Here is a 132,298-nt window from a genome sequence, read left to right as displayed (position 1 = left end):
TCCACAGGGTTCCACTTTGGCCCTGCTCTTATTCAGCATTAGTAAACTGCCTTTATGCAGGATTATTCATTGGTATGATATTGGTTTTCATTTCTATGCCGACAAGGCACAGATCTATGTGTCAATTAAACCTGCAATTTCAAACTATGCTATTACCATATTGACAAGTTGGTGACTATAAAAGACTATATGAGCATCAATTTTCTTTAGTTAAAATCAAACAAAGCAGAGTTGTTTATGACTGGCACTTGAACTTTTAACCCATCTGTGAAATTCAACTTAGGTTCATCGGTTAAAAACCTTGTTTTGGTTTTTGATTGCAAGCTTTCCTTTTAGTGTTGCATTCAGAAGATTAAGGCCTCCTATTAGTTGAAATAAATGTATTTTGCTTTGTATATTGCTCGTTCATGCTTTTATCTTCCCTAGACTAGATTACTGTAATGCCAGCCTTGCTGATCTGCCAATGAGACTATTTATCATATTTCATCTTGTATATCCAATTTTGCTTCCAGGGCACTATATTGTGCAGAGAAACAAATACATTATACATCTTGGCATCGACACACTGGTTATCTGTTACACATGGGATCTACATTAGCTATAATTGCTGTTGACCTACAAAGTCTTTCATGAGCAGGGCACCGGGTGTATCTCGGATTTTATATTAAGATGTATCATGTACTCATTAAGGGCCAGATTCTGCCACAAGTGAAGTCAATGAGAACTTTGCCACTGACTTCAATGAAAACAGGCTAAGGCCCTATATGATCATTGTTCCAAGTTCTTAAAGCTGTGATATGAACAGTGGGAGGCACCTTTCTGCTCTTATGCCCTATGACTGCAGAATAAGTTCTTGCTCTGTATTTGGTAAATTAGTTATTTATTTTACACATTTTTTTCCTCAGCTGCAGTCTATATTTTGTGTACATTTTTCACACATTGACCTTAAGGATGCACTGCAAAATATATCTAATTTGTGCTAGCTGTTGAAGAAAGTGGGGTTAGATCCGGGTGTTTGCGTGGAGTTGTGTGTTTTGTCAGGGTTTGGGTTCTGTTGGCTGTCAAGGAGTAAACTGCTGTTTAATTTTATTTTGATTCTTTTAATTTATGGCAGGGGCACCTAGAGCCTCGGGTAAACATGCCTTTCTATTATAAATCTAAATAAATAAATAAATGATAAGTTAAATAGGAAGTTTCTCCAATACCCTAATTCCTCTTACCTATCACCTTACCTTTTGGATAGTCCTACTCAAATCAGTGGAAAATCTTGCCAAGGTGAGAAAGGGTATCAGAATCTGGGCCAAAGTGATTTAACACCATGTGGAATGAAAGAAGCTACCATATGTGACAGAGTTGTCAGTCCACCTTGTTGTGTCTACCAGACAGGGCATGTGACTTGTTGATTAATTGATGAAGTTTGTAATACATAGGTACAAAAAGGTATGTTAAGTTACAATGGCATGGAGCTGAGGAGTGTTCCAGCCTCAGCACTGACTTTCCTTGATTTCGTTGGTTTAAATAATATCTTTAATATTTCTTTTCTATTAAAATTAAGGAGACCAAAATTTAAGTGTTTAAAGTTAGGCTCCCAAATTTGTATTTAAGTACCTAAATAAATGTGAAAAGAAACAGATGATGACAACCTACCTGAGATCTTAGGAAACAGAAATGTTTGTTAGCTGTTTTGGGGGAGATGGTGGGATTAGAGTGTCTCACTCCAATACCTTTTGAATTTCCCATTTCCTTTGGACATCCAGGCAGTTGCCCAGGATTATACATACCAGAGGGCATCCAAAATCAGGAGGCTCTGGGGAAAATGGGAAAATTAACTGGTCTGTGTCAAAACCTGTGGAGAAAAGTACTCCACATAAATAAGAACATAACAGCGGCCATACTGGGTCAGACCAAAGGACCATCTAGCTCAATATCCTGTCTTCTGACAGTGGCCAATGCCGGCTGCCTCAGAGGGAATGAATAGAACAGGTAATCATCAAGTAATCCATCTCCTGTTGCCCATTCCCAGCTTCTGGCAAATCCCTGCCCATCCTGGCTAATAGCCATTGAAGGACCTATTCTTCATGAACTTATCTAGTTCTTTTTTTAACCCTGTTATGGTCTTGGCCTTCACAACATCCTTTGGCAAAGAGTTCCACAGACTGACTGTGCTTTAGGTGAAAAAATGTTTCCTTTTGTTTGTTTGTTTTAAACCTGCCGCCTATTGATTTCGTTTGGAAACAAAGTCCCTAGTTCTTGTGTTATGAGAAGGAGTAAATAACACTTCCTTATTTACTTTCTCCACATGAGTCATGATTTTATAGACCTCAATCATATCCACCCCTTAGTGGTCTTTTTTCAAAGATGGAAAGTCCCAGTCTTATTAAGCTCACCTCATACGGAAGCTGTTCCATACCCCTAATAATTTTTGTTGCCTTTTTCTGAAACTTTTCCAATTCCATCTGTGTAGCACCCAGGGATCTTGAAAGATGTATAATAGGGGCGTTGATCACTGTAGCAGTGGAAATATGCCAGCAGGTTTTTCATCTGCTATTCTGGCAGGGTGTGTTGCTGCTTTGAGTTGGTGTGTCCCATAGATGCGGACTCTGTGGGTGCTCCAGCCCTGTCAGGATGGGGAAGCTAATCCCCTGCATGTGAAATAGGGCCTGTACTCTGTGTGTCTTGTCTGTGTGTAGGGAGACTGATAGGGAGGAGGATCTGGTGACCCCAGGCCAATATAGTCGCTGGACCACTAACACTTCTCTGCAGCTTCTTGTCAGTGTAGCTCCTACTGAACTATATTACCAGCTCTTTCTCTTAAGCCCACTAAGTGGGGTGTTCCCCACTACAGAAAAGTATTTGGGCCAGTGTTTTTTTCCCCTTTAGACGAACTACTAAGGATTGGTAGGAGGTAAGGTGTGCCTCTCCAGCACCTTTCCTCGCCTGCTCAATTCCTGTCCCTTCCACTTACCCCTCTGAGGGGTCTGAGTGGAAGAGATGATACCACTATGGAGTGATTAATTTCCATCACCTTCTTTCTTCCACCTAAGGAGGTGAAGAATCACATGTAGGCCAGGGAGGCATGCTCATAACTCTACATCTTACCCCAGCCAGAAGTTTTACTATACAAAAGATTAAACCCATGGATTTTATCCAGTTGCTTTTGATCACAGTGTGTATATACAGTAAAATTAAAATACTCACATAATTCATTGGTTTGGTAAAGGGTAAAGGGTTGTGTTTAATGTAAAACACAACCACTAAATGTTCTAATATAGCATACTTGTTATTTCACTGTGTATTTGTTTTAACTGAGGCTTACAACACAGATGAATTTTACAGTACATGAAATTCAAAATCAGCTGCAGTTCCAAATTTATAAAATAACTTTTTACAGAATGTAGGCCTATTAATTTTACAGCCTAATTTCTGATTAGATTTAACAGCACCTCAGACGAACTGTATAGATTCTACTCATTACAAATGATGACTATTCAATTTCATCATTTTAAGTGTAATTAAACCCAGTATTGCCAAGTATGATAATATCCTAGAAAAAAAATGAACCAACATTACAAAAACAACCCACTTTGGTACTGCTGTGGGGTAATATTGCACTTGCCATTTGTGCCACTGATCACAATAATCTTCATGCATTAAAGACTCCATGGGCCTGATCCAAAGCAATTGAAGTAAGTGGAAAGATTCCCTTTGACTTTGGATCAGGCTGACACAGGGATAATAGTAATCATTTTTATAGAACTGTATAAAATCAATATTTTCACTGGCAAGTATCAAATTTATAGAACTGGTTGGAAAAGTTCTGACAGAACCATTTTCCATTGGAAAATATAGCGCTGTTGAAAGAGAAATTTTATTTTGGAGAAAAACTGGGGGATTTTTTTTGACACTCTTTAAACAGACTGTTTTTATATTTTCCGAATAAAATGTTTCAGTTTTTCATTTTGAAATTAGTTTTTATTTCATTGTTTTTCTATTTCATTTCATTTTCTATTTTATACATTATAACATGTATGAAGTTATAACTGAAAAAATCATGTAGATTGATCTAAAATGAAAATGTGTTCAGAATTTTCCATCCCAGAGATTTTTGAAATTTTCAAGTTTAATTCCAATTCCAGTGAAAGATGGCTTTTGAGATTTCAAAATCCTTCACGTAAAATTCCTGCCCTCCACACATTTCTGTACATTTATGAGTGTGCATATATATAGATGGCCTGATTATGAAGCCCTTGTTTGCCTGAATATTCCAGTCAATTTAACTTTAATAAGAATGGCAGGATCGCCATGGACTTTAGAGACCGGATCAGACCCTTATGCAGTACCTTAGTTATTCTCGTGTCATGACAGCAGCAAAATTTGTTGCCAGTGGACTGTCTCAAGGGAGAAAATTGTCAGTAACTTCTCCCTGAGAATTAGTCTAAAAATGCTTCTTTGGCTATCCAGCTGTTGGGATAATAATATGGTATGTTTCTGAAGAAAGGGGTCTGACTGAACTGCATTGATGGCACCAGAAGTCCCTGATGCCTGGTTCACTAAACAGAACTGGCAACTGACTGAAGATAAAAGTTCTTGACGTCTTACCAAACTGGAGGAATGGTACTGAATTCAACTAAAAAAATATAGGAAGGGAATAGTATGATCTTGAATGACAGAGACGCTTCCATGAAAGGCTTGCATGGAGGACAGGTCAGATGTGATATACCAGGGCTGAGTCTGGGGAATTTGTTGCAACTAGATAATATGTAAATTTTCTACCTCTAGGATGAAACAAAGTTTCTCTGAAATTCCAGAGAAAAAACACATTGTTTTTAACCACTTAAGTGGGAATAAAGAATACAGATGTTTATTTTCACTCTTATAATTGATCACTACTGTAATTGATTTTCAAAGAGATTGGCACCCTGTCCTTTCTGGGGAAATGTATTTCATACAAGACATTTGTCACGTCTCTGTTATTTTAATTCACAATCTTATCCTTCATTCTTTTCCTTGTGGAAGCAAATAGTAACAGTACTTTTAACCTGAGACTTCAAAGGTAAAAATGTTGTAAAGGGGTCCACATTTCCTTCTGCTCTCAGATCTCAGCCAAAGTCTTTGATCACCAAAGATGCTCAAAGATTGGGGCAACTTCTTAAGAATGGGGTTACTACACAGAAATCTATTGAATATCCATGTTCATATTCAACATGGACCAGAATGAATCTTAACATTCATAAGTATTTTAATTTAATCACTTAACACAATTAAAATGATAGTCACTGCTTAAACTTTTTGCTTAGTACAGTAAGACTCCTTCTCTCCCTCCATACTGTAGTTAATATTGTGTCACTAAGAAAAATTCTAGATTTCAGTGATTTTGAACTTTGCTGTAAAAAAGTTATTCTTTTCAATCCAGAAATTAAAAAACAAAAGAAATATGCCATTTAAGTTACAGTATCAAAATGCAACAAAATAGTTTTATACTTCTAAAATAAATTTTGTGCAGTCTCATTACTTAAAAGTAGCTTTCATTTTTTTAAGTGAAATTTTTTAGGGCACAATGTAAATTAGATACTTTTGATCCCTATCAGTCTCTCTATGTGTACTTATAGTGTGGAAATCACTGGAATCAAAATGTGTTAATCTTCAGCATAACCCTGTCATGGGGTCCACAGACCACTAGGGGCACCTCCTCCTGGCTGCTCAGGGGATTAGCTCCACTGACATCCAGTGCCCCTTTCTGTCACTCATTCATGCAGCTTGGTGCCTGTCTGTCTCTGCAACTCCGGGTGCTCTCTAAAAGGTAATAAAAAAAGGTAACAATTGGAGATATACCAATCTCCTAGAACTGGAAAGGACCTCAAAAGGCTATTGAGTCCAGCCCCCTGCTTTCACCAGCAAGACCAATTTTTCACCCCAGATCCCTAAGTGGCCTCCTCGACAATTGAACTCACAACCCTGGCTTTAGCAGGCCAATGCTCAAACCACTGAGCTATCCCTCTTTATAATTTGGCCCTTTGACCAGGTCACTAAAGTCCTTTCCTTCCAGGGTAGGCAAGTCCTACTAGAATATCATCTTAGGCAGTCTGCTGCTCCACAGTCTAGTCTGTACAACTTCCCCAGTGGCTGGTAGGGGAACTCCAGGGCCACCCACTCTTCTGGGCTCAAGCCCATAGACCCTACAACCAGCAGCCAAGATCTAAACCTTGCTACTGTTTCCCTGGGCTGCTCCTACTTTGCCTCTATCAGGATCTTTCTCCACCCTCCTCTGGATATACCCTTCCCTCAGGGCCAGAACAACAGCACTTCTAATCTCCCAATAGTTTCTTTCTTTCCCATCTAAAGCTAGAAAGTGACTGCAGCCCCTTTCTGTTGCCAGCTTTGATTTTATCATAGCCCTACCTGTTCCTTCTCAGCTGGGCTCTATTCCCAATCAGGAGTTGCTTGTCCAGTCTAATTTCCCTCTGATGTGGCCTATCAAGTTAATTGGCCCTCTTCTCAGCCTCATTAACCTTTTTGAGGCTGTTGTGGAGCAAACACCCTATCATAACCCCCTGTAGGACCATATTCTAAACTTCAACTCCAGTGGGTTGTCATTTCATAGTTTGTCTTTTTCTGCAGGTATTTAAAGGAGCAGGAGGATTTTCTAGCCAGAGAAGTGCCATCTCTGAAAAAAAGGCCTACAGCAAACAGATTCTAAAAAGAGAGGAGTCTTGCAGAGTGTTCTGAATGAGACGAGACAGGAATTCATCTTGATAACCTATTGCTAAGTGTTCCCCAGCAGGGTGCCTATCCATCAGAACCATTCTGTGTACTGTTAGTTGTATCATATCTGTTGATTGCAATAGTGCTGGAGTTTTACAGAGAGAAAGATGGTCTTTTAAGTAGGTGGGGCCTATCCCATTAAAGCTTCTGAAGATGAAGACCAGGACCTTGAGCTGGACCAATACAAAATGGAGTCACAATTGTAAGCAGAGTACAGATGTGGGGTGTTCTCATCCACCTGTTCTGCTTAGGAGATATGTGTAACTGTATGGTAGACCATCTGGACCTTCTCTGTGGCTTCTTCCATCAGCCTCAGGGAGAAAGCATTGCAGTAGTCCACACTTGAAGAGACAAAGAGCTAGATCTCTCTGATCTGGTCTCGGTGCATGAGAAACAGGTTTAGTCTTTTAACCAGCTGGAGATGGAACTGTTGTTCCTAGCCACTGCTATAACCTGAGCCATGCATCTGAGAATCAAGCTGACTGCATAAGCCTGACTTGCCATGATGCTACTTTGTCATAAAATTGATGTAGCAAAAATGGTTAACCAGGCCTGAGACCACACACCTACCAAGCTATCAGCTGCCTTGGATTCTATAAGATATTAAAAATACTTCCCCCTACCCACCAGCATTGTGTCTGTCTTACTAGGGCTAAGCTTGACCCAGTGCTATTTCTTTCAGAAACTGATATAACTGGGTAATGTCATGATCTGCTTCAAATAAGAATTCCGTGTATGGAAGTGTATAGCTGGGATCTGAGAAAATAAACACTAATTGAGTGAATGTTTGAAAATAGAGTCTTAGGCCTGGTCTACACTAGCGGGGGGGGTCGAACTAAGGTACACAAGTTCAGCTACGCGAATAGCGTAGCTGAACTCGAACTACCTTAGTTCGAACTACTCACCCGTCCAGACGCCGCGGGATCGAAGTCCGCGGCTCCCCCGTCGACTCCGCCACCGCCGTTCGTGGTGGTGGAGTTCCGGAGTCGACGGGAGCGCGTTCGGAGTTCGATATATCGCGTCTAGATGAGACGCGATATATCGAACTCTGAGAAATCGAACGCTACCCACCGACCCGGGCGGGTAGTATAGACGTAGCCTTAGTGGTGTCTTCCACGAGTCTGTACTGGGATCAGTCCTATTCAACATATTCATAAATGATCTGGAAAAAGTGGTAAACAGTGAGGTGGCAAAATTTGCAGATGATACAAAACAACTCAAGACAGTTACGTCGCAGGCAGACTGCGAAGAGCTACAAAAAGATCTCTCAACACTGGGTGACTGGGCAACAAAATGGCAGATGAAATTAAATGTTGATAAATGAAAAGTAATGCATATTGGAAAACATAATCCATATAAAATGATGGGGTCTAAATTAGCTGTTACCACTCAAGAAAGAGATCTTGGAGTGATTGTGGATAGTTCTCTGAAAACATCAATGTGCAGCGGCAGTCAAAAAAGCAAACAGTGTTGGGAATCATTAAGAAAGGGATAGATAATAAGACAGAAAATATCATACTGCCTCTATATAAATCCACGGGCCCACATCTTGAATACTGCATGCTCCAGCCCTGGAGCACCCATGGGAAAAACATGCTTAGCACCCACGGGTAGCCCCCCTATCAGTGCATCCCTCTCCCGCCTGAGTACCTCTCACCTGCTGTGGATCAGCTGCTCTGCAGCATGCAGAAGACACCGTAGGAAAAGGGGGTGGAATGGGGTGGGAAGAGGCAGTAGTGGGGCCTTGGGGAAGGGGTGCAGTGGGAGCAGGGCCTGGGACAGAGTCGGTGCCTATGGTGTGTCCTGGTCTGTGGGAAGCTTGCTTCTGATGATGAGCTTGGAGAGTTTGGGAGGGAGGGGTTGTTTGAAGGCCAGAAGAGGGGTTCAGGAAAGATTTTTTTCAGGTTGAGGTCCCCATTGAGTATAGGAGTAGTTGTTTGATAATCCCCATAAGCATTCCAGTGTGTGACAGTAGGTGACAACTAGGGTACGTCCAGACTACCTGCCTTATCGGCGGGTAGCGATCGATTTTTCGGGAATCGATATATCGCGTCTCATCTAGATGCGATATATCAATCCCCAAATGCGCTCCCGTCGACTCCGGAACTCCACCGGAGCAAGCGGTGGTAGAGGCGTCAACACAGGGAGCCACGGACGTCAATCCTGCGCCGTGAGGACCCGAGGTAAATCGATCTAAGATAGTTTGACTTCAGCTACACTATTCACGTAGCTGAAGTTGTGTTTCTTAGATCGATACCCCCCCAGTGTAGACCAGCCCCTAGAGTTGTGCAGTCAGAGGAGGTTTTATTTCTGTATTGAAGCAGATTCTCTTAGGGTAATTAGGTGGCCTGTTCCATGATACGATCAACTTCTCTGGTAGAGTGGTGAAGGTGGTTTCGAGTACATTAAGATGTATATCCGGAACTTTCTCCTATGAGTATATTCTGCAATATCTAAGTGTCAATGAACCATTTCACCTTGAATAGTCCCTTGAAATATGTGTTAACTACTTGTGCTAAACAATCTATTCCATCTTGACTCTTTCACCAACAGAAGTTGGTCCAGTAAAAGATATTTCCTCACTCTAATATCCTGAGACTGACACAGCTACAAACACCACTGTATAAAATGATAGTTGCATTCCTAATAGTAATTTTCACTATTTTAACTTTTTTAGTAAATCCCACTCACTGACTTACACATAGTGTTACTAGGAAAACCTAGTATATGTTTGCAACAGAAAATTTGCAATGCTGGATTTTCTCAAAAACAGATATGGGTGGATAGATTAAATGGGTAAGAAGATAAAAACAGATTAGGTAAAAAGTATTGTTTTGCAGGTAAGGCGTTGGATGAGAACTCAGGAGAACTGGGTTATATTCCTAACTCCGCTACAGACTTCTTGTGTGACCTTGGACAAAATGCTTCATCCCTCTGTGCCTCAGTTTCCTATCTGTGAGATGGAGATAATACTCCTTTTCCCGACCCTTTTGTCTATATGGTTCTGATGTGTGTTCCATTTTCTTCTAAGTTCTGCTACTAATTCCATCTCTGCACCAATCCCGGGAAGAAAAGAAGGGTGTCTTGCCAACAGAAAAAGGGCTAAATCAGTAGAGACTAATTTTGAAACTTTCTAAAGATTATTACAAACAGTGAAAAACAATTTTTTTAAAAATAATTATTTTTTAAAAATGCTTCATGGTGTCCCTTTACATTAATTACTTTAATGAATGAATTTAGTTTGCTCTTTACCATTAATGTACAGCAATGCAAAACAAAGGGAAAACTTTTGAAAAAATATTTGACAAAAGAATAAATCTGCTCAAGGAATACAGTTTCTTTCTATAATAATCACACTTTTAAGAGGCCATTGCTTTACTGGTGGCAATTCAGAGTAACAGTGCTTTGCTTAATGTTGTCATCTTGTATCTACTACTATAAAAAAATCATTGAAAATTGTGCAACTAAGTGAAATTAATTATGTCACATTGTTTATACATAAAGACTGCATTAATTATGTGGTTTTAATGTTGAGTGATGCTTTAAGAAAAAAATCAAACTGATTTTGAACCAGTGATTGATTTACGAGGTAAAATTAAAACAGCTAAATATGTATAGTTTGGCTGTGTACCAGCTAAGTACAGGAGGTGGCATGAGAATTGCCATAAGGGTGTAAACAGCAAGGAATGAGAAGGATTACTTACAGAATGGGAGAAGGTGATATACCTAGAAGTAAAGGAGAAGATTTAAGAGAGAGAAATATTGACTGAATATCAAGAGAAACTACCTCAAAGAGAGAGGGAGAGAACTATTACTGTATAAAAAATAATCTCTGAAGGAAAGTAATAGAAGCTCCATTATTGGAGAACTCTTAAATTAGAATGCATCAAACACTAGCAAATAAAGGGCTAGATTCTGATTCCTTTACTCTCACTCTACCTTACTCTGAATAGTCAGTAGGACTATTTGTTTAGTTATGTTTACTCATGTTAGGTAGTACCTATCAGAATTTGGCTTCTAATGAAGGAAACAATCCTTCTGGCAAGGGACTGGTTTTCTGACTTGCATTTCCTCCTTTAATTTCTAGGGACCAGATTCTGATACCCTTACTCTCCCTCACATGTGGGGGATGTCGTGGTAGGTCCATAAGCTATTTCAAGTCCTCCTCTGTGATATTGTGGATATCATCCAATTCACCCCTGAATCCATATTTGGGGCACTACATTATGTTGTATTTGATGGTTTGAATGTTTTCATCATAGTTGCATGAAGGAGAGTCTTTGATTTTCCACTTCAGCAGCAAGTAGCTGCATCTTCCATAGTTTGTTTGGATGTGGTTCAATGTGGTCCAAAGTCTGCATGGCAAGTTGAAACCAGGAAGGTGGCTTGTTGAGTCAGTGATAATGTTCTTGTTTGGAATGGTAGGTGAGGTCCAGACACTTTGCCATTCCCTGGCCAGATCCAGAGACATGAGGTGGTCATGTGGTGCTAGGGGGGAGCTTGTGGGGGCTATAATGACTCCAAAATTTGCCTTCACCTCCCCTCCCTGCCCCCCCATAGCTGCTGCTACTGTCCGGCTGCCCAGTTCTGAAGGCAGAGTGGAGAAAGCGGTGGCTGCCGGCCAGACATCCAGCTCTGAAGGTTACAGCACTGCCACCAGCAGCAGCGCAGGAATAAGCCCAGGTGAAGGGTCAGAGGGCCCGAGAGCAGCCCCTCTCCCATGTCCCTGCCTCCAGGTTACACTGCTCAGGACAGATGGAGAGTGCAGGGCCTGTTCTGGCCTGGACTTCTGGGCCCTGCCCCTGATGGTCACTTCTCTCCAAGGGCTCTGCTGGGCCTGGAGCCAGGTTCCCCCACCCTGGTGGGTGTTACCAGCTGCAAGCAGACAAAGGTCAGTGGGGAGCTGTGGAGCAGCCCCAGCCCCAGCCAGGGGGCAGGGCCATGGAGAGGGGCAGTGCCTCCTGGGCAGGGAGGCACAGCCTCCCAATTTTCTGTCTAGACCACCTCAGGCCCTGCCAGGAAGAGGCTGGTGCTGTCCCGGTAGAGGTATTGATTTGCATGGTCTAATTCAGTTGTCTATCCACAGGTTAAGTATGGTAGCTTCTTGTCCACACTGGTACACAATACTCTGCAACTGAGTGCACCAGGGCCAAGGCCAATGGTAGTAACACTGAGGCAGCTGATCCCCAGCCTGTTCCTGCTAACTTTTGAATAATGTTGATTTGAGAGTTTGATTTAGAGACTATTTTCTTGAGCTGATCATGAAAGGTCAGTGTGCAGTCAAGAATGACACCGAGATACGTTGGTTTGAGTCCACTCCTTGACTCTGGGAGCCAGCCTTACCCTGCTCTGCTGTGAGAAACCCCACTCCTGGGCTGTTCACGCACAGCCTCTGGCATGTAAGCTGCTCCCAGCTACTTGCAAGTGAATGACACTAGCCAATATCTCCGGTCCCAGACACAACCCTAGGAACCTCCATCTTGCAGTGTCCAGTTATGCCCCACTGGACGCTGCAAGCTTATATAAGTTCATCCATTTAACAAAGAAATTGATATGTACCAGGCTTGTTATCCCAAAGGAAGCCTCTGACACACTTCAAACAAAATGCACTGCTTCAGGTAGAACAAACAAACAGATTTATTAGCCATGAAGATGGATTTTAAGTGATTATAAGTCAAAGCATAACAAGTCAGAGTGGTTACCAAAATAAAATAAAATAAAATAAAATAAAAGCATGCAGTCTAAACTCTCAACCCTATTAGACCGGGCAGCAACTAGATTAAGCAGTTTCTCTCACCCCACTGGATATTGCAGTCCTTAATGTACAGGTTTGTTCCTTAAACCTGGGCCAATCTCCTGTGTTGGAGTCTTGTCTTCTCCTCAGTGTCTTGGTTGCTTGCAACATATACGGGGCCCTTCTCTTGCCCCCACCTGTGTCCACTCTGTTTGTTTTATACCCTCAGTCCATGTGCTTTTGGAGCACAAGTCCAGGCATGTCTGGGGGGCATTGCTGAGTCTCTCCAAGTAAGGCTGAGCAATTCCCCTGGTGGGGCCTCATGCAATTGAATTGTAGCTCCCTTGCTGGACAATGGCTGCTGATGGGCTGTTTGACACCCCGGTTACTTTCCTTGCTGTTGCCTCTGGGGAGCTAATATCTGGCTGATTCCCCAACTTACAGCATGCTTTAGTGACCACCATACAACACAATTCTCATAACTTCATATGCATTTATGATACACTTATATGGATAGAGAAATGACTTTCAGCAGATCGTAACCTTCCCCCTGAGACCTTACCAGGCATACTTTATATGTGAGATCACGATTATATGAAAATGAAGAATATGGGGGTTACAATATACTCCCCCCAAGGTACAGAATGTCACAGGATTCACATCTGATCATTGTTAGATGAGTCCTAGAAACATCCCCATTCAAGGCTAGTCTCCTTCAAAGGACAGGAGAGTATCTTAAATGAGCCCACTAGGGTTCTCCAGTAAGAGACACTGCCAGTAAAAGGAGAGCCATATTTTGCAAGCATGTTTGCACAATTCTATAAAGGCAGGAGCTAAAGCCCTTTGACATCAACGGCTCTTGAATTGAGCCCTAAAATGGGAAGCTCCACAGATCTAGTTCTACAGAAAATGGTCATGTGAAGTGACATTGTAGTTCCCTTTCAGGCTATAACAAATGTACTGTACTCAAGTAGTTATCAATGGTTCACAATCAAGCTGGAAGGATATATTGAGTGTGGTCCCACAGGGACCTGTCCTGCATCTGGTTCTATTCAATAGCTTCATCAATGATTTGTATAAGGACATATAGAGTACACTTATAAAGTTTGTGGATGATATCAAGCTGGGAGGGGTTTGGAGGACAGGATTAGAATTCAAAATGATCTTGAGAAAATCTGGAGAACTGGTCTGATATACATAGGATGAAATTCAATAAGGATAAATGCAAAGTACTTCACTTTGGAAGGAATAATCAATTACACACACACACACACACACACACACACACACACACACAAACACACACAGGAAATGACTGCCTAGGAAGGAGTACTGCAGAAAAGGATCTTGGGGTTATAGTGGATCACAAACTAAATATGAGTCAACAATGAAATAGGGTTGCAAAAAAAAAAAGTGAATATCACTCTGTGATGTATTAGCAGGAATACTGTAAGCGAGACAGGAGAAATAATTCTTCCACTCTACTCACAATGATAAGGCCTCAGTTAGAGTACTGTATCTGGTTTGGGGCACATCTTTGGGAAAGATGTGGACAAATTAGAGAAAGTCCAGAGGAGATCAACAACAATGATTAAAGATCTAGAAAACATGACCTCTAAGGAAAGATTGAAAAAACTGGGTTTGTTTAGTCTGGAGAAGAGAAGACTGAGAGGGGACATGATAACAGTTTTCAAGTACATAAAAGATCGTTATAAGGAGGAGGGTGACACATTGTTCTCCTTAACCACTGAGGACAGTACAAGAAGCAATGGGCTTAAATTTCAACAAAGGAGATTTAGGTTAGATGTTAGGAAGAAAACTTCCTGTCAGGGAGGTAAGCATTGGAACAAGTTACCTAGGGAGATTGTGGAATTTCTGTCAGTAGAGGTTTTTAAGAACAGTTTACACAAGGAAGGCAGCAAGCCAGTCCCTGGTATCCAAAAGGTTAAGAAACACTGGTCTAGATAATACTTAGTCCTGCCTCTGTGCAGAGGACTGGACTAGATGAACTATCAAAGTCCCTTTCAGTCGTATGTTTCTCTGATTCTATGAAACTTCTAATGCATGTTTAGGAATACTCTTCATTTCCTCCTGAATTGGCAGTCATCACTTACATGTTTTGAAACAGAAGTATGACAGATTGGGAAACTACCTATTGGGAAAAGTGATGTCTTGACACCTAAGATCTATCATGAGTGTATTATGCACATTACTGTGTCTTTCAACAAATAACTCTGTAAATCTCCTTTAGTACTGACCTGAATTTCTTTATCATGAAATTCTTCATGAGCAATAATTTAATAAGGAAATTAAAGTAGAATAAGTAGATCCTGTTATTTTTCTATTTTCTTTTTCATTTTGTTTAACAATCTTATTTCTTCCCAAACCGTATTATTATCCGTTCTGTATCATCCTCTAGCTGTTTGAATAATTATCAGCTGTTTATTTTAGAATGTGGCCTCACACCCTTTGGTCCATTAATTATCTTCTGCCCCGGCAATCTGACCCTTTCCCCACCTAACCACTCACATACATTTCACACCTTAGTTCAGACTTTTTCTTCTTGCAATGACTTCCTTTATGCTCATATCTTCTAACTTTAAATCTTATTATTTTGTTTTAGTATGTTTCAGCCACAGGACAACTGACTTTATTTTCTGGTTGTTAGTGCATGTTTTTATTTCACATGTAGGGAAATGCCATTATAAACCTAAAAAGGAAAAAAGAGACTAAGTGTACAGTACATCTGTAATGTTTATGGCTTACCCATAAAGGAAAGGAAGTTCATAATCATCCCGTATTATCATATTTCCCTGCACAGCATATTGGGTGAGTAGCCAGCACTTTTATATTTGTACACACACTGACAGATCTGTTCATCCATTGCTCAGCTGAAATATGCCTATAATCTCCCCCAAAGGAAGACATGCCCTTACGCACAACATAACTAATATAAAGGAGAAGTTATATGTAGTGATCAAGAAACATGTTAATAAGTTCAGAATAACAAAGAAATCTCTGACAATCGTCACAAAAAGTATTGGCACTAAGAAATTAGCATTTATATGCCAGATGGTGTATGCCTGTCTGTACCTCATTTGTTATTTTATTATTGAACAAATGAAAGAATAAGATATTAAAACTGACCCAATGGCCCTGTAGCTGGAATTTGAACTCCTACAGGAGAGAACTTGGTTGAGTTTTTCACTTCCCAGATTAGCTGAGATAGAGAATATTTTTGGAGGTCACACACTCAGTTTCTGGGTTAAAGGATTGTGTCACATTTCTGTATCAACCCCCGTGGCCTGTCTTATAGCAGTATCGGCTAATTGGCTTTTGAAGGGAGCCCTATTCCATCGTTCTGTGAGACATATGGTTTTGAGGAGAATGTAAACTGACAAGAATATTCCACTGAGGACCTCAGACTGAGTGGGAAAGGCTGTACAAAGCTCCTGGGATAGGAAAGAGTTGCACATATGTAAAAAGATGTAATCAATCAGTATAACAAATAACATGCAAATACAAGATGCCAGACTTGCTCAACATATTGGCAGTTGCAGTAGAGTTTTCCAGGCTGGATATAGAAAATGAGCCATTTTCCTCATCCCTCACCACCAAGTCATATTGTAAGTATAAGGTTACATGTCTGTCTGTACTGTACCTGTCGTATGGCTATACAGAAGGCTTCCATATCATCTATTGCTGATCTGGCATCTTCAATGAGCACTACATTCACATACAACTTTTAAATAAAAATTGTTGGGTTACTAACTCACCCCTTCAAAGTCTGTTAAAAGCAAGAATGAATTAAAACAAATAAATCTATTTTCCACTCAGCTCAGACGTCTAGGGTTATGGCAAGTCACTGACCTTTGGATGACTGTTTCATGGTATCATTATGCACAGCAGTGCCAAATTGTCAGTCTGGACTTTAACCCACACTGTTGGATGTACACAGCGGAAGAGGATGAAGGTTATTTGCAGTAGCTCCTGAGGGTGGAAACAAAAAATTAAAGGGTGAAATTCTGGCCCCATTGATGTCAATGGAAGTTTTGCCACTGAGGTGAACAGGGACAGGATTTCAACCAAAAGTGGGTGCGAAGGCCAGAGGCTGCCTGGCCATTATGTGGGTGCACAATGAGCAGGAGAAGTGGTCTCCCTTCTTATGTGCTCTGTGCAAGGGCCAGACAGAATTCTAGTTCCTTCATGCTGGGAAGGACAGGGGCTGCCTGCTTCTCCAGAGATGCATGGGGGGGAAGGGAGGAAGCATGGCCACGGTGTCATCCACCTTCACATTAGCCACCAAGACTGGCTGATCTTCTTAGGACAATAGGGTATAATAGTAGTGTATAGGGTGTGGTGCTCTAATAAAGTACTGTGCCTCTCTGAGGCAGAGTGCCTCCTGATGCTTCCCATAGGGCAGCGTGCCCCTGCACCTCCCCTTACCTTGGGCTGTACTCTAAATGGCACAGTGATGGGTGCATTATAAAATTTAAATATACAGATATCTCTTCCCCACACCCTCAAAAAACAAAAACAAAAACAAACCCTGATAAATCTTTAACAAGATTTTTGCTAGGACTCCAGCCTATTTATTTGTGAAAAGAAAATATTATCTGACTTCCTTCAGACTATATTCCACCTTCTTGTTGACAAATTACTTATGACACATTTATTAGCATAAAAATATTACTACCCTCACTACAGTCTGCTTCAATTTACTGCACAAGGGTTTTTCAGATGAGCGCTTTAAAAACCAAGGTCCTCTCTGCTCCGTCTGATCATTAACAATCCCTTGGCGCTTTTTGCAAGAAAAGAGGTTTGTCTTGGTTTATTTGGCTAAAGTTTCACCCCCGCCCCATGCACTGCTTTTCATTGTGCTGGGTGGTGCCAACTTTCCACTGCAGAAGTGGGTGCATTACACTGATGCTTAATAAATGTAGGGTAGGATTTTCAGCAGCAGTTACTGTTAATTTAACTTTAATGCCATTAAAGTTGATAGTAAAAAAATGGGGAAAAGGGGAGCCCATGTGACGAGAGAATATAAATAGGAAGACATAGAGCTGTGAAGGGTCTTGAAGGTGAGGACAAGAAGTTTAAACTTGAACACTATCTGTTGCCCTTTATGTGAAAGTTACCGTTATTATTTAAAGAATGTGAATTTAAACACACATCACTTTCTTGTCTGGTTGATGCTGACTCAGTAGAATCTGCTAAACTTATGTGGGAAAATGTAATACCCAGTTTAAACACTGTGGGCCCAATCCTGTACTGTTTGCACATACAAAGAACTCCAAGTGAGTTCAGTGGGAGATGGAGATGTGCAAGGAATGCAAGATCAGGCCCCTTTGTCAGCATCTTCCCTCTGCCACCAAGACTACAATTAAAAAGTAGGTCTGAAAGGATGCACCAAGTTTTGAGGGTTATATCTCTGCCTATATTAGAACATTTTGACGGAAGTGAGCTGGTTGAATAATTTGGTAAATTGCTGCGTGTGCTTTTTCTCTTTCCTCTGTTGGGTTTTTGCTCAGAGAAGAAAAAACAGTCAAGAGAGCAGAGTATACACTATATGCGTCACAGAAACTTATTGCTTATCTTTATTGCATTTGAGTAAATGTCCCTTTTTTGCTGTTGCCAAGTCAGAGATCATATTTTAGTTCTTCAATGTACCGCTTAGCAGGCCTGGAAATCCAAATAGATTCAGAAAACAACAATAAAACTTAAAAACCAAACAAAAAATCAAAACACCCCATTGCTTTATTGAAAGAGGGTAAACAAAGAATATCAGACATATCCCTGCTATTTCTACTTAGGTCTCAGTCCTGCACACACATACCTTTACTCACATGAGTTACCATTCAGTTCAATCAGGTAAAACTCAGAGACAGAGTTACTTATGCTCATCAGTGTTTGGAGGATTAGGTCCATACGGAGTAATAAAATGAAAGCAATAGTCTATCTAATCTTGGTCAGTACATTTTAAAATTTGTAGTTATCTGAATAAGGGATATTTCATGTAAAAAAAGAAGAAACATTCTCTTCTATTCTAAATTCCATCTGTACTGTGGGCCAAACTGATATTTTTTAAAAGCATCCATACACAGGCTCTGAACACTCTGCCAATTATTTAAATTTACAAAAATAAAATGCATTATAATCAGCTCATCCCTTGTACCATCTCCATAAGACATCCCACTTTCCAAGGAGATAGCTGAAATCTGTCCAGTTCCAGGTTCCAAATAGTTTTAAGATGTAGCCCCATCTGAACTCACGGCAATAGTCTCGTCTTGAATTGACAAAGGCAATAACGATGGTAGCAAGATCTACAATGAAAACAAAAGGCCATATCATCTGGCCAGGTGTAAATGGTAAAATACCTTTTTGATCACTACCACTTGATCTTCGAAACATAGCAGTTGACTACCTGTAATAAACTCAGGTTACCAGTGGCAGGTGAACACCCTCAATCTTACAGATAGCAAAGATTATTTCTATCTCTTCTAGTTGTTTCTCTCAGCATCACATCTATCTTGTCCAGACTGAGCGTCAACCAGCTCATATTCATCCATGCCGCAGTCCCTACCGTTGATCTCAATGGGACTATTTGAGGTATAAGGTACTGTGAAGGTATAGCAGTTTGGCCCTGTATCAGTAGAAATATTCCAGATTACAGAAATCTACTCACATACAAAACACAGATTTTTAGGTCAAAATTCCAGACCCACAGCACACACTCCAAATATTGGATAGATACTTTGAAAAACAAACCAAAACCTCATTGACCTAACACTTGGGTCTCAGATCAGTTCTGTTCAGATCAGCTTGGTTAAACTTAAAACACGTTGCTTTTTAAAAGACTTTTTTATTATGTTGCTTACTTATGATAACAATATGTTATATTGTGTCCCCACTCATTCAGCAAGGTGTACCTAATACATGAAATAGCTTATCATCATTAACATTACAACATTATTTAACCTTATGTGCTATATGAGATTGACTTGACTAAAGTCATATTAAGTCCTTTTTAAATTCAAATTTATTCTTAAAAAAACTTTTATGTACAATACACGCTCTACTCAAGCAAATGTAATTTTAGTCACAGTAATAGAGTACAGCTTCTCAACCTGACAAAATCACAGTACACCTAATTTTTCCCTTTTTGTTCTCATTCTATCCATAAAGGGAACTACTCATCTTTCATATAGATAAAGAAGAACTATGGTTCAATTTTTGCACAGACAGTAAACATCTACAATGGAGAAATTAGGTGTACCAGGGTTTTTCCTACACTATTTTTGATCTAAGAATACACTCAACATAAAAAATTACATATTAATAGGAATTTCAAACACACAATAAAGTCTTACATTAAGATAGCATTAAGGGTCTAAACTCAATCCACATAAGCAAAGAAATATTAGCAAACAAGAACTACTTTTTAGAGTCTCTCTCACCAACAGAAGTCGGTCCAATAAAAGATATTACCTCACCCACCTTGTCTTTCTAATATCCTAGGACTGACACGGTTACAACAACAATGCAAGAACTATTTAGGGAAGTCTCTTTTTGTCTCTTTAATGGTATCTTCACTTCAGTAGATTAGTCATTTAATTCATCAGGGTGAGCTTGGCACACATATATAAAGTTATGGCTACATAGTTATCAAATGCGCTGTTGATAAATACTCCCTATTCGTAACTGATATGAACGCAATCAGCACATGAGAAACATCACTGTAGACAAAGGATGGATCCCAGAATATTAAAGGGCAGACACATAAAGATAACAAGCCTGTGAAAAATTGCCAAATGGGGTGATTTTAGAACTCTAATCATTCTCTCTGTATCAATTCAGTTTTTCATCAAACCACCATGAAATATTTAAATAGTGCTCAAGTTTTAGATTCTACATTTTGGCTTTTGCCATTACATTAAGGTTTTTAGAAACCATAGTTTTAAAGCTCTGAGAACACTGAAACCTTCTGACTCAACCTTAACTATGGTGCTGCAACCAGTGTCTCCATAATAAGAGTATTATGGAAGCTACATCTTTAACAGGAGGTGCTGCATCCATATGTATTGCAAACTAGGGCCTTGCTCCTGCGTATGGATCAGCTGGTGCATAATCTTCATCTGCATGGAGTCTGGTTGTAGTCAAAAGATCACTGCATGAGCAAAGGTTCCATGCTAGTGCATTTCTTTGCAGGATCAGGGCATTAGTCATAAAAATCTGCCATGACAAATTACACTGTAATACCTAGTGCAAAATGGGAAAACCTGACCTCTGATTATGCAGATTAAAAATCAGATATTCAGGTCACAATCCTGCTTGTGAACAGGCAGTTGCATCTTAATTTATTATCTTGGAAAAAGAGCTACCATCTTCCCTGTGAACTGACTAACTGTAGTTGAGACAATCTCTCTTCCATTAATTTGGGGAAAGCATTGAAATATGAATGTTCCTTTTAGATAAATTTCAGTATATATTTTAAAAGTATGTATGTGCATGGATGAAAGTGTTTGTGTGTAAATATTGTTTTGTTTAAATTAACTTTTTCTCTTTACTGAAGGACAAGATGTTATCCACTATTGTAAGTAAATATAGATAATATGCCTCTTTTATTCCCACTTTATTACTCCCACTTTATCACACTAAGGCCTGGTCTACACTTAAAGTTTTATCAGTATAACTATTTTGGTTAGGAGGGTGATTTTTGCCAACATAGTTATATCAAGTAAAAGCCCTAGCGTATACACAACTATACTGATATAAAGGGGCCTTATACCAGGGGAAGGTATTTAATTTCCCAACCTGTAATAAGCTATACCAGTATAAGCACCTCTCTACTGATAAAACTACATTCATTCCAGAAGGGGAAGGGGAACAGTGGTGCTTTAACTATACCAGCATAGTTAAAAAGGCAAAACAAGCCTCTGTAGACAAGCCCATACTCTCTGTCTATCCCTCCAATTCCAGTATGGGGTGTGAGTGAGGTCAAATTTGAAAATCTTACTGAAAACAACAAAGGAGATTTCTCAAGCAAAGAAGAGTAATATTCACTTCAATGTGCCAATCCTATTTTGTTCTAATCTTGTTTGTTAGTTTTCCGTACTCCTGCCAGAGGAACTTGCCTTGTTATTGTCAATGAGACATTTGTGTTAAACTATTGGGAGAAATGCTGGCTGGTGGCTAGGAAGCTTCTCTCCTGGCTTTGCCCTTGAAGGGGTGTGAGAGAATCATAGAATATCACAGTGAGAAGGGACCTCAGAAGGTCATCTAGTCCAAAGCAGGACCAATCCCCAGACAGATTTTTGCCCCAGATCCCTAAATAGCCCCCTCAACGATTGAACTCACAACCCTGGGTTTAGCAGGCCAATGCTCAAATCACTGAACTATCCTTCCCCCCTATAAGAGAAAAAGGAAGTGCAAGAAAGGAAAATACTTCATAAGAACAAAAGTCTTCAAGGAAAATTGTATCTTTCATGTACAGCTTTCTCAGATCTCTGTGTGCACACCATGCACCCAAACTGCTCCCTAGAGAGGGAATTAGCCCCAGAGGAGGGCAGGGAGTAGTGCTGCTCCTGCCTTGTTTCAGGAGTTTTAGCAGTGGAAGCATAGCTCTAAATCCTGAACAGGACTGCCACCTTGGCTGTCCTCACCCACATTTAAGATCTTTGCCTCCCAACTCTGGGTCCCTGGTAGGGGTGTTGTCAGTCTGTGCTCCTGGGGAACTCTGTTTTCTTGGGCATCTGGTTGTGAGTTCTATCCATAAACAGGGCAAACTGGTTCATAGATTCCACCTGCTTATGAAGAAAAAGAGAACAAGCTAGTTTTAAACAATAAAATCTATTTACACCCACATGGAAGAATTAAACATAAATTTAAATGTATTTTTTAAAATGGGTTTAAGTTGGAGCATTTTTTCAAATGAAATCAATGCGAGAGTCTCTCTCTCTCTCTCTCAGTTCTTAACAGTACCTTGACATGAAAGATGGCAGCCGCCATGAAGGAAACTCTGAGCCAGCCACTGCCATGAAAACACTGAATCTTCACAGGTATTTGTTACATTTTTTAAAGTAAATATGAGCTATGCAGCCTTTGATAAACACTGGCATTTCCATTTAACAAGACTGCTTGCATTGAATACACACACACACACACACACACACACACACACTAACATTTTGCTAAATAGATATACTCAATATAATCATTTTGTTTACTAAGGTTTCATTTCCCAGGGCTTTATTGTTTTATGGCGTGCATTTTACTGGACCGCCCTGACAGTGGTAGTGACAAGGGACTGCCACACAAGATTTGGACTGAGGACCAACCTATGTCCTCTCTCTGGGAAAGCAGCATGCTTACAGCCAGTACCTGGTGGAATGGTCTTTGCTGTTGCCACTGGCCAATTAAAGCAGCAGCACAGACAGACTTGGGAGGGAGTTATATTCAGCCCTCTTCAAGCAGACACACAGGGTCAGCTCCATTCAAAACCTTGTAAGGGGAAAAGAAAGTAGGAAATTAGAGTATCTTGATGTACCCTCCCACCCTCCTCTTGTCTAACAAATGAAAGCACATTTTATTATGGTACAAACAAAACATATAAATGATCATCTCTATTTTTCACAGGTCAGTTTTCAGTGCTAATCTACCTCTTTGCATACAGAGAATTAATTCTTTTAATTTAGCTCATTTTCCCTCTACTGAGATTTATTTAAAATGGGCTTTATTTCCTGCAGGTGTTATTTTACTGGTCTATTCCTTCAAAAGGCATTATTTAAAGTAGTCTATATTATTTAAAGTAGTATCAATTATAATGTGTTTTTTTTTAAATTAGTAAGTGGCCTCATTTAAATTTAACGCCTGTAACCAAACCTTAAGTGTAAGAATCTAAGACAGGAGCTTTTCAGTTGTTTGTAGTAATAATCTTATATAAGCAGCTCATGGCTTATCTAAAACTTGTCAGTTCTGCATAAAAGACACAATCAGCAAGCCTTCAGACACTGAACTTTGAACCTGGGCTGGACTTTGCCCTAGTCAGCTTGGTAACAGGAGAGCAGACAGACAGACTTTGAACCAGGGTTCTAAAGGTGTTAGAGGGTTATAAGCAGAGTAACAGCTGCACTTTGCAACATGAACTTTGTACTTAGATGCAGGAGCATTTAATCTCTATAACAGAGCTCTTTGTTTGATTACTTATTAACATCTCCTCCTTGAGTAGAGTTCTTTGTTTATAAAGCTTTAAAGCACGGTTTTTTACTTGATGAATAGATATTACTTATTTAAAAAAAAGCAAGAAAAAACAACAAAGCTGTTAATGTTTATATATCTTCATGAGCATTGTGGATACTTGCTGTTTAACATTTCTTGAAGAGTTCAGTTTTTGTAGCCAGTACTAATGATAACAACAACTGTATTTTAATATAACATGTTTGGTCTTGAAAGAGTTTTGTAGACCATCTATACAGAAATCATGTCTGGATGGAACATAGAAGGGATTCTTGGCCTGCCACAATGGGGTTTGTTTGTCGTATTTTTAGGAGGAAAAGTGAACCTATCTAATGGGCACTACAGGAGGCATTTAAGGCTGGCAGAATGTAATTACCCAATTTAAATTATTCCTCGGGAAGCGTCAGTTTTTCATTAGAGAAGGGACTTTAACTAGATGCACCACATAGATCATTCAGCGTCTGCTCATGCTTCTGGAAACATCTAGTTCACATGCTCAGAAGTTTGACACAGGCATTTGCATTCTCATGCTAACTTTATATCAGCTCATTAGCATAGTCACTCCCTTACTAATAACAAAACTCCCATCACTTTGGACAGGACATCATAATTACTTTACTCGTGGTTAAGAGTAGTATGTGATCTTTAAGGACCTCAAGTTACAGCTCTTTGCTATTGCTACAAGCGACAGAAGTGTCAGTGCTTGCTTCCATGCATTTAACAGTAATGAATTCTAACCTGGACAGCATAAAGTATACATTTATACTGTCACTATGGGTGGTCTTCATAAGAGGCCATATCCTGTAGCCCTTATTACAATGAGAGTTTCATCAAGTCTGTCTGATAAGAGCTGAGTAAAGAATTCAGGATTTGACCCATATAAAACATTTGGGTGACTTGTACTGGGGTAGTCTGGTTTCAGCTGACCTGTGTATTTAGGTGTATATGTTACTTGGAACCCAAAACAGTTTCTAACACAACTTATGTGCATTCTAGATATTCTCAATGAATGTTTGCATTGTGTGTATACACAGAGTAATAGAGTTAGAAAGAGGACTGGAGATTTGAGGGTGTCCAGGAAGGCTGTTTAAATATAGCTAAAGTAAACACCTGATCTGGGCTTTGGCTTCAGATATTACAAAGCTTGTTATAGCATCCTGGAAGGAAGAGTTCCATAAATTATTACCTCCTTTGTAATATCCCCTCAGCACTGTCCCTTCACAATTGTTCCTCCACAGACACTAGTATGAATTTTTCACCTTTTTCTTTCCTGTCTGTTCTAAGGTGGCTGGCATCTTTTTCTGTTTTCTTTTCTTTCCCTATCATAGACCAAAATGATCCACAGAGGGAAGATGAAGGAAAGACCCAAAAGAAAGCAGCATAGTGCTACAGAAGGAGCATAGGAGAGAAATTATGAATAAAGAGAGATATCCCATTGTCTGAAACTGGGCTGCAGGCTAGGACTGGGAAACAATTAATCAGATGAGGTGGGTCAGCTCGTTAGGTTCTCCGAGGAAAAGCCCGTGGCTCCTTTATTTGAATTGATTTGTTTGCTTGCTAGGCTTAAGTCATTGATTTATAATATGAAAGACTCATAATTCCTACCTAATTCTATAATTTGATTTATGTTCACCGTGGAGTTATTTGTATTCTGTTAATATGACTGTAGAGAATAGCAAAGCAGGCTGGGATACCTGAAAGAGTTTTATTTGTTGTTTTTTTTTGCTCGACTAGGAAACTGACTTTTCCTGTTCATAATGGCCCTTATTAAATTTATCCAGGCCTTTGCCACACGAATGATTGCTTCCCTTTTACATGGGGCCACCCTAAAGATCACTGCAAGATCAAGCTATTATTAATTCTTATTTCTAGTACCATCTACTGGATATTATACTCTTTCCAAACAGAACAGGCATAGATTTTCTGACCCAAAGAGCTGACAGTCTTAAGACAGAAGGTACCTGCAAGAAATACACATCTATGTAGAATTTAGCTGTCCCTTTACGTAATAGAGTGGATCATCTGAAACATATCACAGCAGTGATCCAGAGTCTGCACTGCTTTCAGTTCATTTCTTGGTTGAGTTCTTGGTTGGCTTTAACTAATAATGTCTTTTATCCTTTGGATCCTTTACAACATATGAATGTTTGCTTGGTTACACCCAACTCACCAAGCAGTCCAGATTGCTTTGCATGTGGACAGGTCAGTAATACAGAGTGATCTGGATCCCTTGGTAAACTGGGCACAATCATGGATTTTAACCGAGCCAAATGCAAGGTAATGCTTCTAGGATCAAAGGCCTAGATTCACAAAAGTACATAGATGCCTAAACCTCTGAGTTAGACACCTAAATCCCAGTTTTAGGCTCCACTGATATTCATAAAACTCCTGCTGAACTCTGTGATGTCTAAACTCACTCAGCACCTAAGTGGTGGCAGGAAAATTTCCCAAGTACCTCTGGACATGTGTGCTGCTGCCCCACTCTAGGGGCGTGGAAGCCTAAACCCCAGAGCAATTCACAAATTGAGGAAGACAGGCATTCGGCCACCTAAGTCGCATGCAGGGCCCAATTCAGTAGGCAGCCTCTGAGCAAGCCTACCAGATAAGGCCCATCAAGCACATTCACATAAAACAGCAGCAGGAGGAGGAATTGTCAGCAGCAGACCTCCCAGTGGGTTAGGGTGCTCACCTGGGATGTGGGAGACCCTCAGCTCAAGTCCCCCTTCCATCTGATGGGAAGAAGGAATTTGAACAAGGCCTTGCCACCTCTGAGGTGAGTACTCCAACCAGTTGGCTATGGGATATTCTGATGTAAGGCTCCCTCAGCCTCTCCTGTTGGAACTGTTCCATTGTAGCTAACAAGATCCAATAGCTAGACACTGAAGTCAGCAAAATTTAAACTGAAAAAAAAAGATGCAAGTTTTAAGAGTAAAGATAATGAGACACTGGAACAGATTATCAAGGGATGCTGTAAATTTTCTAATACTTGGAGGATTTAAAATCAAGAACTGAATGTCTTTCCAAAAAATATGCTGTGGTTCAACCAGACTGGGTGGGAATCACACAGTAAATTCTACAGCCTGTATTATTCAGGTGGTCAGACTAGATGATCATGATGATCCATTCCAACCCTAAAATCTACTACATTAACATGTATGAAACTTGGAGACTGTGGGCCTAATAACTCGTTTCATTTAACTCTATAAGTCAGCAGTAATTCTGCTGATTTCAGTAACATTGGTATAAAACTGGTGGGAGAAGGAACTTAGATACAGCCTCTCTCCTTGTGCTCTTACATCAATATAGGATGGATGTTATTGTTGAATATTTACATAACACTACTGCTCAAAGGTCCCCATCAGGATAGGAGCTGTACAAACATATATATATATATATGGAGATATATCTATCTCATAGAGCTGGAAGGGTCCTTGAAAGGTCATCGAGTCCAGCCCCCTGCCTTCACTAGCAGGACCAAGTACTGATTTTGCCCCAGATCCCTAAGTGGCTCCCTCAAGGGTTGAACTCACAACACTGGGTTTAGCAGGCCAGTACTCAAACCACTAAGTTATTCCTCCCCCTAGGACAAACAGTCTTGTCTCTGAAAAGTTTTTATGCTACTAATTTAATAGGATGAATTTTCCAGGACAATATTTGGTGCTAAAATTAATTTATCATTATGATAAATACCAGAAGCAAAAAGGATGTGCTATTCCTAATTGTACAGTTATATTTATTTAGTACAAGAATTCCTCAATACAAGGGTTCTTTAAAAAAAACGAACAAAAAATATCCTAACATTTCATTAAGTTTAAAGAAGAATGCTACTTTTTTTCTTTTCTTTTTTTTTTAAACAAAAACCTTAAGGAAGGTCTAAGGAATATATTTATTATAATATTTCTGTATGTTGTTAGCAAATACAGACATGCAGCACAGATACAGTGAGATTCTATTCCAGAACCACCAAGCACTCTGCCAAATAACTTCCTAAACTCCCTCAGGTTCTTCTTAGGGTATATCTACACTTTCAAGCTAAAGGTGTAATTCCCTGCTCGAGGAGACATACTAGCTCTGATTGGGCTATCATGCTAAAAATAGAGCATAGTCATGGTAGTAGTAAAGGCTAGATGCCTGAGTAAATTTAGCTTCCCGGACAGGTACATACTCGGCGGCAAGTAGCCTCTTGTGCTCCTCGTGCTGTGGTGGCTACATTCTATTTTTAGAGCACTAGAGATAGCATAGGTATGTCTCCTTGAGCTGGGAATTACATCCTCAGTTTGAAGTATAGACATACCCTTACTCTCTAATAGCCCAGTACATATTATTTATATAAAAATACAGCTTAAGTAATTGCAGAGAACTCTGTTCTCTCACTGCTACACTAAGGATTTACATGCATAACTCCTGTTAGCACTACTGAGAATTAGAAGTGGAAATCCCACATTCATAGAAACATTACTGGGGAAATGTCCATAATTAATATGTTCCAAGATCCTAATTTTCAAAAAAGAATGAGTTTGTTATCTTAAGACCAGTTATATTAATACCAGTAAATCTCTAACTGCATATTTGCCAATGCACATACTGTATGCAATGTCAAACCCGTTTACAGATTTCATGACCTTTTAGATAAAATACTGGTTAAAAACCCTTAAGCAGTTACATCTTAACTATATTTAGAAGCTTTAACTGTGAATGTGCAAAAATGAAAACCATGTTCGGGTGTTTTAAAAAAAACAAAACAAAACATTTCTCTGTTGTTAGAAATGTTAATGTTTAAGCACTGTTCTTTTTCACATTATGCCCAGGCAAAGCTATACCAAATCTTAATACTTATTATGTTACAAACAAAAATTACAACACAACTCTAGGGGAATACGTGCAATATGAAAGATGTGGAATGGGGACTTTGTGACAAGTACGTGAAGGAGAGACAGAAGAAAGCTGTATGGCTGAAACATGAATAGTTTCAGCAAATTAGAGATTCTGTAATAGGATGAAGAATGCAAAATTAAATACAGCCAACAGAATTTGGTTTCAATATTATTTAAGATTTGTGTCATGGGAAAAGACATTTTCAGGACAGTGGCTGATGAAACTACAGCACAACTGATAAATAGCACAAAAGTCATACATAATGTATTATACAACACAGTATATTAAGTCAGCTCCAGAGTGTTAATATGTCATGAAACTTAATTCAGATATCACGAGTTATGCAAAAGAGATAGAGATGTGAAAACACACTCCTGTTTTTCAAAGGTGTCAGCCATTCTATTCAACCTTCTTTTCTTGTGGCCCAATCCAGCAGGAAACAGCAACAGCTCTCTCTGATGCCTCTGTAAGGGGACAATGTTGGGTGGCTATTTACATGGGTCCCTACCGAGGGAGGAAGTACAACATTCAGAAAGGGAGCAAACTCTTCTATGCAATAGGTCAGCATAGCATCTGCAGCCCCACAGCTGTGGATGTGCTTTCTGTTGCAAAAATACAATAGAATACAAACAAAGATTTTTCATTTTCTCTATCCACATTAAGACCAAAATCCTGATTGTGGTGCTCTGGGGTGCTTGGTCTAGCTGTGCCTCTCTGGCCTCTGATATCCCTGGGTACAGGCTGGAGTCTCCCCTTAGTTGATCAACAGATGGGGATAAATATTATGAACCTTGTGGCCTTCTCAAACACAGTAGAAAGCTCCAATCTGGAGCTGGCAGCCACAAATGGGGCCTATGAGGGTGCACAACAGCCCTCAAAATGGTGAGATATTCCTCATCCCTTATCCTCACACAGGCTCTGCTTCTTTGAGTATCATATCTGACTGGGCTTCCCATCTCTGAGGCCTTCCATCTTCTTCTTCACAGGCTGCTTTACAGATGTTACTCTAGCTAGGACACTGTAGCAGCCTTGATGTAAAGTATGTCTATAAAGCCCCCAGAACAGAAGCAAGCCTCCCAGCCTGGGTCCACAGACTGGGCTAATGGGGCTCACACTCACGCTATAAATGTAGCTGTGTAGAGAGCGCTTTGAAGTTGTGGTTCAGACTGGCGCTCAGGCTCTGAAGCCTGACCCGCATCTTAGGCTTCAGAGCTCCAGCCATGGCTTCAAAGAACTGTCTACATAGCAATTTTAGAGCACTAGCGCAAGCCCCGCTAGCCTGAATCTGTGGACCTAGAGTGGGAGGTTTACTTCCGCGGGCTGAATAGACATACTTTACAGAGGGGAAGCAGCGAGTGGCATCCACTAACCGCTTTTGGAGATGACATGAGCTGCCAAGCTTAAAATGCTCTGAAAAAAGGGGGTGAGTGGGTAGGTGGTTTGGCTCTGGGAGTAATTGCTTTGGTAAGAATCTGCATTTTTCAGCAGAAAGAGGGTCTGCATGAAAAATTTTGTCCCACACTACTGCATGTTTCTGTAAAGGGCCCCAGAATAACAGGACTTCAAGGAGGAATGTGGCTTCATGGTCACTGAATAGCTCAACAGCCACAGCAGAGACCTGGAAGATTAATTTCCTTAATTAAGGAGCATGTGAAGGCGCTAAAGTGTCTAAACTCAAATTTGACCTAGAGCTGCTACCAGTTAACATCATCTACTAGCGCAAACACAAAACGGTGGCAACGGTGGCGCTATTCATGGATGAAAGAGTGAACCGAAAATGATTTGTTATTAATATACCAAATACCAAATGAAGTTATTTTCTACATTTGGATTTGATCAATTCAAGTTAAACATCATTTTCTATGGGACTTTTTATCTATTTCGTATAAATGCTAACATACGATTAATCACCATAAAATGCAAAGCACTGAAATAAAAGTAGAGATCGGATTGTCTCACACTCTTTATAGGTTTTGTGACTTTCAAAATGGACGAGCTGTACACCAGCACTGGACTTAAAATTTCTGAGAGAAATTCAGCCATTTAAAAATTACAGTTATATCAATTTGTATGTTTGACAGTCTGTTTGGTTTTGCCTGAATGTCTAGAAGAAAATAAATAAATGGAAGAACAGAATGTTCCTTACTACGGTGACCATACATTCATTCATTCCATATTATATATACACGTGTGTGTGTGTGTGCGCATGTATTACAGGTGGCGTTGGCACAGATGCCCATAGTAGGTTGCCTATCATTTTCTACGATAAGACACTGTTTTTAGTTGCCTATAATTTTGTCAGTCTGAAATTTTTTATGCCAGGTTGTCTGCCCCATGGTGAAATGTTTGAAGAATTTCAGCAAAAATAGTTCAGACATTGAGATTAAGAGAAAATACATTTTTTTAACATGAGAAAAACAATCTTAACTATATTGAGAACCTCTAGCACTCCTATGCTTTGGGGCATAAAATTGAAATTCGATAGGAAGGTTGTCAAGAAACTGCATTTTTGGTGCCCATGAAGATCAACCCATATTTGACCAAGTTATTAGCCCTAAAATTTGATGTTTTAACATGCTTATTAGAAATTTGTTAGCGTTTGGCAGCTAAATGCTCCACTGACTGAGCCAGAAGCAGAAGGCAGGGTATTAGGAAACCTACAGAATGGAGGTGTCTGCCTCAGGTTTTTTTGTCCCTTCCACATTCTCCTCTCTACCCTCTTGTGGCACAAACGCCCTCAGGCAGTCGCCACAACAAGGGCAACCTTAATTCTGGGTTTTCCTAACTTTTGATTGCTTGCTTTTGCAACCTTAATGTCCTCTAATGTAATTTGTTGTACGTGTATGTGCACTTGCGTGCACACACACAAACTTTTGGTAATATAATTAATGTTGTTCAAGTACTTCCTCAGAGTGAAAATGCTAAAAAGCAAAACAATAACCATCTCTAGGCACTAGCCTACTGTCATCCAGACAATGGACCACCCCTCTATAAACACATTTCATGTCAGTTTCAACAGTGCTATCATGCTTGTGTGCACATCACAGAAATGAACATCACACTACAATACAGAATGTTACCTCCAACTTTTCTAATTTAATAAAAAAGATGATCATAAAATTGCCAGTCATACCATACTCCAGACAAAAGAATGCAAAGCTGATTGTGTACTCAGAATTTCTTACCGATTCAAAGCCACAGAACAAACTTTGACTGTATATTGCATTACAACTTTAAGATAAGCACTATCAGCTATACAATATGCACTGCTGAACAAAACCTTACACAAATATGTTCTGTACATTCATTTATAATATGTTATATAACAATGTGACAGGTCAGAGTTAGGGTGCTGTCATGTAGTTCTTGGATATGGGACCATGCAACTGTGAATTTATCATGCCTCTTTGACTAGCTCACCTGCTTTTAGCAACTAATCCATTTTTCATGGGATTTTCCTTACATTCCAATTCTTAAGCAGCTTCAAAACAGTCACCATTTAAAAATAAAAGATCAATTTCAAAACTTCTATCCGCCTGAGGTCCAGGATAGAGTAAGATTCAGCTCCATCCCAATGATAGCTTTACTGTACATTAATATGTCATTACTTTTCTTGTGCTCACGCAAAGCCAGAAATAGGAGCTTTATACCATGGGAAAGAGGAGATCCTGCCTTTCTGAAGGGAACCAGCTCTCACTTCTAGCCCTGGAAGGTCGCAACAAACATTCACAGAGCAAGTGAGAGAACATGTGATAGTGTGTGGTATAAAGATTTGATAATGCAGCCTTCCAAAATTCATATTAGTAATTTTTAACCACAACTCCTGAAAAGAAAAAAAAATCCCGAACAAATCTTGCTGAACATCCTGAAATGATTCTCCAATACAGTCTTAAGAAAACATTCATTCTAAAGTTGTGATTAACACTAAACTGACGTGGGGCTGGATTCTTTACCTTTTCTGAACTATGTCTCAGTGAATGGGAGTGGGGGACACAGGAAGCTGGTTAAGACTCCCGGACCCAGTGCCAGCTGGGCTCAGGGAAATTTAGAGCAGCTGGGGACTTGCTCTAATTTAAGCCATTGGTGTAAGGTCACCATTGAAAGGTAGACATAGCAGGCTGAGCAATTCCACCTCACTGCTATGCCGTCTCCATCTCCATATATAGAAGAGGAGGCGGGATTGCTCTGACTTCTCCATAAACCTTATGCCAGCAGAGTTCCCCCATGTAAGGGCATTGCTCTACTAGTTGAGTGTAGCGGGTATACTATGTGCTGCCTGCATGATGCAGAGTAAACAAAGTGGAGCTGACAATTTGGCCCACAGTGTCCAATTGTTGGGTAAGTAAAGCTTGCAGGATCCATTAAAAAAAAAAAAGAGCATGTTGTATGTTGATTTAATATACAGTGCACTAAACTATGATGTATGATTTTGCTCTCTTAATTATAGTACTTGTGGGTTTTATGCCTTATAGGATGTTTCAGTCCAGTAAAATGGGTGGTTCATTATCTCAAACTCTCCCCTCTGCCAATCATCCCAGCCTAAATGAAGAAAATGGCTGAAAGGTCAGCTCTGAAAGCTGGACGATAATTACATGCAGTGAATGGATATCTTAATTATTAGGATTTCCAAAGCATTTTATTATTGAACTTTGTTTCATTTGGGGATCATTATAAAAATGCTTTTATGCTTTTAGAATGTTATTAATTAATAAATCACTCTTTAGCCTTGCTGTGTTATTGTTACTAGCTTCTCTGAAGGGTTGATTTTTTTTCCCTTTGCTATCCAGGACTGTAATCATTAGATTTTTCTGAAGCTTTCCTTTAGATGGGTTTTTTCTTTAACAGGTACAGTAGCACCCTATAATTTTTTCTTCAGTGATGAGGTCAGGCTGGGACATGAGGTAGAATAGAAAGGAAGGTAATTACATTAATAATAATTATTAAAAAGAAGAAAAATATCAAAAGGCAAAGCTGTAACAGTATTAACATGAGCACTGTGAATTAACAGAAGCTGCCAAAGGCAGGAACTCAAGCTATTGGACCTGATTCTCCACTGCCTTGCATCTTGTATAATTTTTTGCATCTGTGCCGAGTGTGTGTAAAAATCTACCAGGTAGAACGATAACATTTCATACCCACTTTGCACAGATGTAAATGGCTACAGAAGATGTAAAGCAGATGAGAGTCTGATGCATAGAGTTTGCTTTTTAACTAATTTTCCACTGTGAAAAGTGTTGGAGTGCTAGTCTGAACTCTGCTTTGCCTACCATTTGTTGGTTATACCAAAAATAAGCTCAGCCATAAATTGTAATTTTGTTTCTAGAATGTAGGCAAAAAATGGATTGACCAGAACCTTAAATCCCATCTAGGCCAGATTGAAGTGATCGGAATTACTAGCCCACATCTACTCTCAAACCTTACTTGTCACCGGTGCTTGAATTATGAGGAGAAAAGCTGGGGGATCCTTGGGGATGGAGCTCCCCAGCACTGAATCCATCAGGATGAGCTGGGGCCAGAGGGGCAGGGGGACAGGGTGGCCAAGGGTAATCAGCTGCTTTGCTGTCACTGTAGCCTCACAGAGCTCCTAGCATTCGGGCCCAATTTCCCCCTCCCGCTGGCAGAGGGAGCTCTCTGGGTGAGCCCATGTATGTGGCGAAAGCGGAGGTTAAAGCTGGTGGCAATGTGATGCTAGGTCCCAGTGCTAGGAGCTGCAGAGGAAACATTGAAAGATGAATCGTTGGGAATCCTTAAAGAAGTGATAAAGGGTGGCCTGAAGACATAAGCAGTTGCTGTCCAACTATAAAAGACTATTGGAACTGCAGACAAAAACTTACTGTGATAGATGGGGTGATTTTCAGGGGCAGTAAGGTGGTAATTCCAATGAGCCTCCAAAAAGAAATGCTATAGAACAGTGGTCCCCAATGCGGTGCCCGGGGGCACCATGGCGCCCACCAGGGCATTTATGTGCGCCCACCTAGTGCCCAGCAGGGGAGAGAAGCCACGGCCCCGCACCTGACGGGGACAGAGAACTCCGGGGCTGCAGGCTGCAGATGCCGATGTTCTCTGTCCCTGGCAGGCACAGGGCTGCAGCTTCTCTTCGTCTTCTCCGGGGCTGTAAGCTGTGGGCGCCAGTGTTCTCTGTCCCCGGCAGGCACGGGGCCGTGGCTTATCTCTGGCTTCGAAGCCAGAGAGAAGCCGTGGCCCCACACCTGCTGGGGACTGAGAACTCTGGGGCTGCAGGCTGCAGGCGCCGGTGTTCTCGGTCCCTGGCAGGCGCGGGGTGGCAGCTTAAGCCGGAGAGGGGCCGTGGCCCTGCACCTGCCGGGGACAGAGAACTCCGGGGCTGCAGGCTTCATTCTATGTTAAAATAAGAATAATAAATATATTTGGACCAGCAGTTCAACAATGTTTTACTTTTTACAAAAAAAAAAATCATAAACAGTTTTCATCTTATTTATTTCAAAAAACGCCTTAATTTTTCTTACAGGTAGATAAAAAAGAGCAAATTCACATGTTAAAGTGAAAGAGTAATCGCCGAATAATTTAATTAATACTTTTTACATGTAAAATTACCCTTTTTATCTTATGGATTCATATATTATGTAATATTAAATATGATGTTTTTCATATTATTTAATGTACAAATAAAAAATAAGCCTTGAAAAATTGTTGGCGCCCGCCACACTCTTCTGAAAACATGAATGTGCTACTGGCCACAAAAAGGTTGGGGACCACTGGTCTAGAAGATCCACGAGGGTCATTTAGGAACCGAGACATGCAAACAACGAACATGAGAGGTGCTGTATCGGCCGCGGATCAATCACAACATTACTAATGTGGTAGGAAACTGCTTTTCATGCTTGAAATACAAGCGATGTCAACAGGCAGAGCCACTGAGACCTCATCTAGTTCCACAAAGGCCTTATGAGAAGGTAGGCACTGAATTATTTACCTGGCAATCAAAGGATTATTTAATAGTCACAGATTATTATTCTCTGTATCCAGAAATTTGCACATTGTCACAGTACTAATAGTAAGTCGGTGATAGCCAGCATGAAGGGAATCCTCTCTAGACATGGAATTCCCTTCCCCTAAATTCCACAGCAGAGGAACATGCTTTCCTGGGCATGCAAGAGATGTAGCCCTGTACAGGCTTTGCTAATCCTGACCAGCCTCACTCAGTCGTGGTGCAGTATTGCATTGATGTTGCTGCCTCTGAGGTCATCCACAGCCATAAAAGAGGGAGCTGGATTTGGTATGTATACCTTTGCACCAAAGCAAGGTCTGATTATAATGCAGGCAACAATAGTACTGAAGACATGATGGCACATTTTTCAGAATGGGCTAGCTGCCCCAGTACAAGCCTGTTGGGGAACCTGGGGACCTTCTGGGATGGGTAGCCTGCTATGAACTGTATGCCACCATGACTTCATTTCTATTGTTGCCTGCATTGGCTAGATTAAAAGTAGGTGTGAATGCCTACCCATGTTACAATCACATCTTCACTTGCAGTGTAGCTGTATCCTTTTATTTCAGTTGAGGTCATCAGCATAATATCTGTCCACCCTACAAACATTAATGAATTTAAGATCATAGAACACCTGAGAGGTTCCAAAGTGTTATCTCTATTTTACAAAGGCTCAGAGAGAGTAAGTGACTTGCCCACTATCACACAGGCAGCCCATAGCATTGTCAGAATTAGAACCCAGATCTCTCAAGTCCCATCCAATGGCATAGGAGAACAGAGATTTTACAAGACACACACTGATGAGTGCCTGTTTTCACATCAAAGGGTAGAATTTAGCCCTAAGCATGTAGGTGATAGGGCATGAAGGGAAGCATCGATGCTGAAGGCCAAAGCTTTTGTTCATTGGCTGCTAGTATGTTAATTTTGGATCAGTGTTAACTTGTTCAGACATGTCAGGTTCATGCTTTATATGCCTTCCATGCTAAGCTTTTAGAAATGTAGTGCTTTGCAAAGCAATAATACATGGTGATTTAGAAAACTAATACATTTTTCATGCCCACTGCCACTTTATACATTAAAAATTAGGGACAAATTCATCCCTACTTTAACACCTTTGACTTCAGTGAACATCTGTCCCTTGAACTTTGAGTCTCAAGTATATATTCCTGTATTCTTTTGGTGTTTTTAGTACAATCGGAGAGGAGAACATGCCTCCAACACACATCTGGTTTCCATTAGTGACAAAGATCAGTCTAACAGGAGAGTTGTACTTGGATACATGCATTTCACTGCATGTCAGCATCATAATGAGGATCTCTGCAATATCCCCCTCCCCCATTTTCATTGCCTTGACTACAACATGACTGGCAAGACACAGACAAATTACTATGAAAAAGCAGCAGGCCATAATTTCCCTAACATAGAAAAAGAAATGCTAAGTAATCACATTTATCTACTAGGCAGGTAGCTCTTGTTGTACTTAATATATGTGAATATATCAGTCCCTCCCCTTTGGGATACCCGTTAACCAAGCAGTGCTACAGCTTTCAGAACTGAGCTTTGGGGTAGCAATGCTTGCACACGTGGGCCTCCCTGATTTGGGAAACCTGTCAGGATTTTTTTGTTTGTTTGGTTCTTTTTTAAATTATTAGCCATTTACTTGGACAGAGAGAGGGGGCAGGGAGAGAGAGAGAGAGAGAGAGTGTGAGCATTGAAAGTGTAACCAATTGCTGGAGCTAAACATTTGTAATTGATTCTTCTAAACGATTCAGTGTTCCTACCCAATGATCCCAGGGCTGACCTTTTGGATCCATAGCCACAAGGCCCTCAATTTTGGGGAGAATCTCAGATAAGCTCATGGCAATGCTGATGGCTGCAGGGATCCCTCCCTCTGGAAACAAGACAGCAGAAAAACGTGAAAAGCAATGTAGGGTCATCATGGGACAAATTACAAGGGTCTCCTCCTTTCTAAGCCTTGCTGTCACACTGACACACTGTCACACTGACACTCTCTATAGCCTTGGTCAAGTTATTTAATTTTTCTGTCTTAGTGTCAGTGCATGGGGCATGGGTGGTCATGCCTAGTGGTCAGAGCAAAAGCAGTCAGACTGGGAAGAGCACTGAGGGTCAGAGCCAGAAACCAGGAGTGAGAGACACAGGTCAGAGCCAAAGTCTGACAGAATGTACCCTTGTCCATACCCCAGACACTATTTTAATAATCTTTGTGCAAAATATGCCTTGTGAGGTATCATTTGAAAACTCATAATTTGCTCATCTTTAGTATCCTGAAAAAATGTGTATGGCAACACTGTGAAGTTATCAGATTCCACGGTGTAGTGTTATTAGCATGTGTTCCAAACTGAGGTTGGCAAACAGGTCTGTCTCAAACAAAGGAATATGTTCTTTGCTTAATTTGCATTTAAGCAGTAGACAAAGTCATCACGCAGGAAGGGAAACAAATGAAACTCAACCAGGTGAGCCGAAAGCAGCAGGGAACATCTTTTCATATAGACTTTGTGTCCTGATTCTGATCAGGAAATGTTTTTCAAGATGGGGACTGACACTATAAAAAAGGAGGATCAAACACCCCAAGGCACCCTTCCCTTCCCATTGCATTCACAGCACTAGACGTGACAAAGGAAGCATCTACTGAACTTCAGGAGAAGGGGTCCTGACCTAAGAAGTTTGGTCAGTAAGATTGCTAAAAGCATATGGTGAGAAACTTTGCTTGAATCTGATATATAGATATATAGATATAGATATAGAATCTGATATATAGATATATGGGGCCGGCTCTAGCATTTTTGCCGCCCCAAGCAGAAAAAAAAGAAGCTGCGATTGTGTTCAGCGACACCTCTACCGCTGCTTCATTCTATGGTGGCAGGTCCTTCGCTCTGAGAGAGAGTGACGGCCCCGCCGCCGAATTGCCGCCAAACGGTTGGATGTGCTGCCCCCCTCTTCATTGGCCACCCCAGGCACCTGCTTGCTACACTGGTGCCTGGAGCCGGCCCTGCTAACAGCTTGTCTACACATGCAGTGGTGCAGCTGCAGCGCTTAGTGAAGATGCTATCTACACCAACAGCAAAACTTCTCCCATTGGCGTAGGTGCTTCACTTCCCCAAGAGTAGGTTGATCAGTTGTCCCGATTTTATAGGGACAGTCCCGATTTTGGGGGCTTTTTCTTATATAGGCACCTATTACTCCCCACCCCTTGTTCCGATTTTTTACCCTTGCTATCTGGTCACCCTACCCAAGAGGCCGTAGCTAAATTGGCAGGAGAAGCCCTCCCATCAACACAGCACGGGTCTACACCAGGAGTTAGGTCTTAGATTTCCCCCCAGAAATGTATGTTCTGTATTTCCACACCCCTGAGTGATGTAGTTATACTGACATAAGTCTGTAGTGTAGAAGCTTAAGTTAGACACCCGTAGCATTTTAACTTTATTTTCTTGTAATCATTTCTGACTTTTATGCCTCATTACTTGTATTCTCTTGAAATCTCTCTCTTTGTAGCTAACAAACTTGATTCATTATTTTTATCTAATCCAGAGTGTTTACACTGAAGTGTTTGGGAAACTTCATTTGGGGTGGCAAGTTCTGTGCATATTATTTCTATTAAAGAGATAATTGACTTTTATATAAACTTGTATTGTCCAGCAGAGGTCTGGGCAGTACAGGACATACATTTCTGGGGGGAAATCTAAGACTGGGAGTGTGTTGGGGTCACCCTTCAGCATAACCCAGGCTGATAAAAGCCAAGGTATGGCTGGCTGGCTAGCTGGCTGGCTGCAGCACCCACAGAGACATAGCTGGGGTGATTTGTATGCTGGAGGCTGTTTGTGAGCAGTCCAAGCTGGAGGCTACAGAAGCAAAGCAGTATAAAGGGCACCCCAGGTTAGAGCGCAGGGGAGACATAGCTATTCATTAGCCTGGATTGTACACTAGGATGACATGCCAGAGTCAAGAACTGAGCAGAGCAGGAACAAGGCAGGCACAGGAGCACTCACAGCTGTGGGCATAAGCACTGAGCAGCCAGCCACCTGCTACTTCTGGGCTTAAGCATGCCTGCTAGTTCCCCTCAGGCAACCAGGTGCATTGGCCAATCAGGTGATTTTGCTGTAGCTCACCTGTGTTCATTAATATGCCTGGAGACTGAGCATAGCTAATCCCAGGCTCAGCTGCAGGCCTTCATTCCTGACACTTACTTTCCCAATCTGGAAAGTGTAGGGATAATACTTGATCCATCAAGACAATTAGCTAATGTTTGTGAAGTACAAAAATGGACCCAAAAGTACACAAAACCTTCCATTGGCCAGGAGAGCATTCTATATTTGGGGAAAACCAGATGATATAGTCATATCATACGATGATGAAACATTTTACTAAAGTGGCTAAATACAAAGTTATACATACAGACACAAAGAATGTAGGACCTACTTACAGAACGGGGAACTCTAAAGAAGAATTTTAGGGGTCATGGTGGATAATCAGTTGCACATGAGCTCCAGTGTGATGCTGTGGCCAATAGGGCTAATGAGATCCCTTGATGTATAACAGGGGAATCTCTAGTAGCAGCAGGGAGGTTATATTACCTCTGGATTTAGCACTGGTATAACTGCTACTCTAATACTGTGTCTAGAACCAATTCAAGAAGCATGTTGGTAAACTACAGATAGTTCAGAGAAGAGGCATAAGAATGATTAAAGGACTGGAAAACATGCTTTATAATGATAGACTCAATCTGTTTAGTTTAACAAAAAGAAGACAGGGAAGGACAGGGAACAAAGGGTAGGAATTAATGGTAAATTCTCAGAATGGAGAGGGGTAACTAGTGGTGTTCCCCAAGGGTCAGTCCTAGGACCAATCCTATTCAATTTATTCATAAATGATCTGGAGAAAGGGGTAAACAGTGAGGTGGCAAAGTTTGCAGATGATACTAAACTACTCAAGATAGTTAAGACCAAAGCAGATTGTGAAGAACTTCAAAAAGATCTCACAAAACTAAGTGATTGGGCAACAAAATGGCAAATGAAATTTAATGTGGATAAATGTAAAGTAATGCACATTGGAAAAAATAACCCCAACTATACATACAACATGATGGGGGCTAATTTAGCTACAACGAGTCAGGAAAAAGATCTTGGAGTTATCGTGGATAGTTCTCTGAAGATGTCCACGCAGTGTGCAGAGGCGGTCAAAAAAGCAAACAGGATGTTAGGAATCATTAAAAAGGGGATAGAGAATAAGACTGAGAATATATTATTGCCCTTATATAAATCTATGGTACGCCCACATCTCGAATACTGTGTACAGATGTGGTCTCCTCACCTCAAAAAAGATATTCTAGTACTAGAAAAGGTTCAGAAAAGAGCAACTAAAATGATTAGGGGTTTAGAGAGGGTCCCATATGAGGAAAGATTAAAGAGGCTAGGACTCTTCAGTTTGGAAAAGAGAAGACTAAGGGGGGACATGATAGAGGTATATAAAATCATGAGTGATGTTGAGAAAGTGGATAAGGAAAAGTTATTTACTTATTCCCATAATACAAGAACTAGGGGTCACCAAATGAAATGAATAGGCAGCAGGTTTAAAGCAAATAAAAGGAAGTTCTTCTTCATGCAGTGCACAGTCAACTTGTGGAACTCCTTACCTGAGGAGGTTGTGAAGGCTAGGACTATAACAATGTTTAAAAGGGGACTGGATAAATTCATGGTGGCTAAGTCCATAAATGGCTATTAGCCAGGATGGGTAAGAATGGTGTCCCTAGCCTCTGTTCGTCAGAGGATGGAGATGGATGGCAGGAGAGAGATCACTTGATCATTGCCTGTTAGGTTCACTCCCTCAGGGGCACCTGGCATTGGCCACTGTCGGTAGACAGATACTGGGCTAGATGGACCTTTGGTCTGACCCGGTACGGCCTTTCTTATGTTCTTATGTTAAGATATAAACTGTGATCAAATCACCCCTTAAAGTACCTACATGGGGAACCAATATTTGATAACAGTCTCTTTAATGTAGCAGAGAAAGGTATAACATGATTCAAAGGCTGGATGTTGAAGCTAGGCAAATTCAGGTACAAATTTTTAACATTGACAGTAATTAACCATTGGAACGACTTACCCAGGGTTGTGGCAGGTTCTCCATCACTGACAATTTTAAAATCAAGATTGGATGTTTTTCTAAAAGGTATGTTGTAGTTCAAATGCAATTCATTCAGGGAAATTCTATAGCCTCCATTATGCACAAGGTCAGACTAGATGATCACAGTGTTCCCTTCTGGCCTTCTAATCCATGAATATATGTGAAAACGTTGAAGTATAACTGAGGGACTAACCAGCTGGATATGTTCTGGAACAAGCATCTCTGTTGCCACGTACTCCAGTCATGTACTTTTAACTGGAGCACTCAAATGACTTTAGAAGATTTCTGCCTCTACCTCTTCTACACAGACTTAGAGTCAGACCAACAGGTAGTTTTGTAGGTCAGCCAATGTCTAATGTAAATCCAATGGGACCCAAAAGCTCAAGGAAACATTCTTGAGCAGACCTGAAACCCAGAAGTGACAAGATTTGCCGCAGGCCAACAGAAGCACTGATCACAGGCATCCATGAGATAGAGCTTCAGATTAAATCTGAGGTATGACCTAATGATTCTGGGCTGCTCACCTGACATTTTGAACAGTGAAATGGAAAATAAAGAGAAACAGCTAACAAAGGAAACTCAGATACAAAAGACAAATTATTTAAAACAGAAGCCCTTGTCTTCAAAGCCTCAAAGAATCTCACAGCATTTTTTTAAAAAATTGGAATAATTCAGGCAAGAGGAAAGTTTAGCTGACAGAACAGCAGAATAATGTCAGAGACCAGTAGGGGGGATGGAAGGAGAAACTGCAGCAACATTTGCCAGAGAGGTCCTTCTTCATCAGCAATAAAAAAGGCAGTGATTGTTGGAGGTAAGTACTGACCATTGTACAGCACCCCATCAGCAGATAAGCATGCATGACACACCAATGAGACTGTTTGAAATTTACCTCTGAGAGTCCTGATGATTAAGGTATGTCCCTGGGATGCAGGAGGCCCAATTTCATGTCCTTGCTCTGCCTGGGAGCAGAGGTTTGAACGTGGACCCCTACATCCTAGTTGCATCCTAACCATCATACTATTGGCTATTCTGGAATGGATGTCTCTTTTTCTCGCTCCCTATTTTTCTTTTTTTAACAAAACATTTTTCAAGGTTTCATTTCTGTTCTGATGTAGAACATAAACAGATTTCTAAACCTCAAAATTTTTCATGAAATGGAATTCTTGTTTTCTGGCCAGCCTTATTTAGAACTGCAATTAATTTCTCTGCAGTTATGGGTATGCAAGATTGGGCTCAGTATATAAATCAGCATTTTTCATCCCTAAATTCTAGTCCTTTAAAGGTTTAAACTTTTACCGGTGCTTGAAACACTCATTGGGAAATTTCAAAGTACTTGTTTTTTTGAAAGACAGATATGATTCTGAGTCCTATTATGGTTATAATCAGTCAGTTCAATTGGCACAGTTGTAGCTCCTCTGTCAGAAATGTCAGTGGATTTATAATAAAAAAAAAAAATCCTGGCTACTCCCCTCCCCACCCCCAACTCTGTACCAACACTTAACAGTAACCTTGTAATTCATGAACAACATAAGCAGTGAAGTAAAGTTCTTAGAATTCTACAATGAAGCACAGCAGTAAAATCAAACACAGCAGAGTGTATAGAATTTCTCTGGGGGCAGATAGAGGAGTACTGTAAGGGTACCACAAAAGGTACTATGGTAATTTCCACATCCCTCCCTTTCTTTTAAATACACTAAAGGAAACGTGACATTATTGTATATCATCGGGTAGAACCTAGTCACACAATATTAAAAGCTGAGTAGCAGTTTCTGTTTAATTTACAAAAAGAATTAGGATGACTTCTAAACAACTCAACATATTACATAGTTGAACAAATTCAGAGAGGAGTGGTAAGGGAATACAAGTTAGAGTACCTTATTCGCATACTTCCATAGGCCCATTTTTATCTGCTTACCATTATGGGAGGAAATATAGTCTAAACTGGTGTAACTTACATGCTGAGCAGCCAAAAAAAGGTGTAAGAATATGCAAGTCTAAGTAGGGGGTAACCCAGGGCCGGTGAAAGGATGTTTTGCACCCTAGGTGAAACTTCCACCTTGCGCCCTCCCCCGTCCCCGAGCCCCTGCCCTGAGGTGGCCCCCTCCGTGGCAGCTCCCTCCCCTCTGCCCTGAGGCGCCCCCCCGCGGCAGCTCCCCCCCTCTGCCCTGAGGCGCCCCCGTTGCGGCAGCTCCCCACCCCCCACCCTGAGGCATCCCCCTGCCCCAGCTCACCCCTGCTCCCTGAGCACACTGTCACTGCTTCACTTCTCCCACCTCCCAGGCTTGCGGCGCCAATCAGCTTAGGTGCCACAAGCCTGGGAGGCGGGAGAAGTGAAGCAGCCACAGCGTGCTCAGGGAGGAGGCGGGACAGGGGTGAGCTGGGGCGGGGAGTTCCCCTGCATGCTGCCCCCCCCTTACTTGCTGCAGGCGGCCGACCCACTCTCCCCTGCCCCAGCTCCCTCCGCCTAAATTTCAGCGGCAACCGGGGCGGCTGACGATCTGGCTGCTGTGGTCACTGCCGAAGAAAATGCCGCCCCCAAATCCTAGTGCCCTAGGCGACTGCCTAGATCGCCTAAATGGTTGCACCGGCCCTGGGGTAACCTACATGCATTCTTATACCCTCCAGTTCTCTTTCTTCCTGTGCTGTTCTCCTTCGGCTCTTCAACCTAAGAATTTTTACACCAACTTAGACCCCCTTAGCCTCAATGGGCCAAAATCAAAGGGATGAGAAATGGGGAAGTTACACATTACCTAGCTGGTGTGAGTCATTGGCCAGGTATACACTAGAACAGTGGTGCCCAAACGTTTCTTCTCACGCTCCCCCTTATCAATAATGGAATGTGTCCATGCCCTCCTGAAGCCAGGAATGGAGTTGTGGCCAGGGTGGGGGTGGAGCCGGGGCCTGGGGGGCTATGGACAGAGTGGAGCTGGGGACAGTGCGGGGCAGGGACTGGGTGGTGTCCCTCCCTCCGACCCCCCGTGAGGCCTAGCCTAGGCCCCGCCCCCAACATTCCTCTACACCTCTCTAGGGGTGTGTGCCACCCACTTTGGAGACCCCTGCTCTAGAAACGTTTGCCAGTAATGTCTCTCTCACTAACAGAAGTTGGTCCAAAAAAAAGACATTACCTTACCCACTTGTCTCTCTAGTATCCTGGGACTGACATGGCTACAACTACATTGCATGCCAGTAAAGTAATGTCATTTGTGGGTGTTTAAATTTGGTGTCATTTCTAATCCTAGCATAGATGGAGGTATACCAGCATACAAATACTTTTGCCATATGCCTTATTTTGCTCACCAAACTGGTATATGCTATACCAGTAAAAGCATTTTTTGTCAGTATAAACTGCTCTCTGCTAGGAAGGTTTACTGGTATGACTATGCCAGCAAACCTTTTCTAGTGTTGATCTAGCCTACATTTTTGTAACATACATCCCGAGAGAGCCAAAAGAAGATGTACTTACACCAACAGACTCCCTCTACCAACAGACACTAATCTCTGATTTGGCCTACTATATCTGGGATACAGGTCTATACTTATAGATAGATAGAGAGGGACAGAGGGAGGGCACTTGTACATTTTTAGGACAGATTCCAAGGAGAAGGAAAGAAATTCACATGTCTTTTAAAAGTCACCATCCAGACTGGAAATAGTTGATGCAAAGTTCAGCACTGGTGCAATTCCAATGACTTAGGAATTAATTTGACCCATTATATTCTAAGACACTTGTAATTGAATAAACAAAACAAAAAACCCTCTGATATTTCCTACCACTTTATTCTTTACCGTCAACTCAGCATTGCATCCAGCCAATGTGTGTGCCTTCCCAACCCCAGGAAATCTATTTGTTTGCAGCTCACCCACTGCTTTAAGTCCTAAAATTCAGTGTCCCACCTTTGCCACTCCATCCCTAAACCCCACAAATTGCTCTGATGTTTGGAGAGAAGGTGAGGGGACAGGAAATGTATTTGTGCCTGTATTTGAGGAGGAAGAGAGGGCAATAATGGATTTTAAACAGGAGGTGAGGGAATCTGCAATGTCCTCTAGACAGGACGATAATAAAGGGATCCAAATTCCACCCGAGGGGATAAAATTATTATTCCTTCAGAGATTTCAGTCAGCATGAAGTAGCTCATGCATCACTAAATATGATACTAGAACATAAACAGTAAACATCACTGTAGCATTTCATCCTGACTCTGGTGGGGTAGATAGAGCCCCCAGGCTTCCTTTGAAGATACAAATTTGGCAACATTGTCTGAACCAGCCCTGCATAGCCTATCACCATTCTTCTCTCTTGGGCTAACTTCTGAAATCTTCGTTCATGTTATGCTAATGCTGATGAAGTCAATGGGAGTTTGGACTATGGTAACATTGAACAAGCACTTCAGGATCTATAGTGCATGTATAACAGCAGAAAAAATGTGAAAATATGTTGTTTGTATAATATGCATACGTTTGCATTTCTTTGCATAAACTATTTCACACTGATACAGAACAGCATTTAAGATATTGAAAAAGCATTACATAGGATGTCCCAGCCTGTCTTCCCAACCTGCCTTCAGTAAAGCCACAATGCTAGTTTACAGCTAATTCATAAATTGTACATCTTTAAAAAAACATAAAGCTTACATGTACGTCACTAATAAGATGAATTTAAAACTTACTTTTTGTTAAAATTCAGAGCCTAAGTAGGAGTTGTGGGGTTGTTTTTATAACAGTTCTATGTAATGCTTGCTTTTTTGCATGAACAAAAACTCTGCTTTGATTTTTCAAGACAAAGAAATGTTTCATGAGTTCCTGTGCAAGCAAAGATGGCAGGGGCTCATTATGGAAGTGCATGACAGTATTTACACTTTTAGAAGGCCAGCTCTGATCACAGAATATGTTCTGCATAATACGAAGTGACTGCTGTGCATGATAATAACATCATGAATAATGCTGTGAGTTTGTCATGGAGGTCCCAGAAGTCACAGATTCTGTGACATTCCATGACCTCAGTGACTTTTGCAGTGACCAGTGCACCTGGCTCAGGGGCAGCTCAGGCACACTGGCTGCTGCTGGGGCAGTCTCAGGCCACTGCGCCCCCCGCTCCAGCAGCAGAATTTGGGTGTGGGAGGGATCGGGGGTTGAGGCACGGGACGGGGTGAAGTGGGATCTGGATGGCACTTACCTGGGAGGCTCCCTGGAAGCAGCAACATCCCCCCCACTCAGCTCCTAGGCAGAGGCGTGGCCTGGCAGCTCTGTACACTGCCTCCGCCTGCAGGCACCACCCCCACAATGGGAGCTGTGAAACCAGCACTCTGGGCAGAGGCAGCATGCAGAGCTGCCTGGCCACGCCTCTGCCTGGGAGCTGAGTGAGGGGGATGTTGCTGCTTCCAGGGAGCCTCCCAGGTAAGCGCCATCCAGAAACCGCTTCACCCTGTCCCGTGCCTCAACCCCCTGACCCCTCCCACACCCAAACTCTGCTGCTGCTGGTGGGGAAGACGTGGAGACAGGCAGAGAGCCTGCCAGTCCCACCAACACCCCCCCAGCACTAGCGGGGGTTCCAGGCCATGCACCACCCAGCACCCGGGTTGCCTTCCCTCAGCACCTATGGCACCCCTGGGCAGCCCCACCCCAAGTTTTAGTCAGGAGTATATAGTAAAAGTCATGGACAGCTTAATTTTTTTATACTGCCCATGACCCGTCTGTGACTTTTACTAAAAATACTCGTGACTAAAACTTAGCCTTAATCATGAATTAATACTATAGCTTTTCCATGAAGCATATTTCTGAGGCAGAATTTTAAATTGTATGGTGTGATTAGAAAGTTATCTATGTATTCATTATTGTGAAACACACAGGATGTGTCTAAAGGAACATTATTTCAAACACTCCATAGCACCTAGTATAGACTCAATATAACACCTTTACAATCATGTTAGCAGATCACGTTTTAATGGGTTTAAACTGTGTCTGCACTAGCTACTCAGGGGTGTTTGAAATCCTGTGAGCTAACTCAATTTTTAAAAAAAGCAGTTGCTTTTGTCATCTAGACAGATGCACAGAGGGCCTTATCCAGTGCAAAATAGCACAACTTTTATGCACAAATCCCACAAATAACCAATAACCCACTCAAATAAAAAAACAAAGCAGCCAATAACAAAACCTCCTTGACAGTGAAACTGCAGCTCTGTTGAAAGGGAGGGAAATGTTACGCTCATTGAATCTCCTAACTATCATTCCCAATAGCTCAATTGCCATATAAGCCTTCCAGTCTACACTTTTGCCCTTCAGAATGCCTAATGCAACATTCTGCATCTGCTCCAGGAGATACTTGCCTCCCCAAATAGAGAGCAACCACTGTGGCTGGGGAGCAGCTGTGGGCCAACCGCTGTGGAGTTCAGTATTGCCTAGATTGACCCTAAATGCTGTAGCATCTCTCATCACAATGATATTGAGCCAAAGTCTACAGCTGTTAATCAAGCAAAACTCAATGGGAATTTTGCTCGATTAGGTGACAGAGGTTTTTAAGAGGTCTATAATGGAACAGCAGAATCCATTCCACAGTTAAAACTGAGTTAGCATCCCATTACAAGACCCATATTACACTCCCTCCCTCCAACTAATCCCTCCTCAAAAATTCCTCCTTGAATTGTGTGTACCACATCTCATTGTTTATTACTATTTAACATTGTATTGTTGTGGTTCCAACAGGCCATAACCAGTCTGGGTCTTGTTGTGTTACACTCCTGTGAGTAGACTCTTCTAGGAAGTTTGATAAAATTCAGGAAAGGAATTTAAAATGTTTAAAAAATGTCTCAGTTGTTCCATTTTTTATTAAAAAAATGCCCTTGCTTTTGGCGCATTGTATTTCCAGTATAGCATGGTCTGTGTAATCTAAATGTGGCTTGTTTTCTTGGTCTTTATGAGATGTGTCTTTCAGCACATTAGATATTTTGTTTGTTTGGAAGGGAGTGCTTGCCAGGAGAAGGTGTGAAGGAGCTGCACTGGTGCAGCTGCGCCGCTGTAGCGCTTTAGTGAAGATGCTACTATGTCAATGGGAGAGCTTCTCCCGTTGGTATAGTTAATCCACCTCCCCAAGAAATGGCAGCTACGTCAAGAGAAGCTCTCCCGTTGACATAGCGCTGTACACTGAGGTTTAGATTGGTAAAACTATGTTGCTTAGTGATATGGATTTTTCATTTAAAAATATAAAAATGTACCTGTTGCTGACTCCAGGCTTTGCTACAGTAGTTGCTGACTGGAGTCAGAGGAGACAGGGCTAAGAGGACATGGTAGGAAATACAGAGAGGCAGGAGTCCAGGAATGAAAAAATATTGACTGCAGAAATGAACTGTCTGAGGGGAATTCTGAATGTTTCAAGATTGCAGAAAATAAAAAAATGAAGTGAAAAGAAAATAGCTAGATCAAGAAATAACTCTGTTACAGACGATTCAAGAAAGATAACTGTGACGGTTTAGACAGGTGTCAAGAATGGACTCAGAAAGGTTACCATAAATGGCAACACATCCAGAACACAAGGAACTAGAAATAGAGGAAGACCAAGGATGTGTTGGATAGACATGGTCAAAACTGTCGGACCAAAAAGGATTAAGGATAAAATGAAGCCATGAAGCTGATACAAGACAAAGGGCGATAGAAAGATTTCATATAGCCCTATTGTCACTATTGAGCTGATGGACATGAACCGAAGAAGAAGAAGAAGAAAAAGAAGGCAAGGGTCAAGGTAATGATATGATGAGGGTGTAAGGAGAACAGAAAAACAGACTAGGAGCAACACAGGCAGGGTATCATATAATCATAGGACTAGAAGGGACCTCAAAAGGTCATCTATTCCAGCCCCTGCACTCATGACAGGACTAAATATTATCTAGACCATCCGTGACAGGTGTTTGTCTATTCTGCTCCTAAAAATCTCCATTATGGAGATTCCACTACCTCCCTAGGCAATTTATTCCAGTGCTTAACCATCCTGACAGGAAGTTTTTCCTAATGTCCAACCTAAACCACCTTTGTTACAATTTAAGCTGATTGCTTCTTGTCCTATCCTCAGAGGTTAAGGAGAACAATTTTCCTCCTTACAGTTCCTTTCAGTAACAACCTTTTATATACTTGAAAACTGTTATCATGTCCCTTCTCAGTCTTCTCTTCTCCAAACTAAACAAACCCAATTTTTTCAGTCTTCCCTCATTTTCATTGCTCTTCTCTGATCTTTCTCCAATTTGTCCACATCTTTCATGAAATGTGGTTCCCACAACTGGACATTCCAAAGTGTAGTACTTTACATTTGTTCTCATTAAATTTCATTCTATTTATATCAGACCATTTCTCCAGTTTGTCTAGATCATTTTGAATTTTAATCCTATCCTCCAAAGCACTTGCAATCCCTTCCAGCGTCGTATCATCTGCAAACTTTGTAAGTGTACTCTCTATGCCATTAGCTAAATCATTGATGAAGATATTGAACAAAACCGGACGCAGAATTGATCCCTGTGGAACTGCACTCAATATACCCTTCCAGCTTACTTGTGAACCACTGATAACTACTCTCTGGGAACAGTTTTCCAACCAGTTATGCACCCACCTTGCAGTAACTCCATCTCGGTTGTATTTCCTTAGTTTGTTTATGAGGCGGTCATCCGGGACAGTATCAAAAGCTTTACTAAAGTCAAGATATACCACATCTACCACTTCCTTCCATCCACAAGGCTTGTTACCCTGTCAAAGAAAGCTATTAGGTTGGTTTGACGTGATTTGTTCCTGACAAATCCACTCTGACTGTTACTTATCACCTTATTATCTTCTAGGTGTCTGCAAATTAATTACTTAATTATTTGCTCCATTATCTTTCGGGTACTGAAGTTAAGATGACTAGTCTGTAATTCCCAGGTTGTCCTTATTCCCCTTTATAAAGACTGGCACTGTATTTGCCCTTTTCCAGTCCTCTGGAATCTCTCCCGTCTTCCAAGACTTTTCAAAGATAATCGCTAATGGCTCAGATATCTCCTCAGTCAGCTTCTTCAGTATTCTAGGAGGTATATCATCAGGCCCTGGTAACTTGAAGATATCTAACTTGTCTAAGTAATTTTTAACTTGTTCTTTCACTATTTTAGCCTCTGATCCTATCTCACTTTCACTGGCATTCATGAAGTTAGACGTCCAATCGCTACTAACCTTTTTGGTGAAAACCGGAACAAAAAAGTCATTTAGCACTTCTGCCATTTCCACATTTTCTGCTATTGTTTCCCCCCACCCCCACACACTTCCATGAATAACGGGCCTACCTGTTAAGGAACTTGGGATATGTGGAAGGGATGCATGGAAACATGTTCCATGGGATAGAGGGGATACAGGAGGAAGCAATACACTGATGAGGGCTTTAGATTTTCCTCATATAAGAGGTGATGGAGTTCAGTGGAGCAGGGAAGGCATCAATGGGAAACAGGGAAAGGCAGAAGGCCCAGTTCTCCACTTCTCTACAATAGTTTTATGTCAGTATAACTCAAAGTGAATTCAGTGGAGCTACGCAGGGTGAAAACTATAGTAATGGAATGGAGCAGGCTCAGTCTTGTATTTCTGTTGGGGGGGGGCGGGGAAACACGGATCTGTTTTTTAAAGCTTCAGATACTCAAGCTGTAAAACTTTATGAACTTAAAATTTTCCATTTGGAAAAATCTCTTCCCTCATCCACTACCTCAATTTCCCTACCCAGTTATAACTTCTCCTAAGCTCTTTCTAAGGTTGGCAGGGGAGAAGCCATGAGTAATGGGCCTCACACAATCTGACCGAGCACAGCTCCCTTCCCACAGGCTTTACACACAAACATAAAATTTATACTCATTTAAAAACTGGAAAAAAACCACAAAAACAAAAAAGGGCCACTAGGAAAGAGGGAAGGTTGAAAGTGTGTTTCTATAGAGTCCAGCTAATAAAGTTAGAAATGAACAATGAGGTGTCGGGTCACCTCTGCCATGTAACAACCAACGAAACTAACCCAAACTAATCTTTAAAAATAAATAAACTAATAAAATCCTATTTCACCTCCAAAAGAGACGCTTAGTTAACATAGTCAAATGTGTGTTCCTATTACTATCATCCTTGCCTTCTTCCTCTGCTACCCAACGTGTGTTCAACAACACACCTGTTGTGTCTCTGCTCCTGCAAAATTCCAGCTCTTAATTACTTACATTGAACAGAAATATTCCATTCTTCTGTGTTTTCTGTTTGTTCTGGGCGCTGGTGAGTTAAAACCTAGAAACTCTTTTAATCAACTTTAACTTTTTCTTGACATTTATTTTAAACCAAATCCTAATACCAATTTTCCAAACTCTCCAGATTGCAGAATATTTTCAAGCCCCATTTTAAGCATGAGTAAAGCTGGTCCTTCTTTTTTCCATACAGAAGTATTGTGTAACTGGCTATTTACTTGAATCTATTTTATATCTACACTCTGACTTATTGCTTTGAAATGTTTACACTAACAAATGCCCTAATCCTGCAAAGACTTAAATTTAAGCATTGTTTGCCCATGGAAATAAACAAGATTACTCCCACAGTGTAAAAGTAAGCTCATGAGTAACTCTTTGCAGGATCTGAGCCAAAGAGACTGTTTTATTAGAAAATAATAAAGAGATGTAGTTTCATGTTAACTCTATGGGCCAAATTCTGCCCTCTGAGATATGTACACATTTTTTACTGGGAGTAATGTAACCCTGTGTAGACAGTCACATTCCCCCCAGGAGATCTGGGATTTAGAAGCTAGCTGGCCTACTGGGTTTTCCACTACCACAAAAGAACACAAGGAGACTTCCAGACAGATCCTGAATGTATCATGGGGGACTAGAAAGCCACACACCCCTTCACTGCTGCAGAGGACAGACTCAGGTGTCAGGGAGAAGCTCAAGCCTGAGGAGAGGCGATGGAGGCAACTTGGTGAGATTATAGAACATTTGGGGTAATTTAGATAAATTTGGATTAAACTATTGAATTTTTTCTGATTTGCCAGTCCTTACTCCTGACTCCCAATGATTTCAGTGGGGATTGTGTGCAGAATGCCTGTTCTGCTGGACCTGTGAACATGGATGCTTTCCACTATGCTTCATAGTACATTACATTATTCATTACATAGTGGTTTCATTTAATTTAATAGGGAGATCCTAATAGAATTGGACTGGCAAATTTCTTATGTAAGATTAATGTTCTAGACTAGAAATAGATGTCTTACATAGATATCATTATTAAAAGTAACATTATACACTGTTAAATCATGGCATAAATTGGCACAGTTAAAATACATGTAACACATGCATTTTTTATCTCTCCGACACAGGAATTAGCTATAAAGCTTAAAAATAATGACAAGAACAAAAATCAAGGAATACTTCAAAAGAGAGAGCAATAAAGTTGTAAAAAGCCTTGTGATATAATGCTTTTTGGCTGCTTAATATCTGAAATTTATCTGCTTCACCCAAAACCATCTGTGAAATGGGAAGGTGGGTGAAAAATAAAAGGAAAGGAAGAATAGCAAGGCAATGAGTCATGTTCTGATTTGCTTATTTATAATGAATAATCCTACCTTCCTTCCCCAGATATAGTCTTCCTATGCATGTGGTGCACTAAATTGCCCTTAAAAAATAATAATCTTTTGAAAAAATATGCACCCTGGCATTAATCATTTTCCACAATGGGGCTTGAATCCAGGTTTTACATGTGAGCTATGATATTCCATTGACAAAATAGGTAAAGTATTTATGTTTGACATCCGATTGACTTGGTATTTTGCCTCTGCTGGAGTGTAGGGCACTGATATTGCCTGGATTCATGCAAAGAAAATGGATTCAGCTCTTCATATGGATGCCTGAAAAACTACTGCCTTCACTACTGTTTTGCACTTCGAGAGAAAAAACAAGGAAACAACCTAGTTCTACGGTTGTAAAGATTAAACGGCTCCTATCTCACTCACCCCATCATCTCTCCCCTCTCCCCCTAAAAAGATGTACTGCTGTTTTAAAAGTGCAGTGCACATCAATATTCTCAGCTGACTACAAAAATCCTTCTCCCACTGAATGTAACCCACTGCAAATCATCCATCGATGTCAATAGCACAGGATCGGGCCCTAATGCTCTATTCTGTAGTACAAGAGATGTGAAGGGGATGCCTTTAAAACTAGCCAACCAAACAATGAGTAAAAACAAGCATTTATGGAGCATTACTGTTTTATATAGAACAGTGGAGGCACAGGAGAACAAACAATATAAACAGGGAGTGAGTTTTTCCTTGCCTGTCTTACAATAGCTATGGTTCTTTAAAAAAAGAATAGGTAGAAAGATAAGACATGCATGCCTGATGCTGAAGAAAAGACTGTTTGTACCCAGTGCACCAGAGAAATTGTTCAAGAACAGTTCAGCCATGTCAAAATACGACCCTGTACTGCTGCCAAGGTCAACCAGACCTGTAGTCATCTGCTGAGTTAGTGCTAGTCAGAGAGGTCAAAGCTGCTTGTGAATTGCATTAAACTTATGTACCTGACTCCCCCCCCCCACCCCGCGCAAGATTTCTCAAAATTTTTGGCATGTGTGGGCCAAAATCTTAGCCATGGTTTAGAAGCCAAACCTTTGCTGATGAATCAAGACTCTAAGGTGATATTTAACCCTTTGCAGATACCAATGCAGGGCTTAGGCACTGCTTAGACCTCAGTATAGGGCTGAAATGGGACTTCTATGGTACATGGATTCTACACAAGGTTGAATTTCTCGCTCTCTCTCACACACACCTAGGACTGAGTGGCACAAAATACCCCAAAAGCAGGTAACAGACCCATGACCCTATTCCCTGTCCACACTAGCCAGTGGAACACTGTGTCTTTAAGAACTGATTGAGCTCATAATGACTAAGACATGCACCTTCAGGATTATTGAAGAAAGTAAGGAAACAGTGTGAGGGGAGAAGAACTAAATCCCAATTTGACCCTAACTTCCTCCACCCAGAGGTCAGGAAAGGTAAACCATTTACATCAGAATTCAGCCTCATCTCTTGAGGCAACTCTAATGTTTACACAGCAAGAATTTTTTTTGTTTTTTTTGTTAAGAGTTTCATTTCCATGGAAATTAATTATACAGGTGCATCCTGCAAGGCACTTTACTTGGAGAAAGAGAGAAAATAATGGCATTAAGACATATATTAAATATATGATGGTAGTTACTCTTCCACTTAAGTAATTCCCATTGTTAACCTGGCCGATTGGCAGAAATGGACACATGATGCTGAAAAGCAGTTCCAAACATCTGCTAAGCAATTATATTATATCTCAAATACCATGCTAAAAAATCACTTATTTCCAACAGTAATTTTAGAGCAGTGTTATATTTAACAGCTAACTCACAGCATTCTGGAGGTTGTATAAAAATCATGGTGGAGTGACATAACCACTCATAATTTTTTTGTATAAGAAGTGGTTTAACACTAAGAGCTTGATCTGATCTTTAACATGGGAAGCACATATTGCCATGTACTTTGTATATTCAGTTCTTGCCAATTTTCATGTGTTGCAGTTCATGTGTAAAAGGTGGCTGGGAAATCTTTTAATTGAAATTTCAAATGGCAATGAGGGGTGGATTTTTTCTCCCCTGGTTTGATAAGTTTTGCTCATGAGCAACACCTGATTTGTAGAATACACTATGAAATAGAGTCACATATTGGCAAGCAATATTGCAACAAGCAACTTCCAACTATGATATGGTTAGCACTGTTCTCTCTAAATTATTCAAGAGAAATTCTCCCCTCTTCTAGCTTTCATGTCTGACAGAATTGCTGCCTTCAGACCTCGAGGGTCCTGTTTTTAGTTTCAGTTATTGCTTTAAGCAAGAGGCACACATTAAATAGACAAGATTTTTATATAGTGCAAATGGGCATAATTTTATTGAAGCCAATGGAGCAAAGCAGATTTATACTAGCTGAAGATCTGCCCTAGGATGTCTAGTCAGCAGATGGACATCACTGTTAGTTGACTGGTCTAGTCTTTCCACTGGCTGAAAGATAAAAGAAGAGGATCTAGTTCTACTCGTCTAGGGCCTGAATAGATGAAGTTACATTTTGCTTCCATGCAAAGTGGCAGAAGACAACTTTTCAAAGTTTTCAGAACTAGAAGGCTGTGTATTTTTTCACTTTAGGGGATGTGTATTCCTTTTTATTTAAGAAGTGAGTTTTTCAAATTAATTTAAATTTCCAACCTGGAAATTTGTTCTCATTTATGCCCTGGTACAGCAGGAGTTACTGGAGTTACACTGCTTTGGGGGTGGTGGTGAGGGAGAGAGCATAAGCATGCCCACTATTCGTTACTAGACAAAACCTTTTTGAGCAGAATGCTCTCGCAAGCTTTACTTTCTTCAATTACTAGTGGTCTCAAGAACTCTTCTATGGTAACTAGGGCTTTAGAGTTTTCATTGCTGTGTCAGCCAACATTTACTCATTGAGAATGTGTTTGTATATGTTCTGGAATTACAGCTATTGTGCAAGGAAGTTATTGTCCTCCCTCCAGAGTGGTCTGGTTGAGTTAGGGATAGGACTGAGTGATGCAAATACTCAGGATATTCTTGCTCATCTTTATCCAACGTGTCCTATGAGCATCCTCTGGCCCCTAGTGAAACATAATGGGAGCTGAGGGGGTTCAGCATCCTGCAGCATAATTCCCTAATACTGTGGGCATACAATTCTTGTTTACCTGGAACAATGGTTTCAAATGTTAACAAAGCTTCAGACAGACAGTGCCACGTTCAGAACTCCAGCTAGAACACACAGTTCTGCGCGCTGTTTGACAGTGGAAGCTATGCCTGCAGGCACATCATGTCCAGCCCTCCCACTTATACGTAATGCCGTCTTATAAAGCATGCAGCAGGGAGAGTGGTGTGAAGAGTCTTCCTCATGTTGTGTGTATGGTGTAGAGGCTGCTCAGCGTTGTGGTCCTTGCTCTCAGAAAGAGCAGGGATTGCTTCCTCAAAACACCTTCAAACATGCATGTTGCCACAAGGGAGAAGGGAGTTGTAAGGAAATACACCTTCCACCACAGCCCATGGAATAGGCCAGAATCTCTAGCAGGAGCATGCTGCACTATTCTAAAAGATGGGTCTGCCTGGTACTCCCCCCTATTCCTAATGCTATTAGGCACCCTCCCTAAGGCCTGGTCTACACTAGGACTTTAATTCGAATTTAGCAGCGTTAATTCGAACTAACCGGTCAACCGTCCACACCAGGAAGCCATTTAATTCGAACTAGAGGGCTCTTTAGTTCGAATTTGGTACTCCACCCCGGCAGGTGGAGTAACGCTAAATTCGACATGGCTAGCTCGAATTAGGCTAGGTGTGGATGCTAATCGAACTTAGTAGCTCCGGGAGCTATCCCACACTGCACCAGTCTGTTGACGCTCTGGACAGCAGTCCGAGCTTCGATGCTCTGACCAGCCACACAGGAAACGACCCGGGAAAATTTGAATTCCTTTTCCTGTCTGGGCACTTTGAATCTGACGTCCTGGTTGGACATCGGGGCGAGCTCCGCAGCACCTGCAACGATGCAGAGCTCTCCAGCAGAGGAGTCCGGGCAATCCAAGAATAGAAAGAGGTCCCCAGCATGGACTGACCGGGAAGTCATGGATCTGATCGCTGTGTGGGGCGAGGAGTCTGTGCTCTCGGAGCTGCGCTCCAACAAGCGGAATGCAAAGACCTTCGAGAAGGTCTCCAAAGCCATGATAGACAAAGGATACAGCCGGGATGCGATGCAGTGCCGCGTGAAAGTCAAGGACCTGAGACAAGGTTACCAAAAAGTCAGAGCGGCAAACGGACGCTCCGGAGCACAGCCCCAGACATGCCGCTTCTACGAGGCACTGCATGCCATTCTCGGTGGGTCTGCCACCACTGCCCCACCAGTGACCGTGGACTCTGACGATGGCATAGTGTACCTGGACAGTTCCTTGGCGATGTTCGCCAATGGGGAAGATGAGGAAGGGTTTGTGGAGGACGGCGCAGGCGACGGCGAACACAATACCGCTTGCCCTGACAGCCAGAATCTCTTCATCACCCTCACAGAGATCCCCTACCAACCCTCCCCGCCCATTAACCCAGACTCAGAATCAGGGGAAGGATCAGGCGGTAAGTGCTACAAACAGGGAAACATTTATTTTTTAAAAAACAGGTATATAAAAAATAGAAATACTATATAAAAAATTTAAAATCTCAAACTATACAAAAAGTAGGTCCACACATATAGGAATAGAGCAATAATCCTCTTGGGACAGTTCAAAAAAGCTCTCAGAGAGCAGCTCGAAAAGCCTCCGCAGGAGGTTCCTGGGGAGAGGTGCCTTGTTGGGTGCTCTGTGGAAGCACACTCTTCCGCGCCAGGACATCCTAATGTACATAGGAACCATCGCCTCCACCAGCATTGCTTCATATGGTCCTGGTCTGTGCAGGGCTTCCCTTAGCATCCGCTCTCTCTGACTCCGAGTGACCCGCCTCAGGGTGATGTCGTTCTGGACAGGCTGCATCTAAGTAGGGCAATTAGTGTATTGTTACTACTGTTAATGGTTTTAAATTAGGTTGCATAACAATGACCCTCGCTTAACAGCCACGTGCTGGAGGCCACAGAGAACAAGCATACATTGATCTTTCCCGTGCACTGGCGGGAGGGGCTGGAAAAGGCTCAGCCTTTCTGCTTTACAGATTGCCTTTAGCAGGAGAGCACAGCTATCCACTAAATGATAAGCATTATCTACTTTAAGGCTTACCAGGACTGTCTGCAAGACAGATTCAGCTGTCTCTCCCCGCTTGTCCGCTCTCCTGTGCAATGGCGCCGCCAATGAGAGCGTATTCCGAAATCTCGAACTTGTCCTGAGATCTCGTGGAACTTGGTGCCCTGTATGGTCTTGTTCAGAGAAACTGACTACACTGTGTTCACTGATCGCAAACATGTATCTGTTCAAGGAAATCACTTACTGTTTCCCATCACACAGCTTCTGCTCTTTCCCGGACTGCCCCGGCATCCCCCTCGCAGAGGCTGGCTCAGATTAGGCGGCGAAAGAAAAAGACTCGGACGAGATGTTCGCGGAACTGATGGCCTGCTCCAGAGCCGAGGCGGCCCAGCAGAGCCACTGGAGGGAGACCCTCTCTCAGCAGCAGCGCTCACACAGCGAACGGGAGGACAGGTGGCGGCAGGAAGACCAGCAGGCGACTCAAACGCTGCTTGGGCTACTGAGGGAGCAAACGGACACGCTCCGGCGCCTTGTAGATGTTCTGCAGGACCACAGGCAGGAGGAGAGAGCCCCCCTGCACTGTATCTGCAACCACCCTCCAACGCCAAGAAGTCCTGTCCCCCCCTCACCAAAAATTACAAGACGGAGGGGCGGTAGGGGCCGTGAGAACTGTCACTGCACCACAGCTGAGTGCTAATGTACCACACACCTCTGACGCTATAACTGTGTAGAAGCGCTTCCCTTACAGGATCACCCAATCCCAAATCCAAGTTTCATCACCCCACTATGTAGTAGATTAATAAAAGCTGTTTGCTGTTGTTCACTCTTTCCATCACGTCTTTCGTGTCAGAAGACTGTGTGTATGTGGGGGGGGGGGGGCAGGGGATTTATAATTGCACGGGATAGCCTACATTAGCAGGGTGCAGAGTATCGGGGGCAGGATCAACTGCAGGGCACACACAGACTGCAGTCAGTAGTCACCAGGGTCACTCTGTGTGGTGTATGCTGCCCCAGGTCATTCTGTGATGTGTACGCTTGTCCACAGTCCTAGCGCCTGCCACCCCCTAATGTTAAGGCATGCTGCCCTTACCATGCACTTCCACCGTAGGCGCGATCCTCTCCGCTGCCCTGAGCCCCAACAAGAGCCCTCATCCACGGACAGATACTCACCCTTCCCCCATCACCCCTTCCTACGCCCAAACCCACAGCCCAGAGCCTGCATCCAAATCCCTATCCAAAGACGGCCCCACTCGCCCCTTCCAGCAAACCCACCCCTACATGCACAACCACTTGAAACCGTCCCCCACCCCAGAGACCTATGTAGGAGCAGGAGGCTGTCCATCCTGTATTGTACAAGCGGTCTGTACATCAGTGCACACCGTACCCAGCACAGTATGCGTCCATGTTTCAAACCCAGAACAGAAATGCAAAGTGAAAGAAAGATTTATTAACAATAACTGTTCCGTTTAATTTGTTTTAAAACGTGTTTGGGAAGTGGGGGAAACTTGGAGAATGGGGTATGTAACTGCAGATCTCACTCAACACATAGAGACACAGGCCCAGGATCAGCGTCTCTTAAAATCAAGTGGAGAGTCATAGGTTAGCCTGCTCTCCGAGGAAACTTGCTTTCAAAGCCTCCCGGATACACAGCGCTTCCCGCTGGGATATTCTTTCGGCACGGGTGTCTGGCTGAGCGTAAACAGCAGCCAGGCGATTTGCCTCAACCTCCCATCCGGCCAAAAAGGTCTCGCCCTTGCTCTCACAGAGATTGTGGAGCACACAGCAAGCAGCAATAACTACGGGGATATTCTTTTCGCTGATGTCCGAGCGAGTCAGTAAGCTCCGCCACCTCCCCTTGAGACGTCCGAAAGCACACTCCACCACCATTCTGCACTTGCTCAGCCGGTAGTTGAAGAGCTCCTTCTCACTGTCCAAGGCGCCTGTATAGGGCTTCATGAGCCAGGGCATTAGCGGGTAGGCTGGGTCCCCGAGGATCACTGTAGGCATCTGCACATCCCCAACCATTATTTTGTGGTCCGGGAAGAAAGTTCCTGCCTGGAGGCGTCTAAACAGACCAGAGTTCCTGAACACACGCGCGTCATGAACCTTGCCCGCCCACCCGACGTTGATGTTGGTAAAACGTCCCCTATGGTCCACCAGTGCTTGCAGCACCATTGAGAAGTAGCCCTTTCGGTTAATGTAGTGGCTGGCCTGGTGGGCTGGTCCCAGGATAGGGATGTGAGTCCCATCTATAGCCCCACCGCAGTTTGGGAATCCCATCGCGGCGAAGCCATCTCTGACGACCTGGACGTTTCCGAGAGTCACTACCTTTGAGAGCAGTTGCTCAACGATTGCGTGGGCTACTTGAATCACAGCAACCCCCACGGTAGATTTGCACACGCCAAAGTGGTTCGCTACTGACCGGTAGCTGTCTGGCGTGGCAAGTTTCCAGAGGGCTATGGCCACTCGCTTCTGCACACTCAGGGCTGCTCGCATCCGGGTGTCCTAGCGCTTCAGGGCAGGGGCCAGCAAGTCACAGAGTTCAAGAAAAGTGCCCTTACGCATCCTGAAGTTTCGCAGCCACTGTGATTCATCCCAGACCTGCAGCACTATGCGGTCCCACCAGTCCGTGCTTGTTTCCCGGGCCCAGAATTGCCGTTCCACACCATGAACTTGACCCATTGCCACCATGATCTCCACTGCCCGGCGTACCCTGCTTTCTGAGACGTCTGCACCACTCTCCTCACCGCGCTGCCGGAGCCTCCTCGCCCGATTTCTCAGCAGCTGACCGTGGAAGAGGTGGACGATAAGGTGCGAGGAATTGACAACGGCCATAAGTGCAGCGATGATTGCAGCGGGCTCCATGATCGCAGTGCTGTGGCGTCCACGCTGTCACTGACCAGAAAAGTGCGCGAATAGATTTCCCGCCGGCGCTTTCAGGGAGGGATGGCATGATTGACGGTTCGATGACGACAGTTACCCAAAACCACCCTCGACACATTTTTTCCCCCAGCAGGCATTGGGGGCTCTACCCAGCATTCCAATGGGCAGCGGGGACTGCGGAAACTGTGGGATAGCTTCCCACAGTGCACTGCTTCCAAAGTCGATGCCGGCCCTGTTAATGTGGATTCAGAAATTCGAATTAGTGTCCTTAGTGTGGATACACAAATTCGACTTCATAAGGTCGAATCCACAAATTCGACTTAAGTAGATTCGAAATAGTCTTGTAGTGTAGACAAGGCCTAAGACACAAGAATTCCTCCCAGAGAATCCACTGGGGCTGCGAGTGGCTCTGCCTTGCCCTCTACAAAGATCATGGCGTCAAAGCAAAGTCCAGCCCTTTGTGTTCCAGAGGCTTCATAAAGTCATTATTCCCACATAGCTCTCGCCTTATATCAGATCCTGTAAGAGTCTTTTGCAAAAATCTTGAGTTTAACCCTTTCATGGAGAGTTTTATATCAAGTACTCATCTTGATAATTCAATAAAATGCATTTTTAAAACCACCTTTGGCATAAGAATATTTAAACAGTGGTTTATGTGTTAAAGGTACTTTTAGCTGCCTACATACCATTTGCATTAAAGTTTAAACAGATAAATGCTACTTTCTGCATGGAAAGTTTTATATTCTTGGGTAATTCATCAATTAAGAACATAAAACTCAGGGAAACCAGCTGGCTCACAGCCAGTCAATACTTTGATGTCCCTCGTGTATATGGTGTCCAGAGTTTGTCACCATCTCATTGCTGTTCAGGGGCTTGAAGTGTGTAATGCATTGGTAGTCTCAGGCCATTTCCTAGTCCACATCACAAAAACCATCCTTACAACCGGTATCCTGCTAGTAGTCTCAACAGAGAAGCCAAGAACTGAATAGGCATGCAGAATGACCCTCTGACACTTAAAAGTGTTACCAGACCTCCAGGTCAAGGTTGAAGGCAAGGAAAGACTTGCATTGCCTCTTCCTGCATGTTATCCATTTAGTGGATAGATAAAATGCTTCATTCTCCAGAGCTACCCATTCAGACACTAACATTTTCTTTAAAAAGCTTTTTGACAAATGAAGTAGCTTCCTATAGCTTTCCAGATTCTTACACTTGAGTGTCCCCTGAGGACCAGAGACAAATATTCATGTTGATTCTGAGCTTGGAAAGTTTTTTAGGAACTTGTTTTCTTTCTTTCTGTTTCTATGAGTAATGTCAATGTCATTTGCAGTGACTATGCAATTAAGGCGTTTCTTTGTCTCTGTTCTTAGACACATGTAGTATGCATTTGGAAGGAAGAATTTGACTTGTTGATAAAGTTTCTGACACTCATATAATCCCCAGTGTGGGGGTGCATTAGTAATTCTTAAAAAAATATAACTAATAACATGTCATTAACCAACACTGCATTTTAAAAGGCACAGGTATGGTAGTAGTAACAATATCATAGAACTTGGAACCTTAGCCATGGACCAGGATCCTATAATGCTAGATTAGGGTGACCAGATGTCTCTATTTTATAGAGACAATCCCGATATTTGGGGCTTTTTTATATAGGCGCCTATTACCCCCCACCCTCTGTCCCAATTTTTCACACTTGCTGTCTGGTCACCCTATACTAGATTATAGAGACTGAAATTATGTGGGTGGTCAAAAGCATTTGTCATTTGACTTCTGTCTTACAATGCACCTAAGGGATGGAGGTACTCTGTGTATGCCATCACACTGTTTTGTTTTATTGCTTGTAAAATAGCATATACTGAACACGTATCAGGCTGTCTGTCTACCACACACTAGCTGCGTTTTATCTAGTTCCATAAAATAAATCAGATAAGAAAATGAAGTTCTTCTTCAGTAATGTATCTGGTGATCATACAGAACAGCAAAACTACATTTCTGTGTAAGGTACAGCATGTTAGGTGCCTAATACCTTTGAGGTGGAGAAAGTTGCCACTCTATGTTAAGTAATGCTTTATATCAGCATGTAAATAACTTTGTAAGTAATTACTGAAGCATTCTCAACAGAAGATTAATATATCTGATTTGTTTATGTATTCATCTAATTTAGGATAGAAAGATATTGGACTGAAACTAAATATGAAAATGTATCACTAAAATTTATCAGTGCTATGTACTGGAGTATATATATAGATATATAGTTACATGCTTGGTATCTGTGATGAGCTAAATCAGATAAGATTTTTAATATACAATCCTGTACTGTATGTGGCATGAGATTCCACTCGTATCCCTATTTCTGTCAGTTGTAGCTTTGGTGGGAAATTAAAAGTTAATTTTGTCTTTGTCCTTTTGTCTTTTTCCTTATCAGTATTGCCTCCAAGGCATGCTAAAGTATTCTCAAAGTGACCTTCAGTTTACTCATATCATCCTGACACAAAGTGATTTAGTCTCCATACTTGTAATGTTCAGTGTTAAACACAAGAAACACATTCACTCACTAGCAAGTACACTGCATTATACTCACACTAGAAACAATTTTCCTGTCCCATAAAAATTTTGAGATTTCAAAACCTTTTCAGTGCAACATCAGGATAAATGGCTCTTGACATTTTTATTATTATTTGCACAACACCCAAAGGTATGCTAGGTACTTCATAGAGTAGATATGCAGTCAAGTTCCTGCCCCATGAGGCTTAAAATATATTTATACAGAATTTGGATAAGAGAAGGCACAAAATGGACAAAAGGGAAGAACAAGGTAGGGATGCAGAGAGCTACATAAATAAGACCCTGAGGAGACTGAAGTTAGTGTATATCATAAATCCCAATCCATTTGGGCATAGCTTTCAGAATATTATTAGTCCCATTGACTTCAATGGTCAAAACCCAAGACCGTTAATTTCAGTGGGATGATTCATGTACTTACAGCTATGTATATGTTTAAGTACTCTGCTGCGTTGGGACCCCAGAGAGCAGTTAAAGCATTTAAAAAAAAAAGAAGAATATATTAATTAGTTCACTTCTTAGGCCTGGTCTACACTAAGAAGGGGGGTCGAACTAGGGTACGCAAATTCAGCTACGTGAATAGCGTAGTTGAATTCGAAGTACCCTAGTTCGACCTACTCACCCGTCCAGACGCAGCGGGGTCGAACTCCGCGGCTCCCCTGTCGACTCCGCCACTGCAGTTTGCAGTGGTGGAGTACCGGAGTCGACCGCAGCGCTTCCGGAGTTCGAACTATCGCGTCTAGATCAGACGCGATAGTTCGAACTCCGAGAAGTCGAACTCACCGCGTCGACCCGGAAGGTAAGTGTAAACCTACCCTTATAGGCTTCATGGTAAAGTGAACTGCAGTGAAGTGTGGGTGGAAGCTTGGCAAATATGTTCCAGGCATGTAGGGGAGCATGGAAAAGAAAATGAAGAGATGATTGTATGAGAAGGAGCTAAAAGGAGATATAGAGGCTGGTATCATTGGAGGAGGATCAGAGGTGTACTAAGATCAGTGGAAGTGGAGTCAGAAGGCCCACGTTCCCTGGAAGAACTGTTATTGAAGGGACACAGAAAAACAACAGGGATGGTGTTAGGCTGGAAGTAGCTCAGCCACATGGACGGAGCAGTGCACAGGGTTTAACAAAGTTCCACTTGTTGAACTTAACCTGCTTTCAGCTTCACCATGTGCTACTGAACCATGGTGGCACCTGGGAGCTCTCTGAAGTGCAGCAGCTGGCAGTGTGAGCCATGAAATGCAGTCTGGAGCCCCCAGAGCCCTGGACATTGCAGACACAAGCATAGCCCAATGATGGACCCAGTGGAGAGAGGTATTTGAGCAGTACACAGATCTGGCCATGAAGGAGGCTGATGACAGCAGAAAAGTTCAATTACTACTTTACCTTATTGGGGAACAAGGCAGAGAGGTCTGCACCATTCTGAAGCTCACCACTGCCTCAAACCTCACAGCAGTCCTAGGAGCCCTGGGGATCTATTGCTCCCCAAAGCAGAATGAAACTGTAGAGCAACTCAGGTTTTTCACTAGAGACCAATCTGAAGGGAGGGGATATACTGGCTTCTACATGCAATTTTGGGGACTTGACAGACTCCCTGATTCAGGACAGGATAGTCTGCAGCACTTAGGGTCACCACTTGTGGGAGTGGCTGCTCCAGGAAGGTAATCACATATTAGACAGATACTTAGATATGAAGTGTGTGGTGGAAGCCTCAAGATAAAAGATGGAAGCCCTAGGAGGCACAACACCCCCAGAACCACATTCAGTGACACAACAACAGTGGTGGTCAGGGTTCCATATATATAGCGAGACGCATTTACTGTGGGAGATTGCATGAGCGGATAAAGAAGTGACCCACCCTACGGCAGGATTGCAAAGAATGTGGCAAGTTGAACCATTTTAGCAGTAAAAGCAGCAAAGAGTCCTGTGGCACCTTAAAGACTAACAGACGTATTGGAGCATGAGCTTTCGTGGGTGAATACCAACTTCGTTGGATGCAGATATTCACCCACAAAAGCTCATGCTCCAATACGTCTGTTAGTCTATAAGGTGCCACAGGACTCTTTGCTGCTTTTACAGATCCAGACTAACACGGCTACCCCTCTGATACATTTTAGCAGTCTGAGCAAGAGCATAAAAAGTTCCCAGAAAGATTCACTTAGGCTTGTACAAGAAGGGGCTAGCACAGGGGTCGGCAACCTCTGGCATGTAGCTCACCAGGGTAAGCACCCTGGTGGGCCAGGCCAGTTTGTTTACCTGCGGCATCCGTAAGGTTCAGCCGATCGCGGCTCCCACTGACCGTGGTTCACCGCTCCAGGCCAATGGGGGCGGCGGGAAGCCATGGCCAGCACATCCCTCAGCCTGTGCCTCTTCCCGCAGCCCCCACTGACCTGGAGCAGCAAACCGCAGCCAGTGGGAGCCGCGATTGGCCGAACCTGTGGATGCGGCAGGTACACAAACTGGCATAACCCGCCAGGGGGCTTATCCTGGGGAGCTGCGTGCCAGAGGTTGCCGACCCCTGGACTAGCACAACAGACAGCAGTGATAACATCACAATTCTCCCCTTGAGTAGGAGAGCATATCAGGTTCAGGCTGTCAGGACAAGAAAGCAACAAGGTACAATACCAACCTCTATGCATGCAACTATGTTAACAGGGAAATGTCCTGTGTGATATCAGCTGGATAGCATGGCCTCCTGCAATGTGACTCCTCAGGGTGAATTGGACTTGAAAACAAAGAGCAGGCACCATCTAATTATGTACAATGAGAGCATAAAGCCATCCATAGGAAAATGTGACCTCCTGGTAACTAACCCAAAATAATAGCAGACAGTACCAACTGAAGTTAGTGGTGGTGGATGGTAAGCACTACTGACCTCTCGAGGAAAACAGCCACACAAACCCTGGATTTTATTAGGGTACAGCATCAGAATTTTATAGCTTCAGGGCAAGAAGAAAAAGGTGGGGCCCCAGGGAATATGGAGACAATTTTAAAAGCATACGAGGGATGTTTACAAAGGCAATGGATGACTCAGAGAAAAACCTGTGACTGGAAGTAGACCCCACACTAGAACCTGTGTGCTTGCCACAAAGGAAAATTCCAGTGGCACTGTGTAATCCAGGATGCAAAAAGCTGAAAAGTCTGCAGAACACAGGTGTCATAACACCTGCAGAGCACCTGGATAAGCAGCATGGTGGAGGTAAAGAAGCCATCAGGTAAATTACACATTAGTATAGACCCAAAGCTACTGAACTGGGCACTGAAAGGATACCACTATCCACTGCCCCAGTTGAGGACATGTAGCCAGAACTTTCCAAAGCCAGAATTTCCACAGTCTGATGTGAGGAACAGGTTTTGGCACATAAGCCTGTATGAAGAGTTCAGCATGCTGACAATGTTTGCAGCATCAATTGGTCAATACACGTGGCTGTGCATGCCAATGGGCATAAGCCCAGCACCAGAGGTGTTCTAGGGAATAGAATAATTGCAGATGATATCCTCCTTGTAGGGGAAGAGATCAATGATACAGAAGCTGAATGAGACAATGAAAGAAAATGACAGTCTTTCCTACAGTGATGCAGGGGCAAGAACATAAAACTCAATCCAGAAAAAATGCAACTCAGAGAGCCTGAGGTGACTGAAAGCAGATCCCAACAAAATCAAGGCAGTCAGAAACATGCCAGCTCCAGTAGATGTGAAAGGGGTACAGTACTTCATAGAAATGACACATTTTCAATCCAATTTCTGTCCACACCTGGCTGCTGTAGTGGAACCCATACACCATCTTACAAGGCAGAATATTGAGTCAGACTGGGCAGATCACCAGCTGCTATCATTTGACAATGGATCCCCCTGTCCTGAAGCACTACCAGGCAAGGAGATCCACTCACACTCCATTGTGATGTACCAGAGAAAGGATTGTGTGTAGCTGTTGTGCAGGAGCAGCTGGTCACTTATGCCAGCAGAGTCCTGTCAATGGCTAAACAGGGGTATGCCCAAATAGGGGGGGAAAAGTTTTTGAATGTGGTATTTGGACTGGAGCAATTCCACCAGTACATCTCTGGCCACCTACTAACAGTGCAATCAGAACACAACCCCATAAAAACAATCATGACAAAGCCCCTTCTTAGTGCTCCAAAGACATTGCATCACATGTTCATGCGTTTCCAGCACCGCCAAGTAGAGTTCAGCTAATGTCCAGGACAATTACTGGTGTTAGCTGACAGCCTGAGCAGGGTACATATATCCAGCATAAGCAAGATGGGGGGGAAGGGAATCAGGACATTAAATCCATTAATTTGCTTTGCTGTCTCCCAGTTTCAACAGCAAAGTGGATGGAAATCAAAGAGACTGCAGGAAAAGATGTCCAAATATAGGCAGTCAAGAAAGCAATACTAGTAGGGTGGCCAGAAGACAAATGTACCACTAGGAGAACAACCATATTTTCAAATTAAAGATGAGGTGTGTGCAGGATAGAATCATATTTTGAGAACAGAGAGTTGATGTTCCACCCTCATTATGTAAGGAGGTCATGCAAAAAAAAACCATAAGCCTCACACCTGGGCATTGACGGCTGTTTTAGATGGGAGGGAGGAGACTCCATAGAGAGGAGTCAAAAAAGAGATGATTAGGGTGTGGACTAAAAGTAGTTGCAGGCACAGAGAGGAAAAGACTTTTAGAACACTAGAGATGTTATGAAAAAAGAATGAGCAGGATTCCAGTGACGGAGGTGTTTCCTTTCATGATGTGCAATGAAGATAGAAAAGAGGGTTTAGGAGGAAAGCTTAGTAGCTCAGTTTTAGTTGTGTTGAGTTTGAGATGAGACATCCAGAAGAAGCCATCCTGGAGATGACATCAGAGGGGCGGGGAGAAATGCAAAACTGAACAGAAGGAAATAGACCAGGTATGAAGAGGAAAAGTTGAGACTCCTTGGTATATGCATGTGAGAAGAAGAGATTTTCAAGGGATAAGGTGTAGAGGAAGGAAAACATCATGCATATACTAGTCATAGTAGTATGCAGCTGACTAGCATGATGGAGACCCAGGAATTTTTATAAGGAATTCAGCAAAAAATAAGTATCTTCCATTCACATGAGCAGCTCAGGGAATGGTTGATCATAGAACACAGCTGGAGAATTGGCTATTCACAGTCCATCCTGTATTGCCACTGCTGCTGTTTCTCAACCCTTTAAATCTGCTGCCTTCATGTCCTCCCCTGTTGGTGCCACAGCTCCCTATTTCATCAGGCCAAGGCAAATAGGTCAGCCATTTGTATGCCAGTATAAAAAGGAATCAGTTTTAATTCACGAAATAAGAACTTACTACTACCAGAGATCATTAAATGTTGCCAGACTGCTATCCTTCTTCATGTATTCCCCTGTCCTTGGTTACTGATGCTTGTCTATTTAAAACAAACACATAGTAAGGAGAGAGAGAGAGAGAAAGAGAATGTGAAAATAAAAAGTTTCTGTGTAATACACTGAAGAAGTTGTTAGAGTACAGATCAATCATAAGTAAACAAGGCAGTTAGGGCCAGGGAAATTTTAGGTTATTAGACCCACAAGATCCAGATCAGAAAATTTTAATTTGGGTTTTATTCACATTTTTATTTTTTTCAGTTTTCTAAATTTTGCTTATGTGTAAATTAGTATAATTTTCTCCTTTGGGAAAGATCATCTTTATTTTCAACAGTTCTTTTTGGACTTACACATATAGAAGCCTACTCATTTTTGCATTTTATTAAAGCGCCTCAAAATATTTGTGGCAGAATACTGATTTCAGAGAAAGCATGCTTGAACTAGAAAAAAAAAATAATATGCCTCATTTTTTTTTAAACTTACCTACTTTTCAACTGGCAACAATGAGAAGTGGGTGTATGAAATAACTAGCTACACCCACTCAATTCAAGATCTGCATTTAAGCTAAAGCAGACAAGAATTCTTGTTTGTACTTAGCCTGATAATAATGGGCCATATCTATACCTGGTGTATAACTCCACTAAAGTCAACAGGGTACTCTAGGGATGAATTTGGCCCATTTTTACAGATAGGTAACCTGTTTCTCCTTCTTTAAATAAAATATCTTCTAGTAACAGCATTCATTTTGAAAGTTCACATACTTCATATGGTTTGTAAGTATCTCTTGTTATTTAGATCATGTACAATGACAAAGAAAGAAATCTGACAATTATTTTCAGTTTCCTGTAGGATTTATATTCTGACTCAATAACAAAGGGAAAAGGTCATGGTACTGGAATGCTCTCTCTATACAAGCAACCTTTAAAGAAGGATTCAGATTTAATTTTTAGGGAAGTACATTAGGTATAAGCATAAGATATGTAAAAAAAAATGGTGTGCAAGGTAAATAAAAAAAAATCAAAGCTGACCTAAAAAGAATCACATCACTTTATATTTTGTTCCACTTTATATGGTAGTTTTCCCCTATATTTTCTCCTACACCATCATTAGCCACCTATCTAGATATCTTTGTTGAAGCTATTGGCATTTGTAAAGATCTGATTTAATAGCAAAAATACAGTTTGGGATCTTTCAGTAAACACACAACTGTTAGCTCCCACCAAATCACAAACAAAATATTCACTTTTGTTTCTTTATTACACACATAAATGGTCCCATTACAGACATAGAGGAGCATTGCAAACTAACCTGCAATAAGTTTGCCCCATTTGGTGGCTAGTCGGAAATGCTAGGAATCCCTCCCTTGCATTCTTTTTTGTTCTTACCTTCCACCTTCTCATTCCCCTCCCACCCTTATTATTTTTTGTGATTTTATTTACTGCTTCTCTGTTTGCCTCTTCACCTTGCTGACTTACCTTTCTCCAGGTCTCCACAGGTTAGACACTTGCCTTCTCAAATCCTTCCCTCCTAGCTTTCCTCTTCCCTTTATCCAACTCTCTTGTTTTCTCTCACCTTGTTCTTTGCCACTTAGCCTCCTCTTGCCCTCACTGGTTTTCTCTTCTCTGGGTAGCTCCCTCCACCTTTCACTTTTTGTCTGCTCCTCTCTTTGCTTTCTTCCCTGCTATCTGTTACTTTTCAGAGATGCTCCATCATTTGAAGTTCATGCACAGCACATTTGTATTTTTTTTAAGCCACCAGGACAGTCTCCAAATCAGTATCCTCCTGGAGCCAGGACTGTTACAGTGCTCAAAGCCACCTGTGACCTGACACATTAGTTCTCACCCTCCCCCTGGGAACAAAAGGACATGCAGCATAAATGTGGCAGGAAAACCTTCTTAGCCCTAAACATCTAGTGTTTGTCAAATAGGGGTTTTTTATTCCTTCCATTTTTCAAAAGGTTACCTTGCAGAATACTGTCAATTTCAGACTTCTGATTCCTCCTTGCTATTGAGCATCTCTCTGCAGTGCTCTAGATCTATATTATTTTCTCAAGGAAAAGGGGGTGATTTTCAAATGATAAATAAGAACAGCAGCAGCCATTGTGTAAATCTGAGTGTGCTTCATTTCTCCAACTGTACTGAGCACTTTAACTCCAGCTTGCCAATGAAGAGATTACTTTTGTTATTTTTCACGCAGGCTTTTTAAGAAAAAAACAAGGATTCAAAGGTCTTCTGAACTCTTCCCCTAATAATACCTTGATAGAGGCAATCAACTCTGTTTCTTTCTCTTCAGCTCCAATGAAATTGAAAATCATACAAAAATGTCACAACTTAAATTTGTATGATTTTCTTCCTTTTAGAGCTTGACATATTCAAAGAAAAGGAAACCTATTTCACAAATTGTTAGAAGAAATACTGAATACAAAGTTCCAGCATCATTACAGCAAATATTAAGTGTTGTTCTTTAGTTCTTCCAAACAGACTTAGCATTTGACCTCAAATGTGAGCACACACACACACACACACACACACACACACAGAGGACAGCTGAAAAAAATACTTTCTTCCCTAAGGATGCTGAAATTTATCATCCTGTAAACATTACATTCAGCTTTCATCTTTTTATATACATAACAATATTCCTATAGCCCTGTAAAGGTGTGGCCTACCTCTCTAAGGGCCAGAGGCTTAAAGCTGGCTGACCCTGTTTAATTAGTCTTGCCTGCCACACCTCAGAGGTGTGTGGGACAATTAGCTGGCTGAGGAGGGGCTGACTCATAAAAACAGCAGCAGGAAGCTAGATGGGAAGGGAGGAAATACAAAGGTCTCCAGGTAAAAAGACCCAGGATAGACCCTGAGCAGGTAGAGAAAAGATTGTTAAGGTTTTTAGACAGTGAAGAAACCTGGGGCCTTACAGCAGAAGAAGCTGCTGGCAGAGGAAACTGAGAGCTAATAGGACACCCAGGGTGGGCTAGGAAGAAGCTGTGGAAATTAACTGCTAAAGAAGTTGCATTGCTGGTAACTAAGTGATCCTGGCTCTAGCTCCTTCAGGACCAAACTCCTGAGAGAGCTTGTTTTGAACTTTCAAATTTTGCTTGAGCTTTCAGGTAAGAGCCATTGTTCAAGGGCTCCTTTCAGAGTCTTTATTAAGTGGCCACAGAGTGAAATTGGAGAGTTTGGCTTGTCCTTGACTGGGCTGTTAAAATAACCTCATTGTTATCTCACTAAAGGGGAAACTGAGGCAGGCTGCAGCAGAGCCTTATTTGGCCAGAAGGGAATGATGCAGAATAGGCATGGCCATATCTTGCAAGTTGCTTCCATTGAACAGACCACTGGCATGGAGCCCCAATGACTCTAGTGGGGCTATGCCCAGGCTTAGAGGTCAACCCATATGGAGCAGCTTACAGGTTCTGGGCCATTAATGCTGATGTGTGTGGGTGGAGGATTTGTGCTGAAGTGTCTGAATCTGAATTCTAGTGCCACATGGTCAATAAGCCATTAAATGACCTCTGTCATCCACATATTACATGCTAGCACCCAGCTATTAAATTTAATTCCTGTCAACCCCTGATAATTTTACATCATGCTTAGAGACAAGCTGTATCTTACCTCGGGGAAATAGGCAGAGTAGCTGAAGTACAGACCACTGCTCTCTGGTGAAATAATACTTTATTCCTGGGCAAAACTAGTGTATGTAGCTTGAGCACTACATTTGACAGAAAAGTAAGTAAATGCTCTGGCAATTTATGGATGCAGGCACAACGTACCATCGATCATACACAGCCTGAAGTTAGGCAGCATATAGATGTGTATGTGTTGAGCCAAAGGAGCAGCCTCATTAAGGGGTTAAGTTAAAACCCATTGAAATAAATTAAAACCTTTCCATTGGCTTCTGCTGAATTTGGACCTGATTGGAAGCACACCTTTGTGTCCATTTATGGTATTTCCAAGGTACCTATCATCATAGACAGAGGGGAAAGGATACATACTGCAGCAGGTTACACCTGAGAGCATGTAAGACCCGTGACTACATTCCTGTACGTCACATCCACCTTTGGCTGCTACTTGCAAGACCTATTGTCTACATGAAAATATTACAATGCAAAAAATATTTCCATACTTCATCTATAGTCCTAGATTTAAAAAATCTTTAGTTTCAGTTAAATGAAAAGGAAATATAAAAGAATGCAAGAAAGTGGTTAAGAGAAGTTTAGAAAATATAAAAAGAAACTAAAATTTAAAAATCAAAAACTCATTTCAGAAACCTGACCCAGGAGTGTAGTTAACCAAGGAAGTGTCTTGAGGAATCAAATTCAAGTGAAGGAAGCTTGAGAGAGATCACTGTGGAGCATTGCTTGAGACATTGCAGATATGAAAGGCCTGATTCTGATCTCACTAACAGTAGTTTTACACAATGAAGTAACTCTTGATTTACACTGAGGTGAGATCAGGCCCCAAATTTCCACCTGCAGGGAAGAGCTTGAAGTCTGAGGAGAGACAGAATTGTGCTGATGTTTCCTGGTGCTGTGCTTCTAACTGGCTTATAAATTTGTGCCTGTTGCTTCATTTGTATGCAGTTATTGGATCATCAGTAGGGTGTTAAATGCAAGTTGTTATTATTTAAACTTTGGCCCAGTGTATCTAAAGACAATCTAAAACTCCAGGACGAAGCCAATGGTTGAAAACTTCTCTCCTGTGACACAGTGGCACTCTTAACAGTAAGAGTACAGCTTGTCTCTGAGGGAGTCAGAACTTTCTCCGGGCTGGTCTGAGCCTATCAACTGAACTTCCCCAGGAACTAAGGACCATCACCAACCCCACCACTTTCTGCTCCAAGTACAAGGTGCAAAGTCTTTGAACTTGCCTTCTCTTACATAGCAACAAATATATTTATATTAAAACATACTCACATGCATCCTGTCAAAACAAGACACTCCACTGCACATGCTTTTCCTTCCAGGGAGAGGATGAGAGGACTAACAATAAGTGACAGGTGTGTAGCCATGTTGCTTAATGAACTACTGGAAAGCTTTCCGATACTATGGGAATGAGTGCGGTATAAAACTTCTATAGAATAGAATATAACAGCTGGCCTTTGGAACAGACACTGTGGCTCCTGTTTCATATATGAAAGGTTTGGTACATAGGGAAGCTAATGATGGTAATGATAAAGGAAACAGTGACTGTAGAAAAGAAAAATTGTAGGATACTGTGATCTCTCTCCTAGCTGGGCATCCACAGGAAATGGGCTAAAAGACAGATAAGGTATCCTTTTAGTCATGTGTAACAGTGAGAATTTTAAAGGAATCTCAATAGGAAATATCTCTGCTAATAGCATGTTTCTTTCAGAACTTGCAAGGGGTGGTTCAGTTTCAGGGTCTAAAGTCAAAGAGCTGCTATGGGTCTAGCATACTTCTTTCTTGACTAGAATAGTTGACTATCAATCTCTGCCCCCTGTAGTTAAACTCTTAGATATAAGCATGAGATGTTCTAGCCCTAGCTAATGCTGGTTTCTGAGTGCCCTACAAAAAGAGAGGGATTACTTGGTAGACTAATCAGACACGTTTTACTCTCCTATAGCTCATGGAGGAAAAGATTAAGGCCAAGAATTAAGTGGGCGCCTACATCTGTATTTAAGCAGCTAAATAAGTGGCCTGATATCCAAAAGTGCTGAGCTTCCATGCACTTCAGTGGAGTGACACCAGAGGATAATCTAGCCCTTTATGTCTCAGTATAAAAGGGCTTCTGAAAATTAAAGGTGTATTATTTTTGTGAGCACATTATCATAAAGAAGAATTAGAAGCTTGGAAACAGTTAAGATTATATAAAAATACTTCCAAGGAACCAGCTGAGTCAACCCTTCAAGCAAAGGGAAAGAGGAAGAACAGTAAAATATTAAATGCAAATTTCTCTCCTATTTTCAGATTAATAATTCAAGAACTATATTTATTTATTCATACTAATTGACTGTCAAAGTTATGTAGTGGAATAATTGAAGAGAAACTAATTGTTGTCTCATTTTATTTTAATAGTATATCCAAACCTTGGCTATACTGGAGACCTCTTCTTTAACGTGTTCTGATGGCAATCTGCACTGAGACATCATCAGGCTTTCAGGGACTTCAGCAGTTTGCTTCAGGTCAGTGGGTGAGCCTGCCTTCAGCTGTAGTGGGCCATAAAGTGTGGAGCTCCATTCCCCTTGATATCAATCGCTTCTCTTCCTGCTAGCTTGTTCTGTTAAGCACCAGATTGTCATCTGTACAAAGGACCCTTTATACCACTTTGGCAGTATACAAGGTCCTTAATGTAATTTACATAATATTTGCTGAAGGATGCTTGAGCAAACTCAGGGCATGTCTATAATGCAATTGCAGCTTGAGTAGACAAAGCTAGTCCAGATATAATCTAGCTAGCTCAGGTCCTGGAGCAGCAGCACATTCCGTAGTGTGGGCGGTTTAGAACTAGGGTAATTTCTCACTGGGTTAGCTCATGCTGAAGCAGGAGCTGCCCTGACTTCACTGCTCCAGTATAGTTTTAAAGCTAGTTTTAAAGCAAGCTGCAGTCACACCCTGAGATTGCAGTATAGACATGCCCTGTGTATCAATGACAACAAGACCCTCAGTCTTTATTAAAGATTTTGTCAGCAAAAATATACAACTGTGCTGCTGCAGCATTTTAAGTGTATACATGCCCCTGGTCTTGAAGGCAAATTTTCTTTCAATCTCTTGGAAAGACTGATAAGCACACCTCACCATATCCCGTCTTCCCCAGGAAATGCTAAAAGGTGTGTCTTCCAAAATAACCAGGGCCTGATTTCATAGAAACCGACTCCGTGGGTGCTCCAGCCCCACTGGCAGCCAGCTCCTTTCCCTACCCACCCAGAGCCTCCTGCCTGCCAGTGGCCCCACTAATCAACTCCTCCCACTCCCTTCCAGCACCTCCCACCTGCCATGATCCGCTGTTCCACAGCATGCAGGAGGCACCGGGGGGAGGAGTGGGGATGGGATGCACTCGGGGGAGGAGGGCGGAACTGGGCGGGAAGAGGTAGAGTCGGGGTGGGAAGAGGCAGAACAGAGGTGGGGGCTTGGATGAAGTTGGGGCAGGGCCTGGGGCAGAGCAGGGGTTGAGCACCCCTGGGGCAAGGAGAAAGCTGGAGCCTGTGCCTGATTCCCTGTAGGCCTGCCCCTTGTGTCATCATATACACCTGTGCAAAATTCGTCTAAAAAGCTACTGCATCAGAACACTGCCATTTTATATGCACTTTGCACAGATGTACATTTCAAAATTCTGGGCAACAGACAATCGTGCTCTCTGTGTGCAGAGCCTTTCTTCCTCTATGCTGTTCAGTACTGAGACCTATGGGATCCAAGCAGTGTCTATTCCTCCTCAGAAGCGATACCTTTCGCTCAGCCCAAACTCTTCCGTTTAAAAGCCTTGTTCTTTAGTAAGGCAACCCTGACCCTCCAGGACTGAAAGCTAGTTTAGTTCCTTCGGGGAGTAGCATCCACTTGCCCTCCCTTTCAGGAAATCTTATTAACCCTTTCCTTCTCTTGCTGAGGGGGTACAAACACCCTGTGATATGGCCTAATACTCATAATTTTCCTCCAATAATTTTAAATTATACTTTAATAGGCATAGCCCCACGCAACAGAACTCTGCTGATTTACAACAGTTGTGGGCTCAGTCCTTCCTTTTAATGGATACTGTTAAATGGGAAATGTTAGTACATTTTGTCAATTGAGCGTAGAATAATTTTGAGGAAGTATTTATTGTTTTTGACACTAATACTGTAAATGCAATTTAAAAGGAAAAATGTATAACATTATTAGTTTATGATAATGTTGTCACTTCTCAGCTTGAACTCTATCTTGAAACGGGCATTTGGGTCCCATGGAACAATAGGTACAGGATGTTTGATGCAGGGATGAGTGGTAGCTATTCAGAACTGACATTGCAAAAAACACCAAGACCCAGAGGTAATAAAAGGTAATAATTGGAGATATACCAATCTCCCAGAACTGGAAGAGACCTTGAAAGGTCATCAAGCCCAGCCCCCTGCCTTCACTAGCAGGACCAATTTTTGCCCCAGATCCCTAAGTGGCCTCCTCAAGGATTGAATTCACAACCCTGGGTTTAGCAGGCCAATGCTCAAACCACTGGGATTTGGGGTCTGATGCTATGAATCTTACTTATGTAAGTAGCCCTTCCTCATTGGAATAATCCCATTGAAGGAAGTGGCGCTGTTCATATGACTAAAGGTTCTTCACATGAATAAGGGTTTGGCTCACTGTTAACTGGTTTTCCAAAAGTCCTCGCACTGCTGTGGTTCACTGTAATGCACACAGCTCTAAAAGGTGAATGGAAACAAATAAATAATACTGGCCAGATTTGGATCCCATTTACAATTCCAACCCAGAGGAACACCACAGGCTTCAGTGGTATTGCTCCAAAGATGCCAGCAGTATAAATGTAGGTAGAATGTGGCCTTGCACATGTCGACAAACATTAATAAAACACTTTAATACAAAGTATTATGTCCCCTGAAATGACAAGAACCAGTTCCTGCTTTTGCTGTGAATTAAATTAATACTTATCTGGTTTATGAGCAGGACTCTTCTTCCCCCCCGTGTAATTCTCCTGTCAGAAAATAAGGGAAATAATGTTGAACAGACAGTTTGAGGGAAAGTTTGTGGCAGTTGGTTGGAAATGGTGAAGGAGAACTGACCATGATAAAAAAAATAAGAAGTTGATAAGATAACACGAGCCCAGGCTCCAACATCTGAAACTTATTTAAACTTTATGAAAAATTTAGGGGGAAGGCAGCCAGCTGTGAAATTGGAATCCTGATACAGGTTTTACCATCTCTCTTTATGTAGGAATGGAGAATAATAAGGAACTGGTTCTTACATCAGTAGATAGTTCTTCTTTCTATGGGCTCATCCACAAGGGGACATTCAGAAAAGTGGAGGCAAATCAACCAATGGTATCAAGTAAATGCACATAAATTAAAGCACATTAAACCTCCATGTGGGTGCTTTCACTCTGCAATAAAATGGCATTAGGTCTTGTCTACACTACAAAATTAAGGCCATGTCTACACTACCACTTCGGTATAACTTATGTCAATCAGAGTGTGAATAAGCCACCCCCCTGAGCAATGTAAATTACACTGATATAAGTGCCAGTGTGCACAGTACTGCACAGACATTGTGTCATGGTAACTACATTGACCTAATTGCTATGCCTCTCTTGGAGGTGGAGTTATTAGGTCAGTGTTGTGGGAGACTTACATTGGTGGGAGCAACGGTGTAGCATAGACACTTACAAGGTTAGGTTGATGTAAGCTGCCTTACGTTGACCGAACTCTGTAATGTAGACCAAGCCTTAGTTTGTGTAACTGAATCCTCAGGATTAATGCAGGCCAAATCCTGAGGATTAAATTACAGCAAAATGAATCCACTTTACTCCTGAATGAAAGCATCAATATGAGGGTTTAACATGCTTCAATTTATGACTTGACATCTTTAGTTGATTTGCCTTTATTTTCCTGAGGGTACCCATGTAGATATGGTCTAAGTGTACAATTCCAAAGATCATCTGTGTAGGAGGGTCACTCAGACATTCCTTAAATACCAGACATTCAAGTGCTTCTGGGAATGGCATGACCCTGCCCCCCTCAGTGTGACCCCGCATGCACTGTGAGCATGAGGTCACGCCAGCAGGGGCAGAGCAGCACACTTTTCATTAAGGTGTCCCCAGTCTCCTACCAGACAAAACCAGACATGGTTTTGTCTCAGTACTGGATGGGGGACAAACATTTGTAAAGCAGGCCAGTCCGGTTTAAAACCAGATGAATGGCCTGCCTATCTATGTGCAAAACTCCCCCTGAAGTCCATGGGAATCCTATGTACAGAACAAATGCAGAAGTTTGGCATAGAGTAGGAAGCAATACCTGGAGTTTACTTTCATGAAACCCCATGGGGTAAATGTTAAATTTTACAAGACAGAAATTTGAGCTGAAGGCACGATCTACCAGAGACAGATAAAAGGCACAATAAGAGGCATATTAAATGTATGTCTACCCTGCAGTCAGAGGTAGGACTGCAGCTTGTGTAGACAAGCCTGAGCTAGTCTACATAGCATGAGCACCAATAGCTGTGAAGCTACAGCAGCAATAGACTTTAGCACAGGTGAGTCACCCACTTAAATATCCAGAATCCCAGGAGGCATTGAGCAAGTCCACACTCAAACCCATGATGCTGGGGCTGCACTGCACTTGTTAGATTAGAGCTAGTAGGGAGAGCCATCTCCAGCAGCTGTTTATCAATCAACATCTGTTATGTTGTTTTATGGTAGCCTTCCCCACATAACCTACCACCCACTCGAGAACACAGAGAGTCCATCCAGTCCTAAAGAAACCATCACCTGATAGCAGCAGCCTCACCAACTACTGCTCATTTTCCAATCTCCCTTTGTAAAGTGAGCTAATAGAGAAGCTAGCTAAAAATAACTGCTGCCAGCTTCATGGATTCCCTTCCAGTTAGGTTTCACACTGAAGAGAGATAATTATACCACTCTTCCCTTGTGAGATGTTTTGAGATCTATGCATAGAAAGTGCTATATTAACACCTGACTATTATTCTTCACAGTTACCTACATTCAAGAAGGCTTTGTGCTGAATGCCCATGTTACCTGCAGCTATTTGAAGCATTCAGCACATAACTGTGGGGTTATTTCATTTAAAATAGAACAAACAGATGTCAACTTTAAATTCCATGGGAATGTGATTAAGATGCCTCAGAGATGTTATAAGATGTATGAAATATAAGACAAATCTCCACGAGTGTCATATTTCATTATGGATTTATTTCTGATGTTTTGTGTTAAACTTGTTTTTTATCACTGCTTTCTTGTTTTCACTTGTGGCATCATTTGTCAGAGACTGTAATGGTTGCTGCTTTATTATAGAACTGTGTTACAGGAGAATGCTAATAAGGAGTTAAAAGCAGAACAAGAAGAGTAACTCCTGAGATCAAGAAGTATTGAATTTGTTCAAAAATGTTAAACTCCACTCATGTTCAAAATTTTGAGCTGAGTACCAGTTGCATGACTTTTTTAGCAATTGTTTCTGGGTATTCTTTAAATATACCATGTAATAAAATGACCATTACCACATTAATAATGATATACCAATCTCCTAGAACTGGAAGGGACCCCAAAGGGTCATTGAGTCCAGCCCCCTGCCTTCACTAGTGGACCAAGTACTGATTTTGCCCCAGATCCCTAAGTGGCCCCCTCAGGGATTGAGCTCACCAGCCTGGGTTTAGCAGGCCAATGCTCAAACCACTGAGCTCTCTCTCCTCTTTCTAATATTTAACAATTCTTTTTTAAAATTTAATGACAAAATTTGTTTTCTACATTTCAGATGTTAGTATATATTTTGCAGGACCATTACATACTTATTTATCTTCCTCCCATACTCTGCATACAGCTGTGAAGATTTGTCACTATTGGTGGCTAATAACTCAGAACTGGTCAGGAATTTTCTGACAGAAAATATCAGAACTGAAACTGTTCACGGGAAAGGGTTGTTTTAGACAAATCTCCTGATTAGAAATTTTTTTGGAAAAAAGTTTTTAAATTGTCAGTACCCCATTTTGACACTTCTTGGTTCAAACCAACTTTACATTTTAAAATGTTAGTTAATTTATATTTTAAAAGGTTTAAAAAAAATCAAAGAGGTCAAAATCAAAACCAAACACTTTGATTGACCTGATTCACTCCTCCCCTCCTTTCCTCATGATTGTAGATTGGTTAAAATTTGAGATTGACTTTTCACCCCAATTCAGGACCGGGAGGGGGGAAATTGAAATTCTCAGAGAATAAGAAAACCATTTCCTGCCCAGCGCTATTGTTAAAACATTGGAAAAGTAAAGATACAAGAACCACAAAAACAACTGTCAGTGCCTGCAGAGTTTCCGTTTGATCAATGAGAATTCTCATTTTCTTTGTTTCATTATAGTGTGGATATGTCTTGTTTAATAATTTTGAATAATCTTTAATCAGATATTTGTAAAATACTAACCCATGTAGTATTATGGAGGTGCCACAGTGTCTCCCTGGTTCAATTTGTTTTGAGAAACTGCTTTTTTGTGCATCATCTAGTGATTGCTCTCCAACTTCATAGTGCTTACTCTCTTGAATACACAATGAATTTTCTAAGACAGTACTGTTAAATCTTTTGAGTAGTTTATGGGTTCTTAAATAATGCTAAATTGGCTCTTTTTGGAACTATATGAGACTTGTCAGGGCAGAGCTCCTCTCTGCTTCACTTCAATTCCATTTCCATTGCTTGATCCACACTTTTCTCCAATAGTAGCCATGGGAAATGTCCCCCCATATGCCAGGGGCTGACCACAGCTGCAGCTCACTAAAGATCAGACATGCACTGGCCATGCCATCTTTTCTCTGGTAACACCCTTATGTCAGCATTCAGGTACAGGGCTGACATAGATGGTTATGCAAGTCTACTCCACCCCTGGAAAATTCACAGATGAGATCAGTTGGAATCTTCAGCTGTTTGTTTTACAGGTAGTACAAAACAAGTCGAATGGGGCCAAGGAGCTGCTCCAACCTGTGTAGCATCTAATCCAATTTTGCATGTACTATATAGGACTCTTTTGACAATATATAACTTACCCATATACCTAATAAACTGTGTGTGCTTCAGAGATGTCAGTATCTTGGCATAGCTACAGCTCTGAAAAGGGACTGGTGCTATTAGACACTCAGGGTATACACATGGCAGCTGGGAACAAGTCTCCCAGCCTAAGTAAACAGTCACAGGCTAGCTCTTCTGGAGTTAACATGCTAAAAATGCTAGTATGGACATTGCAGCATAGGCAGCAGCTCAGGCTAGCTACACCAATACAAGTCTGTCTGATCCCCTGGGTCCAAGCTCAGGTGGCTAGCCTGTGCCACCACCTATGTTGCAACATCTGCACTGCTATTTTTAGCACACTCGGTTGAGTGGTGCTAGCATGTGCCTGTCTATCTGGGCTGGGAGGCATGTTCCCAATTGCAGTGTAGACATACCCTCATATATCCAGTGTTTCACAGTACAGTGCTCCAGATGTGTGGATCTGAGATCAGAAGCGAGACCTTACTGCTGAATCTGGAGAGGGAGGTGAAAGAGAAGCAGCTCTCCCAGCTGTATGCTGAGCTCCATATCAGGAGGTCCAGTCATGGCTCTTGCGGTAAGCCTGCCTCCCATTAGACCATTATGCTGTGTTACAAAGCTGGCTCCTCACACACTTCAGAGAAAGCCAGAGTCATCTTGGAATAATGACACCTCCTTCTGAGATGCATTAATTCTATCCTTGAAGTGGGATTATCCTGCAAAAATTAGACTATCTAGCATGCCTAGTACTGAAAAATTCAGCAGAGTTTAACCTCCAGCAAAGGAACCATTTTGATATTTTTAAACTTATTTTGTTCATGCCACAATTTATAAATCTAGTTTAAAATCTACTATGAAGAATATTTTTCAAGCTATCCACTGAACTGATAATGTGAGACTATTTGCCACTGTTTAATCTTTATATCTTTCCACCACATAGACAAAGCCAAAATGAAAATTTTGAAAAAGAAAGGGAAGTTTCTGTCTTGTGGAGAGAATCTTCTCTCCTTAATGTTGGTTGGTACCTTCATTCCTCTGCGGACAATAAAATCATGGTTACAAAGAAATACCCACCATAAAACATGTTGCCTTTTGGGGGAGGGCAATGCATATTTTAGAACTTTGTTTTGTAGAATTTTCAACATAGGTATTGGAGTGTCTTAAAGGCTTGCTAATAGTATTTAAGTTCCTACTTAAAATAGTAAAAGTATTTTTGACATATTTCTGGGAGTAGCTGACCCTGTTAATTTCCACTTAAAGTGCAATTATTCAGGAATATTATAGATCATTATGTGGCGTTGGAGAAAAATCAGTATGATATAAGTGGCCATTAATGAAAGTGAAAATGGTAGTAGAACCCCTACAAAAGCACATGCAGTATTCCCATGAATACCAAATTAATTCATTATGACAGCACTGTTAAAGTGTTAAACTATTTCCTACCTTATGACAAGAAATTTATTTTTCATTGATGAAATATAAATACTTGCTTGTCATAGTTTACAGAAGGGTTATTTTAGAGATGGGCTTGGGTGACAATGTTACAACAAATGAGCCATTGTCACAATTTCAGGTTTCAGAGTAGCAGCCGTGTTAGTCTGTATCCGCAAAAAGAACAGGAGTACTTGTGGCACCTTAGAGACAAACAAATGTATTTCAGCATAAGCTTTTGTGGGCTACAGCTCACTTCTTCGGATGCATAGAATGGAACACACAGACAGAAGATATTTATACATACAGAGAACATGAAAAGGTGGAAGTATCATAAGTATTGGCCTCTTACCGTTGGTATGGGTTCTTCCACCTTTTCATGTTCTCTGTATGTATAAATATCTTCTGTCTGTGTGTTCCATTCTATGCATCCGAAGAAGTGAGCTGTAGCCCACGAAAGCTTATGCTGAAATAAATTTGTTAGTCTCTAAAGTGCCACAAGTACTCCTGTTCTTATTGTCATAATTGTATCTCATCTTTCCAGAGATAAAACCTCCCTTCCTTTTCTGTTGGACTGATACCTTGTAGTAACAGAAAACTTTACACTTTCCAAGTTCCTGTTGTGACAGACTCAAGCTACACTAGCTCCCTTTTCCCACTGCAAAAATAAATAAATAAATAAATAAATGCAAATCTTGCTCCTATTCTAGGAGTAGGAGGTGAATACAATAAGAATATGCCAACCTCAAATTGTATATTGCATAGGAGGCAAGAAACCAGCTCCCTCTGTTGCAAAGATACACAAAGGAGCAGGCAACAGATCAGCCCTCACCTGTACAAAAGCATTGTAAGCCAGCTCTCAGCATTAGCAAAATAGTGTAGTCGGTGCTGATGTCTGTGCACTTACACAGCCAAATTGCAGAATGTGCAGGTAAGTGGCCCCAGCATAATAATAAATAAAAATACCTAGCTCTTATGTAGTACTTTTCATCAGTAGATCTCAACATGCCTTATGAAGTATCATTATGCTCAGTTGAGATGGGGAAAAAGGAGGCACTGAGAGATGAAGTGACTTACCAAGGGTCTTCCAGCAGGCCAATGGCTAAGTCAGCCTTAGAACCCAGGTCTCCTGAGGCCCACTCACACATGTTATCCACTAGGCTACACTCCATATAATTTCTAGTGACAAAGGAACTTTAAAAGCTTTAGAATCCTTTTCTGGGGCTGTTATCAGCATTTACTGGGCCAAAGCATTGTTGTCGACTTTTGTGAGTTTGTCACAAGTTTTACAATATTTGGAACTGCTCTTCAGTAGGCTTGGCAGAATTCAATTTTTAACATTTTTACCTATTAACATTTTCACAGTTGTGAAAAATTAAGGATTTTAAGAATTTTTCTATTTTAATTTAAATTTTCGCAGGAAATTATTGGGGGAACCAGACAATGGCAGGGTCAGACAATTATTTAATGACAGTAGACAGATCAAAAAAGTTAAAGCTTTATAGCCACTAAAACATAAATTGTCAACTTCCCATGTCAAAATATAGAAAATAAATATCATTAAGTCAAACTCTCAAGTTCTCAAGCAGCACTTTTCTTGCTTTACCTATCTGCACATTTCTATCAATAGAAAGTTTTTTTGTTTCTGTGTATATGGCAAAATTAACATTTTACCAACACTTACCAATAAAAACCTAATCCTTCGAAGCCTATCTTAAATCATGCTATTACATCAGAGCTTCACTTTTCATTAAAAAAAACCCAACCCATTAAGTTTCAAGTTTCTCATAGATGCAGAGATAAGCTTGAAAATGCAAACCCTCAAAAAATTAGAAAGTTTAGTTTCAAAAGAAACCAAATATTTATGTTTAAATTTGATATATTTAATCCAATTTCATGGATTTAGAGGGCCTGTTTAATGATTTTTTTGAACACTTAATGTTGGTAATACTGCAAAATGTAAGAATGATTTCCACCACCTTTCACTAACCCATTTCACTGATTCTTCCTTCTATCCCCTTTCACATGCGCGTACACACACACACACACACACAGCTGTTTCCCTTTAACTACTATTCCTCCCCTCTGAGCAGGCACATTGCAATGACGAGGCCATAGCAGGCCTCACTTCTCCAATGCTATCTCACTCCCTTGCCTACAGTCAAGGCTTCGCTCAGCTTCTAGTTCCTGAGTGAGCCAGGAGTGCTCCAAACAGTTGCCTTGTCAGTTGCTCTCAATGCCTGCTAGCCACCTGCCACATGAAGGCAATTGAAGGAAGTTGGTTTTGCTGCTTTCTTTCTGGTTTCCTACCTAGCCGCAATGTCTGGCAGACTATAGGGCAGCAGGAGAGGCCCTCTGTGGCCTATGACTGAGCCCAGGTGAGAAGCATGTAGCCCAGGATTGCTCCCCTTCCTTCATAAAGTAACTGAGTGTAACCACAATGTGGGTAAGGAATAAGGGAGCTCCTGGAACTATCACCTTCCCCTATAGTTTGAAAAGAAGCCTGTGATAAATTGGAGACACCAAAGGATCAACAAGGTAGGATCAGATAGGCCTGGTGCAGGGAGCATCATGGAGCAGGGGAGAGGATGAGGGGAAAAGGAGAGGAACAGTTGTCTGGGTTTCTGGGTGTGCACCACATGGAGCAGTGTGAAGAATTTTACAGTGTCTGATTCCTCTGCACTGCCACTTGCTTCCAGACAAATTTGAAAGTGCAATAGACACCTCCAGTTCTCTCCACTGTCCTCTTCCAGACTGAAGAATGGAGTTCATTTTGGTTACTTCCACTATTGTCTGATACAGACATGACATACAGGAGTGCTGGTTTTAAAAGGCTATTTATTTCCTGGCCTCTGTCACATGATTTTGGATAGCACTAAGGATAGTTACACGTCATCAGGTGGCAGAGGTAAGTATCCACATTGACTCCACTGGCTTCTGTTACAGGTAGAGGTGATCAAAAAACAATGAAATGATTTTGTAAAAAATTTTAAAATTTCAAAGTTGTTTGCATTACACAAGGCTCAAAATGGACCCATTTTATAATCTTTTCTGCATATTTTTAACCCAAGTTTTCACCAAAATCTTTAAAGTTTTTCATTTCTCAAAAACCCAGTTTTCAGAAAAAAATGGTTTTCAGTGAACAAAATTATCAATGGTGATTTTGAAAATGATTTTGGTAAAAATCATGATTACAAACTTTACAGAAAATTTCTCAAAAAAGGGAAAATGATTATAATGTAGACAGTTTTTTCTGCAAAAAGCTCCATATTTTAAAAAAGGCCATTTTTCAGCAAATAGCCTTTGTGCAGAATTTCAACCAGCTCTCATTATATGCAAATGAGCAACTGAGTCAGTTGCAGCAGCCTTCAGGGGTACAATACACTTAAGGCTAATTCTAGTGATGGCATTGTTATAGGTTGTGCCTGATTTTAAGAAAATGATATGGAGCACATTCTTTACTCTTCATTATTCATGCAATCATAAGCAAGACACCCCCAGCTCAGTCATTACTTCTGTTATTTCACCACCCAATTCTCCACCCCTTGTTGTTGCTCCACCTGACAGACTCCATCACTGGACAGTCCCCACCTGACATCCCCCAAATCACATCTTCCATTCTTCTGTTAATGAAAGAGACAAGCTTACACAGTGTTAAGGATTGGGCCTTGGGTGATCTTATCTAATAATCACGGCAGGAAACTGGCCTAATAGGTGGAGCAGAAGTGACAGACCTAGTGGCCACAGCTCAAATCAGGAGCCAAGTTACCAATTATAGGGAATGAGCTGGAGCTGAGAACCAGGAATCAGGAAACGAGGGTCAAAAACATGGTCAGAAGCTCCACATCCACAGAGTGAGCCAGAGCCCAGAAGCAGGGAGAAGGAGCAGAGACACAGCTGTAGGCATGGAACACTACTGAGCCGCCTGAGACCTAGCCTGCTACAGAGTTAAGGATGTGCCTGCTGACGTCTTCAGCAGTCAGGGGATCAGGTTCATTAGATGAATCAGCTGAGGGCAACTAGGTGCATCTGGGTTCTACTGTGGGTTCCTGAAACACACAGCTCTTCTTCAGGTCCAAAGAGGGCCAGCTCCAGGATTTTTGCCATCCCAAGCAAAACAAACCAACCAACCAACCCATGGAGTGCTGCCCCTTGGAAAGTGCCGCCCTCAAAGGGCCAGAGTTCCTAGAGCCAGCCCTGGGGTCCAAAGCTTCACTAACAGAAGTTGGTCCGATAAAAGTTATTACCTTACCTACCTTGTCTCTCTAATATCCTAGGATCAACATAGTTACAGCAACACTGCAACAATCTTCCATTCTGTCACTGAAAGTCTGACTGCCCTGGCAGGAATTGGGATTTGTTAGGAGTTCAGCAGAATTCACCCTATAGAACTGCTAGACTTTCAGATGACAATGGTCTGTAAGTCTGATCTCTTTCCAGTGGAGATCATTCTGTACTGTGAGAATAAATGTCAGAAAAATGTTTTGTTTTAATTTGGGATTTTTCCACTGGGAAAAATTAGGAAGTAAAACTCACTAGAATTATCATGGAATATGCTTAAGAATACCTCCTTACAGTCACAGTATATCCAAGTCCGAAAGAAAGAGGCAAGGAGATGAGGGGAAAATAGCTCTAGCTTAATAGCAAGGAGCAAAAAGTAAGGTACACACAGGAGAGTCTTTGGTTTTATTAGTTTACCAGGGTAAGAAGAGTCCAATCAAAGAGGAAAAAGAAATTGCAAACATGCTAAATAATTTTAAAGAAGATATTGCAGAAATACCCATACTACAGTTGTGAAGGCAAACTGTTGTCAGAGGGTATAAAAAAGTGCTGAAACATCTTGACAAATTAAATTGCAGTAAATCACTGTGATTGGATGCTATTCATCTGAAAGTTCTGAAGAAACTAAACAAAATAACTGAGCTATTACACATATGTAATTTTTCATTCAAAACAGCTACTACATGAGAGATTTGGAGGGGAGCCAACAGGATATTGTATCTGTAATTTAAATAAGTATTGGGGTGATCCTAAGAATTATAGACTGATAAACCTTACTGCAGTACCCAGAAAATTTGCTGAGAAAATTATTACATTATTAATTATTATTGTTTAATATATGTATTTCCAAAAGGCATATTACTATTGATGTTTCATATGAGCTAAGACATAAAGCAAAAAAGTGTTTCTATCCAGTCAGTGTCTTTGTTATTATAAAGTTGAACAAGTGTATTTCATTCTGTACTCACAATGCAAAAACTAAAAAAGAAAGAAATCACACCCAGGTGAACAGCTACCTCCAAGTGCTAACCCATGACATCATGTTATTCAACACCAACAGTCTAAGGCCACAACTTTGTAAAGATTTGATGTGTTAACTTCTCTCATTGACTTCAATTAGCCTAGTCACTGTGCATAAGATTAAGCATATGCATTATTATTTATATTACTGTAACTCTTAGGAGGCCTGGTCATGAACCAGGACCTCATTGTGCTAAGCGCTGTTACAAACACAAAAGAGACAAACACTATGGTCTCTGCTCTAAAGAGCTTAAAATCTAAGTGCAAGACAAGAGACAGACAACCAGATAGACAGTGGAATACAATGACACAATAGTGGTCAGCATGACAGACAGTGGTCTCAGCACAACAGTGGCTTAACTGGTATCAAGTTTTTTGTAGGCATCATGGCAAAAGAGCATTAGGCTCTTCTCCTGCAAAAACTTCTGCCTTCAATCATCACGTTGCCAGTCTCCATCACCCACTTGTTAAATTTTCAAACAAGCACCTGCATGCTTTTTCCCATGCTGTCCCTCATGCTTGGGATGAGCTCTCCATAAACATCAGAAAAGCTACCTCATTATCCTCTCTAATTCTTCCTCAAAATACTCTAACACAATCACTCTCAGGTCAGTAGTATTATCATCCTAAACACACACATCAAAGGACTGAAAAAAATTCACACTGTAACAGGTAACCTTAACTCTGACCTGTTAATATATTATAAAACATGTCATGCATATACACATGAAAATATGTTCAACTAATATTAGGACCAGATTATGAACCCCCTATATGCACTTGTGAATTTACTTACACAAAAGTAGTCCCACTGACTTCAGTCCATGTTTTATATATTAATTCTTTTATTCTGGTCAACTTCACTTCTGTAGACGGTATTCAGAACAATTCTGATGCTATGAGGTTAGGCCTCATGGGTAGCTTTAAATAATATTGTACAGAGCTTTAGTTAGTAGCATATAGTGCACTGTGGAATGTTTATTTTAAAGTCATAATTAAATATATTGTAGAAGTTTGTGCTTTTGATAAGGTAAGAACTCTTGAATATTTTTTCTTTTTTTTCCTGACTGACATGGTATGTAAAGCTGCTAAAACTATAATGTTAAGCTTGTAGTTGTCATTAAGTTATTAATGAATATCACATTGGAAAGTTGATGTTAGCGTTGTGCATTGCAAGGTGATTTCTGTATTTGACTGCTTAAATTCGCTTCCCTTGTCAATCCACTGAAGCCCAAATCATTTGACTTTTAGGAAGGCCCATCTATTCGCCTATATTTTCAAAAGAGAGAAGGATGAGTAGATGTATTGGATTGGGGGCGGAAAAAGGAAAGCTTTATTTTTCAGTATTGGCCCTTTTTTGATAAAGATTAAGTGTCCGATTGTGATCTTCCTTATGTTGTTATCATACTGGTATACTTCCATATGAATGTCATGACGTGTTTATAATTAAAGACTACTCACTTTGGTGGAATTACTCCAACTTGACTGGTGTGATGGAGATTAGAATTAGGCCCCATAACCCAGTATATCGAATGAATCCATTTTTATTAACTCCAGCAGTATCATAGGGCTATAGTACAGGATGTACAATAAACAATTTAAGATCTGAAGAAGCTAGAGAAGATGCTTCATATCAACAGAAAGAGGAGTTTCCCAGCTTTCTGGCAAAACAAATGCTTACGACCATGGAAGGTCTTGAACTACTGGACCTTAAAATTGAAAAAAATATAGATGTATATAGTTATTTTAGATTATTCTTACAGATTTACAAAATATTAGTAGTTAATAGGGAGGAGGGATAGCTCAGTGGTTTGAGCATTGGCCTGCTAAACCCAGGGTTGTGAGCTCAATCTTTAAGGGGGCCACTTAGGGATCTGGGGCAAAAAAATCAGTACTTGGTCTTCCTAGTGAAGGCAGTGGGCTGGACTCAATGACCCTTCAGGGTCCTTTCCAGTTCTATAAGATAGGTATATCTTCATATGTTTATTTTTTTTACACTTATTTGCCTACCAGGCTAATACAGTTGGATTCATGATATTAGGCAGGCTGGTTTAACCACAAAGATATATGAACAAAATAGCACCAATAAACATATTAAGATTCTAAAACTCTTCTGAAATATTTTGATATTTTGGCATATATAGTACACAGTGCTGTGGTACAGTATAAAAGTTAATACTGGCAATCATTTTAGATAGACAAGATGGGTAAGGTAATATCTTTTATTGGATCAACTTCTGTTAGTGAAAGAGACAAGCTTTCAAGTTTACACAGAGCTCTTCTTGACAAGCATAACTCATTAATAGAATGCCACAACATTTTCTGAATGTCAGAATTTTGAAAAATTTGACAAAAGAAAAATAATGACTTTTTCACAATTTGTATGCTCTCTTTCAACACCAATTCTACTGATTCATGGCTTCATAACTCATTAGTAATGCAATGAAATGTGTCCCAAGAAAATCCTTACACCACACCATCCCATATGCCATAGATTTAAGTTTTGAGATCTGTGTTTAAGTGCTTAAAACAGGTGAAATATATATGTATGACAATAGTTTCTTTGGAAAGAAACATTTTATAAAAGTAGTGTGTTTTAATGAGGGATTTGAATGGTGACAGGCATGTAGGTTGGGCTCATGGAAAATAGAAATTTGTCTTAGACATAAAAGGAAGACTAGGAAAAAGCATGGAGACCATCACCACAGATACAGTCCACCTGCATAGCCTTGTAGCAATGAGAACCCCTTAGATATCTGATGATTTTTGCTTTTTGTGACAATTCTGTAAGAAATTTCAGTGTTGCCTTGGTGTGAATAAGTGTCTCAAAAGGGAAGAGCTGATTGTAAAATTAGAGCCTTCTCTTCAAGCCCCTCCCCAATCCTTCTTGGGAGGGGTTGGAAGTACTTTGGCCTACTGAAGCCCCATAAGACTGATGATCGAGCTCTGGTATGCCTTTAGCATGCATGTAGGAATGTTTATTGTTTTTTTGTATGTTTTCTCTGTAGTGCTTTCGCCTTAAGAATAAACATGCTTGCTTATACAGAGTTGTGGGGTAACTTACAACTGCTGTAATTATGCTGTTCATAAGCTTTTGAAAGGAAAACAAAGTGCTGATGCTGGCCTGTCTAGGCAGTCTGGCTTGGTGGGAACATCCCAGCATAGGCAGGGAACTGTGCAGTCTGGAAAAGCCCTGGTCAGGAGGGACGGAGAGGTGGGTCTCCATTCAAGAGAGGCAACGGCTGAGGAGCTGAGAACCTAGAGCAGGTGCCCTTGAGGGACCATGGATGGGGAATACAGGTGCAGTTCCCCTGAAGTGTGACAGATATAACTGGATTGAACTAAATACAAACAAGTGACTTTAAAAACTACCCTGCCTTCACCCATTAAATGCTGGTAGTTACCAGACTCCCAGCCAAATAAATGTACGTAAGATAATGTGTATCTAGTGTGCACGCATTGTCAATGAATGGCTATCTGACAAAAGCACATTAATAATAATACATAGCTCTCAGGTATTGCTTTTCATCATTAGATCTCAAAGCACTTTACAAAGGAGGTCAGTATCATTAGCCCCATTTTATAGATACAGAAACTAAGGTGAAGTGACTTGCTCGAGGTCACCTAGCAGGCTAGTGGCAAAGGCAGGAATAGAAGTGGGTCTTCTAAGTCCCAGTCCAGGGTGCCAGCCACTAAGCCACACTGGCTCTCCTTTGAGGCACATTGTTCATAAGTACAGCTAAGTATTGTAGGAATTTAAAACCAGATTATAATGTTATGTATATCATCTGTCATGAGTGTCAAATTTTGCACCATTGTAGGGCACAGTAGTAACGGAGAAGCTGCAAGGTTTAGTGTTTAGGATATTGAGCTGGAAGTCAAGAGCTCCATTCCTGCTGTATAACTGTGGGTAAATCACTTCATTTCTCTGTGCCTTTGCTTCCATTTTCACCCAGTCAGTCTTATTTATATAGACTGAAACCTCTTTGGATCAGGAATTGCCTGCTGCTATATGTTTTTATGGCAGTTAGCACAATGGGGTGTCCCTGAGGGCCTCCAGGCATACATGTAATATAAATAACTAATGAGAAATCTAAAAGAAGGAAAAAACTGTTACCATGCACATGCAGTTTCTCATTTTCGAATAGGATTAACTCAGTAACGCATCATTTTGTAATATTTTAAAAATCAAGAAAGGCACCAAGCCAAAATAAGGAATAAGGGCTACATTTTCAGCTTGGTGGGCAGTGGATCAGATGTACCGACCTGTTTAACTCTAGCAGGATAGTACACCTAATTTTGTGTACATTGTGCTGCAAATGTAGTATCACTTTATGCCAGCACAATGTCAAAAGAAAAATATATTTTATTACAATTAAAGAAATCCAAACAAACAACCTAGAAACCTAAAGCATGATAGTTTCAATATAATGTAATGAAGTATAATGCAATACTACAGTGATTTTAATGAAGTTTTACTTGGAAAACAATACACTCCCAGACTGTAGCTCTGTTGCAATTGTAGCATAGATAGCTCCTGATTTGTGAGATTAACTGACCTATTTAAATGTATTTCCCTACTAAGAGGCTTGATTATCCAGGACTGGCCAATCTTATCCAACTCAGTATCTAAGCATGACATCTTAACTGAGTTGATAACATCCAGTTTGGGAGGGGTGATTTATTGCAACATGATAAGGATGTCAGGAAGCAGCAAACATACAAACAGGGTGGGGGTGTGGGGGTGTGAAGGAAGGAAGGAAGGAAGGAAAGCAAGCAGGTGTGAAACAGTGTTTGGAAATATCTGGCATTCAAAGACCTTGTCTGGGGAAGGTCTCACGTATGTTAGTGAACAGTAAATTTGGACCATTTCCTGCATATCCTAATAAGGAAAGAGCTTAACTGGGAATTACTGTAGCTTAACACCAAAACATTTCCAAGGTTTTTAGAATTGCTCAGGAACATACCTAAGATCCCAGCTACACTAAAACATAAACGTTTTGTAACCAGGTCAAGAGACAACTCTGTAACTGACTCAGTTATAATTATAGTGTAGCTCAGGCCCTGACTCCATTCTAATTGTACAGTATGACGGGTTCTTTCATGAACTAAGTGTAGAAGTGCTTGGCTAGAGCAAGACCAATTCTAATATCATAAACATAACATTAAAAATCATAATTACAGATACTTCATTTAAGACCTGGGAATGTAACCAGCACAGGCTGATTTCTGATGACCTAAGAGTAATTGACTCACCTCTAGGGTGTTTAATGAAGCAGCTGGACTATGATTTTTGTGTTTTGCAAAAACTGAAAATGTAGCTAATGGGTTGTGTGTTCCTTGTAGATGGTGGACAGAATTTTTGAGGATTAAGGAAATAAAGAATAGTACAAAAGAGAGCTTCACAGAATGGTAAACAGGCCAACTTTGGAATCTCAGCCAGAGTGCACCTTTCTGCGGTTTATATCCCTCTGAAATAGGCATCTGTTCACTGCCTCAGAAGGAACAGTGTTTCTTCATAACCAAAGCAACTGTTTTTTAATCTGTTTGCCAATACAATAGAGTCTCTTTAGTTAAACACTTGCTTCAAAGAGCCAAGTAGTCCAATTATGACCCCAATTATAGCCCCCTGCCCCCCATTTCCTCTGTCTATCCTTCCCCTATGTAACTTACAACTATGACTAGAGTTACTAATAATGCTGGGGCATTTAATACATGCCTACAGCAGAACTTCATCACTGTAGGCTTTTAATTCAGTGTCTACTGAGGATTAGTTTAGTAGTTCAATTATTCTTTCCATTTGATTTCCCTTTCTATTTGTGCTCGCCCCTGCCCGGTAGTACTATTTAATGATAGATGTGATTCCCTTTGGCTACCTGTACTATGTTTGCATAGGAGAAATAATGACATGAGATGTCTAACTAATGTTGTGATATTCTGAGATTGTGAAACTAGCAGCTTTATTTCTCATCCCTAACCATCATTATTAGGAGTATTGTAATACCATCTAGGAGTCCCAGTCAAGGACCGGAACCCCATTATGCTAGACATTGTACAAACACAGAACAGAGCAACAGTCCCTGCCCCAAAGAAACTTAATTACAAACCTAATTCAGTCCTGTCTTATAATTAAGGTTAAATGAATAATTTTTGTCTGTAAATTTCCTTAAACTTATTTATTACTTGAATTTATTAGAAAAAAACATTTTGTTTAGGTCTTTGGCTCATTCACAGATATTTTAAATTCAAGCTTTGGGCTTAACCATGATTGGTCAGACAAGCACAAAGCTGTGTTTCTATTCCTTGTTTGGGTGAGTGAACAAGCACATCCCACATAAATACGTGTGTGGGAGAATTTAAAATTCAGTTTCCAAGAACGCTTGTGCATGTGACTTTGAAATTTGTTTTCTCTGAACATTTATACCAGGAAAACTTGGTCACTCAAATATTCACAGAGGAGACCCTTAAAAGGTTGTGAGAATGGCCAAAGCAGGATTCATTTTAAAATTCAAATGTGTGCAATTGTTTTGCATTAGTTACCTATCTCTAGCTATGACAAATTTGCTGCTACTTAAACCCTCTCCCCATCTCCTGTTGTGGTACTGGGGACAGTGCCTTTAATGGGCAAAGCATGGTGAAGGTCTTGTTATAAACAGCCAGTGGAACCAAAGCTCTTGCAAGCAATTTAAGCACTAAGACCCTGATCCTCAGTACTGTTTAGATGCCTAATTCCCATTGATTTCAGTGGGGCTTAGCTGTCTTTGAGGATCACTGAACACTACCTCTGTCATTTCCCTATATCTTTAAAAGGAAAATTGATACAAGCCCTGAGCATTTATTTTCTCTTCCCTTTTATTTCCCCCAAGAGCCCTCTTCTCTTTCTTCAGAGCCAGAGACTGGCGCATATTTCTCCTAATGTTATCCACTAACTCCTCTGTCCTCTCCTCTCCCAACTCCTGATTTCTCTTAGGACTTGTTTACATGGGGGAAATTGATCTCAATAGCTATTCAAAGTAGGCTAGTCTACAACAGCTGTTTTGGAAGAGCTCCCCATGTGGACACTCTATTCTACAACAAGTCACTTTTACTTCAGAATAATTAGTGCACTTCCAAGGCAAAGTATTTATCCTGGAATAAAGTGACTTTTATTAGAGAATAAAGTGTCCAGGTGGAGTGCTAATCTGGTCAATTTCTCTGTGTAAACAATCCCTGAGGCCCAGATACTCAAGAGATATTTAAGTTCCTAACTCTGATTGAAATATACCTTACAATCTGCCCCTCCATCATCTTCAACTACTCTTGGTCTCTCCACTGCTTTAGAAACACACTATCATTTCCCCTATCATCCAAAATTCTCATTTGACCCCAACTCCGTCTTGATTGCCAACTCATATGTTTCCTTCTCCTTGCCACAAAATGTATTGAATATACAATCTGCTCCCACTTTTCCAGCTCTCTCCTTGATTCCCCTACATTCTACTTTCTGCCCCCTCCATTGCACTGATGGCTCATTCCAAAGTCAACAATGATGTCACCTTGGCCAATTCTGAAAGCTTCCTTTCCATCTTTCTCAGTCTAACAGCACACTTTCTCCTCCTGCAAGCCTTTTCTTCTCTAGTCTTCAGAAAGTCTGCATTTTTCTTGTATTTATTCATATCCATTCCTTTGGGGACTCTTCCTGCTCCCCGCTCTCCATAAGTATCTCTCAGAGCGTCCTCTTTTGGGCCTTCTCTTTTTCGCTGTCTATACATTGGCAACCTCATCTTGTTTCAGAGCTTTAACTGCAACTTCTAAAGTGCTGACTTATAAGTCTACTTCTCCATCTTCACTTCTCCCTTCCTGTTCAGACTAACAACTTGAATCTCCAACTGCCTCTCTGACATAACTTCCTGAATGGCCTTCTGCCAGTACTAACTTAACCTAACAAATAGTGAAAATCTGCTCTTCAACCCCATTCCCTTCTCCTTTTCCCTTCTACATTGATACTACCACTAGGGGCTTGGCTACACTTGAAAGTTGCAGTGCTGGTGGAGGCTTTTCAGCACTGCAATTAGTAACTGTCCACACCTGCAAGGCACATCCAGTGCTGCAACTCCCTGGCTGCAGCGCTGGCTGTACACCTGGTCTGGTTGGGGTGTAGCGATTGCAGCGCTGGTGATCCAGCACTGCTTGTCAAGTGTGTACACACACCAACGCTGTTATTGGCCTCCAGGGTATTAGCAGATATCCCAGAATGCTTTTAACTAAATTACTCTTTGTTTTGTTACGCTGCCTCTCTTTGTTTTGTTGTGAACTCGGAGCTCCGTGCTCCTGGAGCTGCTTATCTAAAAAACAAACACAGCTCCTGTTTGCTGTGATCAATCTGTACCTGGCTGTGAACAATCAAATGAGATAATGAGGCAGGCAGGGAAACAGCGGGGAGTCCGTTGGATGCAGGCTGTTTGCAATTAAGAGTTAAGACTAAGGGGTTGGGAACATTTTCTGATTTTTCAAGGAAGGAAGCTAACACACAGTGTTGGCTCCAAAAATCCACTCTCTCTCTCTCCCCCGCTCCCTGTCACACTACACCACCCCCCACCACCCTCTTTTGAAAAGCACGTTGCTGCCACTTGAACGCTGGGATAGCTGCCCATAATGCATCACTCCCAACAACACTGCAAATGCTTCAAATGTGGCCACACACCAGCGCTGTCCCTACACAGCTGCACGACCAGTGCTGTAACTCCCAGCGCTGCAACTTTCAAGTGTAGCCAAGCCCTAAGTCTTGACAGTTCTTCCTCTACAGAATCTGTCTTCCCTTCTCCATTGTCTCTGTCAAACAACTGTTGAGATCCTAATCACTTTTACCTCAGTCCTCCCAAAGTATCACCTATTTCACTTGCTGCTTGGGTCATACCCAGTCCCTCTTCAATCCCTTCTCTGACCTTTGTATCAAATTTAAGTTCTTCATCATTGCCTTTAAGACCTGGACTACTTAGTTCTTGCCTATACCTCCACCTATTTTATTTCATTTCCCCATTGCTCTGCCCAAACCACTTGACTAACCATCCTCTTTGTGACAGGGTTCAGAAGGGTAGCCGTGTTAGTCTGTATCAGTAAAAACAACAAGGAGTCCTTGTGGCACCTTAGAGACTAAAAAATGTATTTGGGTATAAGCTATAACCCACTTCATCAGATATATGGAATGAAAAATACAGTAAGCAGGTCTAAATATACAGCACATGAAAAGATGGGAATTGCCTTACCAAGTGGGGGATCAGTGTTAATGAGGCCAATTAAATTAGGTGAAAGGGTGAATAGAAACAGAGGGAAAATTACTTTTTGTAGTGCTAATGAGGCCAATTCAATCAGGGTGGATGTGGCCGATTCCCAACAGTTGATAAGAAGGTGCAAGTATCAAGAGAGGGGAAAATATTTTTTGTAGTGACCCAGCCACTCCCAGTCTTTATTCAGGCCTAATTTGATGGTGTCAAGTTTGCAAATTAATTCCAGTTCTGCAGTTTCTCATTGAAGTCTGTTTTTGAAGGGTTTTTTTGTTGAAGAATGGCCACTTTTAAGTCTGTTATTGTGTGTCCAGGGAGATTGAAGTGTTCTCCTACTGGTTATTGAATGTTACAATTCTTGATGTCCGATTTGTGTCTATTTATTCTTTTGCGTAGAGACTGTCCAGTCTGGTCAATATACATGGCAGAGGGGCATTGCTGGCACATGATGGCATATGTCACATTAGTAGATGTGCAGGTGAATGAGGCCCTAATGATGTGGCTGATGTGGTTAGGTCTTATGATGATGTCCCTTGAATAGATATGCAGACAGAGTTGGCAACGGGGTTTGTTGCAGTGATTGGTCCCTGGGTTAGTGTTTCTGTTATGTGGTGTGTAGTTCCTGGTGAGAATTGGCTTCAGGTTGGGGGGCTGTCTGTGAGAGAGGACTGGCCTGTCTCCCAAGGTCTGTGAGAGTGAGGGATCGTCCTTCAGGATAGGTTGTAGATCTTTGATGATGTGCTGGAGAGGTTTTGTGTCCCTTTGTGTCCTTCTCCCACTTTTATCTCCTTATATTCCATGAGATGCTATAAACCTAGGACTTTTTCCCTGGCCAAGTCCAGAAAGCTTTCTTGAAACAATACTTTGAAGTGACCTATGTAATCTAACTCCCACTCTTTTGACTTTAGAAATTAATATTGATAATAAAGATAACTTGTGGCACTAACCACATGCAAGCTAAACTTATTCACTTGTCTTTTTGTTGCATTATTTCTTCCATCGCTTACTTATCTATTTAATTTTTTATTATAAGCTCCTGGGATAAGGCCCTTGTCTGTTCTGTGTGTCTGTAAAGCACCAAGCATACTTTGGGATATATATAAATAACCATAAAAATGTCATGAAATTGAACTAATATTTAAAGATTTGTGAAATTCACTTCCACTGACTTCAGTGTTCCAAATGAAATCTGGCATACAATATAGTTACAGGGAAAGCTGAAATAAATAAGACCATTCCACATATCTGCTATTGACTATCTGTTTATAGCTCTGATAAAATGGTACAGCCTGCCTCTCTTTGTAGAGGAGGTCTTTGACTTGATAAGGAGGTAAAATAGCATTTTTTATTGCAGTCCTACAGAATTACTTTTGATTCTGCTTTTATTTCTTAGGAAGTATGGAATAAAACAAAGATTCTTTTAGGTGGATTTATATGATACCAGTGAGATAGGGTAGATGCAGTGTTGCCAAACTCAAGCATCCAAAAATCAGGAGTCAATCCTCCCCTCTCTCTCAATAATTATGAATGACTTAAAAAATAATGAATTTAAAAATAGTAAGTTTGAGATTTTTTTTATTTGCTTCTGGTTTTCAAACCTTTTATGGTTCACATTTTCAAGCTTTTCTCTCTGAATCCATGAGGGCTAGAAACTTCCTTTTAAAAAATACAAAACAAAACTGAGATTCTCACATAATCAGAAGTTGGGGCTTTAAGAAAAACACTAAACATTCAGAGACTTGTGATTTCGCAAAAACATGGGCAGCAAGGAGACCCAAGTCTTTTGAATCACTCAATGGCTCCCTTGCCCAAGTATCATATGAAATTGTTCTTCATGATGGAATATTTTCTTTCAACTTAAAATGTGCATCTCATATTCATACTTTTCTCAACATGAAAGTGTAAAATGGCTTTAATTTTAATATTCTATTTTGTTTTTAAAATGCTGTTATATTTGTTATGTCACCTGTATTCTTGTTTCAAACTTTCCCCTGGAAGTGACCGTGTGACTTATGAGCCAAAATTGAAGGGAAAAGATACGTTGCTACTTACAATGTAGACAGTTTGCTGCTTTCTGTTCAGCACTGGCCTCTGAATAAACATACACAGTAGTGCTGTAAGCACCTTAAAGTGTGGCATAAAAAGGGTTAACTTTAGACCCAGACAGTCCCCTGCTGATCTGGTAATGAGTAAGCAATGCAGCTGAATGTCAATAGCTTGTTGTGAACTTGGGTAACCCAGCTGAGCTCTGAGCTTGCCAAAGCTAGAGGCGGTAATCAGCTTGACCTCTGTGACCTTCCTGAGGCTGTTCTGTGTCCAGCATCTACAAGCCTGTTTAGACTACACCGTGCTGTTTGCTGGAACGTGAAACCCTTTTATAACAACTACGTCTGAGTCAGCGGTAGGAAGTAATCTAATATATTTTAGTCAATAGATATATGTTGTACAATATAGTATATGGCAGTTTCTTTCAAACTTGTAGAGCCATCCCCTGGAAATCTTTTTAGGATTTCCAGGAACAGCTATGGTATCTGACCTTCAAGTGTTATTAAAAGAAATCAAAGGCAGTCTGTCAGAGCTTTGCATTTCTTAGTGGAGTTATATTTCATGAAGTGCATACACATTTCTGAGCTTCACAGGTTCTTTATTCCTTTACTTGTTTATCCTCTGGTAAGTCTCTATTAAGAGGGACTTATTCCTTTTACTGTTACTTGTTTATCCTCAAGGTTGTTTTTTTCCCCTTCAGTTTAGAAACACGGGGTATACCACACACTTCGTATGTCTAACTTCTTGAAGCTACAGCATATATTGTTTGGACAGCAATCTTCCAGTTGTTCATTTTCAGCATGGAACCCCCTTCCTTAGCTGATTTTGTGCCTTATTGCCATCATTTTTGACTAGGTCTAAAAATCTACTTTGTCCCTCTATGAAATATCTAAATTGGTTCATGCAAAAAACGCAAAGGATGGTGTGAATGGTGAATCTGTTATTAATCCTATTAGTAAAGGATTAAACTGAAGTTCTGCATGGGCAGGAAAGGCTGATTTGACTGTTTAGAACTATAACTTGCCGCTTCCTTATGATTGCAACGTTTATTGCAGATCTCATTTGGTGATTTGCATATTTGGTCTCTGAGGAAATCAAGGTTAAATATAGAGAGAAGATCCTGCTGGCTTGAACTGGTAACATTATTATACTACTTCAGCTCTGCTGTAATTTATACATGATAATGACTGATTTTCGTTTTTTGCCCAGCAATAACTACTACCTGTAATACCTATACTGTTAGCATGTGCTTTATACATGATCTTTACATGAACTGCATTGGTGAACCAAATAGATAAAAATACCTTGTTTTTGCAGGCTAAAAAGACAATGGAGGAACAATAGCAATGTTAGCCATTTGCATTGCTTTTTCAGTGAAGGCTTTAAAAAAAACACACACACCCCCCCACTTATTATTACCCTTTCCTAGGCTATCCCATATGGTTGTATAAGCTTCTTCTTTTTTATTTTTTAACTCTTCTTGTCTCTATGTTAGGGTTTAGCATTCTGCTTCCTCTGTGATATTAAGAGAAGACCTATATATTATAATATTAACATTTGTGTGAGACAACAGATGGCAAAGATTACTTGGAAAAAGTCTTCATATTAACATATTATGGGCCTAATCCCATAGCAGGTTGGGGCGGTTTTATGCTGCTCACGACTGATCAGACCTCCCTGCATAGGGGAACCCTTAGGTAGCATAAAGCTACTATAGTGGCTCCAATGCTGCCTCCCCCCACCCCCCAGCACTGCTGAGGGGCTTGGCAGTTGTTGCAGATTACACCAGCTAACTTGCACCAGAGACAAATCAAACACCGGAATGGCCTGGGGTTTGCATGAGCATATAGATGGCTTAAATCCACCGTTCCACCACCTCCTGAGATGCACTGAACATTCCTTAGCCAAAGCTGACGATCAGGGGCACTATTCACAGCACTGTGTGTATACACACTCACAGACTGACACTCAAATACATAGAAATATCAATTTTGCACTCTCCTTGAGCCTATGTTGATGTTGATTGAGTGATGGCACATATTGTATGTTTCCTACTTATTTTGATAAAATCTTGAGCTAATGAATTCAGGATCCTAAAGTTTATAAGTCCATTAAAATTTGTATTAAGCAAGTAAACAGAACATTTCTATTTAAGAGTATAATTGAGGCATATTGCTGTAGATAGGTAACATCTATAACAGCAGCATATGACTTTTACTCTTGGTTTGAAGTTCTCTCTCTCTGTTTATCCTACACACCACTCTACTCACATGTTTCTTGAAGGGAAAGAACCTCTGCCTCGGAAAGAATGCATGTAGGCCTTCAGAGATTTGTACTGAGGGCGTTTTCACATGTACTGTTATTTCTGACAATGGGTGCCACTGGTGCACTTCAAGGAAATATGTCCTGGGGACTAAATATTATGACCTGTAACATGATTAGTTCTCCAGTGATCCTAAAATCTCCCCTACAATTAAGTAGTGAAAATTTAAGCACACAATACCATTGTCAAAATTTCTACAGCTTTGGTTCCAATCTTGGCCAGATTGAAGTCTTGTGTAAAACTCTTGTTGGTTAACCAAAGAGCACAATCCTGCTCATATTACTGAAACTCTGTATTTACTGAAAAAAGAACCTTAATTTTAGTTGCATTGTTTTCAAAATTGAAACCTGTATTCCTACAACCCACAGTGCATGCAAACAGCTGTAGTCAAGTTAAAGCCTATGTTCTTAAATGAAGGAGGCTAGATCTGATGGTAGTAAAGTGAACAGGTAAATGACTTCATAATTGCCATAATGAATATTGTTATGCTGGAGCAGCTATCAGAAATCAGTCTATGGGCACCAACTCCTGCCCCCAAAAGCAGGATTTGACTGGATGCCCCAATATATTACACTCATAAACCAAGCTTAAAAGCTTGTCTCCTATTTGTTGATCCTGTTTATTACCTCAGTTACCTTGTCATTCATAAACCAGTAAAATCTATTTTTATTGGCTGATGGACCAATCTATCCCTGATATCATTATATTGCCTAGCACAGCTTTGATCTCTGCCCCATCCCAGCCTACACTTCTTCCTAGGAGACTTGTTAATCCCTTTGTATGTTGGTAATCTAAAAAAGCCCAAATGGTTACAAATTTTGTCCAGAAACAAAATTTCACAGAGCATTAGTGCAATGAGAGCTGTGAAGATTTTTGGTTTCAAATTCAAGCTTCCAGTAGCTCATGAGTTGAAATGAATTTGGTGATATTGTCCTAGTCCCTAGAGAACATCCGATCACATAAAAGAGTCATCACACAATTCAACAGAGCCCTAAGATTCTGCCCACGAGTCAGTCAGTACCAGGCTGGAAATGTACCAGGCTGGGAGTGAGTGTGTTGTGAGAACTGTATAGGGAAGCCTGACACCACCAACTCACAATATGTCCATCTTTTAGCCATTGTTTTAACCCTTCAGTTTCATGGGCACCAAATTTTCACACCAGAATAGGTGCCTAAAACAGAACTTTAAAAAAAAATTACTTTCCGAAATATAGAGCCTGCCTAAGATTCCAGTTAGCCCTTGTACTTGCCAACACAATTTATAAAAGTATTATTTGAGGGCTCAATCTTTCTCTGATTAAAAATAAAAACCAGACTCCTGTCAACATGAGCAGGACCGGGCCCGGAGGAAACAGAAACAGCAGCAAAGAGGGATTCAGATGCTAACTGTTGACAATTTTGTAGCATGTTAGCCCAAAATAAAAGAGATGTACTCTGACACATTTATATTTGCCTGTGGACTACAAACAAGAGCTCACCGGCTGTGGATTACGATAGCTGTAATCTGCAATGTCACAAATAATCTTGTATCTAAGTGCTGAATGTGGACAGTTTGTAATCTGCTTTCTGTAGACAAATGTCTCCATAATTAAGCTTTTGTTGGCTGGTTTTATGGGGACTCAACACACAGGTATCAAGGTCCGGTTTGGCAGTTATGGCTCTGGAGTGCGCAGCACAGTTCAGACGGGGAGATGCAAAGGCAGTCTGTGTAATCCTCTGACCTGGGCCAGCTTTGCACGGGGCATAATTTAGTTGCACACACTGCCAGTGGTCCCAAATGGCCAGTATGGTAGACAAGAATCAGTGGTACAACGGGATGGCCTGCAAATGTCCCCTTTCTTCCCCACAGCTATTACCCCTACACCAACAGCAGGGAGGTGGGTATCAGAAAAGCCCCTTTGGCCCCCAGCTGGGCCCAACAGCAGGGGCTGGAAAGATGACATGAAGCCACCTTGCCCTTCCCTCCTCAATGCAGAGAGTGTAACTCAAGCATCCACAATAGAGAAGCCCATTAACATCAGTGGAGTTACATAAGTTGAATAAAATTAGTTGAGTTTAGTCAGGCCCTCTGTCTCAAACACCACACTCTCTGTGTGTAACTCTACAGGTTACTAGCCATGTAAAGGTGCATGGGGAGAGTCTCAAACTCAAGCATAAGTGAATTATGTAATTGTGTGTGAAGGGTATTTTATCCCAGCTGAAGTTCTGGTTCAAGGTCCAGTGTGCTTTAAAAGCAGCCCTGGGAACTACAAGTTGTGGACTACAAACTGCGGTATATTGGGAGAACTTCCTGGTTCCTGCTAGGATGTACTCTCTACCCCTCCACCCCATCCCCCAGCAGGAGAACTCAGTACTGACTGATCTAGGAGCAGGTAGCGGGCAAACAGAGAGGAGGCTGATAGACTGTAATCCTGTTCTGTGTTCTTTACAGAATAAAGCCTTGTTCCTGATGGTTTGTCTGGATGGGCCTGGTCTGAGTTGCACACACACTGACACATAACTCAGAGCACACAAAGGAGCCTCAGGCCAAGTTTCCCAAAGTTGTGTAAAAAGTCACAAGGCAGGCTTCCTCTATCTTTAACAACCTCATACTGGGCCAGTGAACAGGAGAAGGGGTTACATTTTTTTAGTTATTTGTGCCATGACTCAGATAGGGAAGTTTAATTTTTTGCACACAGTAGGGAAGCTGCCACACAAGAGAACCAGGACAGCATGGATTCACAGTTTGGAGCTCAGGGGGGTTGGCCTGACTCTGGTTTGGTGTCAGTGAAAGTAGAGACCCCAAATGGGTGTTGTAACCTGGAGACTCCTGTTACTTGAGGTGAAGGTATGGGGGCGGGAATCTTGGGGAGGAACACAATAATGCCATACCTCCCTGCACAGCACCAAATCCATGGGGTTCCTGTGTTCAGTGGTGGTGCAGATTGCAGGGTAGACATTGAAGACTGGATAAAAGATATACAGTATCTGCTAGTAGCCACTGGCATTCCTGAGCCTTTGAAGTTCCCCACCCTTGTCAGATACCTGACTGGGGGGGCCTGTAAATTGGTCCTTAACTTGCCACCTCAGGAGCAGTTTCCAGCCCGACCTATTGAAGAGCTTAGAACAGAGTACAGTAACTGCCATTTATCGCTGGACCCCATGGCAGACTTTTATGAGAGAGACACTAACACCCTAGAGAGAAAGCCTATGCCATCGAGTTAGCAGCCCTACTGCAGGTAGAAGAGGAATAGGTGCCAACTTCTCCTCTTCCCGGTGAGTACTCAACTACCCTGGTCCCGCCCCACCCTGTGTTTCCCACCCCAGCCTCACCCCTTTCCAGCCCACATTCCACTCCCTTCCCCCAAGTCCCCGCCCTTGCCCTGCCTCTTCTCTGCCTCCTCCCCTGAGCGCGCCGTGTCCTTGCTCCTTGCCCTCCCTCCCGGGAAAATCCTAAGCACTGCCAAACAGCTGTTAGGCAGCGGGGGGGGGGGAGGAGTGGGGATGCAGCATATTCAGGGGAGAAGGAGGCAAGGAGGAGGGAGCTTGGATGCCGGTGGATGCAGAGCACCCGCTAATTTTTCCCCATGGGTGCTCCAGCCTTGGAGCACCCATGGAGTCGGTGCCTATGAGTAGAGAAGCTCCAAGAGGGCCATCCTTTCCCTGATCGGGATTATAAATTGACACAGCAGTTCATGTGGGGCATCTGGGAGCGAGAAATGTGAGACAGGTTGGCGCCTATGCAGCCTCGCTACATGACATTCCAACAGCTGCAAGCAGAACGGCGTCAGCTGGCCCAGGAGAGGAACATAGAGGGTAGAAATGGATATGCCAGCCCAGAGGATAAACAGCATGCAATGAGCTGCCCTGTCAGATGGTGCTGTGCAGGCTGCTCCTGAGGTGTCTCCACCCAGCAGTACCCCAGATCATGTGATGCTGGAGGCAGTGAAGGGCCTAACTGGGCTAGTCCAAGAACTGACTGTCCTCCAGAGGCAGAGCCATGAGAGAATGGGACAACTGGAGGAACAAGTACTGTAGCAGGGTGCCGTAGTGAGGACGATGCTCCAAAATTCTAGATGGAGAAATGGTCAAGGTATCTCTGATGTTAGTGTTCATGGTGCCGGAGGCTGTTTCATATGCCACTGTTGTGGACAAGGTCACATAGCCCGGGGCTGCCGTCAGCCCCCTCAGCCACACTCCAGGGGGCCAGGGCAAGTCGAGGCTCCCTCTTCTTTAAACTGCTAAAGCCTGAAAGTGAGGGGAAGGTGAAAGATGTAGAGCTGGTGAGAAGTCCCCCAGTAGCATCGCCCAGTAGCATCAGTGTGCACAACTTACCAGTTGCAACCTCGCATCCCGGCCTGGTGGGGCCCTTGAAGAGGAAATTGTGGAAGTGAATGGTATCCTGTGCAAAGCTGTAATTGATTCAGGGTCTCAGGTCACAACCATCACAGAGGATTTCTGGAGAAACCACCCTACCCTGGGCAAGTTGCATCCCATGCCTGTAGATATCCTAATAGAGGCAGCCGGTGGCCAAGGAGTCTCCCATCAAGGAGAAATCAAGTTAGATTTATCTTTTCTTGGCCAAACCTACAAGGGAGTCCCTGCCCTTGTGGTGTCTGGGACGAAGTACCGCTAGGGAGTCCCCATGTTGTTAGGGACAAATGTCATCCGTTCCAGTTGGCAGGATTTAGCTAACCAGTGGGGGAACCAATTCCTGGCTTGCCTGAAAGGGAAGTCACCAGCCTGGAAGGCAACCTATTAGCAAGTGATCGCTGGCCAAGAGAGGCTATTCTTGAGATACGCCGGCAAGCAGCCCATCTTATTAAGAGCTGGAGAAGGAAGAAGTGTACCTGTGAAGGCCCCCTGGGGTACAGGATGGGGACCATACACTATTCTGGTAGAACCCGATGCTAAGACTCACCTGCCAGAAGATCTGAGGGTGGAGAAAGGTATAACAGAGGTTGAACATGGGAGGGCTTATATTTATCTGCAGAGTGTAGGACAAATAAGAGCTTTAATAAAGAGGAACCACCCTCTAGCTACAGCATGGCTAGCATGAGCAGCAACTTAAAATATTCTCCAGAACAAGCAAGTGTGGCTACAATAAGCAATTAAGCCTTGTCCTTTCCTCCTCCCCCATTATCAAATCCTTGTACACCCAGGCTTCCTTTTACAGTGGCACAGCAGCCAGCAAACAGAGCTGTAAACAGGGGAGTTTCAGTGGGAGTTTGCAAGGGGAGTTTGCAGTGGAGACTTAGAGACCTAGGCAGAGGAACTGACAGCCTAGTGAAGGGAATGGGTGGTGGTCTGCCGGTGTTCTGGTGCCTGTTGGGGGTTTGTTTTGGTTTGTGTTTCCTGCACTAACAGGTTTTAGGTGGGAAGGCTATGACTGATACAGAGGCAGCAGTGAAAGACACAATGAGGATGACTGGATGTGGAAGCTGCGGCATGTACATGATCCTGGAGGGGGTACCTGAAAAGAGTTTCGTCTGCATGAAGTGCCGCCTGATAAAGCTGATGGAAGAAAAGATCCGAGGACTGGAGATGCAGGTGGAAACTCTGGTAAAGTGTAGAAGGGGGTTAGAGCAGATGATGGAGCAAAGACATGAGGAGGCTGAAGGGAAAAGCTCAGACTTGCAGATGGAAACTGGACCAAAGATTTCTGAGGGGAGACTGCTGGGTGAGGAAAGTGGATGGTGGAAGCATGTGACTAAGAGAACCAGGCAGAGGAAAAGACAGGCCAGTGAAGGAGAAATAGAGCTCAGGAACAGGTTTGCGGAGTTGGAAAATGAAGAAGGGGCACAGCAGGTGGTCGCTGAAGGTGAGAGGGCAAGGAAAAAGAGAAGAGTAGCTAGTCCTACTGGAAGCGGGGAAGAGTCAATGGAGACAACACCAAATATGAGCCCCAGGAGGATACGGGATGGGTTGCGGAGGATTGCAAGGGTGAATAGGAATCGAGAGGACTTGCAGCCAGAGGGAATAGGGGATAGACTGGAGAATCACACTGTCACCAGGAAAAGGCAGGTCTACATGACTGGGGACTCCTCACTGAGAAGAATAGACAGGCCTGTAACTAGAGCTGATCTGGAGAACAGAAGGGTGTGCTGTCTGCCGGGTGCTAAGATATGGGATGTGGACCTGAGGCTGAAAAGGATCCTAACTGGAGCGGGAAAGAATCCCCTGATTGTCCTTCATGTGGGAACGAATGATACGGCTAGATTCTCACTGGAACGTATCAAGGGAGACTATGCCAGATTGGGGAAGATGCTTAAGGAAATCGAGGCTCAGGTGATCTTCAGTGGGATTCTGCCTGTTCCTAGAGAAGGGCAACAAAGGTGTGAGAAGATTATGGCGATCAACAGATGGCTCAGGCAGTGGTGCTATAAGGAGGGCTTTGGGATGTACGGCCACTGGGAAGCATTCATGGACAGAGGACTGTTCTCTCGGGATGGACTTCACCTGAGTAAGGAGGGAAATAGACTTCTAGGATGGAGGCTGGCACAACTGATTAAGAGAGCTTTAAACTAGGAATTTGGGGGAGATGGTTGGGAGATGTTCAGGTAATCTGGAATTCAACATTGAGAGGGAAGAAAACAGACTAAGAGAGGATGCAGCCGTGGGCAGGAGAATGGACATAAGGAGGAAGGGTAGTATAGATACCAGTCTAATTGGTGATACTGGTGGTAGAATGTCTGTGCCTAACTGGGTAAAAATTAAGATGTCTGTACACTAATGCGAGGAGCATAGGTAACAAAATGAAGGAACTAGAGCTACTGGTGCAGGAAGTGAAACCGGATATTATAGGGATAACAGAAACATGGTGGAATAGTTGGAATAGTAGTCATGACTGGAGTACAGGTATTGAAGGCTATGTGCTGTTTAGGAAAGACAGAAATAAAGGCAAATGTGGTGGAGTAGCATTGTATGTCAATGATGAGGTTAACTGTAAAGAAATAAGAAGTGATGGAATGGATAAGACAGAGTCTGTCTGGGCAAAAATCACACTGGGAAAGAAAGCTACTAGAGCCTCCCCTGAGATAGTGCTTGGGGTGTGCTACAGACCGCCAGGATCTGATTTGGATATGGATAATCTTTAATGTTTTTAATGAAGTAAACACTAATGGGGATTGTGTGATCATGAGAGACTTTAACTTCCCAGATATAGACTGGAGGACAAGTGCTAGTAATAATAATAAAGCTCAGATTTTTCTAGATGCGATAGCTGATGGATTTCTTCACCAAGTAGTTGAAGAACCAACAAGAGGGGATGCCATTTTAGATTTGGTTTTGGTGAGTAGTGAGGACCTCATAGAAAAAATGGTTGTAGGGGACAACCTTGGTTCGAGTAATCATGAGCTAATTCAGTTCAAACTAGATGGAAGGATAAACAAAAATAGATCTGGGACTAGGGTTTTTTATTTCAAAAGGGATAACTTTAAAGAATTAAGGAAATTAGTTAGGGAAGTGGATTGGACTGAAGAACTTGTGGATCTAAAGGTGGAGGAGGCCTGGAATTACTTCAAGTCAAAGTTGCAGAAACTATCAGAAGCCTGCGTCCCAAGAAAGGGGAAAAAAATCATAGGCAGGAGTTGTAGACCAAGCTGGATGAGCAAGCATCTTAGAGAGGTGATTAAGAAAAAGCAGAAAGCCTACAAGGAGTGGAAGATGGGAGGGATTAGCAAGGAAAGCTACCTTATTGAGGTCAGAACATGTAGGGATAAAGTGAGAAAGGCCAAAAGCCATTTAGAGTTGGACCTTGCAAAGGGAATTAAAACCAATAGTAAAAGGTTCTATAGCCAAATAAATAAGAAGAAAACAAAGAAAGAAGAAGTGGGACCGCTAAACACTGAGGATGGAATGGAGGTTAAGGATAAACTAGGCATGGACCAATATCTAAACAAATACTTTGCATCAGTCTTTAATGAGGCTAATGAGGATCTTGGGAATAATGGTAGGATGACAAATGGGAATGAGGATATGGAGATAGATATTACCACATCCGAGGTAGAAGCCAAACTCAAACAGCTTAATGGGACGAAATCGGAGGGCTCAGATAATCTTCATCCAAGAATATTAAAGGAACTGGCACATGAAATTGCAAGCCCATTAGCAAGAATTTTTAATGAATCAGTAAACTCAGGGGTTGTACCGTACGACTGGAGAATTGCTAACATAGTTCCTATTTTTAAGAAAGGGAAAAAAGGTGATCCAAGTAACTATAGGCCTGTTAGTTTGATATCTGTAGTATGTAAGGTCTTGGAAAAATTTTTGAAGGAGAAAGTAGTTAAGGACATTGAGGTCAATGGTAATTGGGACAAAATACAACATGGTTTTACAAAAAGTAGATCGTGCCAAACCAACCTGGTCTCCTTCTTTGAGAAAGTAACAGATTTTTTAGACAAAGGAAATGCAGTGGATCTAATTTACCTCAATTTCAGTAAGGCATTTGAATCGGTTCCACATGGGGAATTATTAGTTAAATTGGAAAAGATGGGGATCAATATGAAAACTGAAAGGTGGATAAAGAACTGGTTAAAGGGGAGACTACAACGTGTCGTACTGAAAGGTGAATTGTCAGGCTGGAAGGAGGTTACTAGTGGAGTTCCTCAGGGATCAGTTTTGGGACCAATCTTATTTAACCTTTTTATTACTGACCTTGACACAAAAAGTGGGAATGTGCTAACTAAAGTTTGCGGATGACACAAAGCTGGGAGGTATTGCTAACACAGAGAAAGACCGGGATATCATACAGGAAGATCTGGATGACCTTGTAAACTGGAGTAATAGTAATAGGATGAAATTTAATAGTGAAAAGTGCAAGGTTAGGGAGTAATAACAAGAATTTTAGTTATAAATTGGGGACTGGGATCCCCACTGACTGCAGCGATCCAACCTCGGACTATTACAGGGACACATCAGTTGGAAGTAACAGAGAAGGAGAAGGACCTCGGAGTATTGGTTGATCACAGGATGACTATGAGCCACCAATGTGATATGGCCGTTAAAAAAGTTAATGCAATTTTAGGATGCATCAGGCGAGGTATTTCCAGCAAAGATAAGGAGGTGTTAGTACCGTTATATGAGGCACTGGTGAGACCTCATCTGGAATACTGTGTGCAGTTCTGGTCTCCCATGTTTAAGAAGGATGAATTCAAACTGGAACGGGTACAGAGGAAGGCTACTAGGATGATCTGTGGAAGGAGACTCAAAGAGCTTGGCTTGTTTAGCCTAACCAAAAGAAGGCTGATGGGAGATATGATTGCTCTTTATAAATATATCAGAGGGATAAATATTAGAGAGGGAGAGGAATTATGTAAGCTTAGTACCAATGTGGACACAAGAACAAATGGATATAAACTGGACACTAGGAAATTAGATGAAGGTTTCTAACCATTAGAGGAGTGAAGTTCTGGAACAGCCTTCCAAGGGGAGTAGTGGGGGCAAAAGACATATCTGGCTTTAAGACTAAGCTTGATAAGTTTATGGAGGGGATGGTATGATGGGATAGCCTAATTTTGGCAATTAATTTGGCAACTGATCTTTAATTATCAGCAGGTAAGTATGCCCAGTGGTCTGTGATGGGATGCTAGATGGGGTGGGATCTGAGTTACTACAGAGAATTCTTTCTTGGGTGCTGGCTGGTGAGTCTTGCCCACATGCTCAGGGTTTAATTGATCGCCATATTTGGGGTCAGGAAGGAATTTTCCTCCAGGGCAGATTGGCAGAGGCCCTGGAGGTTTTTTGCCTTCCTTTGCAGCATGGGGCACAGGTCACTTGCTGGAGGATTCTCTGCAGCTTGAGGTCTTCAAACCACAATTTGAGGACTTCAATAACTCAGACATAGGTTAGGGGTTTGTTACAGGAGTGGATGGGTGAGATTCTGTGGCCTGCATTGTGCAGGAGGTCAGACTAGATGATCATAATGGTCCCTTCTGACCTTAAGGTCTATGAGTCTATCTCCCCCTTACTCTCACAGATATTATGGAGCACACAACAAGGAGTAATAACAATGGGAATATTGCTTTCCCTGAGGTCTAATCTACTCAGCAAACTGCGCCAGCGCCCCTTTAAATGTCCAAAGGCACATTCTACCACCATTCTGCACTTGCTCAGCCTATAGTTGAACTGCTCCTTACTGCTGTCCAGGCTGCCTCTGTACGGCTTCATGAGTCATGGGAGCAAGGGGTAGGCTGGGTCCCCAAGGATAACTATTAGCATTTCAACATCCCTGACGGTAATTTTCCAGTCTGGGAAGAAAGTCCCTTCTTGCAGCTTTCTGAACAGCCCAAAGTTCCGAAAGAAGTGAGCATCATGCACGTTTCCCGACCATCCCACGTTGATGTCAGTGAAATGGCCCTTGTGATCCATCAGTGCTTGCAGCACCATTGAGAAGTACCCCTGTGGTTTATGTACTCTTTGGCAAGGTGGTCCGGTGCCAAGATAGGGATATGCATTCTGTCTATTGCCCCACCACAGTTAGGGAAGCCCATTGCAGCAAAGCCATCCACTATGCCCTGTACATTTCCCAGAGCCACTACCCTTCTTAGCATAAGGGTATTGATTGCCCTGGCTACTTGGATCACAGCATACCCCATGGTAGATTTGCCCACTCTGAATTGATTCCCGACTGACAGTCAGACGTTGCAAACTTCCACAGGGCTATCGTCACTCGCTTCTCAACCGTCAGTGCAGCTCTCATCTTGGTATTCCTGCGCTTCAGGGTTGGGTAAAGCAACTCACAAAGTTCCATGAAAGTGGCCTTACACATGCGAAAGTTTCACAGTCACTGGGAATCATCCCATACCCACAACACTATGTCCCACCAGTCTGTGCTTGTTTCCCAGGCCCAGATTCAGTATTCCACTGTATCAACATGCCCCAATGCCACCATGATGTCCCAATTGCCACATCCCGTGCTTTCAGGAATGTCTGTGTCCATGTCCTCCTCACAATCTTCCTCATGCTGGCGGCTCCTAGCTAGGCTCTGCACATACTGCAGGATAATGCACGAGGTGTTTGCAATGCTCACAAAAGCAATATGCAGCTGAGCGGGCTCCATGCTTGCTGTGCTATGGCATCTGCATGGATAACCTAGGAAAAAAGGTGCAAAATGACTGTTTGCTGTTGCTTTCAAGGAGGGAGGGAGGGAGAGATGGGAGACTGAAAACATGTACCCCAAAACACCCACAACAATGTTTTTGCCCAATCAGGCACTGGGAGTTTAACCCAGAATTCCATTGGGCAGCGGGACTGTGGGATAGCTACCCACAGTGCACCACTCTGTGAGTCGATGCTACCCACAGTATTGAGGATGCGCTCTGCTGACCTAATGCGCTCAGTGGGGACATGCACGATCGACTGTATAAAACCGGTTGCTGCAGATTGACTTCTATAAAATCAACCTAATTTCATAGTGTAGACATGCCCTTGGATACACTGGCTATTACAGGAGATATATCAAGGCTACTCTAAACTGGCCGCCCCATTATTCAGATTAACTTCAGGTGAAGCCCAGACCAGAAGGAGAAATCAGAGAGTCCCACTAAGGCCTGGTCTACACTAGGCGTTTAAATCGAGGCACCTTATATCGATTTTAATGGCTCTTTAAATCGGTTCTGTACTCCTGCCCCGGCGAGAGGAGTAGCGCTAATATCGGTATAACATATCGGAAATAGGTTAGTGTGGTGGCGCAATCGCGGTGGGTGGCCTCCTATCCCTCACAGTGCACCACTGACCGCTCTGGACAGCATTCTCAACTCGGATGCACTGGCCAGGTAGACAGGAAAAGACTTTTGAAATTCATTTCCTGCTTCGACAGCGTGGAGAGCTCATCATCACAGGTGACCACGCACAGCTCATCAGCACAGTTAACAATGCAGTCTCCTGAGAATCGAAAAGAGCCCCAGCATGGACCGCTCGGGAGGTACTGGATCTGATCGCTATATGGGGAGAGGATTCAGTGCTAACAGAACTGCGTTCCAAAAAGAGAAATGAAAAAGTATTTGAAAGAATTTCTAAGGCTATGACTGCTAAAGGCCACAGCAGGGACTCCGTGCAGTGCAGAGTGAAAGTTAAGGAGCTCAGACAAGCCTACCAGAAAACCAAAGAAGCAAATGGAAGGTCAAACATGCCGCTTCTATGATGAGCTGCATGCAATTTTAGGGGCTCCTGACTGTGGATTCCGAGGTGGGGTTGTAATCTCTGCCATGTCTGAGGATTATGCAGACGGGAAGATGAAGAGGAAGAAGAAGAGGAAGACCCCAGCAGCCAGGAGCTTTTATCACCCCTGACGAATTACCCTGCTCCCAGCCCTCACAAGCAACTATTGCAGAGAATGACGCCCTGGAAGGAGCTCTGGTGTGAGTGTACCCAAATAGCAAACAGTGTTTTTAAGCAAGCCTTTTAATGATTGATTTGCCCTGAGGACTTGGGATGAAAGTTTGTTAACATGTCCGGGGATTGAGAGAAATCCTCCAGGGACATCTCGATGAAGCGCTCCTGTAGGTACTCCAGAAGCCTTTGCAGAAGGTTTCTGGGCAAGGCATCCTTGTTCTGCCCACCGTGGTAGGACACTTTACCATGCCATGCATGTAGCAAGTAATCAGGTATCATTTGGTCCCAGGGACTGCTGGCATTCAAGAAGCATCCGCTCTTTATCTTGTTCTGTTATCCTCAGCAAAGTGATATCGTTCAGGATAACCTGGTTAAAAATCAGGAATTTAATATAAGTATTTTCTACTGGGTTCGTGGAATGCAGCAGCTTAAAAACACTTTGATCTTTTCTGTTTGGTCAATCTTCCCCAAGCTACGGACAAGCAGTGGGTGGGGAGGAAGGTTGTTGATTAGCAGGGAGCTAGCGTGGTATTAGCCATGCGTTGGGGGGGGAGGGGTAAATCACTGAGACAGTGGCTTACCATGGCCGCATGCAAGCTGAATCCTGATGCCTGGACCTGTGTCTGTGAGATCTGTAACCCCAGAGATGCAAGCAGTCACTATTAAGATGAAAATGCGACCTTGTAGGAAATCACATGTGCTATGTAAGGTGAATAGTGCTTTTCACTGTGAAAGAGTATAACCATTGTTCTGTAAAATGTATCTTTCTAAATATTTATCTCCTCCTCCATCCCAAAGGCTAGCACAGATAAGGCGGAGGAAAAGAAGGATGAGATGTTCTCAGATATTATGGTGAAAGAGCTCATCTGAATGAGTGGAAGGACGTGGTTTCAAATTACAGGAAAGAGGCCAGTGAACGTGAGGACAGGAGGGATGAACGTGAGGACAGGAGGGACAACCGAGATGAGAGGTGGCGGCAGGAAGACCGGCAGGAAAATCAGCGGTGGCGGCAGGAAGATCAGCGGTGGCGGGATGCAACTCTGGGGCTGCTGCGTGATCAAACTGACATGCCAGCAGGATCACAGAGTGCCGCTGCAGCCCTGTATAACCACCCTCCCCCTCACCATGTTCCTTAGCCTCCTCACCCAGACGTGTAAGAACGCGGGGGGGAGGCACCCGCCACCCACTCCCACCCCGTGGACAGCCCAACCAGAAGGATGCCTTTTTTAATGGCCTTCTCCATCCCTCCTTTCCTCCTCCCAAAGCACACCCTTACTTCTCTCCCTTTTATAATGAAAAATAAAGAATTCATGCTTTTAAATGAGAGTGACTTTATTTGCATAAGTAAGCTGTACTCGAAGGACTGAGTCAATCCAGGGGGGTGTTCATCAACAAACACAGCAGTCACACTGTACCCTGGCCATTGATGAAGCCTGGTGTGCTCTTCTAATCTCCCTGGTGTCTGGCTAGCGGCCAGGTGATTTGCCTCAGCCTCCCACCCCGCCATAAGGTCTCCCCCTACTCTCACAGAGATTGTGGAGAATACAGCAAGCAGCAATAACATAGGGGACATTGGTTTGGCTGAGGTCTGCAAATGCACATTCCACCACCATTCTGCACTTGCTCAGCCTGTAATTGAACAGATCCTGACCACTGTCCAGGCTGCCTGTGTATGGCTTCATGAGCCATGGCATCAAGGTAGGCTGGGTCCCCAGGATAACGACAGGCATTTCAACATCCCCAACTGTTATTTTCTGGTCTGGGAAGTAAGTCCTTTGCTGCAGCGTTAAAAACAGGTGTGCTCTGAATCTCCTGGCCATCCCGCGTGGATGTTTGTGAAAACGTCCTTGGATCCACCAGTGCTTGCAGCACCATTGAAAAGTGCCCTGGTGCTGCGGTGCCAAGATAGGGATATGGGTTCCATCTATCGCCCCACAGTTAGGGAATCCCATTGCAGCAAAGCCATCCACTATGGCCTGAGTCACAACCTTCGTAGCAGCAGCTTAGTGATTGCTTTGGCTACTTGCATCACAGCAGCCCCCCCACAGATTTTCCAACTCCAAATTGATTCCCGACTGACCGGTAGCTGTCCTGTGAGGGCTGCTCATCTTGGTATTATGGCGTTTCAGGGCAGGGGCAAGCAAGTCACAAAGTTCCATGAAAGTGCCCTTACGCATGCGAAAGTTTCAGCCAGCCACTGGGAATCCACACACACAACACATGCGGTCCCACCAGTGTCAGTGCTTTTTCCCGCCAAAAATCGCGTCGTTCAATGGATAGAATCTGCCCCATTACCATCAGGATCTCGTTTGAGATAATTCTGTGTCCACGTCCTCATCACTGTCATGGTCCTGGTTCAGCATATACTGCAAACATCCACGATTGCGGTATGGAGCTGAGCAGGGTCCATGCTTGCTGTGCTATGGCGTTCACGGTTCACCAAGTTGTCTGCCGCTGTCAGGGAGGAGGGAGGGTGAGGCTGTACCCAGAACCACCAATGATTTTTGCCCCATCAGGCACTGGGATCTCAACCCGGAAATGCCAAGAACTATGGGATAGCAGCTACCCACAGTCTGTCTCCAGAAATCGCTAGCCTCGGACCGTCACCACCGATTTAATGTGTTTAGTGTGGCCACGCACACTCGATTTTATAAAATCTGTTTTACAAAACCAGTTTATGCAAATTCGGAATAGTCCCGTAGTGTAGACGTACCCTCTGAAACCCAGTTTTGTTTGAACAGAGGAATGTGATCAGGCTTTCACAGAGCTGAAGACAAAGCTGACTGTTGCACTAATACTGGGATATGCTGATTACAGCTTACCATTCATACTCCAGACAGATGCATCCACAGAGGGGCTAGGAGCTATACTGGCTCAGGTTCAGTCAGGGAAGGAGAGAGTCATAGTTTATGAGGCTGGGGCTTAAATCCCTCAGAAAAAAAAATCCTGCCCATAAATTGGAGTTCTTGGCATTAAAATGGGCAGCTGCAGATAAATTTAGAGACTATCTACACACCAATTTACAGTGCTGACTGACAACAATCCACTGACCTACGTTATTACTACTGCTAAATTGGACGCAATCCGTGAAAGGTGGATGGCAAAGCTGGCAGAGTTCAACTTTGACATAAAGTACTGGCCAGGGAGAAGTAATGTCAATGCTGATGGTCTGTCTTGGTTACCTTGGGAGGAAGTGGCTACAGTTCTGAATGCTGGATGCAATGTGTCCTCCATAACAACCCAGGGTGAATGTCAAAGGAATGCAACAGAGAGAGCTGAGCTGCTCCCCAGGCCAGGCATAGAATTAATCCCTGGCCTGCCCAAAGAAGCAGGACAAGGATGCAGTAATCTCCTGAGTAAGGACCTACCTGCCCAGACAATGGGCACCCAGTGCCCAGGAGAGGCAGAAGGAAGAAACAGCAGTGCGGACTTTACTGAATCAATGCAAGTGATTGTAGCTGGTAGAGGGGATCCTTTACAGGAGGACAACAATCCCAGGAGAGGGACAAATCCAACAGGTGGTGCTGCCAGAGAAACTCCAGAGAGAAGTATTAGAAGCTCTGCACATGGACATGGGACACGTGGGCATTGACCGTACTATCGATCTCATCTGCACTCATTGTTATTGGCCAGGCATGCAGTCCACCAATCAGGGGTGGTGCCTCTCTTGCAAAAGGTGCTGCCTAAGAAAGAGACATCTCTGAAGGCCGAGTTCCACTTAGCTCAATCCATACCAATAGGCCTCTGGAGCTAGTGTGCCTTGACTTTCTCACCCTGGAACCATCTCAGGGGCCATCGAGAATGTCCTAGTAGTCACTGACCACTTCACTCACTATGCTCAGGCATACCCTATACAGGACCAGTGGGTATCAACTGTGGCCAAGGAGATGTGAAAGCAATTCATCTGCCACTATGGCATCCCTGAAAGGATGCATACAGACTGGGGAGAGATTTTGAAAGTAATCTCCTGGTCCAGCTTTGGAAACTGTTGGGCACTTCAAAAAGCAGAACCATGTCCTATCATCCTCAAGGGAATGGAACTGCTGAGTGGTTCAACTGAACACCCATGAATATGCTGGGAATCCTGCGTCCGGACCAAAAGGCGAACTGGAAGGACTATGTTGAGCCCATGACTCATGCCTATAACTGCACCTGGCATGAGTCCACTGGGTTATTCCCATTCTTCTTAACATTTGGCCAGCAGCCAAGGCTGAAGGTAGATCTGGCCCTGGGTTTCCCCCACCGGGGAGATGAGGGAGTGGAGGAGTACATCCCCTGGCTAAGGGAATGCCAAGAGAGAGCATATCATCAGGCTTCACAGGCATCTGGAGCTGCCAAACTTCACCAGAAACAGTACTATGACCACCAGATGCGAGAAGCCCCACTGGCTCCTGGAGACAGGATGCTAGTAGCCAGGGAGAAGAAAGGGAGACAGAAATTGGAGACAGATGGGAACCAATTCCCTATATCGTGATCAGAAGACAAGAGGGCTTACCTGTCTATGCTGTGCAGCTGGAATCAAGAGGAGGGGAATGGATGATACCATGCATGTTTCTACCTATGGATGGAGTCAATCAGCCAGCAGGCAGGGAGGTACAAATGGAGGGAGCCATGCTGGGACTTGAGGGAAACTTCCCATTGGAGGCAGGGGCAGAGAAGGAACTTACTGGGGGCTCTGTAGATAGAACAGGCTGCTACAGGGGAAATAAAATCAGTAGGGGGAAGGCGTACACAGGGGACACCTAGGACATGGGAGATGGGCAGTGTAATGAAGGGGAGCCAGGGCTGCACTGTACTGAGTCACAAGACCCAGACCCAAACCCAGACCATTTTGACTCAGACCCATAGTACTCTGACCTGGAGGAGTCTGACCAGACCATGGGGACCATGGAGGAGGCCGACCAAATGGAGGAGAATCTGAATGAACCTAATTGGATTGGAGAAGGGCAGACAGAGTGGGACCAGATTGGACAGGTGTCCAGAGATAGTTCACCAGCTTCTCGGTGCTCAGCAAGACAGTGAAGGGCACCTATCCAGCTTGATTTGGGCTGCCTGATGAAGGAGGAGCAGAGATGGGGAGTTTGGCCAGTGCTGCTGTGGGGCGACGTGCAGCAGAAAGCTCTTTGAAAAATTGAAAAAAGGGGTTGCATGCGATATTTGACCTAAGAGGTTTTGACTAAGGAAAGGGACGAGGTTGCCCTTTCAATAAGTGGGGGAAGGGTGTAGCCCAAAGTCCAATGTACTTTAACAGCAGCCCTGGGAACTACAAGTTGTGGACTACAAACTGTGGCATGTTGGGAGAATTCCTGGTTCCTGCCAGGATGTACCCTCTGCTGCCCCCCAGAAGGAGGTCTCAGCACTGACTGAGCTGGGAGCATGTAGCAGGCAAGCAGTGAAGAGGCTGCTTGTAATCCTGTTCTATGTTCTTTACAGAATAAAGCCTTGTTCCTGGTGGTTTGTCTGAGTGAGTCTGGTCTGAGTTGTACACACACTGACACATAACTCAGAGCACACAAAGGAGCCTCAGGCCCAGTTTCCCAGAGTTGTGTAAAAACTCACTAGGCAGGCTTCCCCTATCTTTAACAACCTCATACTGAGCCAGTGAACAGGAGAGGGGGTTACATAGATACCAAACTTCAGATAAAAATAATACTTAATGAATATAATCAGAGTTAGAATAAGATTTTTTTTGTTGATAAGTATAATGTTTGTTTATTATGATGTGGGTAGCATAAAAATTGTGTTCTTAATTGGTTATTGTCTTGTGTTGAAGTTCTGAGTTGTATAAAATATGCAATAAGTATACTTTTGCCAATTAGCAACCTTCGTGAAGCTTAACTGTTTTTTTTTGAAGTTAAGGATCAATTTCTTCAGGCTGTGTGAAGAACACTTGGCTCAAGTTCAGATGGGGAGTAAAGGTGGCTTTAAACCATCATTGTTCTCTCCCTAGAGCTGCTGACCTGACCCCTGGTGCCAGTAAAGCAACCTAAAGTGTGTTCTAACTTTCTGTCCCTTAAAACAGGAAAAAGAAGTCTGCACAGGTGCCCTGGTCACATCCTATTTCCCTTGGACAAGGCCCCTTTGCTAATATTTGGTAAGGAGTGTTGTGTAGGAACTGCCTTGGTGGCTCTACTGTACCCCCAAATTGTCATAGGTGAAAGAATGCTCAAGTGTTTAGGGTAATTAGATCACTCTAGGGATTTGAGATGAGTTTTTGGGGGTGGGAATAATAATGAAAAGTTGCTTTTCAGCTGGATATTTCCATCTATTTTACACCTACTTCTGGAGTGAGAGCCATATTAGTAGAGGGGACTGAATGGAATACAAGCTGAAGGCATTAAGTCAATTGCAGGAGTGACAACCCCTAGGTCAAGACATAGCTGATGATACATATTGCATGTTCCTTTATCCTTGTGCTAAAATAGAGTTAGTGAAAATAGTTGTTGGTTCCAAGCCCAGTAAGCAAGGCTACCACATTATCCATTTCTAGAAATTTTATAAATATAGGACTTGCTTAACATAGATTGCTTGTGCAGTTTTAGACATGCTCATAGGAAGGGAATTCAAGGTCAGTAGTCCCTGAATGGCGTCCAAGTATTAAGTTGGCTATTTATAATAACTAGTCTGAGAGTTATAGTAGCCATAAGTTCTTAGAGAGGTGGTTAATTTCTGCATGGCAAGGGTACACTGAAGAGGTACTGGTTCTGTTGCAGCATCTATAGAGCAACACTATTCACTTGTTTCACACTTTATTTTATTGGCACTATTGTCGTTGCAGGCTTAACTAATGACTCCATATGCTTCAAAGAAAGAAAAGAACAATGAATTTCAATGCAACTCCAGTTCTTGGAAACTTCAAAAATTAATACAGTAATTTAATATTTAATAAAAGTTACTAATCAGTTGACCCTTGAAGGGGTTGTATGTTTGAAAAAGAGCAGTGTGGTGGATTTAATTGCATTGCCAGGAGTGCTACCTGAAGAAGAAATTCTTTATGCTGATACAACAAAGCTAGCTTCACACTGGTTTTCGTGCATCTGTTCTTATATTTGAACATGAAAACATACAAATGTACATGGGAAGCTTATCGAAACTATAAGTACCACAGATCTTTTGAGAGAATTATAACTATTTGAAAAGTGCAGATGTGTTGAATTCAGACAAACTTCCCACAGATAGAGGGAGAGAGTACCTGCTGCTCTCCTCCTCAGTAATTTTATCTATTAGTACCTTAAGTTCTGTACTTCTTGTACTGTGCTTTAAGTGGATGATATATCCAAAGATGAAGCCACTCACTCTGTGGAACAAATTCTAAGGACAATTTCCTCTAGATTTAGTATTGAAAAGTAAGCTGTTGGGTGAAAAGAGACTCTTGGTGATGTGTGGTTTTCTAGAGGGGAAGTATCAAAAGGGGACATTTTCCTAACTTCCTTTTTAGGTGCCTTTCATTTCAAGAGTTCAAGACAAAAATTCTGAAGCGAGAAAATAATATGGAGATGAACAATAGCTGAATGTGTTACAAACAGTGGCAAAAATCAAACAGTACAAGACAGGAGTAATACAGCTCGAGCTGTCAATCCAGTGAGCAAGTCCCCTGAAGAAACTGCAATTGATGGTAAATCCCTGCTAATAGGAAATCACAACAAACGAGCCTTGAAGTCAGATATTGCTAGGGTGTCCTAAGATAAAGTTGCAGCCTCTGTAAAATTTTACAGTGAAAAAGAACACCCTTGAACCAAATCTGAGTCATTATGTTTACATGGCCTGGGCATGGTGGACAGTACTACCAAGTTTCTTATCCTGACTCTCTACCTTCAGAGGAGTCTCCTCAGTGCTTCTCTAAGTGATGGCCTCTTGGCTGAAAAGGGTTAAATCAAACACACTGACCCTTTATACTTCTCTTCACAGGCACACTCCTGTGGCTCACTGAGTGCAGTGAGACTCTAAACAGCCATTTGTCTGTGCAGAACAGCTTACGTGTTCTGGACCTTAGTTAGTATATGACAGTATGATGCTGGCAGACCAGGTGCCAGCTCTTACCAAGTCTGTAGGTGTCAGCTGACCACTGGCACATTCATAGCTGGAAAGCAGCCCAGCCCACCTGTACGTTAGTATTCTTTGAGTCAGGTGTTAGATTTGTAAGGATTTGTTTAGTGATTAGACTCTCTAAAATGCTTGTAAGTTGCGGCACGCATTAACCTTACTTATGATGTCTGTATCCCATGCTATAAGGTAATGTGAAAGTTTGTTTTATAATTGTAAAAATGCCTGCTCTGAACTTGTGAACTCAGACAGGAAAAGTGCTTCCCCCACCCATCAAGAAAGACCATCAAAACTAAATGGACCATTGTAGGACAAAATCTTTGTTGGTTGCCCCATCTACCCATGAAGAAGTTACATGCAAGGGCACCGTTCCATCAGTTTGAACTCAGGGGGAAGGGCATATAAAGATGCTCACAAGAAGAAATAGTTATCTCTTGGCTGTTTGGCCTCTTATAAGGGCTGAAGCTAAGAAACAAAAGCAGAGGTCTCCAGGGTCAACCTGGATTAGTCCTAAAAGACATTCAGTGGACAGATTACTACATCTCTGTCACCTTTTGGAATCATAGACTGTAACTCATTTTTTTGAGTATGTTGCCTGCTTTGACCTGTAAATAACTCTTTCATTTCTTTTTGCTAGTTAATAAATCCTTAGTTAGTTTAATATAGGATTGGATACCAACATTGTCTTTGGTGTGAGATCTAAGAGACAAACTGACCTGGAGTAAGTGACTGGTCTCTTGAGACTGGGAGCAACCTGAATATTTGATCTTTGGTGTAAGTGACCATTTATCACTCTAAGTCAAGGTTGCCTGGGTGGCAAGATAGACTGGAGAGTCTAAGGGGGCTGTCTGTGAGTTCATGGTAAGACTGTTACAGTGATCCAGGAGTTCATATTTGTTACTGGGGTTGGTGAAATCTAATTATAGAACATACAGCCAGTTCAGGATGTCTGCTCTGCTTTTTGACAGTCTGCCTTGAGGTTGGCACTCTCAGTTGTGAGCCACTCCAGACAGCATGACGGAGAGAATGGCAAAACCTGTTTGAATCCATGGGCAAGTCCCTAGCCAGTTGAGGTTAGGCATATTACAGGAGTTGTAGCGTTTAGCCAGGTAAAAGGCATTCTGCTTATTTTAAGATCATATTGGCTCATGCACTCAGACACTATTATCTGTCACAATGAGTGTTGTATAGAATCATGGTCTGAATTATAAAGGCATTTGTGGATGCATGTGCTTAGGAGAAATTATGAAGCAGACTCACTGTCTATAGCAAAGCTCAATAATCAGAATTCTGACCAATGTAATGGATTAGACAGAAAGTAGAAGAGATGCAGTGAGATAGTGATTTAGCAGAATCCCTCTTAACATCCAAGAACACTAACATGCCTGAAAACAGGGAATACATTATTAATTAGTTAATGTTTGTAAAGCACTTGGAAGATGGAAAGCACCAAGTATTCTTCATGAATTTTCAGTAAATATGTGCCTAGACAGGCTGTGTAATAAGAAGTCAAAACGTGGCAAGTAGACAAAATGCTTAGAAATGCACAGTATTTTAAAAGTTGAGATATTAACATGCAAAGAAGTGTTCACACTGCTGGAGTAAATAGTGGGGTGATATAGTTGGGTATCATTTGTTATCTATACAGGAACATAAAAATTGTGCATGCCACTTTTACAGGTATTGGATGAGTCAATGGGACAATACTGAGCTGTCATTAAGGAGCACTAGGGAAAGCTCAGTGTGTAGGAGGACTGCAAAGGTGGCCTTGAGCACCCCTTTTATCCCCTCCAATTTGCATTAGGCAGGCCCTCTAGCACCATTCAGAGCAGCCTAAGGGTTACTTTAAGTTTTGGGGGGATGCCTTTGTGGTTGTAGTGAGGCTTGGGCCATACCTTCTAGATCCCAATCACACCCTCTGCACCACCTGCAGAAAGGCAGGTTGACATTGGAGCTATTACAGCCACTCCACACCACTGGAGAATCCCCATAGGCAGAAGAAATTCTTCTATTACCAGGGTAAGGCAGCAGTAGGTTTGCGGTGCAAAACCGCCTTTATCTAGTTGAGGTTCTGACTCAATGTCTCTGCCCATAAAAAAATTGTAATTTAAAGGCCCCATGCAGGGAAACGAAAACTGTAATTTAAAATGGCAAGCTTTTGCTCTTGTACTTACACTGCGAGAGGAGAAGAAAGGGAGGCCCTGATCACTGCTTGCCAAGAATTGTGTGTGTGTAGCAGGGTAGCTTTGAAGGAAAAGCAGCACAAGCTGCTGTAGACTCTTGTCCTCCCTACTCATCCTCACATCCCCATCTGTTCTTTCCATCTGTCTCTCAAGAGGACACCAAACTGAGTTAAAGTCAAACTGTCAAACCCATGGTGCTTGAGCGGGTTCAAAATCATGCCAAGAGAGTTCACCCATTCCATATTTCACTTAATGAATGCTTATAAAATATGAAGTTTTGCACAGATCCACATATGCTTTAGGGAAGACTCGGAGACCCACTGTTTAAGGCGTGTCTATGTTTTTGTAAAATTATTTCTCTTCCTTTAAAATTATTTTTACTGTGAGGGATTTCTTCATGATAATAAGATCATAGCTATTCAGAAGCCCAGGCTGTTTTGCACCTGACCATCACTTGAAGTGATGTTCCCTCCATTTACAATATCATATTTGGACGTTTATGAGGTCACAAACAGAGAATCGTCACTCTTGTTGAGGGTTAGCCAATAGGAGCAAATGAGCTAAACAAGAAGTCATGTCCATGCCAATGTCCTTATAATCCTTAGCCCTAGAAAAAGAAAAAACACATATGTTTACGCAACCTACTAACATTATTTTTAAGGGAAAGGGGCAAACAATTTCATAAGGCGTGTAGTGGGGCTAAGGCTTGTCATAGGCCGTTCTAAAGGAAAGCCCATCTTCTACCTTCCTAAAACATCTACATTTTCAAAACATAATCTCTGCTTACGTGGCTACTTTTTTCCACATGCAGTCATTTGTATGCACAATTTATTGTGCACTAACCTCTGTGATCAAATGATAAAATATACATATAAGGCCAGATACTTGGCTGGTCTAAATTAACTCCCTTGACTTCATTAGAGCTAAGCCATGCCAGGTAACAGCAGCTCAGGATATGGCCCAGACGCTCCATTTTATCTGCAAATTGAGCACAAATGAATATTGTGTCTACATTTTATAATGTGTAAGGGATATTGAAGTCAGTGGGAGAACATCTGTTGACTTCATTGGGCTCTGGAGCAAGCCGTTTGTGTGCGAATGGGAGAATGTGTGGGAAGTTGCATTCATCCACATGAAGACTAGTTAAACGAGGCTTCTTTGAAAATGTGGGGCCATATCCTCAGCTGGAAGACATCAATGGAGTGATACTGATTTACACCCAGTGAGGATCTGGGCTCTAATATAGACCCTGATGCTTAAAGTTCCTCCATCCAAGCAGACCCCTAGACCTCCACTGAGCTCCATTGACAACAATGGGAACTGTACAGATGCAGGGAGTATGCCTGAATATTGCTGCTTGCAGAATGTTCAGTACTGGAATGCAATCATAAAGTTAGTGCAGTGTGGAGGACAAGCTCAGGAACAGACTTTGAAACCACAGAAGTTGGAAAGTTAGAGGTTTACTGAGTCTCTTTTTAGTGAAGTTATGATGTCCTTCATCACTTATTAGATCTGTTTTTAAACCAGCCTTTTGCCACTATCAACACATTTTGCTTTAAAGAGGTAGATATAAATATCATCATGACTTATTATCCTAACCCTCTGGGTCAAGAGCAAGAAATTATAGGCAAGGGAGCATTTGTCTTTATCCTTTCCAGAGTGAATTAGTCCACTTTACTACTCTTTGGAAACACAATTATTCATTTTATAAAAGAAAAAATTCTTTTCAGAATAGACCTAATTGCCAAAATATCTTTACAGGAAATGGAAATAACAGCCTTTAATTATGATCCCTGCTTTTAAAAGAAAGCAGTCGTGCCTTGTTTTAGGAAGGAACTTTCATCATATTTTTTGGTAACTTAGAAATAACATTTTATTTTTGATCAGAAGAAAAAATAGTCATTCAAACAAAATTTAATGAGACAAACCCTTTGGCCATTTCTAGCATGAACAGGTTTGCTTTTATGGAAAAATGCAAACTGATGCTAAATGATAGGTCACTGGTCCTTATGTTATTCTGAAGTTTTGTTTGATTGCTTCAATGCAAAGTCAAGCTGCAGTACTTGGACTAGAGTTCAGAGAGAGGGGGGAGGGGTTATTTATAAGTTTGACTTTGGCTACAGTTAAATTAAAATACAAATCACTTGTTTTTTTTTTCCTTTGTAAGCTAAGGCTGCACTGTACTTCTTTTAGGTCCCAATCCTGAAATTGGTAACATGTGAGCACCCTGGGGTCCCAATATTGCCAATCTATCATTGACTATCAATGGCAAGACCGACGATTTATGTGACAATGTCCCTTAAAACCAAGGGGTAACATTTTCAGATATGCCTAAATGACCCTAGTAGCCTAAGTCCTATTTTCAAAAGGCACTTAGGCCCAGTTTCTTTTAAGGTATTTAGGCACGGCTTGTGCTCAGTGTTGCAACACCTACGTTTCATTTTCAAAAGGGAAAGTCAAAATCCCAGCCTCCTAAGTGCTCTTTTGGATATGAAATGACGGCTCCTTCGCAGCAATGCCTAAGTAGCTTTACAAATCTGGGCCTCAGGAGCACAAGCCCATTGACTGTCAATGAGACTAAACACTCTGAAGAGCCCCAAATCACTTTTGAAATTGAAGCTTACGCTCCTAAGTCACTTATGAACATTTGATCTGGGGTGCTTTTATCCCTTTGTATACATTGCTCTTCACCATGAAGTTGAATTTACACACTCCACTTGTGCTAAGAATGAGCCTTGAATCTTCTAACAAATTGTGGATTTAATTGTATCTTTTTCTTAAAAAAAAAAAACAAAAAACCCAACAACAAATGTGGTAACCAACAGATTCTGAAAAATAACATAGCCAGCAGGAGTTCATTGTACCATGGGGGTGTGGAGTGGAGCACAGAATGTAAAGTTCTTGGGTAGAGACTGACTTTGTTCTCCATTTCTACAGCACCTTGCACAATAGGGCACTGCTCCATGATGGGCTTGTAGGTGGTTTCACCCTACCAGCTCTAGTAATGGTAAGGTAATTATAATAGAATATCAGGGTTGGAAGGGACCTCAGGAAGTCATCTAGTCCAACCCCCTGCTCAAAGCATGACCAATCCATTACAACTACAATTACTAATGGTAAGCCTTTAAAATAACACCAGTATGTTCCCCACCACCACCAAAGACACACACCCTCCATCCTAATCAGTTGACATTGAAGGAAAAGAAGAGTGGGAAGAAGGTGAGGGGAGGAATGGATGGTTCTTAAGCACTTTTTATCCACGACCAGCCACATAGAGAATGTGCTTGTTTAGTTGGTTATTTCTTTTGCATTATATCCGACACATCAGAAAGAACATGAGACATTTGTGAGCCTAAGACAAAAGTAAAATGGCACTTGAAAATGATTCCTTGTGAAGGTTTATTTTGATTTTGTTACACGTGAGACTAGTCAACCAGACAGGCTTATTGTGACTTTGTAACAAAGTTCAGTGACTTGAGACAAACAATTGTCTGTCATCATCATTCGTGCTGCCAAAATTCATTAGGCTCAGGAACATCAACCAAAGCATATCCTAGAAGGGGGCACTACCTACACTAGTGCTGAGGAAATGTTAGCAGAATGGGCTTCATGATCAACCATTTCTATCTGGTCGCACAGGCAACTGAAAGGCAAAGTATGTTGAACTGCAGCCTTGCTACACAGTCTCTTCCTAAGGCTGTATACAGTATCTGCAGTAAAAGATTGTGATAAGACTTTAATCCAACTCAGCACATTAAATTCCTGGCTCCTTCAAGGAGCAGTGCATTCACTGATATCTTGGTGGTTGCTTGCCAGCCTGAGAGAAGCAGCAAGATTTCTATTGAACAGCACATGCAGCTGAATGCGCCCTTTTAATGGGAGCTAAAAGAGTTTTCTCCCCGCCAGTGCCCAGCTGTGAGGAATGGTAGAAAGTCTGTTAGTTGGGGGAAGTGAGTCTAGCCTTCCTCACATAAGCTGCTTCAGAAAGATAGATCGTGATTCTGTCCAAGCTCCACACAGGATTTGAGGGTGAAGTCAAATAATTTGTACCCTTCTGATCCCAGAGGCTGCCAAAGAATGGTTTGGTCGCTAACAGGCTTGCTCTGATTTATATTGGGAGGCTGTGTGCCCTGTCCAGACCTGCTGGTATGCTCCCCATCTGTCCTCTGTCAGGGGGATCAGGAGAGGGCTGTGAAGAGCTGGCTACGTTGCATTTGTACCAACTAGGGATTCCCTTGTGGGAAGTCTTCAGCTACCCTATAAAGGCAGCTTTCCATTAGATAGGCACAAAGGGGCAGTAGTTCATCTAGGATCTTCAATCAAAGGCAATAGTCACAATTCTAGGGGTATTTACTGTAGTAGGAGCAAAGTAAGTAGGAAGGGCCCCCCGGGGTGCAACCTGGAACTGGGGTACTACTGAACCCTCTGTCTCATCTGCCTGGGCTCTCTCTCACACTCTGCTGCTGTGGCAAGCTGCAGACTGCTCCTGCTCCTGCACTCATGCAAACCTTTACACAAGCAGGGACACACCCAACTGCAGTTACATGAAGGCTTCTCCTCTACCACTCATGAACTGACAATAGACACACATCCGAAGAAGTGAGCTATAGCTCACGAAAGCTCATGCTTAAATAAATTTGTTAGTCTTTAAGGTGCCACAAGTACTCCTGTTTTTTTGCGGATACAGACTAACACGGCTGCTACTCTGAAACCTGACAATAGAGAGGATCAAGCCAACTCCTCCACAGCCTAGGACCCCAGAGCTATACTGTCTTGCCCTGGTCAAAAGCCTGACCAGAGTAAGTTTATTAGCCAGTCCACCCCTCTCTCAAAGTGGTGAGGACAATGCACCAGTTTTTGTTCCTGAGCAGATTCCCCAAGCACTTATAGCAAAACACAATTTTAGATTTTTTAAAAAACAAACAAATTGATTAACTACAGAAAGATAGATTTTAGATGATTATAAATAGTGTACGTACAGATCCAAGCAGATTACCTGAGATATAAAACAAAAATGCAATCTAAGCTTTATAAACTAGATAGGATTTGAATCAAACAGTGTATGCAAAGCTAGTACAAGCAGGTTATAGCTTTTGCATACACAGGCTGAACTTCTATCCTGCCTGGGACACCCTTCCCCAGTTCAGTCTTTGTTCCTTAGTTGTTTTCAGGTGGTGTGTTGTAGGGAGAGTGAGGCCTGGTGATGATGTCACTTCCCCATTTTATAGCTTCTTCCATATGGAGGGAACTTCATTGTCCCAAACAAAGCCCCCAGCACAGTTTGTGGAAAAACACAAGCACCAAAAAGGAGTCCAATATCACATAATTTAGCCACATGCCCTTGCATGCTTTGATGAGTCATGGCAGCTATTAGTTGTATTTTGGCTGAAGCATCTACAGGAAAGCTTATCAGGTGAGGCTAAGCTTTTTCCATGGCCCGTTGTTTTCACTGACTGGCCATTGCCTTGGGTAGTTCTTTCACAATGTGATGGTTAGACTGGCTGTAAACTACTTTGTGGGTGTTACCCAGGAGCAAACACACTTGAAATATAGATGCATGGTCAATATTTGTAACTCCAGATACAAAAATTATACATGCATACAAATAGGATGATATTCAGCAAACCATAACGTTTCCATTGACAGCTCACATGACATTTTGTACAAGATGCATCATAATTGTATAATAACCATATCATAATCATATCATTATAGTGAATATGGGGTGCAGGGTGTCACAGTGGGCATACACCCTTGTGATAATATGCAGTGCTGCCCTTTGTGTCTAACTGTTGATTTATCACTAGAGGTTGCCACCTGCTTGTAGTACACATAATGCTAGTTTCTGTGAAGCAATCTGATTTACTGAGCTGAAATCCATTAGAAAGGGAATTCTGATTCTCTAGTCCTTGCAGCTTGTGTGGTCATTTACAGCTGTGCCAAGTGAGTGTGTAAAACCAGCAAATCAAGATGCACTCACTTTGCACGGGTATAAAAGACTGAATAAAGTGAAAGGCAGTGGCGAACGTGGCTTAGAGCAGTGGTTCTCAAACTTGGGCCGCTGCTTGTTCTGGGAAAGCTCCTGGTGGGCCGGGACAGTTTGTTTACCAGCTGTGTCCACAGGTTCGGCTGATCATGGCTCTCACTGGCCGCAGTTTGCCACTCCAGGCCAATGGGGGCTGCAGGAAGGAGAGCCAGCACTTCCCTCGGCCCACGCTGCTTCCCGCAGCCCCCATTGGCCTGGGACAGCAAACCGCGGCCAGTGGGACTGTGATCGTCTGAGCCTGCAGACATGGCAGGTAAACAAACCGTCCCGGCCCACTAGGGGCTTTCCCTGAACAAGCAGCAGCCCAAGTTTGAGAACCACTGGCTTAGAGGCTACTCTCTCTGGGACTCCCCCTTCATCAAACTCCACAGGTAGAGGATAATGCCCACATTTTCAAATGCAAATTATAAATACCGGGCCAATCCAATGGCCCTAGTACAATACACATCTGGCGGTGCAACTACACTATTCAACAGCCCTAATCAGGCATCTGGGAATTACACCAGGTCATGGCTGTAACACACTGTGCTTCAGTAATCCCTGCCAGCATAACAACTCCAAGGAGACTTTAACTGTTGATACAACTTAGATCAGCTGTGAGATTGCTCTGTCCTGTGCTGCTGGTCCCAGTGATCAGGGGCGGGAAAGAAGGTGGAATAGCGTTTCACTTAAGTGCTATGCAGAGATCAAGTCACCATGTGTAAGGCATCCATTTGTGCTAGTCTAGCTATGGAATGGGTTTCTCACCCCTTCATAGGGAGCATAGGCTTCACTTTACATTCTCAAATTGAATCTTGCTTGGGTGAGGTAGACATTAGGAAAAAAAAAAGATTTGCAAACTCCAGATGATCTGGCAACCTCAGAAAACACCATTTTGTGAACCACACAAACCATGATGGTTTGTGTGGTTCACAAAACATCAAATTCCATGATGTTCAATTACCCCCAGGGACACCCAGATGCTACGTGATTGGTGCTTTACATCTAAGGCAGAGATGGATGCATTGTGCGCAGATTTGAAAAGATTGCTTCATGTGCCATGGTAACCAGTAAAAAGTTAACATTTCCCGGAAACCACTGCTGTGGAGCAACTATTGCCAAATGCTGATTTTTAAGTGTCCACTGTATGTAAGTGGATGTTTATTCAAGGGACATTTTCAGCAAGCAGCTTGCTTTTGGGAATCTGAAAAAAAGACATGAAAGTGTTACTTCTCAAGATTTTAAAATCTTGTTGGCTTGGCTTCTGCCATTTTACGGTAAAGGAAATGTTAATGTGTAATACAATTAACATTTAGGAGAGGCCTAGGATAGTGTTCCTTATAGCCCAAAGGTTGCTATTCAAGATAGTTAATTTTGGGGGGCCTAAACTGCATGATGAAAACACCTATCATTACACCTAATTTAACATTCTGAAGCT

At 42.1% G+C, this 132,298-nt stretch overlaps 3 long non-coding RNA genes across 3 annotated transcripts; 2 read left to right on the top strand and 1 right to left on the bottom strand.

Moving 5' to 3' along the window:
- The first annotated feature begins 10,766 nt into the window (after positions 1 to 10,766).
- LOC120370218 lies at positions 10,767 to 25,431 on the top strand. Its single transcript, XR_005583662.1, has 3 exons — positions 10,767 to 10,899; positions 22,465 to 22,554; positions 25,060 to 25,431. It is a non-coding gene; the product is annotated as an uncharacterized LOC120370218 (long non-coding RNA).
- On the bottom strand, positions 18,250 to 70,908 carry LOC120370214. The gene is made up of 3 exons (XR_005583660.1): positions 70,828 to 70,908; positions 26,421 to 26,631; positions 18,250 to 18,819 (listed from the first exon to the last, which is right to left on the bottom strand). It is a non-coding gene; the product is annotated as an uncharacterized LOC120370214 (long non-coding RNA).
- A 29,351-nt stretch (positions 70,909 to 100,259) lies between these two features.
- On the top strand, positions 100,260 to 104,998 carry LOC120370223. The gene is made up of 3 exons (XR_005583663.1): positions 100,260 to 100,329; positions 101,030 to 101,110; positions 104,729 to 104,998. It is a non-coding gene; the product is annotated as an uncharacterized LOC120370223 (long non-coding RNA).
- The last annotated feature ends 27,300 nt before the right edge of the window (positions 104,999 to 132,298 follow it).

Source organism: Mauremys reevesii, linkage group 1 (assembly GCF_016161935.1).
Source record: "Mauremys reevesii isolate NIE-2019 linkage group 1, ASM1616193v1, whole genome shotgun sequence".
Lineage (NCBI taxonomy): Eukaryota > Metazoa > Chordata > Testudines > Geoemydidae > Mauremys > Mauremys reevesii.
The sequence above is the reverse complement of the archived record's forward strand: the minus strand, read 5'-3'. Positions and strand labels throughout refer to the sequence as shown.